This window comes from Xenopus tropicalis, chromosome 1 (assembly GCF_000004195.4).
Source record: "Xenopus tropicalis strain Nigerian chromosome 1, UCB_Xtro_10.0, whole genome shotgun sequence".
In the NCBI taxonomy this organism is placed as follows: Eukaryota; Metazoa; Chordata; class Amphibia; order Anura; family Pipidae; genus Xenopus; species Xenopus tropicalis.
The window spans coordinates 100,098,540-100,213,265 of record NC_030677.2 but is presented as its reverse complement, the minus strand read 5'-3'; the positions used below and the strand labels follow the sequence as shown (position 1 = coordinate 100,213,265).

General features: G+C 38.8%; 5 protein-coding genes across 9 annotated transcripts; 2 read left to right on the top strand and 3 right to left on the bottom strand.

Annotated features, from left to right (window-relative positions):
• Positions 1 to 664: 664 nt before the first annotated feature.
• On the bottom strand, positions 665 to 13,559 carry LOC779531 (THAP domain-containing protein 1). Its single transcript, XM_002937376.5, has 6 exons — positions 13,378 to 13,559; positions 9,032 to 9,128; positions 6,718 to 6,991; positions 5,744 to 5,842; positions 4,072 to 4,148; positions 665 to 2,279 (listed from the first exon to the last, which is right to left on the bottom strand). The coding sequence occupies exons 2-6, from the start codon at positions 9,100 to 9,102 to the stop codon at positions 1,796 to 1,798; spliced, it is 1,005 nt and encodes a 334-aa protein (XP_002937422.2). The 5' UTR covers positions 9,103 to 9,128; positions 13,378 to 13,559; the 3' UTR covers positions 665 to 1,795.
• A 175-nt stretch (positions 13,560 to 13,734) lies between these two features.
• Positions 13,735 to 21,316, top strand: polr2e (polymerase (RNA) II (DNA directed) polypeptide E, 25kDa). The gene is given in 7 exon segments (NM_001016473.2): positions 13,735 to 13,801; positions 14,012 to 14,186; positions 14,285 to 14,400; positions 16,016 to 16,096; positions 17,573 to 17,631; positions 18,363 to 18,441; positions 20,770 to 21,316. Coding segments are annotated over 7 exon segments (633 nt in total). The 5' UTR covers positions 13,735 to 13,744; the 3' UTR covers positions 20,836 to 21,316.
• Positions 21,300 to 68,922, bottom strand: arhgap45 (Rho GTPase activating protein 45). Of its 5 annotated transcripts, none has more exons than XM_012967502.3 (23): positions 68,659 to 68,922; positions 67,052 to 67,355; positions 36,724 to 36,867; positions 36,357 to 36,441; positions 35,355 to 35,427; positions 34,934 to 35,009; positions 34,671 to 34,808; positions 33,585 to 33,649; positions 30,275 to 30,385; positions 28,396 to 28,476; positions 28,126 to 28,293; positions 27,842 to 27,979; positions 27,039 to 27,229; positions 26,852 to 26,955; positions 26,638 to 26,718; positions 26,473 to 26,553; positions 25,852 to 26,021; positions 25,317 to 25,505; positions 24,998 to 25,135; positions 22,922 to 23,145; positions 22,561 to 22,789; positions 22,373 to 22,490; positions 21,305 to 21,988 (listed from the first exon to the last, which is right to left on the bottom strand). In XM_012967502.3, exons 1-23 carry the CDS (start codon positions 68,740 to 68,742, stop codon positions 21,636 to 21,638), a joined length of 3,345 nt encoding a protein of 1,114 aa, XP_012822956.2. In that variant the 5' UTR covers positions 68,743 to 68,922; the 3' UTR covers positions 21,305 to 21,635.
• Positions 68,923 to 87,526: 18,604 nt separating this feature from the next.
• On the top strand, positions 87,527 to 96,600 carry cnn2 (calponin). Its single transcript, NM_213676.2, has 7 exons — positions 87,527 to 87,687; positions 91,316 to 91,437; positions 92,153 to 92,219; positions 92,483 to 92,620; positions 92,711 to 92,827; positions 92,991 to 93,137; positions 94,521 to 96,600. Exons 1-7 carry the CDS (start codon positions 87,628 to 87,630, stop codon positions 94,755 to 94,757), a joined length of 888 nt encoding a protein of 295 aa, NP_998841.1. The 5' UTR covers positions 87,527 to 87,627; the 3' UTR covers positions 94,758 to 96,600.
• Positions 96,360 to 112,172, bottom strand: LOC101734868. The gene is made up of 4 exons (XM_018096875.2): positions 112,130 to 112,172; positions 102,805 to 103,290; positions 99,320 to 99,453; positions 96,360 to 96,870 (listed from the first exon to the last, which is right to left on the bottom strand). The coding sequence occupies exons 2-4, from the start codon at positions 103,261 to 103,263 to the stop codon at positions 96,825 to 96,827; spliced, it is 639 nt and encodes a 212-aa protein (XP_017952364.2). The 5' UTR covers positions 103,264 to 103,290; positions 112,130 to 112,172; the 3' UTR covers positions 96,360 to 96,824.
• Between the last annotated feature and the right edge of the window lie 2,554 nt (positions 112,173 to 114,726).

Genomic DNA, 114,726 nt, shown 5'->3' with positions numbered 1-114,726 from the left:
AACTAAAAAGCTTTCCTTTATTTGGGGTCTTGAAATACCGCATGGATTCCAACTAGGAGCAGGCACACAGTGTTAGACTGGTGTGTTTGGGAAGAACAGAATCAAGGGCCCACTCCCTGCTATACTCTGCCACTGCACTACATCTCTTCTGCTACTGATTATCAGACAACAGTAATCCGGCCCACCCACCAACTGGTGAAAATGGGGCCCACCAGTTTTTTTCCACATCTTTGACCAGACTAAAATAAATTTTCTCTCCAAAGCCAAGACCCAGAAGAGATGTTTAGTACAATGAACTAATATGAATGAACCAAAAAGCACATAGAAACAGAGAAAAAAGTAGGGATGCATAGAGTTCAGGATTCAGCAAAAATTCAACCTTTTTCAGCAAGACACGGTGTCTGGCCAAACCAAATCCAAATCCTTAAAATCATGCGACTTTTTGCCACGTAAATATGGAAATAAAACAATTTTTACTGCACACTTCTATTTAACCCTTCCTTGTTCTAATTTGCATGTGCAAATTAGGATTCAGATTCAGTTCGGTAATTTGGCCGAACCCAAAAATAATGGATTCAGTGAATCCCTATAAAAGAAGTTTCTTATTGGCAGAAATAAACTGGATTTAAGCCATTCATGAAGAGACAAGCACACAAAATGTATATAACATCAAAACTATTTATTATCACCCTCACATACAATTAGAAAGGAACTTCATCTTGGGAACCTTTCTAAACCCAATAAGAGCATTGAATTTCTCCCCACTTTATGCTGGAAAAGACAGTTACCCCACATTTACAAATATGGTAACGGATCCGAGATCACAGGATGTATGGTGAATGAGCAGAATGCGTCATCTTCATCATTAATGACTGACTCCCTTATGTGCTCAAGTGTGACAAGAAGAAATATATGTATGGGAGGGGAAGGTTTTATTTTTGAACTGGGTGAAACAACTAGAGGTATAGCAGCCCTACAGCTGTGAAAATCATGAACCCTCCCAGCAACCCATACATCTGTTCTACAAAGACAAACACTTTGCATCCAATAAGCTATATTTGTCAAGCTGCACAAAGCAGTGGTGTTCCATTTGTAAAATACAACTTACTGTATCAAATTTGCACAGAGGCAAGAGAATCGGAACTAACTATAAATTCACAGTCCAGGATATGTATACAGAATGAACCCCTTAAACAGGTTTACATATAAAATATGCATCGTAAGAGTTGGAATGCTTTAAAGACCTTATTTTAGTGGTCGTTTATACCATAATATTAAAGCCTCACACACCAACTGTCTTTTAGATGTTTGTGTTACTGACACTAACAACCTCATAATACTTAATTTCAGGCTAGATTGACACAGTACATAACATTATAATATAACGAACATGCAAAAAAAAAAATGACCAAATGGAACAATGCTTAGCATATATATCCATTTATAACATACTAAAATTTAAAGGTGACCTTTCCTTTTAAAAAAGGAATTTGTCTTTAGGTTATTTTTTAAAAAACTTTACATGAAGCTTATTGTCTCACATTGCGAATTGTAAACAAAAAAATCCCAGTACGCTCAACAGGTCATCTATTTAAATGAGGACATAAAAAATGTTGCAAGGGTGTATTTATTTATATGAACTGGGTCAGGTCATCTTAATACATCTTATAGGTATGTTAAGTCCTTGTTCATTTGCAAAAGGATTGATGATGTACAACAGTTAAAAAAAAGGCAAAAATTAGAAAATACAAATGTTTTTTTCTGCTGCCGAAGCTTTTGTAAACAATTATCATGATCATAAAATGCTTTCGAGTTGAATTTGGCAAAAGTTAGAGCTCTCCTTGTTCTTTTTTCTTAATTCTTTAATGTGCTCATACAAGCTATTTATTCTTTGTCGCTGCCTTTGTACTTGTCTCTGCAGAGTCTTTACGTTTTTCTTCAGAGTGAGAATAGTAGGATTGAAACTGTTTCTCCTTTTGCCACTGCTGGTTTGTGCTGATGAATAAGTGTGATCCTCGGTGATGCATTCTTCTTCCTGACCCAGTCTGAAAGCCATACGTTCAGCTACCCGCTTCTTTCTTCTCTTCTTCCGTTTAACGTGGAAAATGGAAGGCACTACATTGCTGCGAAGCTTAGGAGCCAGTGTTCCTGTACAAGCAATAATATCTTCCTCCTTAAAATGATCACTACAGATTCTGCAAGAAATGGTGGGTTTCCAGTATTTTTTTTGAATTGCCAGAACCCATTTACCCAGTAGCTCTGGATCCTCCATAGGCATCCTGTTAGCAGTGCAGAGGAACACAGTGTTAAATGTATAGAACTGCACGAGTTAAATGTTCATTTATATATATTTCATGTTTAAAATATATAAATATTTAATGGTCTTAAAAATAAAAAAAAGTAGGCTCTCTTTTGCCAATTGATTAAAAAATAGTGTGTGAGTTATTTTATTTAAACATTGTTTTGACCCTTACTGGGGCTTTTGTCAAGATACCACACTACAATTAAAATCAAATAGAAATAGAAACTCCTTATCAGGATAGAAAAACACACAGCCCAATTGAATAAAATATTAGACTGCCACCTAAAGGTAAGAAGATGTCATGAAGTTCTTCAATATTCAATACAAAGCTTAAAATTGCATAATTAACAAGTATCTAAGAATGATACATATGAACGACACTTGTTTAAACCTTAGGGGAAACAGTATTTAATATTTGAAACCAAAAGGTTTCCCTTTAAAAGCAATATTAAACAACAATCTCCACCACTACTGGGTCTGGGTATTTGTGGGTCTTGGTATCTGTACTCATGAAACAAAAAGTTGGAGAGCCATGATATTTATACAAGGGCATGCCTGTCGTACTATTTCATAATGCTGCCCCTAGTGGATATTATACATCTGAAGGATATCACATGTAGAAATATAATTAATCTTGCCATACACTATAAGATCTGTTATATCAGTCTAATCTGATCATTTGGCCCTAGGGCCAAACATTTGGATTACAATAAGAATACTAACAGTTGAAGCAAGAACCACATCAATCAAACTTGCCCAGCTGACATCTGGGCAACTTTCAGGCCGATACTGGTTATGTAGGTCTGTTGGGAAGACACAGGCAGATAAGTGCCAAATCAGTCTGAAGGACCCGAATTGGCAGCTCAAATCTGCCCATGTATGGCCAACTTTACTTTCATGATTCACATACAGGACAAAGGGTAGGAATGAAACATTAAACTTAAGCCATCTTCAGGACAGGTTGAACATTTCAGCTAAAAACTTCAGCCTTCAGGACAGGTCCTGAAGACAGCTTAAGTTTTGAGCCTAAACATTGAATAATAGTCCTGAGAGTGCGTTTTTTTTGTTCCTAATGATTATGTGATCGTAATCCTGCACCCAGCAGTATTTTTGGTTTTCTGTCTGCACCATATTTTGATATATAATGGCAAAAGTAATACATTTTTTTATTAGAAATTTATTTTTAAGAGCATTAGAAATATCTTTTGTGTAAAAGAAAGACCATAAAAAGCTGACTAAATGCTTGAGTGGTAAAATCTTCCTGGTATTTATTTTCCTCAGGCACATTTATTCAAATATCAAACAGTATGAAAAGTGTTAAATATTTATGATGGTCTCCCTGAGAAACTAGACCAGAATCAGGGGATGCACCACAGACCAGGTATTTCTAGTATAGTAGACATCCCATCTAGGGTAGTTATTTTGGGAGCACAAGCTGGGGAGGATACACACGTGGAGGTTAGATGCTGTGATAACTCTGCTCTACCATGGGTGACTAACGAGTTGTATCAATCTCTAGGACAGTTTGTATATGTTTAATCTAAATAATATCCCCATTGGACATAACTATGATTTTTCCAGGAATACGAGACAAAATAAAGAGTTATTTAAGAACTTTTGCTTTAGCCGAACGGATGCAGCCTACAGAATTTGTGTTTGACACCAAGAAATAAATAGTCCAGAAACTAATAACTTTACAGTAAGAATCATCATTGCTATAAAAATACTAGGAAATAAATAATATTTTTATTTTTAATTAAAAATATTACCTGAAAAACACATTTTCACAACCATCATAGAAAAGATTAGTACAGCGATTGGCCACACAAGGTATTTTCCCATCAGTCTAGAAGTAAAAAAAAATATTATTACCTCTAAGTCTTCACTGCATATAAAAAAAACTGGTTACTGTTAATTTAAAAATTTAAATTTGGAGGGGGTAAGGTATCAGTGGTGCATATCAATTCGGGGGGGGGGGGAGGGATTTAGGGGACATCAACCCCTAATTTAATTAATTACACTTTCTTTATTTCAAAACAAAAAACATTTTGGCAGTATCCAAACATATATTCTTTAATACACCACCTTAAACCTGGAGTAAGCCATTAAAGTAAGTGGGACAAATTCAGGTGGCAAGCAATTTCTGCCAGGAAAAGTGCAGTAGGACTTGGGTTAGGGTATAGGAAGAGGCAGAATAGGTTTAACAGGTAAATGGACTTTACTTTAACACTTGCGGAAAGGAATTTCAAAAGTTTATTCAACCTCGATGGAGAAGATTTAGCGCAGGTGACACGTTCCATGTGCTATAGCCCTTAAAGAAGAAGGAAAGGCTAATAAAGAGTTCATCTCAAGCTGCAGGCATACCTTCAGTTCTCTCAATAGTGCCCCTAAGTCTCCCCATATTTCTCCCGTTCAGATGATCAGAAGTTTCATAGGGAAAAAAATGCTGAGACCTGTAAAAAAAAGTTCCCATAATGCCTCGCTCCTCCACCAAGACAAAGACCGGTGTACATGCGCAGTTTGTAAGACTATGAGGAAGCTTCCTGCTGATTGGCTTAGATCAGGAAGGGAGTTCTTAGCATTCTTGTGGGAGGGGAGAGAGGAGAGAGCTGTATGTCACAGGAAAACAGACAGCAAATCCTGTTTCTTTTGATAGAGAACTCAGTGCAGCATTTCTGTTAGTGCTTATGACTGTATTTACATAGACCTTTCTGATAAAGCTTACTTAGTTTTTACCTTTCCTTCTTCTGTAAGGTGAGTGTGCATTTTATTTTAAAGCAAGCTGTCCCCTGTGACATTTGCCAAAACATACAGATGGCTATTCCAGACCTAAGATATATATTACAGTGATTTCAAATTACAGTTTTGGTTTTATTATTTGCATATTATTTTTCAAAAAACATTTGTGGCCTAACAAATATGTGAAAAATCTAAAATTAACAGTTACATGTGCAACTTAATCAAAATAACAAATCTCTCTGAAATAACCTGTTTAGTATAGTACAACTGTTACTATGGCTATTTTTGGCCATATCTAAATGATCTGTAAGGTTTACCTTCCATAAAAAACAATAAATATTGTCTTTGCATAATTGCATTCATAGATTCCCCAGACACCAGTACAAGCTCTATCTCTTTATAAGCACTAGGGGGCAATTATTGCTGCCCATAAAGAAATGTCAGTTTAATTTTGCAGAAGCATGTTCTGGCAGTTTTTTCAAAAATTAAAATATACAAACAAAGAATGATCCCTGTACATGGTACATTATGCCCAAATGCCTTATTATATGTATATATATATTATATTATATGTATATAGACAGTAACCTTTACTTATAAATGGGATATATTTCATTACACTTTTAACAAGAGAGGAAATGGGGATGGGAGGTGACAATGACAAACAAACTTGTGTTTTTTTTAGGAAATTGTTTTACTCACAGCTGTAACTATTTCCTGAGAAGAGCCTGAGTCCTTTGAGGTAGTATTGTCCTCCAGTTTACTGCTTGAGGGACATTTCTCCACATCTGTCTGGATGATCTGAGAACAAAGTATCAGACTTTTACAGATGTTAACAGCAAGCAGAGGTATGCAGTCTTCTCTATACAGCATATAGTATATGGGCATATTTGATTAGCATGGAAAGTGTGATGATCGAATTGCCATTCTGTACTGGCAGCCACTTTCCATTCTATCAGTCATGTTTACTAAAACAGAAAGCATTCACCCAAACACTGATAAATACTAAATTATATTTCTCCAAGAAGGCTTCATTATTTCCTTTTATAGTCTGAGATTTAAATGGTTCATTAGCATGCTCCCCAGCCCAACATCGTTTCATAACGCAAACAACTCAACAATGCTGTTTTTAAGTAGTGTTTAACAAACTGTTGATTCTGAAATCAGCCAGAAGGTAAAAACTTGCTGTGACAACTCACAGCAAATTGTGTTGCTTGCATTTAAAAAAAAATGAATTAATTATCTTGTTCAATTATTAGGGATGCACCAAATTTGTAGAATCCAGCCTTTTTCTGAAGGATTCGACCGAACGTAATCTGATTTAGCATTAATTAGCATGTGCAAATTAGCATTCAGAAGGGTTAAATGGTAGGGGGGGGGGGGGGGGGGCGTTTTTTAACTCTTCCCGATATGCTATTAGGATTCGGATTCGATTTGAGATTTGTCAGAATCCATCAGGGTGGGTTCGGCCAAACCAAAAAAAGTGTGTTTGGTGCATCCCTAACAATTATGTTGATGTAACGACTTTCAAACTCTTGCGTTTTTATGCGTATTTATGCTACATGTGCCTGCACCCGAGCGTATTCCATTCATTCGGGTGCAGGCACAAGTAGGAGGCGTAGGGTGGAATTTTTGGCAATCGTTTCTCCGCTTGTGATTTCTTATGATTCTGTTACCTGAACCTCTGTTTTATTGTGTACTTCTTTTCTATTTCGTTCCTTATCCTCTTTTTCTCTTTTAAGCCTCTCTTTTAAATCGTCTGGAAAGCCATCAAATACAGAAGGTACAGCATCTAGTCTCAGCCGAGGAATCTGAGCTCCTGGGCGCAGCATGTAATCATTAAGTGTAAAGTGATCACTGCAGATTCTACTGGTTTCTGAGGGCATCCAGTTCTTTCGTCGAATTGCTGCGATCCAGTCAAAAAGCCGTTTACGATCTTTCATAGGGAACCTGCCAAAGACAATCCACAAAAAATGACTGACACACATAGGGGCAGATTCATGAAATCATGAGTTAGAATCCCGAATGGGATATCATGAAAATGCTTACGAAAAAATCGTATTGGTCACGATAATATCGTATTGGCGATCCTAAAATGTCACTAAATTTTCGTACCAAACGATTGTAAACAGAGGGAAAACCTTTCTGATTTTTTTGCGCAAGCGACGAAAAAGTTGCCGAATGAACGCTCCGAGCATTCATGTCTTAGTAAATCTGCCCCTTAGACTTATACATGTGGCATTTTCCCCGCTGGCATAAAACTATCAATACACTCTGATCAACTACCTACTTAGAAAGCACTGACAAGTATGACCTCCACTTCTCTGTGCTCATTTGGGGCAGATTGCAGCACACTTGAGCACTGTCAGGCCGACAAATGGCTTGTGCGAGTACTGACAGGTGGATACTTGCCTATCTGTACTTACTGAACAGGGTGCAGACAAGAGTTTTCTCTTGCAAATCAAGTCAGCAGGGTCTTCATACATTATACTAAACAAGCTGGATTCAACTTACTAAAAGGATTTTAGAAAGATACTCTTGCTCTTAATACAAATATATGGGCATTAACTTTCACCCTGATGAAAGTGATGTTCTGTGGCGTATATAAAAGCACTAAGGGTAAGCCAAACCAACCAGACGTCCTAGGCATCCCAGCCAGGGACGGGAGAAATATGGAGAGACTTAAGGGCACTATTGAGAGAACTGAAGGTATGTCTGCAGTTTGAGATTAACACTTTATTAGCCTTTCCTTCAGTATGACCTATTGCCCTAAGTCAGGGCTGTCCAACTGGCGGACCCCCCTCTGTGTGGCCCCCCACCTGTCTGGCTGCTTTGATGGCTTACCTTTGTGTATTACCTTTAAATGGTATCAGTACTGAGATTAACTGCCCCCCTGCATTGCTCACACCTCAGATTCAGGCTGTAATCCCCCTGTATTGTTTAATCATGTAATCCCCTGTACTGTTCACACCTTTTAATGCCTTCATTGTTTTCCCCCTGCAGTGTTCACACCTCAGGCTCTGGCTGTAATCACCCACATTGTTCCCCTGTTCACACCTCAGACATTCCCTCTGACACATCCAGCATTGTGTCACTGTATGCTGCCTGTGTGTGCAATAGGGCAGGCATAGTATGGCACACATAGGCAGGGGTGGGCAGGAATAGTATGGCACACATAGGCAGGGGGGGCAGGCATAGTATGGCACATATAGGCAGGGGAGGGCAGGCATAGTATGGCACACATAGGCAGGGGAGGGCAAGCATAGTATGGCACACATAGGCAGGGGAGGGCAAGCATAGTATGGCACACATAGGCAGGGGAGGGCAAGCATAGTATGGCACACATAGGAAGGGGAGGGCAAGCATAGTATGGCACAGATAGGCAGGGGAGGGCAAGCATAGTATGACACACACAGGCAGGGTAGGGCAGGCAGAGTATGGCACACATAGGCAGGGGAGGGCAGGCAGAGTATGGCACACATAGGAGGGGTAGGGCAAGCAGTACTCTGCCTGCTCTATGCCTTTCCTATGCTGCCTGTTTGTGCCATACTCTCCCTGCCCTATGCTGCCTGTGGAAGGTGAACCTGGCAGGGGTTTGTTCCTGGAGTTTGGCATTTGAAATAGTCATTATATGGTCCCCAAGGTGTGTAATTATATGCTGGGGGGTTGCTGTGCTATCCACAGAAGAGGAGGAGGCATATCGATTTAAGTGTATGACATAATATAATTCTTTCATATATAAATGAAGGGTGATATCCCTTCAGTGAGCACCAACCATTGGGTTTTTGCTGTGTTGCCACCATTAATGTGGGGATGGTCTTAAAAGCTCTTGTGATAGCATGGGTGTAGTTTGAAGTGGGTGTGGTTTAAAAAAGGGGAGTGGTCAAAACTGGCTTCCATTATCGGCCCTCCACCATGTAGGCAAGAAAAATTCCGGCCCTCGGTACCACAGAAGTTGGACAGCACTGCCCTAAGTGAACAAATACTTACCTAAAAAACTGCTTTTTACATCCTTTGAAAAACCGGTTATTACAGCCATATGCTACACATGTCATTGGCATTCTCTCAGGTCTAAAGAATACTCAGTCTAATAGAGAAACAAAATGAATTATTGATAAGTGACATTTACATATGCATATTTTAAAGAAATACGATGTACTGTTAAAAAAAAATTGTGTTTGCTTTAGAAACACTACTATGTTATATGAATAAGCTGTTGTGTAGCCATAGGGGTAGCAGAAAACAGGTAAGCTCCCTAGAATACAGTGGAATTTGTTCTTACACAGGAAGATCAAATCAGTGGTCAAATGCCATGTACAGCTTTCTAGAGTACTACAGACTGCATCTATTGGAATCAACACATATAAAACACTTTACTATGTGGCCATCCTAGGCAATCGCACAAAAACGCTTCTTCCACATCTTTTGCGATTACCTTGGATCAGTGCATGTAAAGTGTTTTACCTGTGGCCAGGGCCGCCATCAGAAATCACGGGGCCTCTCACAACAAATTTTTTTGGGCACACCCCCAATGGCCCCTCCCATCAATACAAAGGACATACAGACATCGGTAGCCAGGGCCCCCTAAAACTTTGGTAGCCAGGGCCCCCCTAAAACATTGGTGGCCAGGGGTTATGTTTTGCATTGGTGCCAGGGCAGGTACCCCCTAAATCATTGCTAGCCAGCCCAGGGCCCCCTAAAACATTGGTGGTCCTCCCCCAAATTACTCATACAATGGCCTGCACCCCACTGCTTCCTTCCGCATCCTTCGGTCCCCCCCACCAGCATCCTTCTGTTTCTTCCCAGGCCACCCAAGCATCCTCCTGCTCCCCCCCCCAGCATCCTCCTGCTTCCTCCCAGGCCCCCCAAGCATCCTCTGGCTCCCCCCAGACCCCTCCAAGCATCCTCCTGCTGCTTCCTCCAGGGCCCCCCAAGCATCCTCCTGCTTCCCCCAGGGCACCCCCAGCATCCTTTGGCTCCCCCCAGGCCCCCCTCAAGCATCATCCTGCCCCACCCCCAGCATCCTCCTGCTTCCCCCAGGGCCCCTGCCCAAGCATCCTTCAGCTTCCCCCAGGGCCCCCCCAAGCATCCTTCAGCTTCCCCCAGGCCCCCCCCCAAGCATCCTTCAGCTTCCCCCAGGCCCCCCCCCCAAGTATCCTTCAGCTTCCCCCAGGGCCCTCCCAAGTATCCTTCAGCTTCCCCCAGGGCCCCCCCAAGTATTCTTCAGCTTCCCCCCAGGGCCCCCCCAAGTATCCTTCAGCTTCCCCCCAGGGCCCCCCCCAAGCATCCTTCAGCTTCCCCCAGGCCCCCCCCCAAGCATCCTTCAGCTTCCCCCAGGGCCCCCAAGCATCTTCCCCCCTTCCCTCCGGCTTCCTGCTTCCTCCGGCGGTGTCCTCCGCTATGTGCCGCGGCTCCCCGCTACTTCTGCGTTTTTATAAGGTTGCGCCCCGTGCGTGTGACGTCAGTACGCACGGGCGCAACCTTATAAAAGCGCAGATGTAGCTGGGAGCCACAGGGGCCCGTGGCACATAGCGGAGGACACAACTAAAGACAGGGCCCAGACTTGATAAAAGGGGGATAAGAAAATTCTAGCACGGCCGGGGTGTGTACCATCTATCCTTCTGTATAGGAAGGAGTCAGGCTAGGATCGATCAATCGATCGTCGCATAGTGGATTCTGCCCTGCATCGCTGTATCGCCCTATTTCAAATGACCGGAAGCCAAGTTTTAGCAGGTATTTTCTAATAAAGCATTCAAAATAATAAATGGTGTGCAGGATAGGGCAATTATTGGGGCAGGGTAAAATTGATTTTTTACTTAAAAATTTTTAGTGTTACTTTTCCTTTAAAGTGACCCTCACTTCTAGAAAATGTTCTATAGCACTCCATTTCTTTTTATGGAACTCTAAAAAATACCCAGTGGTTGTTTTACCTTATTTAGAGATAGGTGCCACACAGTCTGGCTCCTTATCTTTGTTAAATCACTACATTCACTAAGATTAATTAGACTAAATGTTTGTTGTAAATCCTTAAATGCTGTTACAATAAATGACTAGCTGATGCATAATTGTTTTCATTTATCTTTCATTTCTAAATTATAGTACACAAGAGTCATGAATATCCTATAAATGGTGCTTAGTGATGGAAATTCTGCCACATGAATCACTGAAAGTTCTGTATTATAAATAATGTACCCTGTTGTAAAATATAAAGATTTTAAGTGTCACCACAGCATTCCATGACTTGTATGGGAGCCTTCAGCCTCATGCTTTTACATGGTCATGGAACTCCTCTGTGATTTATAATATAGTGAATAATGTACTCCCTATTGTAGTCATTGAGGAGTTCCATGACCATATAAAAGCACAAGGTTGAAGGCCGAGTGCTTTTAATACAGGTCATAGGTGACTTCTAATATCCTCATATTTTACAAGAGGGAGTTAATTATTAATAACAATATACAAGTTTCAGTGAGACACATGACACAAATCATATCACTAAGCACTTATTATAACTGATGACATCAATAACACAGTTTATAAGGATTTAATATATTATATTCTTCTATAAAAGGGTTCATTAAACATAAAGCCCTTCGTTCCTCTGAACCTCACTTTTAATTTACGATTACGTTGCATCTTTTTAAAAAAGTTGTGGTAACTAATCTACAAATGATTGGTTGCAGTGACCCTGCTGCGATTAGTTGCTGTAACAGCGGTTTTTTTTTTTTAAAAAGTTGCACTAATCTGCAAATGATTTTTTAAAAAGTTGCAGCAACTAATAGCCCTTAGGGCTGTGACACACGGGGAGATTAGTCGCGTTTCGACAAATCTCCGTTGACACAGGCGACTAATCTCCCTGCAATGCCATCCCACCGGCTAGAATGTAAATCGTCGGTGGGATGGCATACGTGACACCGTGATTTGCGAAATCACCGAAGTTTCCTCTCAAGGGTGGGATTTCATTGCGGGGAGATTAGTCGCCCGCGGCAACGAAGAGTTGTCACAGGGTGACTAATCTCCCTGTGTGTCATGGCCCTAAAACTTTTCTGTCTTACTGCGCCTTACATTTGGAACCCTATCCCTTAATTTCTCCAGAGACAATCTCCCCTTAGTGTTTAAGAACTAAACTTAGAGCACTCATACAACACCTGATCTGGGAACTAGCACTTATATCGCATTGTCACCCACTTTAACCTGCAGCACTAATATCCTCCTATTGTGTCTGTAAGTTACCCTCCCATTTAGATTGTAAACAGAGATGTCCACCCTCTTGTCTCTTTGATTGTTAAAGGGATACTGTTGTGATTTTTATGGTATACTTTTTATTTCTGAATTACACTATTTACATAGCAAATAATTCAGTCTACCATTTAACATTTTATTCTTGAACCAACAAATGTATTTTTTTAGCTGTAATATTGGTCTATAAGCAGCATTGTGCAAGTCTGAGCTTTCAGAAGGAGCCAGCGCTACACATTGGAACTGCTTTCAGATAACCTATTGTTTCTCCTACTTCCATATAACTGAAGGAGTCACAAGCTGGAATTGGATTTCTTACTATTGAGTGCAATTCTGAGATCTACTGGGAGCTGCTATCTTGCTACCTTCCCATTATTCTGCCGATTGGCTGCTGGGAGGGGGTTCATATCACTCCAACTTGCAGCTCAGCAGTAAAGTGTGAGTTCAGAGCACAGGTCACATGACTGTGGCACCCTGGGAAATGAAGAATATGGCTAGCCCAACGTGAAATTTCAAAATTAAATATAAAAAAAATCAGTTTGTGTTTTTGAAAAATGGATTTCAATGCAGGATTCTGCTGGAGACGCTCTATTAACAGATATGTTTTTAAAAAATACGTTTTTCCCGTGACAGTATTAATTTAACGTATTGTATCCTTACCTTGTATTTACTATCATACTTTGTATTTATTTTATTGTAATAGTCCCGTTTATTCTATTCATTTATTGTCCTACTGTACAGCGCTGGGTACATAAGTAGTGCTATATAAATAAAAATATATATACATACATAAAGATAATATTATATATCAAAATGGGGCTTGGGGCAAAAATAAAAAAAAATCTTAATAAAACACTGCTCGCCTTAAAACAGTTTAACAAGTATTTCTAAAGAATATTTAGTTTACGTAATTCTTGTAGTTAGCCTATCATTGGCACATTACCACACCCTCTTTTGCCAATAACTAATCCCTATACCTTTAGAGGGTTAACTCTTAAACTTAGCCACTTATAATATTAATGCAGAGCGCCATGTAACTATGTGACGCAATATAAATACACGAAGACGATGAATATAGGAACGGTAGTAATACCCACCAACAAAATGGTGATCTTTACAAGAACATGTACGCCGGCTTCTTGCCTACCACAAACATGGCCGAGCCCTTCAACTGCGACGATGCAATTTCTTTGGTCTTCCTTAGCGTGATACCGAAACTTGAACAAATTCTACAACCCGAATAGCCACCTTCAGCAAAAAAGGGAAACGATATTATGCGCAACTTTATTCCTTTTCCACAGTGCAGTTTTAAGCTAATAACACGTCCTCAGAGATACCCCACAGCAGTATTCGCTTGTAGCCATCAGGCAGAGTGAGGGCAGCCCATGTAGGGTCCTCCTGCAGCCCAGGGAGCCGAGCTCCGGAAATCGCGCTCTTCTTCCTGTTTGGTCTCGTGGAGACAACATGGACGATGAGGAGGAAACTTACCGGTTGTGGAAGATCCGCAAAACTATTATGCAGGTGAGAAAATTGAGTTTTAAATCTTTTTGTGTTATAATCTTCGCCTTTTTCAGTAATTCGAACTCAGCTACGTTGTGTTGGGTACCATTCATTTCTGCTTCCAGCATATACTTCTACTGTACTCTTCGTCCCTGTCACTTTTACTTTTGTGCTTTACCTCATCTGTCTCCATATTACCTGTTTCACTCGCATCCTTCTTTCCTTCGCCAGCTGTGCCATGACCGTGGTTACTTAGTAACGCAGGATGAATTGGATCAGACACTGGATGAGTTTAAAGCCCAGTTTGGGGACAAACCTAGCGAAGGGCGCCCTCGCCGAACTGACCTGACTGTATTAGTAGCTCATAATGATGATCCCACAGACCAAATGTTTGTTTTCTTCCCAGGTGAGTAGGTGCAAAAAAAAAAAAAAAAACAGTGACTGGCTGAAGGGTCTATACATGCAGACAAAGGATTATTACATGTTTGCCTGTCTTATTTGTAGAGGAACCCAAAGTTGGCATTAAGACAATTAAGATGTATTGCCAGAGAATGCAGGAGGAGAACATTACGAGGGCTTTAATCGTGGTGCAGCAGGGAATGACCCCATCTGCCAAACAGGTAATTCTGCCAGCTAACGTGCACCTTACCTAAGCATACTTACTGGGTGAACTGCAGTTCTGATCCAAAGCTTTTATAAATGAAAATGTACAGATAAAATATATACTACTCCGATGAATTAATTTTCTATGTGATTTGTATGTTTTGCTGGCAAAAGACACCTAAGCTTTATTTTTTATCTTAAAAATGGGATAAGTTTGAAAGACCCTTCTTTAAAAAGGAATACACCTATTATTAAAACTATAGATCTCATCTGCTAAATGCAAAAAAGTGCAATTTGCCATATTACCCCTCAGTGCAGCATCCTTCCTGCAGCATAGGCATACACTTACATGGTTGTCAGTCATGTGCAGTTCAGCTTCCACAACCTTGATTGGCTATGAGTGCATAAGGAGGCCCAGTGCTTAAAGGAACAGTAACACCAAAAAATGAAAGTGTATAAAAATAATTAATATATTATATACTATTGTTTTGCACTGGTAAAAGTTGTGTGTTTTCTTCATAAACACTACTGCAGTTTATATAAATACCCTACTGTGTAGCCACGGGGGCAGCCATTTAAATTGAAAAAAAGAGAAAAGGCACAGGTTGCTAAGCAGATAACAATTAAGTAGCAGATTCCCATTGTATTCTACACAGTTTATCTGGTATCTTCTTATGTAACCTGTGCCTTTTCTCCTTTTTTCAATTTAAATGGCTGCCCCCATGGCTACACAGCAGCTATTTCTATTAACTATAGTAGTCTTTCTGAAGCAAACACGCAACTTTTACTAGTGCAGGGCAACAGTAAATTATATTTTAATTATTTTAAAACATTTTTATTTTTTAGTGTTACTGTTCCTTTAACACCAGGCCCAGACTGCCAGTCTGTGGATTCTGGCAAATGCCAGAGGAACTGCTGTAAGATCCCACAGACAGTTGCTGTTTGGGCCTTTGTGTATTTGAAATATTAGGGCCTATTTTGAATCTCAGCCTGGGTCTGCATAACACCAGGTCAAACCAGATGTTAAGCACAGGGCTTGGGTGCAAGTAGGTGCAGGTCATATGCGTATGCTGTTTAAAATTTGCAATTCTGGCTGATGAACTAACATAGTCATATTATCCAAGTATAAGCAGGTTACCGTTTTATGTTCTCTGGCAAGTAAGATAAAGGCAGACGTTTACTAGTTAATTAGTTACTAGTTAATATTGTATGATTATTACTTAATACTACTACCACGTTTTCTAAAAACAGGATCGAATCACTTTATTTGCCTGATGGAAAGGTAAAGGACAACTATAAACCTTCTCTCCTATGATATAGGAAAGAGGATGGACCGGTCATTGCATATAAATATGAATGTAACCTTTTCATGCTAAATCATAATAAAGACGTTAAAAAAAAAAATTGGCAATTCTGCACCTACTTCTTGTAAGTGAGCCCTTTTGACTTCAATCCAGTTGAAACCTTGTTTCCTATGCATAGGATAAATACTGCCAAAATCTGAAAAAATATTTTAATTATTAAATTATCAGTTAATGTAGTAAAATGTTTACATGGTGTTAGTCCATAATAAATACTATCCAAAGCTTCTGCCAGCTTTCCTATCTTTATAGCAATCTCTTTATTTTGCAGTCCCTGGTGGATATGGCACCCAAATACATTCTGGAGCAGTTTCTACAACAGGAGCTTCTGATTAATATCACAGAGCATGAGGTGAGTTTTAATACAGAAGGGGAAGAAACACTTTCACTCATACTGAAACGTTTCTGTTATCCATACACACTGACATGTAATAGGTGGGTGCACATGGGAACGTTAGGTGCCTTCTTGATGAGTAGCAGCAGAGTATTGTAATGTGTTAGCCATAGTTTCAGAAAAAAGATTTTAGGTGGTAACATGATACCGTTTAAAATTAATTAACCAATAAACAGTATCACCTTCCCACAAAAATCTTTTTTTTTTTTTTTTTGTGAGTCCATATAGTTTAGAAGTTCATCTTTATTAAGTTCTGTACTGTTTATTTCTGATAGCTCAGGGATTTTACATTTGACCATAACTTTGTAAACTAAAACTCCCAATATGTTGCATTTGTAGCTCGATTGCTGGATGAATTTGTAGTTCGGTACCTCTAATAGCAAATGATAGGCAGGATGTGTAATTCAGAATATAATAAAAGCCCACTACATTTTAATTTTTTTTTTTTTTTGTGTTTCCTTTGCACACTGTAAAAGAATAGTTATAGTTGATAATACTTGTGCTATGCACGTGGTGTTATGTTTTACATTTGTATAACCACAGCTTTCCCAATTACCTGCTTTAGCATTCCTCTCCTATGATACTATAATCACCTTTTAAAAGAAAGCCAGTAGGGTCAAACATAGTTCAGACGTAGGTGAAAAATGTAAATTTCGAAAAGGGATATAACACATTTAGTGTGCTCAAAGGCTGTACATAACAAAAAAACTATGCCAGCATAGGTAATTTACTGTGCAGTTTTGTTGTGGGATATACAATCATCTTCCTGGGTAGAAAGGATGAAAGAGGGCCTTTTTTGTTACTTGTGGCACACTTACAATATGACACGTGGTTCTTCTGTCCCTCCAAATGTGCCACTTGTATTGGCAGTACATCAGAAACCATTTAGATGCATTCAGTGATGCCGCCTTGCAAATTTGCAATGTAGTCCTGTTCTCAAGTGGTAAAGATTTCTCCATGTATAGGGAAGTTTACCTAAAAAAAATCTAACATACTAAAAACTAATTTGTATTTGTTATCTTAAATTGAAATCTTAACCTTCCTGCTGTTTAAATATATCTGCAAATATACAGTACCATACAATCTGTATGTAAATAAGATGCAAACCAGGCTATTGTTAAAATTGCATATTAATACTATTCCCAATATTTTTGAATGTGATTTTATTTTTAGCTCACAACATAGCTAAAGATATATCAGCTATAGTTCCAAGAATATCTTTTATAGCCAGTGAGGTTTCAAGAAGAGCATCCTCCCCAATTCACACCTTAACTGCCATTCAGTGCCCCATGCCTCTGCTAGAAGGCCCCCATTTTGGGGACATATGTATGTTTTTGTTCTACCTTTCGGGTGAAGATTTTGTTATGTGGTTGTATAAGAGCGAGAGATCAGTCTTTGCTTTCCTTTTGTACATCATTTCTCTTTTATTTCCAGTTGGTTCCAGAACACGTGGTAATGACAAAGGATGAGGTGACGGAATTGCTAGCTCGATAGTATCCTTTTTATTAACCTGCTTTTCTTGGAGAGTGATCGGCTTTTGCACACACACATGACGGAACTTGGATCAGAGATAATTGTTCTAATATGATCTTTCTATAGGTTCTGTATATCCCCCATGGATGATAGGAGTGAGTAACAGTTCAGAAGTCACACTGTTCTAATGCTGTTCACTGTTGGACAAAGCAATAGAGTGCCTTACGTTAATTTGAAATAGGTGTTTTTTCAGGTTTTAAAGAGGAGTATCACTTAATTCATCTCTTTAAACACACAGTATGGGACTTGCCAAGAAATTCTCTAGTTAGACCAGCATGGTTTTTTTTTAGCAATAATGTATTTTTTAAATATACTATATTATTTTACTTAAGTAGAGGTATGGGACCCGTTATCCAGAATGCTCGGGACCAAGGATATTCTGGATAAGGGGTCTTTATGTAAATTGGATCTCCATACCTTAAGTCTACTAAAAAACAAGAAAACATTAATTAAACCCAATAAAATTGTTTTGCCTCCAATAAGGGTTAATTGTATCTTAGTTGGGATCAAATACAAGGTACTGTTTTATTATTACAGAGAAAAAGAAAATGCATTTAAAAATCTGAATTATTTCGTTAAAATGGAGTCTATGGGAGACAGGCTTTCCGTAATTCAGAGCTTTCTGGATAACGGGTTTCCGGATAACTGATCCCATACCTTTAATATCATTTGGCCTTAATAACATCTACAGCAAACTTCGGGAGTCTCAGCTTCCCCGTATTCAGGCTGGTGACCCTGTGGCAAGATACTTTGGGTTAAAGCGTGGTCAGGTAAGAGAGAGAGTGTCTATGGCCTTTTATTTCTTTTCTTATTCTATTTTTTTGTTCATTATAATTTTATAGAGACTATAATTTTGCTTTCCTGTAACTTTTTTCAGTGTTTTAGTGTTGGGACTTGAGAGATATCTGTATGTCTAATGAAAATAAAAATACAGCTTCATCATTGCATTGTTTTGATCCTTATAAACATTGCTTTGTATGAAATAATTTATTCCTTAATAGGTTATAAAGGGCTATGACTAACTGGAAGATTAGTCAGCCCTGGTTCACTGCAATGCAGGGGACTAATATCTAGTGGGAAGGCATACGTGCTGCTTTATTTTCTCAAGTTGCATAAAGTTTCCTCTTGCGACTTTGGAAAACAAAACAACACTTATGCCCTTCCCACCAGCAATTTACTTTAGTGCCCGTGGAAAGGCACTTTGAGGTCATTAGTCACCTGTGGATAAGTCTCCCATGGCACTGAGCTCCCTTCTCTAGTATCAACAGGATATTTTAAACCATCGGCTTTTCTAATATATTTATGGAATTGTATGGGAATCATCTTTCAATAAATATTTTTTTCCAGACAGACAAATTCATCAGTCTGAAAAAAGCCACAATATCTGTGATTGTTGGCACCAGTTCCTGACCTCCTTAGGGTAATAGTGTAATGCAGTCCCTTACTCACCATGTTCTATTGTTAGTTCTAAACTTAAAATCCCTTTGCTTTCCATAATGGTTGGTATAGAGATTGTGGAAAGCAGAGGGGCTTCATGTCATAGAATCTATCACATCACAGTGGATCAAGGTGAGGGTGGGAGTTGTATAACACTGTAAACCTAAGGCAGCTAAGGAACTGGTCCCAGAGATCATGGTTTCTTTTTTTCCCTCTAAGTTAAGATATTGTTTATGCACCTTTTCTACATAAGGTAAATATACCCCCATGTTGACATGAGCTCACGGCAATAGACAAACAGAATTTGCTTTAAATAATACACAAAGAATTGTACTTCTTGTGTTGACCCCTGCATTATTTAAAATGAGTTTGTATGTTCTCTGTGTGGCAGGTTGACTGGCTCCTGATGATTATTGGCCCTATTTTGTGAATTGGCTAGGTAATCTTAAACTTCACTGAGGCAGGGACTTTGTTTCTATAGTGCCAACATATTCTGCAGCACTTTCGAGATTATATATTATTCACATTAGTCCTTGCCCAGTAAAGCTTACAGTCCTGGCACTTTCACACATACCATGGTGAATTTTACCAGCAGACTCAACTTTTCTGTATGATTTTGTGTGGAAGGAAACGGGAGTATTCAGAAGAACATACAAATTCCTTGCAGATAATGCCCTGGCTGGAATTGAACCCAGGACCCCTCAGCACTGTAAGGCAACAGCGATATCCAGTAATACAGCATTGTGCTGCACAAATTATTTGCAATCTATGTAAAGCACCTTGTGTCAGTATATAAATAAAAGATAATAGTTGCATTAACTATAATGAATTGTTCAAGCCCTGAAGTAGATGCACAAGTATGTTTTTGTTTGTTTTTTTTTTTGTTTTTTGTTTTTTTTAAATCCTGGAATATTAAGGATTATCTGTCCTGTCAGAAAATGCCTTTTGGCTGAAAGGAAGTGAATGGGAGTGCAGCCCCTTTATCACACCATTCTATTCACATGAATAGAATGATAAAAAAAGTTCCCATACACCTTTATGGCTCCTTGTATGATATCTATCTGTTTGGGCCAAAGGCCCATTAGTCATTGAACTGTGCAGGTCAGCTGGTATATGGGCACCTTAAAGTGATACTGACACTAAAAAACAACTTTTCAAAATATGAATGTACATTAAAAGTTACCTATAGGTCATGTTGATCATTTTTTACCGATAGGGCTGCTTTGGTAAGTGTTACTTGAAGTTCCTAAACTTGACTGTCCCTTCCCAGCCTTTCAGTTGTAGCTTCTAATGCTAACAGACTCCTGCAGCACAAATATGGCAGCCCCCTCATAGAGGAACATGGGGGATCAGATAGGTAATGTTAAAGCATCAGCCAATAATTTTAAGACAAAATTAATAGCATACAAATACAATCCTATGATTGATGTAAAAAAAAAAAAAAAAAAAAGTTTAATTGCTGGTATCTGTGTCTAAATGATCTAAAGTCCTGGTTGTTCATTAATCCAACATTTTTATAAATCATAGACAGTCCAAGTAATTCCAAAGGGTTCACAAACTTTCTTGTAGCTGTGTGTGTATTATATGTTCTAGGTACATCTACCAGAGATTGTGTATGTTTATATCGCACCCACAGATGCCATATTTGCTTCTTTTCACAGGTAGTTAAAATCATTCGTCCTAGTGAGACTGCTGGCCGTTACATAACTTATCGCTTGGTGCAGTGAGGCATACACATGTTGATGGAAGAGACTTTTCAATTGTGGATATTTTTTATCTGTAAGGAGATGCCTAGATTTATTCTATAGACTGTGGACTACAGCTGCTTTATCAAAGCGCATAAAGAATAAGTTCCATATAAGGTCTATGGTTATACAGTACACATGGAGTAGTGCAGTCAATGCCAGTGCTGGCTCTTCTTTTGCTGCCTATAGAAGACAAACAATCCAAAGCAATTTTGAAATTGCAATTAACAAATGACAACCCTCATTTCAACTAGTTGGAAGTGTTATATATTTGAATAAGGTAAATATGCTGTATATTTGAGGTTATACATTACCAATGTTTTCTTTGCTTTGATGAGACTTTAACAAGAAAAAAAGTTCAGCCAAGTTTTGTTTTTTTATTGAATGGGACAAAATTGTGTATTTAGCTTTTCCCCCATTAGGATGGAATGAATAAAGCTACACTGTTTTATATTAAAAAAAAGTTTTCAGAAGTTTTTATTTCAAGCTGATGCACAAAATATTAAAGTGATATACCCAGCATTTTTACAGATCCCCAGTTTCAGCAAAGACAATTAGTCCTTTTTTGTTTTAGTTCATTATGCTCAATTATTGCCTGAAGGCATATTTGATGATGTTTATGAAGACTTCCTGATCTCAGAATTCACATCAGATTGTTGATAAAGCCTAAACACTGGCATAGGCAAGTATTTTCTGACATCCCAAAGATAAAAATCTCTCTGCCAAAAGGTTTCACAGTACTGATTAGCAGAGACGTTTGAAGGAGGTACTACTCTCTTCCCTCAAACAAAACGAGGACGGCGGTCAGCAGCAGAAGTCACATAAATTTTTCCATGCAGCATGCGAATTGCTGGGAGCTGGGTGTGGCAGTACAAGTGGGGCATAAGGCAGTGACCATTAAGTACAACATTGTTAGATTGGTTTGTATTGTTCTCAGCCAGATTCCCTTGACTTTGATCTCTGTCGTCTTCAGACTCTGATTGGGCCTCTCCCTCGATAGATGGGATGTCTTCTGTGCTTGTCACGCTTGCCTCTTTAGTGAGATGGCCCCGGGTAGATTGGGGTTCCCATGTCCCTGGGATATCTTCTGCAGCATCTGATTCAGAGTCAGATTCCACTGGTGATGCACCTGGTTCTGAAATTGCATGATCATGGAGGAGAAAATGTTATGTGGAAGAGACTTATAAATATACTGTAATTGAACAGTCGGTTCTGGGACAGCAACATGTTTGCTGGTTATTTCGTTGTGCAAAGAGGCAGAAAACATTAAAAGGACACAGGCCAAGAAAAGTAAGTAAAATTACTAAGGAGTTGTGTGGTAACAAATCCTATAGCATCCAATCAGATGTTCGATGTATCTGTACTAGCCAAGTAATAGCTAAAGCTGGTTGATTGCTATACAGAAGTAACTGACCTTATACAATTTGTAAGTATTGTTACTACTGCACCACAGCCTCTAAAGTTTATTCTTTCCATTGCTTCCACTTGTAAATTATCTGTATTAAAATGGTTTCTTTACCTTTGAACACTGGTAGTTGGTATTCTGATGTTTTTTCAGGCAGCTCCTCCTCAACAGTCACTTGAAGTCTTGCTCTGTTGTGTGTTGGAGATGTGTCCTGCAAGAGAGAATTACACACCTAGGCCTTAAAACTTTTAGGAGAAACTTTTTTTGACCACAATGGACATACACATGTACCCTTTTCTTACATCACTAGAGGAATTTTCTGTCCCCTTGTCTGAGCTACTGGCTGGTTCCTGGAAAATAGTGCTATAGAATATAATCAGGGTCTCCACAATTCGTGCCTGGTGAGGATAATCCACAAGTGAAGACAGCGATACAGTTGCATCTGTAGGACGTGGACGCATAAGAGCTGGGCCAAAAACAATCCCCAGGTTACTAGGACTCATCTTGTTCAACTGCTCTTGTTCAGAGACCCTGTAGAGAGAAAGAGGGATTGTTCTCATACAGTCAACATTTCAAACTTCCTCTCTAAAAATTTTTATTAAAGAAAAAATCTAATTATCTATAAAACAAAAAAATCTACTGGTTTTCCCTCAGATCATATACCTGCAAAGGTGCTTCACCAAATATTGAAGAGTAGTCCTGTTCTCGACAGGCAGGTCCTGCAGAAGTTCTTTCAACTGCACAACCATAGATAAAACCTCTGGTTCTGTATTAGGGCCCTTGTCTTGCAGACGAGATCCTTTCCCTGTCTCAATTCCTCTCAAACTTTCTTTTGCTAGACCCATGAGTCCATTGTAGAGACGGAATGGTATAAGGGGCTCTGGAAGCTGGGATAAGACAAGCATTTTTCAACTTGTATAGTTTGATATGTAATACAAAAAGGCAAATTATGCACCCCTTGATGCCAAATTTATATATATATATATATATATATATATATCATCATATAAAAGCACAATGCTACAGGCACAGTAATTTTTACATAGGTCAGAGAACTCAAAAGTGATTTCTAAGATCCTTGTTTTAATGAAAAAGCAGGAGTGGTCCTATTTATATATTTGATGAGTGTTCTAGAACTACACTCCCATGTCTAGGGCAAGACCAGAATCATGGGTGCATTTGGTTACCAGGCGATTGTTTGTCAGAATTATAAGCCAGTGCATCCATGTCCAGGTGATTACCATTCAACTAATGCCACTGATTCCAAGAATTCCATTGCCCTCCCATAGAGCTATTAATGGAAAATTATACGCATGGGCAATGTATGTGTCTGTAGAAATATACTGTACAAGCTCATATGTAAAACCCTGCTTCATCTAAATAACCCATTTTCATATAAATATACTTTTTTTATATAGAATATGCAATCCTAAAAAAACCCTTGCCATTTTAAATACTAAGGGCTGCCCCCTGGGATTGTACGATTCATGGTGCACACAAACAAACCAAGGGATCATATACATATTAGGTCACATCAGCCAATTAATGGACAAAATTTTGTCTTTTACACCCACACTTCATCCTCTTACAGTTAGAGCGTGCTTTATTTCCTGTCAGTTGATCTCTGAGGTAGCACACAGCCCATCACAAGATGATGGCTCAAGGGAAAAAGATGTAAAAATAAAAAAAAGAGCAAAAGTAATTTATATAAGATATATCTTCCTGTTTGGTAAGATTTTTTAATTGGAGACATAATATAATACAGGTATGGGACCTATTATCAAGAATGCTCGGGACTTAGGGTTTTCCGGATAAGGGATCTTTCCGTAATTTGGATCTCCATAACTTAAGGCTGCAAAAAATTATTTAAATATTGAATAAACCCAATAGGCTTGTATTGCATCCAATAAGGATTAATTATATCTTAGTTGGGATCAAGTACAAGGTACTGTTTTATTATTACAAGGAAAAAGGAAATCATTTTTAAAAATTACAATTATTTGCTTATAATGGAGTCTATGGGAGATGGCCTTTCTGTAATTCTGAACTTTCTGGATAACGGGTTTCCGGATAAGGGATCCCATACCTGTACAAGATATATGTTGGTTAAGTATTCTTTCTGGTGGTTTAGTTTTTCTTTAAGTACCCTTGTAAGAAAAAGTCTGTCCCCCTTACACTCTCCAGCAAAATAGCAGCACGCAAATCATCAATGCACATGGCACATACATTAGTGACTGGTAAGTTCAGGTGACCTTAGTACAGGTATCGGACCCCTTATCCGGAAACCCGTTATCCAGAAAGCTCCGAATTACGGAATGCCCGTCTCCCATAGACTCCATTTTAATCAAATAATTCAGAATTTTAAAACTGATTTCCTTTTTCTATTTAGAAATAAAACAGAACCTTGTAATTGATTCCAACTAAGATATAATTAATCCTTATTGGATGCAAAACAATCCTATTGGGTTTAATTAATGTTTTATTGATTTTTTAGTAGACTTAAGGTATTGAGATCCAAATTACGGAAAGACCCCTTATCCGGAATACCCTTTGTCCCGAGCATTCTGGATAATGGGTCCTATACCTGTACTGATGTTTGCAGCGAAATACAGCTTATATATTTATATTTGTAAGTATCAAGTAAGGATTTATTTCACCAAAGTCTTGTGTATTGTAAAATATTTTTACACAGTAATATTGAGCTGGAACATGTGGCAGGATTAGTAGTCTTATTTTTACCTGGCGGAGGTAAAGTTTCAGGACATTGCTCAGATCATGGGGTGAGGCCTGTGAAAGTTCAACCAATTCCTTTCCATTCTCAAACGCTTGGCATAGCTTCTCCACTCGGGTTTTTACACCATTTACCCTATATATGCCCTGTTAATAAAATTAAGAACATTTTACAAAGTGCTTTCTTTATTAACTAATTTGTTTTCTATATTTAAATTGTGTTTAGGGCAAAACATTACAAGAATATTCCAATGTGTCAAAATGTTGTATAACAGGTAAATACAGTAACAAAGGCTCCCATAAGCTTTAATCACATGATATATATCACCTTCATGGTTAGAGCACGCTCTTCAATCTCTGACACACACTTGCGAATGAGGAAAGGAATGTGATCGGGAGACCTGAGTGCAGTCTCTGAGAAGTCTCTGCCAAAAAGTAGCAGTCGGCCCTGAAGCTTCTTGTGACCACATTGGATTGCCAGAGTTTCCAGGCATTTCTTGTGACAAGCAAGGGAACACTAGAAAAAAAATGAATGAGAGGTATTAAAAAAAAAAAGTGTCAAGAGTGCAAAAGCAAAGATAGGTGGATCTGAGAGCGAAAAAAATATGATTTAGTAAATATGCAGGTATAGCCCAACTTATCCAGGGCATTGCCTGACACACACTGTATCTTTAACCTACATCTACTGCAAAATCATTCCATTCCATTTTGTGGCCACCTTTGTCTATAGAATGCCCACTCTTACCCCCTCTGTTCACATCCCAACCTCCTTTGACTATCAGCCTCAGGCAAATGCAAACAAGATTATCCCTATCATTAATCTGACTTCACCTTATATTTGCCCCTGTTTTCCTTCATCTTACCTCCTCACACTCAGCTCCTTGGAAGTACACGTAGCTATTGCATTCTCGACACTTGCTTGGTGTCCGCAGTTTGCGCAAACGGTGAGTCAGTGCTGCCCTTGATAGGCCAATATTGCGGAATGGGCCAGTAGAATGTGGCACCTCCAAACTGCCAGAAAGTCCATTTATACCTAATAGTGGGAAAACAGGTAATAAGTGGTATCTGTGCAGCATTTGGAAACTAAGCTTGTACAATATTTGGTATCTGCACAGGATTTGGGAACTGAGCTAGTAATATGTAAGATAGTTTAGTTAAAGCTAATAACATGGCAGCTCCTTCTTATATGTAAAATGCAAATGTGCAAATAATTAAAAAACCACAACATGACATGCAATTTTGGGGGTATGATATTCTTTTAAGGTCATTTGTCATAAACAGGAAAAGCTCAAAAGTTTCACTTTGCTTCAGTTTATACATACATTACACTGGTCAAAAAAATAAAGGTATACATACATACTGGTCAAGGATAAGCAATAGGTGAATAGATAAGTGAAGGCTGTTTTAGAATGATAGCACTTGTAACAGCTGCAAGACCCTATGATGGATTTGTCTATGACAAGTGAGAGAGAATGTATCCTTACTTTGCTCAAATGATGCACTCAGCCTCTTCTGATCAACAATATCAATGGGAGAAGAAGGTTGATGCAATTTTTCAGGGAATGCTGGAACCAAGAGACAGCTAAATAAACACTGTAGCTCTTCCTTTTACACTGAAATGTCATTATTGTTTCATTGTAATATTTTACCTGTTCCAGTGTTGCTAACAGCTGGGTCTCCTTCAGTTATTGCAGTTGGCCATGACTTATGTACCTGATGACCTCTTCCTCCTACCAAAATAAAATGTCAAATAGAGCCATCCCAAATTATTCCACATTGCCTAAGTTGGTTGGTTCACTCTTTAATACATTGCCTTAATGGACTCTCCCTTTCATCCCACCTCTTCTGTCCCCCCAGTCTCACCTCTCCTCTCTACAACTCGCTCCTCTCCACTTATCTCCTTATTTTCTGAGGATGGTATGTCTTGAGAATTAAAACTGGATTTACGTGAACGAATGCAGGGAGACCTAGAGAATATCAATTGGAACTGATTAGAGAAATGTATTTAATATTAGGAAAGTTTGCTTTACCATCTTAATAAGCAAGGTACCATGTGATCTGAGGAGTGTAAGGCTGGAAGTCATAAGTCGTCTCTGGCTCATTCACAGCCCCTAGCTGGCGCACATAGGATGCATACTGTTGGCCAAGGTCATACAGCTTGCTGCTTTCACAGAGCGTCTGGAACCCTACTGGCAGGGGAGCAGTCTGCATGTGCATGCTCTGATAATAGGAAATGGTAGCCTGGGGTGAGAGAATATGAAGGATGAGCAAGACAACCAAGAGAATGCAGATGAGCACACTATGAGAATGAAAGCAGAATAGTCCAGTGGGGAATGTTGGTAATGTGAAGGATGATGAAACCTTGGACTAACAGACATATAGAAGACTGGAAAAAGTCAGAATTAACAGAAGGAAATGACAAAAAAATGCTTAAATGGGTGGTTCACCTATACGTTAACTTTTAGTATGTTATAGAATGCCAATTGGCTTTTATTATCTATTGTTAATAGTTTTTAAATTATTTTTTAAATTATTTGCCTTCCTCTTCTTCTTTTCAGCCAAAAGCTATTGCTCTGTGAGGCTACAATTTTATTGTTATTGTTACTTTTTATGCAGGCCCTGCCATATTCATCCAAACCACTGCCTGGTTGCTAGGGTAAAATACACCCTAGTAACCAGATAACTGCTGAAATAGCACACTGGAGAGCTGCTAAACAACAAACTAAATAACTGAAAAGCCATAAAAATGGAAAATGTTGACCTATTGCAAAAAGTCTATCTACATCATACTAAACATTAATTTAAAGGTGAACTACCCCTTTAGGTACAGAACAGAGTGTGTTGTACAAGTACCGAACGCAATATCTGGTCACTCTGTTTGATCAGCTCCTGCAGCTGCCGTAAGACATTCACTTTAACATCCTCCAGTTCCTGCTTTTGAGTTTTGGCATCTGCGATGCAAGTCCGGTAAGTTGCCATTGCCTCTTCTGCCTGCAGGAAGATTGGATAATATAATCTTAGAACTGATGTGGATAATGGGGTATATGCTCTATAACAAGAACTTCAGATATTATTGTGCAGGTGGCAAGGTGGTGCCTTCTATCTATGTTTTTGGTTTTTATCTCTTTTCAACTCACCCTGTTTTTGGCTTCCTCCTCTGCCCTTCTTTTCTTGTCAAGTGACCGGGTACCACTATGACTCTGTTCTTCTTCTGCACGTGTTGCATTGTACAGCGCTCTTTCATGCTCCTCACTACGTTGCATGTACGCTTGACGTGCCTTGCGGAGGTTGCTTTCTGCTTCCATCTATTTGAAAATTAGAGGGTGTCAGTAAAAGAATGGAGGTTGGAGAAAAGTGATTTGAAGAGATTTTGCAAAGGCTAACAATGCAAACAGCAGTATACATACCAACTTGCGCTGAGCTCTCTGCCACTGCTCTTTCACCTCTTTCCTCCGCTTTTCATGTTCTTGACGTCGCATGTTGATAGGCTGCAAAAAATAAGCCAATAGCAGAACTGTGTAGTGTTTAAATGGACCGATTTTAAGAATATATATAAAGATATGGTTATTGGACGGCAGTTAAGAGTTAGGCATAGCATTGCACACAGTGCCAGTGTCTTCTAGAAACTTATGAAATCCAAGCTTGAAGGTCATTTAGAGTGAGACTTGGGGTAAACACTGATCTGTTATACTAGATGTCACTGCGACTGTGGTCGAATTGCTTTTACAACATTTTTATATATTTTTAATCTTATCAGCTATGGTGGGCCCGATACAAAAAAATGTAGTTCATAAAGGAAGGGATTGGCCAGTAAAAGTCAGAAAACCATTGTTTTCTATAAACTGCTACCAGGAGCACCAGGAGAGGAGAGTTAACGTTGTGACTGGGGAGACCATTAGAAGTCCTTCCATTCCTTTTTAATTATACATATATATAATATATATAGTCAGATTGTGTGTCCGCACTCTAAACAGGTGCAATAATATATTATATATATATATATATAATATATATTTGTATATATACTTTTTTTTACCATATATCAAAGTAAGCTTTATTATTTTATGGCATGAAGTGGTGCTGTATTAATTTTCTATAAAAATAAATGGGATTTCATTTGACAAAAATAATATATCTCCCAGGTAAATGCATAACTCAATCATGTAGACAGGGAAGTAATTTGGTTATAATAGGTACACTTGTAGGAAACTTTGCCATTTGAAACTCAATACAGTATTTGCTGTGGTCTAATATGTCATGTACTAGGCTTTGCCTCTAAAGGTGGCCCTGCATAGGCCCACATAAGCTATTGACTATTTAAGGAAATAGATATAGAAAGAAAATATAGGAATTATCTTTACTGTTTAGATAAGAAATTCCTCCAGTAAGGAGCTATCTGCACAGTATTGGTCACAGACAGGCGGCTAATGGGAATTAGGGTGGCCATACACAGGCAGATTTTTGCTGCCGATTTGGGTCCTTTTGGTGACCTTGCCAATTAACAAATCTTATTGTGTATGGCCACCTTTAGTTAGTAGTGAGTCTAAAGGTGGCCATACACGCTAAGATCCGCTTGCTTGGCGAGGTCACCAAGCGAGTGGATCTTCTCCCGATATCATCACCTAAGGGTGGGCAATATCGGATCAATTTCAGGCCAGATATCGGTCGGGCAGGACCGTCGTTAGTCTAAGGAACCGATATCGGCAGCTAGAATCGGCCCGTGTATGGCCACCTTAAGGGCTAAACTCCACAGGAGATTTTGTCAAATGGAGTTGGATCGATAAAACGCACCCTACAAGTCAGATGTCGTTGCATAGGTTAAAATATAATGGGCTATTACAAAAATCTGATGTGCCATCCAACATGACATACCTGTCAGATGCTAATAATATACTTTTTGATGTTTAATGGTTGCTCAACCTCCAATCCTCCAGCAGTTGCTTATCTACAACTCCCAGCATCCCACCAAAAGAAGGCGGCAGTAAGTTGTAGTTCAACAGTAACTGGAAGGTCACAGGCTGAACATTTTTACTGACCTCACTTTTGCCTAAAGGCATTGGCTAGTTTTGTGTCTATTTGATTGGTGGGCGCTTTGGCTGAAGATGATGTATAATTTGACCATGCACACCGAGGGCCACATTGCCTAATACAATTGTTTGGCCAATGGCATGGATCTAGAAAGTAACTTTTGCTTCTCTTACTTCCAAATATTCATTTCATAACTGATATTTATCTTACATTTTTATTTTCAGATTTGTATGTCTATTATACAGTATATCCACATACCTGCAAGAATGTCTGATGCTGAAGAGTTAGTGCTGTGTGAAGTACACCATTTCCATGCTCCAAATCCTGCTCCAGAGCTACAGAATATATAGACTGGAAGGGCATGTGAGTCTAGAAAGGAAATAAATTACATACAAGATCAAAACCTCACCTTTATTTCTAAAATCTAGCCAATACACTCCAGTCTGCCTTCTCCCTGAATGTTATTCAATCTTAAACTCATTCTCTACAGTAGGGTCCACGACCAAAAGTAATTTGAATAATTATAATTATATAATTATATAATATATATTATATTTACACAGTTAATACATGCTATTTAGTAATTACAGAAATCAAAAGTTTCAGCATTTTCAGAACATTTTGTATGACATGAAATTTATCATCTACGGATCATTGTTACAAAGATGTATTGTTTCACAGCATTACGATGGAAAAGAAGTTTAGTTAAGGCAAAATTATTCTTCGAGTGTTGCAAAACGATCCTATTGGCAAATTGCATCTAAATTAAATGTTTTAAGGGAGTATCTTTTGGACAGGGCTCTCTTCACCTCTTGTATCGGTTATTGATCGCTTTATATGTTACTCTGTATGTCCAATGTATGAAACCTACTTATTGTACAGCGCTGTGGAATATGTTGGCGCTTTATAAATAAATAATAATAATAATAATAATAATAATAATAATAAACTGCTGTGTAGCTACAGGGGCAGCCATTCAAGCTGGAAAAAAGGAGAAGAGGCACAGGTTTCATGGCAGATAACCGATTACCTCAGTAGAATACAACAGTGTTTTATCTGCTATGTGCCTGTGCCTTTTCTCTTTTGAATGGCTGCCCCCATGGCCACACAGCAGCATTCCTTATATAAACTATGGTCGTTTTTTCTGAGGGAAACACACCAGTTGTACCAGTGCATGGCAGCAGTACATTACATTCAATACATTGAATTTTATACACTTTGATTTTTTTAGAGCTGATCCAACTAGAGGTCTAAAAATTTAAATATCTTAAAAACCAGTAAAAATAGAAACATTTATGTAAATTGCAAAAGTGCTCAGAAAAGCACCCTGGGTAAAGGTGGTCATACACTGACAGATTTTAAGATGCTAATTTGGCATATTCAGACTGACTCAGTATCTTATCTGCATGTGAATGGACTGACCGACTGATAACTGACTGAAAATTGGGCAGATGATGATTGGGCAAGTTTCAAAATCCAATCAGGACAAGGTCTACATTGGCTTGCTGATGTAGTCCACATCCTGATAGCCTTCATACCTTCATTGTGATTCCAAGGTGGGCATATTAGGAAAAGTCATTCATTTGGCAACCTCGCCAAATGAGAAGATGTTTGCTCAGCTTAAGCTTACATCAGCTCATTTTTGGAGTTTAGATCCACTTTAATAGTTGCAGTTAGAGAGCTTTTGTGAGCAGATTGCAAGTTTAAAGCACCAGTGCATGTAACCTACAGACACACACGATGGTGAAAATATTCAGGTTTGAGGATATTTGCTTGTTGGGATTTGCTTATTTTGGAGCTGGTGGTTTACACAAAATTGAAGACAATCTAACAACAGCGCTCCAGCATATAAAGAAAATGCCTTAAAGACATACAGGCTTTAAAAGTTAATATGTTGTGCCCAAAACTGCTAGATAAATGCATATTCCTTATATTTCAAAGCACTAAAGCTTGGATTGATGCTGTGTGTCCCATGGGGACACTGGTGGACTGGCACCCAAAAGCTGAAGATTAATTAACAAGTGCAACTGTTTTTGTCTGTCAATATTGCACAAAATGAACTATACACTGGCCAAAAATAACCTCTATTCTACAATGTCATGCTATACCCTCTGTCTTAAGAATGTGTTAAAGAGGATTCATTCTCCAACAGGACAGCAATTCTAAAATTGCATCAGTGCTAGGCCTATTTAAAGCTTGAAAATTATCAAGGAGTACAGACTTGCATGGCTTTCCCCCTACAGTCACCACACCTCAAGCCTACTGGGAACAGCTGAAAGGGGAAAACAAAAAACATAATATACACTTTCTGGGACTCTGAAAAGTGATGGCATAATAGTATTAGTAATAATAATATAGAATCTCAAATTCTGCAAATGTTGGACATACCAGTTATAAAAGGACCTTTTGGGCAAATGTGACCAAACTTTTCTTCATTGTATTAGTGATTATGTAATTGTACAAAAAAAATATTATTTGAATAAAAAAACATATGTAAGTTTTACCTGAATAAAGTTAGTTCTTGGTGGTGCACTTTTGAACCCAACTATGTGTGCATGACTGCTCCACCAAATAGACAAGTGGTACAGGTATGTGACCTGTTATCTAGAATGCTTGGGACCTTGGGTTTTCTTTCTGTAATTCTGTAATTATCTTTCTGTAATTTGGATGTCCATACCTTAACCCCCATATGTAACATAAGACACTAAGTTTGCCAAGTAGCAGTAACCCATAGCAATAAGATGTTTGCTTTCAAACAGGTGACCAGTAAATTCTATCTGCTGATTGGTTGCTACAGGTTTCTGCTCCTGGGCAAACTTAAAGGGGCCATACACTTACCGATTTTTGATTGAAAGATCGTTCCCACCCTCCACAGATGTTCAGGGCTGAATCGTCAGATATGAAGGTATAAACAATAGGAATTCTACCTCCTTCTGCCGATTCAGCCCTGAACGTAGATTTTGCTTGGGCGCCTTCAATGGTGCCTGATCAAAATCTTTTAACCCACCTGATCGGCGAGTCAACCGATATCCGCAGCCTTGTGCGATATATCATACGAAACGAAGTTTAGCTTTAGTGCCTTATATTATTATGCATTTTTACAATATAACCTCTACTAAAAAACATTTAAACAATAAATAAACCCAATAGGATTGTTTTGCCTCCTATGGGGATTAATTTTATCTTTGTTAGGATTAAGTACAAAGTACTGTTTTATTATTACAGAGAAAAGGAATTCATTTTTAAAAATGTTAATTATTAGCTGAAGTCTATTGGAGTTGGTTTTCCTATAATTCAGAGCTTTCTGGATAATGGGTTTCCAGATAACAGATCTCATATCTGTATGTGCTGGGGGGATACTTATAATGCTGAATCACCTGCAGGTATCTGGGCCAAAAGTACAACTATATTTTATTTCGCTTGCCAGATCAGAGCTGATTTTTGCTGAAATGCACCACACAATTTCAAGAACAATTGTCTTTTGTCTGTTCTAAACACAAAAACATTACAAATAAAAATAAATCAGTCACTTTTGAATTGCAATTGAGAATAAAAAGTTGTATATTACCTCCTGGTTCAGTGCTCCTTTGTATGCATTAACCAGTTTCTGGAGTCCTTTGGCGTATTCCATCTCTAAAATAAAAAGAAATAATTGAGGGAACACAAATAACTATATACAGAGAATGAATTAGGAAAGAACACCCCACAAAATTTTTTTTTTTTTAAATCTAGGGGAATAATCAAGTTAAAGCTGCAAAATTTGTATATGGCCCAGTAATTCATAGTAACCACAGCTGTGTCCTGCCAGACACTATAGTAAATAGTACCTAATGATACAAACAGGTCTGGGATTCAAAATAGGCCCTGGCATTTCAAGTATACAGAGGCCCAAACAGCCCCCACCTGCCAAATAGTGACTGTCTATGGCATCTTACAGCCGCCCTGGGTACAACTATGCAAATTTGCACCTGCCATGGGATCCATTCTGGCTAAAAAAGTTTCAAGCGTGTATTTCCTGGCTGAAATTCACCCCATGTGATCAGTGACAGGTGGAGTCCATTTCTGTCAATGCATACACACGGGAGATTGGGGGACTGAATCTCCACTGGCACAGAAATTGTTGTGTGTGACAGAAGCCTTAGGCAGAGAAAATAAGATCTGCTGCTTTCTGCCAAGTCTTTAGAATGTACTGACACAGCATCTGACCTTTCAGTGCACGTGTGGGTTGGACATACTTTTTTAATCCATGGAATAAGTTAAAAACTGAAGAATGGATATTAGCAGCACTCAGGCCCAGAGTGGCAACCTGGAGATTCTGGCAAATGCCAGCATTGGTCTGCTGGAAGATGTCATAGACAGTCAGTACTAGTTGTTCAGCAAACTTAAGGGTATAGTACATTGGCAAATTTAAGCAAGTCCCCCAGATATGGCTATGACACCTCCTTGGTTACCTATTAAGTTTGGCTTTTAGATAGAAGAATATTAAATAGTTAAAGAATTCATAATGAAAAATTATAGGGCAGTACAGGAGGAAAGACATATAAGGGATATCGTCAAGGTTATTATCTAGTAGTTAAAAAATAGCTAAAACAGAGTGTTCTAGTGTTAGGGTTAGAAAGAAATGTGGAAAAGTGCCAGTAATCCATCAGCTCACCCAAAATGGTTCTCTTCTCTATATAGTTGCTCAGATCTTTCAGGTATTTTGCCATATTTTTTGCATACAGAAGGGCAGCTTGGACACCTCCATCACTACGCTGTAAGATTACATCCACATCTTCCGCTAAAGCGCTTCCTATAATAATGAATTTAGAATACCTGATGTTGAGAAAAAGAATCAGCACACTCCCTCTGCACACACCTAAATATCCTCCTAACATGCATCCCGTTTTTAGAGAGAGCCACCCCTGCATTGCTCACCTGCTTCCAAATACTCAGGAGCATTAGACAATGCTCCCTCACCCCCAGATAAACCACCACATAGACTTTCCATTGACTGTTTGAAAAAAGAGCAACAATAAGGGTTATACATAGAAAGCCACAAATGGGAATAGGTAACATTCTGAGTGTTTCTTTTAATAGAATATTGTGATCAGTTTAATGTGAGTTTACTGAAGAAATCAAAAGATGGTTTACCAGACTGTAAGAAGTTTAGATTTGGTTCTATAGAAGCAGATATCAGGGTCAATATTAGGTTTACAAAACATTGTATACTTAGAAAGCAATGGTTCAGTGTAGAAAAAGCTAAAAGGGAGCAATACAGAGAAAACTAAAGAACTGCTAAGTGTATTTCTGGTAGCTTGAAAAGCAGACAAGCAGAACTGAAGACATGACTAATCACCTGACTCTGGTCCCCAGGGGGCAAGGATAATAATGTGCTGCTGTCCACCTCCCCCATAAGGAACTCTGAGATCCTGAAAGAGAAAGGTGAAATTAAGAAATTAAGACAGTGACAACATACACACTAAAGTTGCCCATACACGGGCAGATCCGCTCGCTTGGCGATGTCGCCAAGCGAGCGGATCTTTACCCGATATCCCCACCTACGGGTGGGCGATATCGGGTAACATGTAGGCGAATTCGATCGTTTGGCCCTGGGGCCAAACGATCGATTTCTAACAGCAGCAATGGGGCAGTCGGTTCGGGGACCGCATCAACGAGCCGATGCGGTCCCCGATCCGACTGAATTTTCTAACCTGGCCGATCGATATCTGACCAATTTCAGGCCAGATATCGGTCGGCCAGGCCCCTCGTTTCTGCCCCTACACGGGCCGATAAGCTGCCGAGTCGGTCCAAGGGACCGATATCGGCAGCTTCTATCGGCCCGTGTATGGGGGCCTTTAGACCCACTGTCTAAGGGGGGCATTCTGTTTTTTCGGTTTGGGTTTTTTTGTCACTGAAAACACAATTTGGTTGCGTAAAAAAAGAGAATTTGCTACGATTTATCATGTGACGAAGCCACAACAATTCTACACCAGCTAAAACCTGTCGAGATCATGTAGAAGTCAATGGCAGATGTCCCTTTTACAATTGAAAGATCTTTCTTTGCTTTGTGGTTTTAATGGTTTTGGATTTTTTTGACACTGGCTTTTGTGCAACTATTCAAAAAAGTCAAAAAAATGTGCAGGTTTTCATGTTTTTTTCACGACTTTTTCTTTTATGCTTTTTCAGTTTGTATTTTTTAGTAAATGACTGCCATTTATGAAAATGAATTTAAAATGGTTTTAAAAAAAAGATAAAACCACAAAAATTTGAATGTTAATAAATCCCCCAAATGCTTTCTCCTCCCTTTTTTCTAATATCCCTCACATGTCCCAAGAAACCCAATAACTCCTTCTCTTACGTGCTGCTGAAGCATACGGCCATGCTTTCCAGCGCTTTCTCAAAGTCACGCTTATCATTTTCAATGCTGGATTCATAGTGGAAACCTGTGGAAAACAGAGCACTCAACTGAAGAAAGTAGTATAGAAATTTCCTTACATAAGACAGGAGGTGTGCAAAAGATGATGCAGAAGTAGGTAAGGAATTAGTGGTCTTTTGGATAAATCAGTAGGAGAACTTGATAAATTTAAGCATATAAGATTTAATGAAATTCCTCAGACCAGGCTTTACTCTGGAATTCTGGTAAATACAAAAGGGTTTTATGCCCGCTTTCCTGACGTAAAGGTTGTGTTCAAAAGAACCACTATTTGTTTTAAATTCCTACTGACCTTTCACCTTTGAGATGAGGGTACCAGCTGCAGTCAGAGTCTCTACAGTGTTGAGCAGGGGGTACTTGTTAATCACTTGGCGAAGAAGTCTCAGTGCTTCCCCAAGACACTCATGTGCCAAAGGCCGTCTTGTCTCTTTAAGCTCTGTTGGTCACAAGGTGAATTATAGGATTAGTCTCTGAATCAGATAAACTAAATTCTCACAGTAATTAACTTAATAATTGAAAGCCCAAAACTTGCAAGCATTTATCTAAAAACATAAATATTAGCATTTCTAAAAGTCATAATAGGTTATCAGATGCAAAATATATCCTATTCAGTGTTACCCAATGTTTTAAATGTAGTAGGTCAGTTATATTACATACCACATGTCTGAAGGCTGTATTATTTTTAAATATTTATGCTATAAAGTAAACCTATGGAGCTATTAAGAATGCTGGGGCCAACTTCTTACTTACAAACAGTTAAAGCTCCTTTTGCATTTATCAAAAGGGGCCCCTTCTCATCTGTTACTATAGGTCCCCATACACGGGCAGATTGTAGCTGCCGATATCGGTCCCTTGGACTGATTCGGCAGCTTATCTGCCCATGTAGGGGCAGAAACGAGGGGCCTGGCCGACCGATATCTGGCCTGAAATTGGGCAGATCTCGATCGGGCAGGTTAGAAAATTCAGTCGGATCGGGGGCCGCATCGGCTCGTTGATGCGGTCCCCGAACCGACTGCCCCTTGCCGCCAGTATAATTCGATTGTTTCGCCCCAGGGCCAAACGATCGAATTATATATTTTTTTTTTTAACTACATGCTCCCCGATATCGCCCACCCATAGGTGGGGATATCGGGTGCAGATCTGCTCGCTTGGCGATCTCGGATCTCAGAGTGTATGGGGACCTTATGTCTCTCAAATAGGACAAAAGACAGAGCTGCCCCCTCAGGCTAGACTAATTAATTGCATTTCCTTTATACATTGTGTCCCTGTTAATACCCAGCATTACAAAGGCTATTTTTTGCAGACGATTTGATACTTACACTAACTAAACCCCTTTGGTCTTTTTTAGGTGTCTATTGTGAATAGAAGATCACATATATAAATTACAACTCCCGAAGGCTGATTAGCTTCATTCTTAGGGTAAAAACACACAGAGCTACTTAGTAGCAGCTACTTGTCACAGCTACTAAACATCAGAAAATATCCAGCCATAGACAATACTGAAAATCTTGGGGCGAGGACTGCATTGGCTCATTGATGTGGCCCTCACTCCATCAGCCATCATTTACCATCATTGTGATGCGATCATTTGGCTGGATGGAAAGAGGTTGTTTCATTTTTATTAGTTCCTTTATATACTATTAAAGGGGTTGTTCGCCTTTAAAATTACGGCTAGTACTAACAGTAAGATAGTTAGTCAACAGATAACGTAAGTGCTTAGTGATGTCATTTCAGTTACATGACTAACTGAAACCTGTGTATTAGAATAAATAATGTATCCCTGTTGTAAAATATGAGGATACAAGAAGTCAGCTTTGAACTCCATGTCCTGTATAAAGGTGGCACAAAACAGAGATCGTTCCCGCACACCCAGGCTCTCCAAAAGTTCAACGCCCGGTGCTCACTGCTAAAGGGATCGGCACCCTCTGGAAAACCAGCGTAACAACAAAAACAAGTGGCACTCAGAGCTACAAGAAGGGAACAAGCCCTTTAAATTTTTATTGTGCAATAAAAATGTAAAGGGCTTGTCCCCTTCTTGTAGCTCTGAGTGCCACTTGCTTTTGTTGTTACGCTGTATAAAGGTGGCCACACACGTGGCGATTTCCGATCTTTCGTGCGACCATCGGATCGTACAATCGGCCATTAACCTTTAGGGCTGAAACGGCAGATAAGGAGGTAGAAACAATAGGATTTCTACCTCCTTCTGCCGATTCAGCCCTGAAGGCAGATTTTTGATCAAAATCTTTTAACCCGCCTGATCGGCAAGTCGACCGATATCAGCAGCCTCCTGCGATATCGGTCGACTCGCCGACTTGCCATACACGCACCGAATATCGTACAAAACAAGGTTCCGTACGATATTATCGGTGCATGTATGGCCAGCTTAAAGGCACTCAGCATTGTGACTTTATGTGGTAATAAGTCAGTGACTTATTATATCATTCACTATATATTTTGTGTCTTCAGAGAGTTATATAGAATTAAAATTTAACTTTGAGAATGTATATAAAATGTCAATTGAGTACTCAGAACAGAATTCCATTCAGTAACATAGAAGGTTGTCTTACAATACATCAGGAAAGATGATAAATAAGAAAGGTAGAAGAAAAAGACTTACAACAGCACTTTTAGAATGAACAACAGGTAACTCAGAGAAATGCCCTGAGCTACATTTATTTTCCTGGGCCGTAGGGTAAACATGGGCTAAAGTAAATCTTAGGTACCCCTGTATTACAATAGAAGGGTTAATACAACAAACAAATTGCCAACAAATAATGACCTATACAGAAGGTAACAAGTGGGGATGGGCAAGATCAGGAAAGTTAGAAACATGGCACTGGGCCATGCATTAAGCTTGAGGATCCACAACTTTTTATATGTGTAAGCCACATTTAAATGGGAAAAGTGTTGGGAAGCAACACAAGCATGAAAAATGTTCCAGGGGTGCTAAATTAGAACTATGATTAGATATTTGATAGCCCCTATGTGGGCTGGTTTTTATGTAACCAAAACTTGCCTCCAAGACAGAAATTCATAAATAAGCACCTGCTTTGAGGCCACTGGGAGAAACATCCAAGGGGTTGAGCAACATTTTGCTCCCAAGCCACTGGTTGGGGATCACTGTTTTAGCATGTGGCAGTAGCATGTATTGTATCATGAGGGAATGTAAAACTAGATGTGTATAAGCTTCTCTTAAGGAAATGTGTTTTAAGAGATTATTCGAAGGCAGAGAGATCAGCAGAAAGTCAGATGGAATGTGGGAGGAAATGGGTACAGTGAATTATTATATCATTCACTATATATTGGGTACAGTCCTAGCAAAGTCTTAAAGTGGACCTGTCACCCAGACATAAAAAGCCGTATAATAAAAGCCCTTTTCAAATTAAACATGAAACCGAAAATAATTTTTTTATTACCACATCCATACCCATTATAAAAGCATTTTAAAATCCCAGCTGTCAATCATATAATGCCTGCCCCGCCTCTATGCCTTAGGCATAGGGGTGGGGCATATAGTTACTTTCACTTTCAATTCAGAACTTCTTGGATGTCACTGCCCTCCTCACATTCCCCCTCCCTCCTCACCATCTAATTGTGTAACCAGTGTATGGACATGGGTATCAGGTCCCCCCCATACTGGCACAGAAACAAGATATTGGCAAGATGCAATGCCTGCTTTGATAACAGTGTCCACAAAATGGCCCCTGCCTGCTTGCTGCAATTGTGAATTCAAAGGCTGAAGAAAATAAGATAAAAATAATTTATATAGTGTAAGTAAAGTTTATTTTGCTTGCCAAACACAATAGAAAACAATTTGAAATTATTTCTTGAGGTGACCGGTCCGCTTTAAATGTGTGCATGTGAAAAGGCAATGGGTGAGATGTTGAGGAGTGGATCATCATCAGAACATAGAAGAGCAGAGTAGAGAACTGTTTTGAATGCAGAGTTAGTAGTATAAATTTTATCCTGAAAGGTAGCAGAAGCCAGTGCAGAGATTGGCAGGGTTTGGTGAGGTGCGAGACCATGGCAGCTGCATTTATTATGGGCTGGAGTGGTGCTAGTCTCTGATGGGGAAGCCTAATCAATAGACGGTTACAGTACTCAATATGCGACACAATGACAGTGAATTAGATGACAACATTTTGATGGTAACTAGCATGATAAACATAAAAAGCATGTTACAGATATAAAAAAAACAGCATTGCTTTTCCCTCAAATACCCACGAGCATTGTAAAAGAAAAGTTTCTCATTCTTCTTGCTGCTGTAGAACAGGAAAGAGCAAAGATCTGCTAAAGGAAATAGCACTCTACATGATGTTGTAGCTTCATGACAAGGATTTTAGACAACTGCCACAAAATAAAACTGATTCTTAGTGGGCCAACGTGTAAGATGTGTCAGTTTCTAAGATTATGTGTGAGGTGCAACATGGGGATAAACAGGGCTAACAAAAAGATTTTTGTTTCACAAACCTGTTAGGGCCGTGGCAGACAGGGAGATTAGTTGCCCGCAACAAATCTCCCTTGTCGCGGGTGACTAATCTCCCCGTGTACCACAGCCCTTATGTATGGAAAATACACATACACTGGTATTGGCAAGCCTGATAATTTGTATAAGGACCTGCAATGGATGATCCTATTAACCAACACTGTGCACCACACTAAGATGACACCTGAGGCCATTTACCTGTGCTACTGGGGATGACAAATATCCCAGAAATGCCTCCCCCTCTTGAAAGCCTTGAATATCTGCAAGTAGAACACATTACTCATGGCGATCCAGCTTACTTGCAGGAAAATGCCTACCTTGGCATTTTCCCACTATGAAGCCAGATCTAAAACCTTTCACAAGGGGAAGGCATTTTTTGAGAGATTTGTCACCCTGGGGCTTATTTATTTATCAACATTGGGAAAATTTTCCATAAATGACTGCCCAGGTGCAAATTTCCCTGTGTTAATAAATGACATAGTGGAACTGATGAACATCCAACACTAGTCAGTAGTTGGTTTTCCTAAAGAAAGAAGCCTCAAATACATAAACTAACTGCACAAATGGTGGCAATAGGGATTGGAAATGTATTCAAAATGTCTCTAAAAATTCTGGAAAGTCATTCAACCCAGGCTGCATTGTAACATGAACAAGAGTTCATGTTACAATGCAGCCTGGGTTGAATGACTTTCCAGAATTTTTAGAGACATTTTGAATACAATACAAAAGAATATTATTCTTTTGCAATATTAGGAAAAACCTGGTTCTGAAAAGAAAAAAGGTTGACTAAACAAAAAGTTGGCAGGTTATGTCATGCTATCCAGTAATACTTATTCATATCTGTAAACACCTCTGTTACTAGCAACATGATCCCAATTGTGTTGTCTTTCACCATGCTGAGTTTAAAAGTGGCAATACACAGGCAGATTTCAGATGGGTCCTTCAGACCGATTCAGCAGCTTATCTGCCCATGTATGGGAACCCCCATGGGCCTACAGAACCAATATGACCTAAAATTGGCCAGATCTCAATCGGGTAGGTTTGATTTTCCCATTGTATTGGGGACCACATCGGCTTGTTCATGTGGTACTTGGTTCGATATAATCCCTGTTTCAATTCGAATTAGCCCGATATCATCCACCTTAGGTGGGCATATCGGGAGTAGATCCACTTGTTTGGTGATCTTGCCAAATTAGTGGACCTTACCATGTATGGGCACATTTACAGGTAAGGGCTCATTTGCAGATAAAGTGGCAACTTGTGCATGTCCCTGCAATAAGTAACCCCACATTCATTAAAGGTACTTGAATCAAAATGCGCTCCTTGCGCTTCTGCATAGTTGCGCTCTATGTCACTCAGTCCCTCCTCCCTTTCTTCCTGAATCTAGTGCTGTTGCACCTATTGACGCAGGGGAACCCTTAAGCTACCATCACCTCCTGACCAAGCAATTGAGCTCAAAACTGCACTATACTCACTGCATCCTGTACCCTGTAGTGCAGGGATCCCCAATCTTTCTTACAGTCAAATGTAAAAAGCAACACAAGCATCATAAAAGTTAATGGAGGTGCCAAAATTGGGCTAAGATTGGCTATTAGGTAGCCTCTATGCACACTGTCAGCTTACATGAGGCTTTATTTGGTAGTAAATCTTGTATATATTCAACCAAAACTTGCCACCAAGTCAGGAATTCAAAAATAACTACCTGCTTTGGGGGCACTGAGAGCAACATCCAAGGGGTTGGTGAGCAACATGTTGCTCACAAGCCACTGGTTATGGATCCAACTTGTCATCTTTCGTGGTAACCTTGCAAGTCAAACTTACAATGAACCTCAACTTTGACTGAGTTTGTATGGGTATATATGTATCCAAGTAAATAGGCAATGAAAAAATATTAATTCAATGAAAGAATACCAATGCAATCACAGTATATAGTTTACAATAAAAAATAGATTAGTAGTAAAAGCAGAACAAAAGATTAAATCACTGGCCAAGTTGTTAGGTTGTTGGGGCACTATAACTAGGCATCACTAGGCATAGTGTCTTTAACCAACTAATTTGCACCAAGAGAATTGCACAGTAATGTTGGTATTGATGCCTTGCTGCAGAAATGACACCATTCTCAAACAAAATCTATAACAAAGGCTAATTTGTTAGTGGGGCCCTCTATTCAGCAGGCACCAGCAATAATGCTGGAATTCTGAGATTAATGAGATTCTGGAATTGATTTAAATTTATTTTAGGACTATGCCCTTTGTACTTGTGTTGGTAAATGAGCCATTAATTCTAAGATATTATTTCAGAGAGATATTTATCCACATTCCTAAACTTGAATGAATTCATTGATGTATATGAATTTTTGTGCATAAAATATTTAAATACTGGAAATTTTTTGAGTAAAAAAACATTAAACTACTTCCTTACCCATGTTACTTACTCATGTTTTAGAACTATTCTGAAATCACAACTGAATCACTTCATGTGATTCTTATGCAACTTTGTTCAATACATTGCTGACTTTGTGAAAGAAGTGGCATTCAGTCGGTGGAAGGGGATAGTGTTCACGAGAGAATGTTCAGGGACTGGATGGCTTGGGGGAATGTTTGGCCACAAACAGTCTGATTGGATCAGAGCGTGGCCACACATGCAATTGAGATAAGCATTTTTGTCGCAATTCTACCCACCACCCAAGATGCCCAGTCAGGCAGACAGCTAAGAACCCAAGCCCCCTTGGGGCCCAGCCAGCTAACTAGTATGGGATACCCATGTTTCTGTCAGTTTAAATCACCTTTAATATGTTATTGCAGCAGGCATGTGCAAATACTGTATATTCATTTTCTGGTGAACTGACACCTCTTTCTGATAAGCACGCCCCATCAACCTATGCAATAGTTTCATCTTAGCACACTGACCACTCAGAGGGATAATGTTGGTCACTTTTAACCATAGCAGACTGACTTCAAGTGTGTCCTGAACCAGCTGGCCAGAGATCTTAGCAAACAGTCATTAATTTAAGATCAGATTTGTCACCATACAATATGAAACATACGTCCAAAATACAATATAGTAATATAATATAGCAGTAATATATATATACGTTTGAAAAACAAAATGAGCACAGCTCTGGTGATTAATCGTTGACAATACAGTTATTAAAGAAAACCTTTGAAAATATGAACAGACCATTGTATCTATGGTACTACATCCAGTGTGCATTCAGATGTGAAGGGAAGTCAACACTCTTATTTACAATCGTCTAAACACATTATTTGCCTATTCTGTCTGAATGTTCAGAGGAGGCATTAGTAGGTTAAATAATGGTCTCCTAAAGCATTGTCCTTAAATATTGACAATACATACAAGGGTCAGTCAAACAGAGCTGATCACTGGTAATTGAAGTTAATTAGCTTTCTTGCACCCTGCTTACTGAAAGCTATCCTGCTGACTTTTTTTGGTTTCGATTAGTTTCTGCAACAGAGAAAGAATTCTGTAATTCTCTGCACATGAGGGTGTAGCTCCAGAATAATGCTGCAGACCTATGCAGAATTCTAGATTACTGAGTGAGAGGGGGCACTGTCAGCTTTGGTCTATGTTAAGCACCTGGGTTATTTTGCAGAGACACTGTCCCCGGAAATAAGCACAAGCTGGCAAATATGCAACCAGAACACAGGCCACTATGTACGAATTATAGACAGATATCAAACTTGCCAGTTGATGTGAACTGAAACTTCCATGATTTGACTTTAGGGGGGTCGTGGGTACTGCTGTCCACCACAAGAGAACCTGCAAGTCTGACATCTCTGCAAAGTAAAAATAACCTTTACTGACAAGTGAAAAGTTTCTTCTCATGTCTGTTACAAATATTCTAGCACACTTTCAAATCAGTTTAAATGCAACTCTGTTGTGTGCACCCTGCTGCAAGAAGTAGGCAGCAACCAATTCTATGTTATAGAGTAAAGTCAGCTGGGAAAAAGTAATTGATTCACCAACCATTACAGCAATAATCCATGACATACCAGACAAGTAGCACTGTGCCTTTATATTATCATGAAACAACCAGGTGACATCTTATAGGCTACAGTATTCCCTGTATATACTCTGTTTACAAACAGATACAGATTGTGACAAAATAAATCTCTATTGCCTTTAAAAAAGTAGAGCATGGAATGTAAAACACACATCAATAAGTTTCTGAATTTGTCAGTATTTTGGATGGATTTTAAGATAACAATCTATATTGGCATGAGAAAATGCATTTGAAATACCTTGCATTCCAGTTATATCACAACAATTTACTCTTTTGTTTCAACAGGTGACTCAGATTTGGCGTATTTGCTCTCCCTTTTATTCATCCAGTTTTGAAGGTTTTTCCCAGACTTCGAAGAAAAAATCCCTGTGCAAATTGCATTCTAATAGAAGCCATAAAATCACAGTTTTGTGGCAGTCTCCTGCACAACTCACAGGTGTGTATATTTTTATCCCAACATCACAAAATAGGTCTGTAATTTTATCAGTTTAAAACCTGATACAAATCCCATTCACATCCTGCAAGACTATTTAGCAGTTGATTTATCTGCGTCCTGCAGACTACATTGGAGTCTATATGGCCATGCACTATAAATACAAATTAATTGCCAATTATTCATTCAGTGGGTGTGAGAAGTGAAACTGTATCCCCCTAAAAAAAAGTTTTTTATACTCACCTTTAGGAGGCTGCAAAACTTCAGGGCCTGCATTACATGGCTCTCCCAAAATATATTCTATTCTGGAACATAGACACATTGTGAAAGGCGTAGAAGTCACCAGCTACCCCGTCATAACTTTTCAGTAGCACAAGTCAGTCCAGCAGACTCACTGACCTTCTGTGATAAACCGACTGGTCAGCCTCTGTCTACTCCCTAATTCATTAACACCATGAGAAAAAAATATTGCCTCTCACATGAAACTCTGCCTTTCCTTTCATCCTTTTTAATTTTGTCCTCTCCCTCCCTCCTTTCTCTTCTATTAAGGCTGCTCTATCCCTCCTCCCATGCCCTGCAGGCTGCAGGATGCTTTTGGGATGGGGGAGGAGAGGTCTCTTTCCACCTATTCAAAGCATACGGTCAAGCTGTATAAATACAGCATACAATCAGTCAGAAGAGTGTAAGGGAGGGGGCTTGATGAGAGAGAAGTTCAGGGGATTACACTAGCTCACATACCAGAAGGTCCAGACCCCCCAGTATGAGAGAATTACATATTTAATGAGAACTACAGTTTCGGCTATATTCTGTTCTATGCCTGCCCTGATGGGTAAAGGGGAAATCACCTTTCATAAGGACAAAGCACGGGTTAAGTAAATCTGGCTATATATGAAAAGATCTTTACCCAATATGCCCCCCCTGAGGTGACCACAATGACAGGAATACAGGCCATCAGGGCGACAACTGCATCAACCAGCCAATGTGGTCATTGCCCCGAGGAAATTTTTAAACCTGATTGACATCTCTCCAATTTTTGGCTAGATGTTAACTGGGTAGGCCTGTCGGGGACCCCATGCATGGGCAGATAAGTTGCTGACTTGGATGGAGGAAGCTGAATCAGCATCTAAAATCGGCTACCTTTAGACTTCAATCCATCTTGTCCTAATAATCCCCAGTTAAAAAGGCAGGAGAAAAAGTAATTTTTGCCTGCCATACAAATCCCAAGTTATGAGGTGATTTTGCATTACAAAAAAAGCAATTACCGTCGGAACCTGTTCTAGTGACCTGTAGTTAGGAGGTCACTGTTTAAACAAGTCAGAAGCACTCCTAATCATTTCCGGTCTGGGGATCCTGCATATTTAAGCACCCCATCCTGAATCTGCAATACTGATCTGGTCAGCAGATCACCATCCACAAAATGTTAAGAAAAAATTCAGTATCAAAATAACCTGCAGCAAGGGTATCCATTTAAATAGAAACTTAGTAGAGTTTGAGCTTGTTCTGATTACAAAATTCTGCTGCACTTTAGAGAGAATATGCAATATTTACTTCAGTCCCTGCCCCTATGGAGCTTACAGCCTAAGGTCCCTATCACATTTAGTTCAGTTCTGCGTTATTGTCACACACATTCACATGCAGTGGTCAATTTTATCAGGAGCAAATTAACCTGTCTATAATTGTTTTGGGTGTGGGGGTTAAGTAGGTCTTTAATCTAAAAAATAAAAAAAGACCAGTTACTATAATATGTGATTAACATTATCATAGGAAGCAGCTCATTACTTAAGTCAAGCTGCAGTCAGACAGACAAGTGTCAAGTTACCTATAACTCTGTAATACTTGTCAATTTCCATTCCACTAAGGCATATTTTAACCACGTCTGGGCATGCGTTTGGAAGTATCTGTCCTAGCCCAAAGTTGCTTCCTACAGCAAACAAAATACATGGAGTACAATACCTGCCAAATTATCCCATTCTCCTGGGACACTCCCAAATTTCTTTGCACAAAAGGGGCAGTGCTTTCTAAAACTAGGTGAGGTAAGGGTGAATTGGAACAGGACTGGGCAGATTAAGGCACAGCTAAAGGCTAAATGAAAAGGATTCATACAATGTGCATACAGCTTTAGGGTGAAGACACGCAGAGCTACTAGTAGCAGCTACTTGTCATGGCTACTAAAATAGACAATGCTGATCATTTACTGATAATTGTCTCTACATGTGTTTTAGCAGAAGCAATTCTCAGTATTATCTATGGCAGGGTATTTTGTGGCCTTTAGTAGCTGTGAAACAGTAGCTGCTACTAGTAGCTGTGTCTTCACCCTTAGGGCAGGGGTACACGGGAAGATTAGTCGCGGGCAACTAATCTTCCCACAATGCCATCCCACCAGCTAGAATGTAAATCGCGGGTGGGATGGCAAATGCGGCACAGCAATTTGCCGAATTCGCCCAAAGTTTCCTCTCAAGGCAACTTCAGGATATCGTATTGACGTGTATGCCATCCCACCGGCGATTTACATTCTTGAATGGCCACCTCGATCCCTTTTCCCCTGGCCTGCTGCACATGTGCTAATGAGGTAGCACATGCATCATGGTGACGGAGCTTGTGGTAATAAGCAGCGGCGGGGGCAAGAGGGTCCGGACTAGGGGTAGGCAGAAGAAGTACCAGCCTAGTATCCCCCCCAACTGTTGCGCGCTAAGCAGGTGCCTTATCTGCCTACCCCTAGTTCTGGCTGTAGGCAAATTTTCTCATATTGTTTCATGGCAGTAGTGCATCTGCCCCAGACCAGCAACTCCAGAGGTAAGGAGATTGTAGCAGGCACTCACAGCTCTATAAATAGGTGTTTTTAATAAATGAAAACGTATAACTTTATTGCAAAAAAACACAAGGTGTACAAAGAGCCTTAGGGCTTATTCTCAAAGGCATTTCACTCTGCAGTAGATTTCTCCTGCGTTCCATAACCATTTTGTGCACAAATTCACTTAAATCATAGTGTCATAAACTGTCTGGTTTAGAGACTGTAAGCTCATTGGGGTAGGGCCTTCTTCACCTCTTGTATCGTTTATTAGTTCTGCCGAATATGTTGGCACTTTATAAATACATGTTAATAATAATAATAACCAGAGACCTAGAGACATAGGAAGTTTTGTGGGCTCTGCCTGGTAACCCATATTAAAGTATTTCTCTCCCTCTGCCTTTATGCAGCTGCAAATGCATTATGTACAGCTGGAGGTATTGCCCAATTAAAGGGCTATTTAATCCTGCATATCAGTTTACTCAGTGCTGGGTTATTAAGTCCCTTTGCTTTTACAAAGCCTCCTGTTTCTGAGTTCCTAGGTCTTAATATCTTATCCTGTGTTCCTGTATCCTGAAGTCCTTGTCTCCTGAAAACCTGAATTCTTGACCTGGACTGGTACTGGACTTTACTTGTTTGCTGCCTACCCTGTGCCCAAGGGCACTGCTGCCATGAGGTGACTTAAGAAACTCGCCTCACGCAGCAGCAATTTACTGGGGGGCCAATGTTCTTGTAACTTTGGATGCGGCCCTCTCCGCTCCCATGTGACAAAGCTAACTGCGGAAAGACTAAGGGGGCGGCATCAACTTGGCCGCCTCAGGCGGCTAGTACCCCTGTTTGGAGCTTACTTTGCTTGCTCAGACCATTGTCTGTGTTACAGATTTGTTTTCTGCCATTCTTGTACCGTACATAAGTTGTTTTTTCTAAATCTTGCTTCAGCTACGCAATGTCTCCAGTTTTCAAGTCACTGATCTGTTTGCTAGAAGTTACTCGGCATGTAGGCACTTAGCAGCTAAATTATACTTTTTCATAATTCTTTGGGAAAACCCTGACACATAGGCTTGTAATAATTAAGCTGTTTGTACATGTAAATATAATAAAGTAATACCTATTCATTAACTATAAATTACTTGTCATGGATCTGTGAGAGCCCGCTACAATCTTTTGGTATGGTTAAAAATATCTCAGATTTGTAATAAAAATAAAAGTTCTGGTGGGTTAAATGCTGACTGGTTGTTGTGGAAGTGAAAACTGTTACAACATGAGATCTATGCAGTGGCTGCTAAGCCCCCTCCCCTTATTTTTTTGGGTCCCCTGCATAAAAGTGTAGGTTACCCTCAATGTGCCCAAAATTGCAATCCATCTGCAATTTTGTGGTGTTGCTGGTCACACATAAACAGGGTTGGACTTGGCTGGCGGTGGGCCCTGCCAACCCAGACCCAATCCCTGCCAGTGCTCCCCTGCTGGGTGGGTGGCATGGGCCCCTTGGGGGGTATGGCCTGCAGCCCCAGGGGGACCTGCACATCCCACACCGACCTTGCACATAAAATTGTGGGTCTAGCCCTTTTACAGTTACACCACTGGATTGGTGGGATCATTTGCCACCAATATGGATTCATGCAGCTTAGTTACCATTGGTGTACCACGGTGTTTTATTTTTATTTATATAGACTTAATGGGAAACGGCATTTCTGTAGTTCTAAGATTTTTCTTCCAGATAAAAGATTCCTTATCTGTATGTCTCAACACCTTCTATGAACTTTTTTTTTTAATTAAAGACACCAAGTGAAAAGTGCAAAAAAACTGTGCACAAAAGGGAAAATCTTCAAACTCTATTCGAGAAAGGAAGGACCCCACAGGTACAAGGGTCTTTATGCCCTCATTTTTGGTCCCTTTGTCCCCCACTCACAATCCAGAAGGCCTACAAGGGCATAGGTATTCACAGCTAGGGAGGTTCCCTTTACAAATGCCCTCTAAATGGGAGTTCAGGGCAGGGGGACAGAGCCCAATGGCCACCATGCCCTCCAGGTCTTTCATACCAAAGGCCATATAGACCATCACCATCCTCTAAATACTTTACTAAAAAGTGAAAGGTATGGAACATAAGAAAGAATAAACAGAAATATCATAAATGGCACCAACCTCTGGCTAGAAATCTACAAAATGTTTCTGCCCACCCAGCCATAAGGCCAGGGCAAATAATCATAGGTACAGCAAAAAAATAAAATGAGGAAAAATGTGCCTTACTGAGCAATGTGGGCCACCACCCCAACTGTGAAATTTCAGGCACCCCATTTTACAACTCCTGGGGCCCACTTTACATCAGGCTTCACAAATGCAGACCTTTTGGCCACAGGATCAAGGTAGATTATTATCTAAACACAGAGGCTAGTGTCTTACCCCAAACTGATAAGAACAGATACTACACTTCAAATAAGCCAAAAGGCTAAGAAGAGATAAGCATACTTTATGCTTATGTATGTTTGTTAACTTGCACCAAAAATAATTTAAATATTTACAATTTAAATGTCCACATGCTAAGGGGCTCTGGCACACGAGGGAGATTAGCAGCCTGCGACAAATCTCCCGTGTCGCAGGCGACTAATCTCCCTGAAATGCCATCCCACCGGCGAGAATGTAAATCGTTGGTGGGATGGCATACGCTGCGCTGCAATTTCCCCGAAATTGCGGCGCCGCGTATGCCATCCCATCTGCGATTTACATTTTCGTCTAATCTCCCCGTGTGCCAGAGCCCTAAGGGCACACAGAGCATTTGCTCCACTTCCTTCAGCCTGTGTTTTTTTGAAGGCTGAGAGAAGCGAATCTGCTCCCTTCCACATGTCCCTTCATCTGTGCTGAAAAGTACAGCTTCCATGTAAGTGCCGGTACACAGAACAGAGCGGAAATCAGCCCAAAAATCACAAAAGCCGGTGTTTGCGGACTGACTGGACTTTTCAGCACAGATGAAGGGAGGAGATTATCTTCTCTCAGCCTGCAGAAAAAATGCAGGCTAAGGGTAGCAGAGCAAACACTTTTTATGTGCCCCTGCCTGGCATTAGCCTAAAATAATGAGACTGATAGAAAAATATCATGTGTAAACTATATAGAAGCCTTGCCATCTGACACACGTACACAGTGCTGCAATTTCCCTGAAATCGCGGAAGTTGCCTTGAGAGGAAACTTCCGCGATTTCAGGGAAATCGCGGCATCGTGTATGCCATCCCACCGGTGATTTACATTTTCGCCGGTGGGATGGCATTTCGGGGAGATTAGTCGCCCGCGAACAGGGAGATTTGTCGCGGGCGACTAATCTCCCCGTGTGCCAGAGCCCTTAGGAATGGAACTTTGCATGCTTCATCTTCATCCAACAAGATAAAAACTGATGGTGTCTGAAAGTGTTGGATGTAGATGCATAAAGAAAACTCACCATCCTACCTTATCTTATCCAAACTTGTATTACAACTGTCAGGAACAGATTTTGTAGGATCCTGTGAATCTTGTGCTGTTCAGTGACAAGAAGGTGGGATCAGATTTTGTAGCATTCCACAAAATCTCATGCTGTTAGATGACAAAACCTGACCCACTAAATCTCATCGAAATCTCCTGTGTAGTTTATCCCTTAAAGGAGAATGCAAATCAAAATTTAAAAAGCATACTGCTCAATAGTCCTCCTATTGTTTAGTAAAAACGCCGCACTTTTGGCTCACCTAATCAAATATTTACTCAGTCACACTTACTTCACATTTTCTAGAACAGGCAGCCATCTCTAAAAAGGTATTCTCCCTTCCTTTCCCTCCTTGCTTCATACTGCACATGTGTTTCATTCCCTCCCCCCCTCCCATCTGCCAGATCCGCTTCTGATTGGCTGGTGGGCATGTGTAGCTCAGAACAGGAGACAGGATCAAGTTACACACATGCTCAGAATAGGAAGGGTGCCGCTGGCACCTACAGGAAGAGAGATTTCAGTGATGTCACTGTAGTCTTCACACTGCTGTAGGCTGCCAGCACCATATCTCAGAGAAGCAAGCAGGGATCTGGGAATTTAGATATGCAGTAAGTACTTAAAAAGAATGCCTTTAGACTTACTTTTAATTAATATTACCCTTTCATTGTCCTTTAAGGTGGCCATATACAACAGTTTTTGTCTTCCGATGAATGTTCGGATATTGGTTGTACATTTAAATTCAATAATTTAAAACTTCAGATTGAAATTGTAGGATAAAGCCCTAAAAATACAAATCGGAGGATGTTTTGAACATGAAAGAGTACGAAAGTGACTTCCATTGTTGGTTCCCCAAGGATACATACGCAGATTTTATCGTTAGCCGACCGCAATTCTCTAACCTGGCCGATCAATGAAATGACCGATCACCATGGTATAAAAATTATCGGGGCGATAATTCTGAGCCCACGCAAGGGCGAAAATCGTATGAAACTAGGTTCTGTATGATTTTATCTAAACGTGTATGGCCAGCTTTAGGTTAAATCACTACTACTACTTGTCTGGACAGATGTAAACCTGTATTGTTGTCCAGCTGAGAGCCAGATGCTGTTATACAAGAGTTTACTCTGTAATATATTCCCTATTCCACCCCCAGCTTCCTGAAGAGCTACTTACTGTATGTAAACTGGATATTACCAGTGAACATGTGGGAAAATCAGATAATCACTCTACTACACATTGGATGATGGGCAGCTTTTCTGCAAATAAAACAACTTACAGCTTAGTTTTTGCAGAGTTTATTTTTGCATTGTCAAACAAGGAGACTTGTTGCCTGTGGGATATCTGTGCTACTTGGGTGGGGATATCCCACAGGCCCAGTCCAGATACAAACTCTACAGATCTCCAGCAAACACTTGGTCAATTCAATTTTTAGCCAAAAAGGCTCAGGATAAAATGTGGTGCACCAGAGTACTAGCTTCGCCCCTGTCTAAAAAAAACAGTCTCTCTAACCATACAAACCTGCCAAATCTAATTTCTTCACTTAGAGACCATAACACTCCAATTACAATCAAACTAATAACAGCAGTGATTTGTACTTTCTGACCCCAGAAATATTTAAAATATTTTCTTCCATAGACAACCAGCACATGGTATTCTAGCTCAAGCCGAACTACCAAGAGGATGCTTGGAGTTGTCAGTGACAGCTGGTAATGCAGGTTTACTAACCCTGACATGTATTGTCACTGCTCATACTGTTATAGACAACAGGATTTTGAGATTAAATGTATGTCCTTACACTGCAATTACAATCCTAGAATAAAAACATGCTCTACTTTAAGGCATTAGAAGATTATATTACCTAATTACAAAGTAAATAAATAATCTCCTACGGAGATTTCAAGAATAACCATACTTTTGTGCCAAAGTGCTGTTGTCTCCAGACAAAGTGCAAAAAAGGGACACAATCCTACATTTTTTCTGCAAATTGCACACTGCACTTTAAAGGGTTGTTCAGCTTTTATGACATAGAGAGTGATAATTACAATTTGTATTTGGTCTTCATTTTTCATTATTTGTAGTTTTTGAATTATTTAGCTTTTTGCTTAGCAGCTCTCTATTTTGGAATTTAAGCAGCTATTTGGTTGCTAGGGTTTAAAATAACCTAGCAACCAAGCAGTGGTTTAAATGAGTAACTGCAATAGGAATAGGAGAGGGCCTGAGTAAAAAGATAAGTAATTCAAAAATAACATTAATATTATAATTGTAGCCTTATAGAGCAATAGTTTTTGGGCTACCGGGGTCAGTGAAAAGTTGCTAGAAACTGTCCATTCTTTTACAAATGAAAAGTTAACTTAAAGATGAACTACCCCTTTTCACCCCTTTCAGAAATCAAGATTATGTCATTTCACACAAAACAACCTGTTTTAAAAGACTAAGCCAACTAGGTGCCAAGTTTGTAAGAAATCAATTTATTAACGAAGCCCATAAAGTCGCTCACAATTTATATAATTGTATAACTAGGAGGGCTGTTAAATTAGAGAGTATAAATCATGACAATCTGCCATGCAGCACTGCTAAAAATGTTTGCCCACATGCATATAAGTCCCGGTATAGCCACGTGGGGATTGGATAGGCTGGAAGGGATGTACTTTGTGAACACACTCCTAAATACCACCCACATTATTCCACCACATACCCCAGAAGTGCCAGTATAAATACTACAGAAATAGATAATAAGCATTTTAACCCCAGATGAACCAGTATAATCGATTAATAAAATAGATAACAATCATAATATTTATACACACATCAATGGTAATGTTGCTTATCCTACAATTCAAGGGACAAGTTTGTGTGCACGAGACCTGATAACAAATATCTGTAATTTCAGCCACTTCTGGTGACATACCCTGGCCTCATTCTTTTAGCATTATCCATAATATAAGTAGTTCCCATATGCTTTTACTTTGTATTATTCTTATTAATACATAAGAATTGCATATGTTTAATATTTACACAACATCATCATATTTACTTATCCCTTATATTAAATAATACTTATGCTTTATATTAAATATAACACCTAGCATGATGTACAAGAATGGTTCTTCTTGGTCCAAAAACAATTTTTTGTCGGCTTAAGGTTAAAGCTTCCTATTACAGGCAATGTGAAATGGCCTTTGGAGCAGAACTCCTAAGGCATCCATACAGCTTAAAAGCTGACACAATCCCTGTCCATTACCATTTCTTCCTGTTCTTGTGGTGGAACACAGGAGAGTGCCACTAAAGGGTAGCGCTGGAAGAAATGCTCGTCTTTACGAGCCCTAAGGCCTTTTCATGTTACATTACAAAGTAAAAGGTGGCACATTTCTATAGAAGAATCTAATAAAGAATAGAGAATAGAGAAAAGTCTCTAACAACTTTATTAATTTATTTTCCCAATTTATAAAACCATTCGAGATTTTCAGACCCATTAAAAATGAATAGAACAATATGAATACAGTGGTGTGAAAAACTATTTGCCCCCTTCCTGATTTCTTATTCTTTTGCATGTTTGTCACACTTAAATGTTTCTGCTCATCAAAAACCGTTAACTATTAGTCAAAGATAACATAATTGAACACAAAATGCAGTTTTTAAATGAAGGTTTACGTTATTAAGGGAGAAAAAAAACTCCAAATCTACATGGCCCTGTGTGAAAAAGTGATTGCCCCCCTTGTTAAAAAATAACTTAACTGTGGTTTATCACATCGGAGTTCAATTTCTGTAGTCACCCCCAGGCCTGATTACTGCCACACCTGTTTCAATCAAGAAATCACTTAAATAGGAGCTACCTGACACAGAGAAGTAGAACAAAAGCACCTCAAAAGCTAGACATCATGCCAAGATCCAAAGAAATTCAGGAACAAATGAGAACAAAAGTAATTGAGATCTATCAGTCTGGTAAAGGTTATAAAGCCATTTCTAAAGCTTTGGGACTCCAGCGAACCACAGTGAGAGCCATTATCCACAAATGGCAAAAACATGGAACAGTGGTGAACCTTCCCAGGAGTGGCCGGCCGACCAAAATTACCCCAAGAGCGCAGAGACAACAAAAGACCCCAGGACAACATCTAAAGAACTGCAGGCCTCACTTGCCTCAATTAAGGTCAGTGTTCACGACTCCACCATAAGAAAGAGACTGGGCAAAAACGGCCTGCATGGCAGATTTCCAAGGCGCAAACCACTTTTAAGCAAAAAGAACATTATGGCTCGTCTCAATTTTGCTAAAAAACATCTCAATGATTGCCAAGACTTTTGGGAAAATACCTTGTGGACCGACGAGACAAAAGTTGAACTTTTTGGAAGGTGCGTGTCCCGTTACATCTGGCGTAAAAGTAACACAGCATTTCAGAAAAAGAACATCATACCAACAGTAAAATATGGTGGTGGTAGTGTGATGGTCTGGGGTTGTTTTGCTGCTTCAGGACCTGGAAGGCTTGCTGTGATAGATGGAACCATGAATTCTACTGTCTACCAAAAAATCCTGAAGGAGAATGTCCGGCCATCTGTTCGTCAACTCAAGCTGAAGCGATCTTGGGTGCTGCAGCAGGACAATGACCCAAAACACACCAGCAAATCCACCTCTGAATGGCTGAAGAAAAACAAAATGAAGACTTTGGAGTGGCCTAGTCAAAGTCCTGACCTGAATCCTATTGAGATGTTGTGGCATGACCTTAAAAAGGCGGTTCATGCTAGAAAACCCTCAAATAAAGCTGAATTACAACAATTCTGCAAAGATGAGTGGGCCAAAATTCCTCCAGAGCGCTGTAAAAGACTCGTTGCAAGTTATCGCAAACGCTTGATTGCAGTTATTGCTGCTAAGGGTGGCCCAACCAGTTATTAGGTTCAGGGGGCAATTACTTTTTCACACAGGGCCATGTAGGTTTGGATTTTTTTTCTCCCTAAATAATAAAAACCCTCATTTAAAAACTGCATTTTGTGTTCACTTGTGTTATCTTTGACTAATAGTTAACGGTTTTTGATGAGCAGAAACATTTAAGTGTGACAAACATGCAAAAGAATAAGAAATCAGGAAGGGGGCAAATAGTTTTTCACACCACTGTATGTAAAAAAAACATGATTGTGATTATTTTGCACTCAAGGGGAAAAAACCTGATTGTGAATCACAGTTTTACTTTTTTTTACTTTGCCCTCAGTTTAGTGAATTGGCCTTCCCTACTTTTTTTCAGAAAACCTAAAAGTTAACTGTTATTTATTCTGCAAAATATTTCGAATGAAGCACTTGTTTAACCTGTAGGACCACAATTAGAATTCTGTGTGCCTTCGATAGCTACCATTCTATCTGCACCTGTCTCTAGGCTTATTAATCACTTAGACAGCAGTGACATGACTGGTTAGACAAGCACATAGGTCCACAATTATATATGTCTATGAATATATGAATATATGTGAATATATGAAAATTATTATATTGATTTAGACCTCATTTGTCATACCAAACACTCTTTGTCTGCAGTTTTGTCATAATTTAATGAATCAAATTCAAATATAGAGGCTATTAATTTCTTTGCTCCCTCTTGCATATGCAAATTGGGATACGGAAGGGTTAAAGAGCACCACGCTGGGCGGCAAAAACAATTCAACTTCCATGTTTATGTGACAAAAAGTCACGTGATTTTAAGGATTCGGATTCAGTTCAGTCAGGAGCATGGATTTGGACGAATCCAAATCCAGCTGAAAAAGGACGCACTTCTGTGTATTTGGCTTAAAAAGCAAAGAAGTCCTATTTTTTACACACCTCCCTCCTACAACAATGCAGAGTTAAAACAATATAACTGACATATGTAGGCCAAACTGAAACTAATGCACAGGAATTTGCAAAAAGGTATGAATAAATACTGTATTTACATGAAGAAAACCAGCTGCAAATCAGCTCTTCTCTTTCTGCATGTAACAAATTATAACAACTTATTCACAGGTTACAGCATGTAGGAACTACATAACCCACAATGCATTGTACTGTGATGTTCCTTTCCTTATTGACATCACGTGTGCAGGAAATTGTGGGATTTGGAGGATGTAGGCTGAAGGCAGGCTGAGGACAGTCCACTACTGTTTTAGTTTATTTGAGTCTCACAGTAGCCAGCCAGATCAGCAGGAGAACATGGGGCTAGGCTTAGGTAACTATTCCAAACCATATTATTACATTAAAAATCATAAAAGCTGTATATTTTTAAATTGGTGTATATTACAAAATTGCTTGAATTTATGTTTTCTTTTCAAAAAGCTTGTTTTGTTGGGTGAAGTTCCCCTTTAATAGGGTTTCTGTGACCTTGTGAACTGTCTTTTACCCATCTTATTCTAAACAAGTGAGTTTATTAGACCCTGTATATTTCAATAATGAAATACATCTGGATCCCCACTCTATAAAGAAGTGGCAGGGGAATCAGCCGTGGCATTAATCCTGACCCTTTTGCCCCTGTTGATTGGTTTTTGCTGGTTTGGTAATATAAACCAGCCTTGAATGTCTTCAGATTAACAATTAATTAATATAATCAAACATACAGACAATCAAAGGAAAAACTAAATTCAGCCTATGTTTGTCTCTTGGGTTAAATACCCAACAGTGTGCAGTTCCTTGTCTGGTCTAGCAAGCTAATATGCTTTTGTTAGGCCAGACTTGTGTGAGAAGGGAATCTTTGTATGCCACCAACTTACCATGCACAGCAAACTTTGGTTGCATTCATTACTCTTGACCAAGTTACGGTAGAAGCTTAGTGGCCAATGTATGGGGCCCACTGTGAACAATCTCATTTGGAGACTTGGACAGAAGAGTAGCTGTTATCATAACAGCTTTTATCTGTTATCATGGACAGCTTTATTCTTTAAACCTGTACTATTTTATGCAGGGGGGGCTGAAATGTCTTCAACCCACTAGACAGGCATGCTGTCAGGTAATATCTTGCAATAATTTCATTGAAAAAGAGAGACTATAGAAAAGAAAAATCAATGTATCAATACAGGGCATGTGGAGTGATCAGTAAAAGCTGCAGATATACATATAACAATCTTTTTACTTATTCTGTTTTCAATTCACATGTCACCAAGATTTAATTTAGCTATTTTAAACAAACGAGAACTGATAAAACCACAGGCTTTGGCATTTGCACCTGCTGGAGGAGCACCATTTTAAATGCAAATGAAAAACATTTTCACGCAAAAACACAAGGAAAGCCTTTCAGTTACACCTGCAACTACATTTACGTTACAATCAACACAAACAAAGCAAGATGAGCACTACTAAAGAAAAAAAGAAAAAGAAATATACTTAGTTCAAAAATATCTGAAACTTCCTTTGTACTTTTATTGAAGGGCTATGTTAATTTCCCTTAATAGTTTAGTTTTTCAGTTGGTTGCAACCATATGGACATCTGCCTAGCTTGCTGGCCTTACTGCCACCTAAAGGATAATGTATATTTAAATGCCTTGCATTGTTGTGATAATAAATTCCATCTATCCCCAGGTCACCATAAGGATAATAATCTAAACACCTTCTTCCACTTTTTAGTTAATTGGAGACACAAAAGTAAAGTAAAAGCTTGATTTAATGGCATTAGTGAGCTATTTGTTACTGGTATTGCTTGGATGGTATCATGACTGGTTAGTAAATATGAAGGGCTATGCCATTTTTTAAAACTAAAAGCAGGGGTCATGTCATTATTGTAAACTGTTAAAAGGGAGGTATATTTTATCTAAGCTCCAAAGTAATCTAAAGGGCAGGGCAGTGCTTATCCGAGGTTTAATTAGCTATTTAGTAACTTGTTTGATGGCTCAGTGTGAGGGGAGATGATGTAGCAGTGTAGAGACCTGATTGGTACTAAAAAGGCACTGGAAAAGAGAGATTTTCCCTTGGGACAAACATGACCCATCTGGAATTTAGTTTTAATCAGAAACCCAATAGCTAAGGAACTATTTGACCCTGTATTTAGTTCAAGAAGTACAAAGGTTTTTTTTGTATTATTAAGTTTAACTGCATTGATTTTGTTTGCCTGGTCTGAGCATTTTTTTCCCACTCACGATATGTTTAGCATGGTTTGTAACCCAGTATAAAGAAAAAAAATCATAGTATGGAATTTGTATTAATGTTGTATGCATATGAACATTTTATAGATTGTAAGGCAACAGACAAGTTAATTGTAGGAGTATATTAAAGACTGCTCATGTAAATGAAGGCCGCAAGTTTGGAGCAAGACTTAAGGTGGCCTTGCTCTGTAAGATCCACTCGTTTGGTGAGGTCGCCAAGTGAGCGGATCTTCTCCCAATATATCAGGCTAATAGGGCCCTAATTTGGCCCTAGGGCCAAATGATCGAATTAAAACGATGGGCATAGCTCTGCTGGATCGAAGACAACATCAACGAGCAGATGCACTCAAACCTACCCGATCTAGATAGCCATACCTGAGCAGATAAGCTGCCCATTCGGTCTAAAGGACCAATATTGGCAGCTGAAATTGGTCCGTGTATGGCCACCTTTATTAATAAGAAGTTTTATTTAGCCAGATATTGTATGGAGTAGTAAACCTGGAAGTTAATAGGAAGCAATAGGAAAGCATTTAAACTCTACAATTCAAGATCAAAGTGTTGTACAACAGAATTCAAGAAAAGGTGGAATGATTGCTTTACTTGCAAAGATGAATCCCAAAATACATTTTAGCCATATTTCAGAACATAATGTTAAATGTTATAATTTTATAATGTGCAACCTCAGTTAGGCAAATACAAGCCTATAGGCTTGACATCTGTAGTAGGTAAATCCACAGGGGCCACATATAATATCCTAGGACCCAGTTTCTCATGGATGGAGAACTATCTAAAGGATATTGTCCTGTATTACACAATATGTAGATTTGTTGCAGAATAAAGGGCAATTCTGTCTGAAAAATCTGTAAATCTTTTTGAATGTCGAAAAATTTGCTAAACGGCGAAAATGTCAATAAAAGTATTGTCTCGCATCAAAAGAATTGTCGCACAACAATTTTTTTTTTGACATGCGCAACAATTCTTTTGATATGTGACAATTCTTTAACACGAGACCATTCTTTTGACGCACGAAAAATTCTTTTGATGTGCGACAATTCTTTTGACGTGCGACAATTCTTTTGACGTTAGCAACAATTTTTGGATGTGCGGCAAATTTGTTTGCCTGTTTCATGAAAAAATCCGCCAATAGCAAAATGTGGAAATTCGCCTCAAATCCATGCCTGCCTAATTTTTTCGCCCATCACTAGTACCTGCCCATCTAAAATATGCCAAACACTTTTTGTCTCCAGTACTTTACATTGATATTCCTAAAATAAAGGAGGGTATTGGGGTTATGAAAGATTTTAGCTATGAAAAAGATGCTGTACAATATTTGATCTCTATGTATACCTACTGTATATAATAGGGCTGTCGTATAGGCTCTTTGGCACCTTATTTACCAGTATGTCTTTACAAAAAACGTAAGAATGTCTCTTGAGATTAGATGCATTAAACTGTTGTTGTTTAGAAAGTGAAAAAACACAAGGTTATTGATATTCTAATCCTGAACTAGCTCCAACTGCGCATGTGCCACAAATCTCAGTGTCAAACTAAATCTGTAGACCTAGAAAATGGCACCTGGGAAGTACTCTGTGCTACTCAGAATCTAGAAAGGGACACTTTTGCATCTAATAGACTCTGCAGGGAAAGAGCAGGAAGGGGGCAAATGGAAGGCAGACTATCGGGGCTTTTGCTTATGGGGGGTTTAGTTCTCCTTTAAAACTAAACAGCAATACAATATATAGGCTGCAGGACTTGTTACTGGTCAGTTTTGATAGATATTTGCATGAAAACCAAAGCAGATTCCATTTGAACTATTAATAAGGAGCACTGAAATATTTTTTGGTGTTTTACAGACATGAGGTGGCAAGCTGTTTCTTCACACTTCAAGCACATGTGCTATGAGAAGGTGTCAGAACTGCTGTATGTTGTGTATTGCATTCTAGTGAAAAAAAATCTTGTCAATCGTCACACTGGAGGTAAAGGCAGCTCAGCTATCCTTTTTCTCTAATCAGTGACATGGGTTTCACACAGGACAGTGTAGGTATGTTACCAGGTATGTCAGTTTGAACTAGATGGACATGTTTCTTTTTACACCTCATGCATTCATCATGCATGATGAATGTGTCAAAAGGGTTAATGTCAACATGTTTGCACTGCAATTTAGCACCCCCATGTTAGTAAATCAGCCCAAAAATATTTGCTATGGTAGTATGTGCAATATACACAGATATACATATTTGTGGCTGTTTGTCAGCCAAATGCAGTGTAATTAACACACTGTTTTCTTTGTTGCCATACAGTATGTGTTCAACAAATGACATGAAAACCCTACAGCAGACTGTGGCGAGAAGAGGCAGTCCTCTGGGGGTTATACAAACATTGCTGGAGACACTGTGATGATGGTGAAAGGAGACACATGTAATAGGAAGAGGCAGGCTAATTGTTGAACTCACTGGTATGTACAAAGAATATGCAGGCAGCTAAGTCCAGACATATGATATCTCGTGTTATGACTGGGCTCTACAAATTGTTTATTGTGCCATGTTGAGACTAAACATTATCACATTACTTTGTACATTAAATTACTAAGTTGGATATTTCATAGGAGATTTACTTAAACCACCTTTGGTGCAACCTCACCCTCGCGAAGATCACATGGTTATGATTTTTATATAACCCCATACAAAAACTGAATGTCATGTGCTTTATGTGTGCATATACATGTAATATACATTAACCCCTTCCTGCCTGAAATAAGCTAAATAATTTTCTACCCCCCTCCCCCCTCTAAGTCAGTTGGAAATTGAGTAAACAGGAAACAAGTCAGATGAGAATCTATCTTCCTCAGGAAGCTGCCCCCCCCCTCGTGCAACAAATCGGCCTCCTTCAGTCTGCACTCCCCACCCACATCTGCACCTTTTTGTTATCCTCATTAGAAAAAAATATTTTTATGTTTGAATCTCTTTTTTTATCCTCAAAATATCCTCTTTACCTAGGAATATTCCTAAACATATGCAATGCATGAATCTGTTCAAACAATTGCTGCAATCTAAGATGCAATTTTTTTAAAGCAATAGAGAGATTCTCACCCTTTTATCTATTAATAATTCTTTAACTGTATGGCAGTCTTCTAGTTCTATTACTGCAAACTGAAAGTTCATTCCAGAATAAAAAGTAATGTAATAAAATGGTCTTAATTTTGTTACTTGGTGAGTAACCTGTAGCCACCAATCAGCAAGTAGCATTTACTGGTCAGCTTTTTGAAAAGAAACGTGATTGTTATCAGTTACTAGATGTCAGCAAACTAGTGGGGTAATGTAATAAAAGGTATGAAGTTTTCCCAGGAGCAGTAACCCATAGCAACCAATCAGCAGGTAGCATTTACTGGCCACCTGTTCAAAAACAAACATCTTTTTGGTCGCTATGGGTTAATGCTCCTGGGTAAATGAAGTGTCATTTATTAATTATTAAGGGAAAATCTTTTATTATATTTCCCTGTTTGCAAGGTGGGCCCCTAAGATTTACAGCTTCAGGTGTCTGTGTTCTCTGTATTGATTAGCACTTTGTTTCACATCTATAAATAGTTTTGACCCCACACTGTAGTATATTTGTGAAGCAATTGTTTAAAAACTGCAGTGAATATAAATCTTATCTAAAACTGAAAATTGAGGCAAATAATAATATTTTACATTTCTGTTATTGCATAAAACTCCTGCACCATTTAAATTCTATTTATGAAGGCAGTTAAATCTATGCATATTACTTGCAGGTTGCAAATGCTGTTCAGACTGCTTTGATGAACTGCACACAGCTGTGTGAAGTACAGGGGGCACAGATTTCAGGGTACTCTGGAATTATCACAATTCTTGAGGAGGTCATACTTCCAGGGTTCATTATATGTGTTGTGTTCCACACCCAACTGACTTGCATGTAGGGCTGCCACCTTACCCCTTTAAGATAACTTTTAAGTATGTTATAGAATGGCCATTTTAAGCAACTTCATTCATTAGGTCTTAATTATTTATTTTTTATTATTTTAAAATGATGTGCCTTCTTCTCCAACTCTTTACAACTTTATTTTTTAATTCATGTCCTCTAGTATTCATATACAAGTCTTTCATTCAAACCACACCCTGGTTGCTAAGGTAATATGAACTTTAGTAACCAGATAACTGCTGCAATTCCAAAGTGAGAGTTGCTAAACAAAATATGAAATTTAAAAAAAAACCCACAAATAATAAAAAATAAAGACCAATTGCTAGTTGTCATAGAATATATTAATCTGTACAGTTTATAAAGTTAACTCATGGATGAACAATCCCTTAAATACCAGACACATATTGAATCCACATCCTGCATAGTTAGTTAGCTATTTATTTAGGTGCATGCTGCATGGCTGCACATTAATCAGTTCAGTCTGCAGCATGCACCTTAATTAATTGCTATTTAGTCCTGCAGGATGTGGATTCAATATGTGGCTGAAATAAAGGGGTAAGGTGGCCACACCACTTGGGCCTAATGACTTGTGTGCTAAAACAATGTTTGGTGTGAAAAAGCAGCACCACAGCTCAAATGCAATTTACCAGCGTTGATATTTATCTGTGCCTGTATTAGTAAAAAACTTTAAGTTCTCTGTTTGTAGGTACCCACTGTTACTGTGGCAAAAAGGAAAGCTGCATTGCTTGCAAAAACCAGCAATGCTTGGTAATGGTTCTGGTAGTTTGTACTGCCTTAGTAAATTAGGACAACCACTATACCTTCATTTTTTTCCGTGTGAGTTTGTCTCACCACAATATTAACTTTTATGCTTATGGCATATATAGTGATTTGAGAGTTGCAATCACTTATGAAAGAAATTCTTTGCAATGGCAGTAGCCTGCCAGATTATAATAGCAATTGTAGAATATTTGCTTGGATATGCCAAACTATAATCTAATAAAGGGATACTGACGCTTGTAGGACTATTGTTCTCCTGTCATTCCCAGGGCACTTCCTTTGCTGGTCATAGATCTAAACATCGCACCCTTAGCAGCAGTGGATTCAGGCTGCTGGGTGTGTGTATAGCAGACAAGTTAATACAACTAGAAAAAGTGCATATGCATTTTGTATATAAAATACAAAAACAATTGTTTTGAACATAATTCTAATGAAGTCTTATACACTACCAATCTCACATAGGACTACCCTTAATCTACACAGCAATGAATTTAAAAATATTTTTTTTTTTTTTTTTGTAAATTCATAATTGTTCATTTGAGGGATTATCAAATAATTGCAACTTTGATCGCATAACTGTTCCAATAATGACATGTCCCAGAATCCTCTGTCAGACATTGCAGTATTTGTTGTGACTTTTACTGTAAAAACAGCTATGATGGACACATTACTACATCTACTATTATACACAGCCAGCTAAGGGAGGCAAATATAGTTTACTTCAGTTATAGGGAAATACTTGTTATAGTTATAGGAAATACTTGCTGCCCACCCACAAGATATGGATTGGCTGGAATCTAGCATTGCAAAGTGCAGAGTGCCGCTGGCTCTCCTGAGCAGCCAAGGAAAGTATAATTCAGTATTTGCAGGGAACCACCCAACTTACTATGCAGAGACTTTGAAATAGTGTGCTCAGAACAAACCTTGTGCATTCGTCATTATCAAAAAATATATGGAACACTGGTTAAAGGGCATGGCTTAAAAATCCTCACACACCCAAGAGGAAGAAGAACAAACACAACTAGGGAAATATAATACTTGAGTTTAAATATAACAGTTACAATGTGCTCTGCCTTTCTTGGCAACAAATGGGATCTGGTCTCTAGCAAGGTGCCCAAAGGGGATGCTCACTTCAAATTAACATGTAGGGCCCATTCATTAAAGTACAAATCCGAATCACGAAATACGATTCTTTTCGTTTCAATCCAAAAATTTCAGAACTTTCGTAGTTGTTGTGACAAATACGATTGTGTCGCACAAATTGTCGCAAAGCATGAAAAATTTGATTTTGTCGCACAAATTGTCGAACGAATTGTCGCAAAAGCACGAACAATAGGAATTTGTCGCACAAATTGTGTCAAAGCATGAAAAAGTTGTGGAAAATAACGAAAAAATCTCAGAAAATACGCACAGTTCTAAAAGTTAGAAAAAATACGATTTTTTTGTAATTGTAACCAATCGTACATTGATAAATGGGCCCCGTAGTATATACATACACAGACATACACAGAAATATTCTAAGCAACTCTGCAATTTTGTAACTTTGCAACCGTTACCAGGTTTCTATAGACAATGATTGTGGTATCCAGAAAGCAGATTGACTTGTACATTTACATGCTTGTGAGGCTAGATTTTTTTTATTATAGCTATGATTATTATAGTATTTGTATTACTTATCTTTCTATTTAGGGCCTAATGTAATCTGTATCTTTGGGTTTGCTGATGAATGTATATCTGTACTATATATTACCTTAACAGCAATAATATTATATTAAACAATAGGGTTTTTATATGTCCTAATGAAATATAATTTGTAAACCTAAATATTAGTTTGTGACACTGTGTGTTTTAATAGCATCTTCAGTTGTCATACAAGCTGTAGTCTTTTAACTGCATAGCTTCCTGTAAGGCACCACACATTTATCTAGGATACCACTCTCTGGTTATTTCTGTATTATAGGAGTATATCTGAGACAATTGCTTCTTTTTTTATAAACTCAAAAGTCCAGTTGATTTGACTTATTACTACAGGAAAACCATGACCTGAATAATGAGAACCTTCACAAATGTTCCTTTTTTTACTTTATCCTCTCTCAATTCTTTAGCATCTTTCTATGACAGCAACTTTTTATTTCACTTCTGACTCACAACAAACCACCACAGGTAGGCTTCTGGTAGTTATGTCAGTATTTTATTTTTAATATCAAGCTCCCTTCTGAGGTCAGACATTTGGTCAGGGCTCCCATAACTTATCTACAGTTAGTATTAGTGGCTGTATATATAGTTTATGTGAGTGTATAGATTGGTAGGTGTGGGTTGTGTGTGCTGGGTTTACTTGGATGGGTTGAACTTGATGGGTCTTTTTTCAACACTATGTAACTATGTAACTTGTAACAAGTTTACAGCAATATGAAAATGACTGTATTAGCCACTCAGCAATAATCACAATAATATCCAGAACAGCAAATTCATTTACAACCCTAATTTTAACCTTACTGAGCTTCAAGTTGGGATTCCAGAAATATTTAGGAGGTAAGGCTGGGTCCCCAGTCACTGCTCCTAACCTCCCAGGATTGAAAGTGCACTGCTCGAGCAGTGATTTGTTACCTTCCACTGACATGCTCATTCTCCTAGGTTACCTACCTTCATCCTGTACAACATCCCGAAGTTTCTCAAGCCTTTCTGCAAATCTTGCTACATCCCCCAAAAGTTGTGAGATGTCCTCTACTTCTATAAAAGGACCTTCCCCACTCTCTGGAGGACTTGGGGTACTTGCAGGCTTAGTGGCCTTTCCCCTGGGAGATGAGAGAGGAATGCCTGCGGCACTAGCATGACGACTCAGACTTGAAGGCCTCTTTAACGTCCCAGAGGAGATTGGGCTGTTGTTTGAAGGAGGGCTAGATGCCAAATCGTTGGAGGAGTCCGTAGCTTCTTTTCTTGTAAGCTCCTAATTTAAGGAATTTTAGAGGTGTAAGGGCATGGTATAAAAGCAGTAACATAACTAAAAGTTACTAAACGCCTCAACAAAAAGTTATTACATTCGCTAGTTTAAAAAAACATATATTGTTTTACATCTGGACATCCACCAGGCCCTCTAAATTTCTTGTCCCCCAACCAACTGCAGAGTCTGCTGTCTCTGTTTTTGTGCCCTTAAGTAGTATGTATAAATGTAGGTAAACACTATTTTGGAGGGTGCAGTTGGAGTTTGTTATACTGTGTGTGGCAGCACACTGGATGAAAAGAAGGTATGTAAACAGCAACAGCTGGAAATGTCATGAGATTTTTGAGATTTTTGAGCTAATGCATCTCTGTTGTACTATATAAGGCTATTAGATGGCCACAAGGAGTCTAATGGACGCAGCCTAAGGGGCAGATTTATCTAAGTGAGAGATTAAAGCTCACCACAAAAACTCACCCACTATCTATTCATTCCTATGGGATTTTTAGAAGTGTATTTACCAGTGGGAGAAAGTTAGAGTTCACCATTTGCTAAATACGCTTCTAAAAATCCCATAGGAAAGAATAGAGTGAGTGAATTTTTCTGTGGTGAGCTCCAATCTCACATTTTAATAAATCTGCCCCTAAGTGTTTTTATGCAGGTCATGAAACTTTGATGTAATATTTAATATCCTCAAATTATGCACAAGTTTCAGCAAGTTTGTTCTGACAACAAATTATATCATTGAGTACCAGTTATAGATGATGACATCACTATGCACCATTTATAGCAATATCATTTCATATAATTAGTTTAATGTTTCACTGTGCTGGTCCAAATCATTATACAGGTATTGGATCTTTTATCTGGAAACCCAATATCCAGAATACTCTAAAGAAACAGAAACGCCATCTTCCATGGTCCATTTTAAAAAAAAATTAAAAATGATTTATTGTGCTTCTGTAATAATAAACTTAGTTCTTTGTATTTACTTCTAACTAAGCTGCATGAATCCATGTTATTGGCAAAATAATATATATTTTTTTTAGTAGACATAAGGTATGGTGAAATTACACAAAATTACTAATGAAAGTAACTCCAGGTCCCAAGCATTCTGGATAATCGATCACATACCTGTAGTGTATTTTTTGAAGTGCATGAAGTGCATGAGAATGAGTGCTTGGAGCCGAGACACATATTACAATATGGTAGTGGAAACTTTACTGTTAAACCTAGGTGCTGTGTAGGAAGTTACACTATGTGATGAGCTTAATGCTATGCTGTATTCAAAGTTAGGTACAACAAAACTTACATTCTGCGGTGCTGGGCTTCCTGCTCTGCTTTTCTTTGATAAGGACGGGGTTTTCATCAGTTCCCGCTTCTTCCTTGAAAACATCCTGGAATAGATATCTTTCCTGGTTTTATCACAAATATATCCCTTAGCATAGACGATACTGGATTTCAGACCCCTTTTTCCAGGTCCTGCACCCCTCCTTGGGGGTGGCAGGTTTTAGGGTTTTCAGAAAGCTGGTGCTTGGTGCTCAGAACTGTTGCTGTCAGATGCCATGTGATGTCAGGCGGTTTCCTAATTGGACAACCACTACCCCAAAACTGACAGACAGGAAGAGGTAGAGGGCGTTAACTCCGTGAGTGCTGGGACCACAGCAGCATCCTGTCTCCTCCTACCGCTGCATGCTTGTCATGTGTCTATGTGCACACTTGATGTATGTTTAAATGGTAAAAATAGAGGAAGTTATACAGAAGGTTCACATAAAGGATCTAAGATATTGTTTGCTTGGAGAAACAAGTCAACAAAGGAAGAGGGTTATATAGACCTAAGCTGTGTGTTATACTGTGTGGAGTTCCATAACCTTTATAAGAGAACTCAGCTTGTGGGTTCTTTTATGTTGGTGATGCCTTTAAATACTTTTATAAATGTATGAAAAGGATAAATTATTTACCATATAATACAAACATTCTGGTTCTTTTCTGTAACATTATTGTTATATCCACAGTTCTCCAGTGCCAAAAATGTGAGTATGTTTGAATAGCGAAATGTTGAGCACAATGCTATTGCCGCAGTCTCTATCTCACTTTCAAAGTCCCTTCCTAAAACCTATTATCCTAAAGTCCCTCTGTTTTGCCTGAATAGATGAGGTAAATTTAAGATTTTTTTATTTTTCTCACATTTTTACTGCCTACAGTTGCTGCTTTAGCACCATTATGTTTGGGTCCCAGGGGGTTGGTTGGATTTCCTGTATCCATTCAAAGCCACCATCAGCTGCTATATGAATAATAGAAAACATTTACCCTTAAATACAATATATAAGCATACAACTGATTTTCTTCAGTTGCTGCTGAACTACATCTTTCAGAAATGTTGACAGGTGTAGTTCAATCTTCTACTAGATGGCATAAGGCTAAACATACCTGGGATAAGAGGTCAAGCCAGAATCCTGTGACCTAGATAATTTCTCTTTTCTTTAGTCAAAATGACCACTGGTGTTATAACAAATATTGCACCCCTCCTATATTAGACATTACCTTTTAGCAGTGATCTCCAACCAGTGGCTTGTGAGCAACATGTTCACCAACCCCTTGGATGTTGCCGCCAGTGGCCTCAAAAAAGGTTTGGTTGCATAAAAACCCTATGTACTGCAAACAGAGCCTCCTGTAGGCTGCTAGTCTACATAGGGGCTACCAAATAGCCAATCCTGGCTCTTATTTGGCACCCCATGTACATTTTTTTATACCTGTGTTGCTCCTGAACACTTTTTCCATTTGAATGTAGCTCACAAATAAAAAAGGTTGGGCACCCCTGCCTTAGAGTTTGGTGACTAGTTAAGGCACACAGCTTGTGTTTTTTATCATATGGTCTGGTATTATTTGTAGTAGTAGTATAACATCTCATAGACAATGCTCCATAAAATCTGTTTTAGTTTTCCAACACATATTTATTATATACTGTAAATTAAGAATGTCTAAACTGCATTTGATGGCATTTTATTATATACAAATCTAAATTTTTTGTTACTACCTATGAATTGTTTCTAAAAGTTCTATTTCAAGGAAACACCCTATAGGCTAAAGCACACTCACTGGACTTTAAAGCGCAACCAGGGCAGTTGCTGCCCCAGCTCCAATATGTGCTGATAACCTCAAAGTGTAGGGAGTGAAATCTGAAAGATTTTGTGGGAGAAATTTACCACAAGTCAAGAAAAAAGTAAACTTAAAACATTTCAGTATAAACTTTTATATTTTCCCTTATGTACAATTACATTCAAGAATAATTAATGTCCAAATAAAGATTTGGCTCAAAGTGCTGTATTTATACATATTGAATGCTCCAGCATAATGGTTTAGCAGCCCTTTAAGACTAATTACTAGTGCAAATTGTCCACAGGAGCTCGCCAACTTGGATAAGGTTAGGCCATCTTTTGTGTGTCCACGACACTGTATATGCTCTGTGTGTTCTGAGCTGCTTCTGAGAATCTAAGCTAAGAGGTTGACAGTTGTCATCTGTCAACAAAATTGATGCTAAATGACTGATTATTAATCAATGTTTTTGCAGAATGCACTGCACTGGAAATGCTATGCAATGTAATTATCTAAATTAATGGTACCTGTTATCCAGAATGCTCAGGATCTGTTTTTCCAGATGAGAGATCTTTCTGTACTTAGCTCTCCACACCATAAGTCTATTAAAAAAATAATTTAAACATTAATTAATTGTTTTACCATTAATAATGATTAATTATATCTTGGTTGGAAATAAGTACAAGCTACTGTTTTATCATTATACAGAGAAAGAAAATGATTTTGCTTATAATGGGCTGTATGGGAGACTACGTCCTGTAATTCTAAACTTTCTGAATAGCAGATTTTCAGACAACAGATCCCATACATGTACTGTTTATTGTGAGAGAATTCCAAACTTCAGATAACTGACAGCAGCTCAGAGCATGTGCAGCAGAAAATAATGAGCTACTAGGGGCATCTTTAGAGGCAAGGATCTGACCTTGGCTAATAAAGAAGCCCAAAACATAGAATGGCTCATTTAGGAGCACAAGTGCAATTTCTGCTATGTTTTTTTTTTTTTATCCACATCGCAATAGAATAGAGGTGGGCACAATATATCAGTTGGGAATTACATTTCTTCTATTAAAATAATTTAATATAAATTATACTATGCAACAGCTTGTGTATAATTTATAATAAAATATTTTAACAGAAGGGATGTAATTCCCCATTTAAAGAGTGCTTGCCTCTATTCTGTTGTATGTGGACTTTTGCACAGTGGATGGGACTGTGAGAGGCATAAGGGTAAAGACACACGGAGCTACTAGTAGCAGCTACTTGCTACAGCTACTAGCATAGTAAGTTAGCTTTAAAAAAGGCATATGTCCATCAAGTTCAAGCTTACAGTATATGCCTATATATAACCTGCTTAACTGTTAGTTGATCCAGAGGAAGGCCCGAAGAGCTATCTCCCATAACCCTGTATTCCTTCACTTGCTAAAAAGCTATCCAACCCCTTTTTGAAGCTATACAATGTATCGGCAAGAATTCCACAACTTCACAGCTCTCACTGTAAAAAACCCTTTCTGAATATTTAGACAGAACCTCCTTTCATCTAACTCAGGGATCCCCAACCTTTTATACCCGTGAGCCACATTTAAAGAGAAAAAGTGTTGGGGAGCAACACAAGCATGAAAACGTTCCTGGGGGGGGGGGCAATAAGAGCTATAATTGGCTACTTAATAGCCCCTATGTGGACTGGCAGCCTTCAGAAGGCTCTGTTTGGCATTATACTTGGTTTTTATGCAACCAAAACTTGTCTCCTAACCAGAAATTCAAAAATGAGCACCGACTTTGAGGCCACTGGGAGCAACATCCAAGGGGTTGGTGAGCAACATGTTGCTCATGAACCATTGGTTGGGGACCACTGATCTAACTGGAATGGGTGTCCTTGTGTCTGCTGGAAGCACCCACGGCTAAATAAAGCATTAGAGAGATTATTATATGATCCCCTTATATATTTAAACATAGTTAGCATATCACCCCTTAAGCACCTCTTCTCCAGTGTAAACAATCCCAGCTTGGCCAGTCTTTCTTCATAACTGAGACTTTCTATGCCCTCTACCAGCTTAGTTGCCCTTCTCTGGACTCTCTCTAACTCAATAATGTTCTGTGTGAGCACTGGAGACCAAAAATGCATGGCATATTCTAGATGGGGCCTTACCAGCGCCAGTCCTGTGACTGTATACCCCTTTTAATACAGCTCAAAACCTTGTTTGCCCTTGCAGCTGCTGCCTGGCATTGCTTGCTAGAGCCAAGTTTATTATCTACAAGGACTTCAAGGTCCTTCTCCATTATGGAATTGCCTAGCACAGTCCCAATAAGGGTATAAGTGGCTTGCATATTTTTACATCCCAGGTGCATTTACATTTATCCATATTAAATCTCATCTGCCACCCTCCCAGATTGAGTTTTGTGTTGTCTGCAAACACTGATATATTTGTTACAATACCTTCCCCTAACGGTGGCTATACACGCACCGATAATATCATACGAAACCTCGTTTCGTACGATATTCGGTGCGTGTATGGTATGTCGGTGAGTCGACCGATATCGCAGGAAGCTGCTGATATCGGCCGACTCGCCGATCGGACCAGTTTGAACATTTTGATCGGGCGCCATAGAAGGCGCCTGACCAAAATCTCCCTTTAGCGCTGAATCGGCAGAAGGAGGTAGAAATCATATTGTTTCTACCTCCTTACCTGCCGATTCAGCCCTGAATGGTGTGTGGCGGATCTGACGATGTTTCGTGCGACCGATGGTCGCATGAAACATAGTCAGATCGCCACGTGTATGGCCAGCTTAAGTCAGTGATCCCCAACCAGTGGCTAAGGGGCAACATATTGCTCACAAACCCCTTGTATGTTGCTCCTAGTGGCCTCAACACAGGTGCTCATTTTTGAATTTCTGGTTAGCAGGCAAGTTTTGGTTGTATAAAAACCAAGTTTAGTGCCAGTCCACATAGGGGCTATTAAGTATCCAATTATATAAACATCATATAGATCACATCAACTGCACCCCACTGTCCAGCTTCTTACTTTACCTCATCATAAAAAGCAATTAAATTTGCCTGACATGACCTGTCCTTCATAAAGCCATGCTCATTACTGCTTATAATGCTGAGATCTTACTCCCTTTTTAAATATAGGAATTACATCAGCTTTCCCCCAATCAATAGGCACCATACCACATAAGAGCGAGTCTGAGAATATTAGGAATAGAGACCTGGAATAAACTGAACTTCTCTTAGTACCCAAGGTTGAATCCCATCTGACTCTGGTGCCTTGTTCACATAAATTTTGAGTAAACCTTATACTTATGTCCCGTATCCTGCATTAGCCACTGTTGAGTGATTTAGCACATTTGCCTTTTCTGTATCAGTTATAACCATAATGCAATGGACCCACACTTTCAACCCACATCTCTTTACTATTGATATACTTAAAAAAAATTTTGGGGTCAGTCTTAGCCTCTGCTGCAATGAGCTCCTCATTTTCTATCTTTGCCTTCCAGATTGCTGTTTTACAACACTTATTATAGTGTTTATATTCATTAAATGCAGCTTCTGTCCCCTCTTATTTGTATTGCTTAAATGCTTTCCTTTTTTCCTATTAACTTGTTTACTTATTATTGCTTCTACATTTACTTTTTAGGGCTCTGGTACATGGGGAGATTAGTTGCCCACAACAAATCTCCCTTGTTGCGGGCAACTAATCTCCCCGATATGACATCCCACCAGCGAAAATGTAAATCGCCGGTCTCGAGGCAACTTCGGCAATTTCCGCAAATTGCACCGCTGCGTATGCCATCCCACCGGTGAGTTACATTTTCGCCGGTGGGATGTCATATCGGGAAAATTTGTTGTGGGCGATTAATCTCACCTTGTACCAGATCCCTTAAGGGAATAAATTGAGAATAGTAATGGTTTAATATAATTATAGAAACCCTGCTCTATAGTATAGTATCGGGTGCACAATGTGTGGTTAATTCAATTAGGTATAGTACAAGCAACACAATTAAGTGGCACACCTATGATAAAAACCTTTAATTAGAGTCCATTAAAACCAAGATATTAAAACCAAGTAAGGAAAGGTAAAGGTAGGCAGGTAGGAAAAAATTAAAATTGCAAGCCCATGTACCTGTCAAAAACCTCTCCCTGGGCTAATAAATAGCTAGTGACAAATAGTCACCACTTATTAATCAATTCTATTATTACTCAGATTACGATGTTAATGAATTTACTTCTACTAGGTTAGTCTGATTCTGAAATCACTTCCAATAGTTGCTGAACTGGAAACTTTTCTTGTGACTACTAGTTACATTTGTGTATCAATCTCAGTTCCCCACCTTGGGTTGTTACACTCATGTAACAGTTTTGATTTCAATTAAATTGTGATAGAGAGAGAATGATCCTTTCCTATAAAGCAGATTACAGTCACTTATAATAATTCCATAAGGTACTTTTAGCCCATTAAATTAATAGTAAGTTGCAACTATATTAACTGAATTATCAGACCATATAAAATTGCTTGTTGAGTTACCAATAACTACAACTAACTGGGGTTAGATTAATTATATTGTGACACATCTAGTACACATATCTATTATGTTGTTTATATTGTTAAAATGGCTACCATCTTTATATTCCCTATTAACGTGACTATTATGGTTGGCTTAGTGATGTGTTTGGCACTTCACACTAACAACTTATAGGGGCACATTTACTAATCCATGAATGTCCGAAAAGCATCTGAATGCGTTTTTTTCGTAATGATCAGTATTTTGCGATTTTTTCGTAAATTGTCGCGACTTTTTCATAGCCGTTACGACTTTTTCGTAAATTGACGCGACTTTTCGTAGCGTTACGACTTGTCATGACTTTTCCGTAGCCATCGCGCCGAGTACGAAAGTTTCGGATTCATTCAAGCTTCAGTATCGTGACTTTCCTTGGGCCAGGTTGGAGCTGCAGAGTGCCATTGAGTCCTATGGGAGGCTTCCAAAATCATGCAAAGTCTGAAAGTTTTGCCCGCCGTTTACGAGTGCTCAATACGAAAAAGTTGCGACAATATACGAGCAAATCGTAACGGCTATGAAAAAGTTGCGACAATTCGCGCAAGTCGTAACGGCTACGAAAAAGTTGCGACAATTTACGGAAAAGTCGTAACGGCGACGAAAAAAATCGCAGAAAATACAAAAAAGTCGCAAAATGTTCATTTCCAAATCTGAATTTTTCCCATTTGGATTCGGATTCGTGGATAAGTAAATTAACCCCATAGTGTCATCCAAAAGTCGGTTACATCTGCGTTTCCACTAGATAAAATTAGCTCAAAACGATAATTTGCACATCACAGTGTCAGCCAAAGCTTTTACTTAAAAAGTTTCTCCATTTATATTGTGCCTTTGTCTACTTCAGAGTTATTTAAAAATGCTGATAATGCACCTGCTAGTAGTACTAATTTGTCTTGATAATGCTAGGTGGGAAACACATTTGTGTCTCAATACCCTTTGTACCTGTTAGCCACAGCCATGCCAAGGTATATGATCTTCAGTAGTAGGTGCAACTGTGGGGGGCTAGAAATGATTATGCGATGTTGATGAGTTGTTGGTTTGCAGCAGTTGCCTAGTGGTGGATTGAGTTAAATTACAGCCGTGCCCAGGTAAATACTTGTATGGTAGTAGGCACAACTGGTTATGGAGGAAAGGGAAAGGGTTGTTATATAAGTCAAGACCCAATACTACAAATAATTGAGCAGACTCAGTTTATTTCCAGCAGTGATGAGGTAAATGAGTAAGGGGAATGGTTATTACATGCACTGAATTAGTTAAATTCACAGCTATTTTTAATATTTTCCCCAAACTAGCAGCCTTTTCTATTTGCAACAGGGGATGAATGCAAATGGACTAAAATAGACAATGCTGATTACTGATAACTGTCTCTACATGTGTTTTAGCAGAGGCAACTCTTATTATTGTCTATGGCAGGGTATTTTCTGACTTTTAGTAGCTGTGACAAGTAGCTGCTACTAAGTAGCTGTGTCTTCACCCTTAAGCAACCTACAATAACTGCAGCAGAGTTCCAAGTCAGTTAGTGTGGTAAGTTTGTTGTGAAAGTATTGATTTTATCCATAATGCAGAATTCTTCCCCATCATTTCAGTGTAATGCTGCCACAATGAGGCTGATGCAATTGTGAGAGATCTAAAACATATGCAATTACATGTGTGCTTTGATGCATATAAGACGCAATTTAACTGACAATCTTCAGTTGATGTATTTCTGCTGCTCTAAAATGACATTTGTGCTCTATTCTACAACTGACGCTATACGCTGTGGGAACCATGCAGTTAGTGCCACCTTTAAGGTGGTGGTAGCTCCAGGGTTCCCTGTGTCAATAGATGCACTGTGTTCAGTTCATCTAAGCAGACTAGTGTGACGTTGGAGTGGCACCTTATGAATGGTGCCATTCATTGAAAGACTGCAGCAAACGTTGCTCAACCTCAGCTGTGGTTAATAAATGAACCCTAATGTGTACCATTTCTATCCTCTCTTTTAGCTTTAGATCATTTAAGGAATTTTGACTTGTGGAATTTTCCCCATATGTTTCCACCTAAGCATGACCTTGGTCTTAGAATGCTCTTAAGTTGCCCTTTGGGTTCTAACCAATGGTTCAATGGTTTCACTGGAATAATTTATAATGCATTAACCATAATAATTAATCGAGAAAAGAAAATAAAAAATGTGGTACTACGGCCTGATCCCAATAATCATCCAGCAGTTTGAGAAACATGGTATGGCATTTGTTGTATGCTGACTGAAACAAGGTAATGGCAAAATGAGGTTGAATTATTATAATTGTATTTGTATATACAGTCAGGTATCATAGATATAATTAAGTGAGAGAAGTGGCCATTTGAAAGTACATAAAGAGGAGACCTGTGTCCAAACCCTTAGGGGCAGATTTATCAAAACATGAGTTTGAATCCCGAATGGGAAAAATTCGGATTGGAAATGAAAATTTCTGAAGATCGCAAATATCACGAAAATGCTTACGAAAAAATCATATTAGTCACGATAATATCGTATTGGCGATCTGAAAGTCACAGAATTTTCGTACCGAACCATTGCAAACAGTGGCAGAGCCTTTCCGAATTTTTCGTGCAGGTGCCCGAAAAAATCGCGCGGGCGCGAAAAAAATGGCGAGAATACGCTCAGAACGTTCGCATGAACGCTCTGAGCGTTCGGGTGCCCTTAGAGGGCATTTTGGCTACCTCCCTATAAATAAAGGATGAATCTAGACCTTGAATTCTTGGTGGAGCACCTGCCTCAAGTTTTTTCCTTATTTTTGGTTGAAGTGCAGTAGCCAGATTGTGGAGATATAGATTACCCACACCAAACAGACAAACGAAGTGGTGAGCGCAGAGATTTAATATTGTCATTCACTGATATGTGAACCCACATATATTCAATAAAATAATTAAATCTATTAAAAATTAGCAGTGCTGTACAACTGTTTCCAATTCTAGTGGTCCAATTCTTTACCACATGTTCAGTGGGCTGGTTATCATATAACTAATTGAGTAACCTAGCATTTCCCTGATGTACCAGGAAGGCAAGCAAATAGCCCAAATAACCAAGCTCAGCACTTTAAAAACCCATACATCTAGGGGTAGATTTACTAAGGCACGAACGTTTCGAATGCATCTGAATGTGTTTTTTTCCTAATGTGCAGGTTTTTTGCGACAATTTTGTCGCCGTTGCGACTTTTTCGTATCTTGCGTGAATTTTTCGTCGCTGTCACGACTTTTTCGTACTTTGCGACAAATTCGTATTGTCGCGCCGAGTACAAAAGTTTCGGATTCATTCATGCTTCAGTATCGTGACTTTCCTTGGGCCAGGTTGGAGGCTTCCAAAATCATGCAAAGTCGGAAAGGTTTTTCCGCAGTTTATGATCGTTCAATACGATAAAGTCGTGACGGCGCCAAAATAGTCGCGCAAAATAAGGAAAAGTTGCGAGAGCGACAAAAAAATTTGCAAAATTTTCGTTTCCAAACCGAATTTTTGCCATTCGGGATTCGAATTCGTGCTTTGGTAAATCTGTCTCATGTTCCCTTCACAATTGTAACACTATATAAATACATAACGAAAATGAAAATAATGATGATAATGGCGGTGGTAATGATGATGATGATGATGATGATGATGATGATGATGATGAAGAAACAGTGTTCTGCTGCCACCTAGTGTTTTAGTTAAAGTGTCAAGGCCAGATTTCAGTACATTTCATTAACAGAACAGGCAAATCAGAAACCTGGCTATGCTTGTAATTAAATACACATTTGTATCTAAATACACATTTATATGTGGTAACATTTAATACATCTCCTGTGGAAACATGTACGGTATTATTACAGCACTATATAAATAAAACAATAACATGCCAATGCTCCAGGATCCACATGGGAGGGACAGCCCCACAGAGAGATCAGTTTGTCAAGTCTTACCCCTTTTAACGCCTAAGTTTACGTTACAGATTTGTCAGACAGCTATTACCAGTTATCATCTCAGTTGCCTTAGAGCTGCCAGAAAGGTTATTAATGGTCCCTTAACCCTTGTTAATGGACTGCTTTTCTGTTTCCGTTAGTTGGATGGGAGATTGGTAATTCCAGGTGTAATTTCCTCTGTCACCTCTCTACTGTTTTTATAGATTGGTAGTCCCCATTAGGAGGTTATTCTTCAAAGCCCTTTTCAAGATAGTTACCCTTATCATGGCTATTAAAAAAAGAGGTGTCATGTTTTTTAGAGGGCTCTGTCAAACCCATCATGATTATTACAGATAATAAAACTGTCAGGTGTATCTCATAGTATAAACGTAAAGGACAAAAAAGGACAAAATTCACCAGGGGGTGGCAATTAGACACCACTTCCCCAGTGCATACAATCACTTTTTTTGCCTTGTGTTGAGTTTCTTTTCTGTAAAAAGAACAAAAAAAACACCCCAGGGGAAGTTTCACCATAAAGCTCTGTGGATTTGGCCCTTAGGTCTCTCAACATATGTACATACTAATGTTTTGCCTGTTCTGCTGCATTGCAAGTTAGTACTTCTGATTCTATCTTCTTTTCTATCTTTTTTTTTTAGATTACAGTACAGGTAAAATAAATTGACTTTTCAGCATGACGTTGTGGGTTCATCACATGATTAGGGGCCTGTATGTTCTCTGTCTCATATAGTGGGCTCTTGATTTAATCCTGTTTTTTTTCCAGCAAGGCCGTGTTGAGTCTACACTGTGTATGTTAATTTACTTTTTAGTATTATGGTTAATGGAACATGGTCTGTCCATTTATTGGTTTCAACTTAGCCAGGTGTCAATCAGGCAGGTTTGATTTTTCCATTGATTGGGGACCGCATTGATTCCAATCACTGTAATCCGAACGTTTGGCCTGAGGGCCAAATGATTGGATTACTCTGTCACCCACTGTAGAGCCGATATTCTCTGCATGTACCTGCACTCAAGACACAATAGGGCTGATTCACAAGTGCATTAAAACGAGCGCTATTTATAGCATGCGTTAAAAATTTTATTGCGTCTTATTTTTCGTGTCTTAACACACAATTCACTAAAAGGATATTTACGTTAATTAAGACGCGATGCTGTTTGCGTGATTTAAGTCGCGAAGACTTTCGTGCGGTATTTGACACAACGCGCGCTAATTAACACAGCGCGCTACTTGTCGCACGTGATAATTAACGCACGTGCGCTACTTAACACGCGCACGACATATTAGCCATACACACCATTACATTCGTAAAACTACTTTTTTTGAAAATGACAATTTCCCTGCAACTGGAGGCTACATCACTCTAGGGCCAACACAGACTTGAATAAATAACATTGCAAATTCCATATTGTGTTGCCAAAAGCTCATGAACTGTACTTTTCTATAATTACCGCCTGCCCCAAGTAGGTGTTAATTTTCTGCGTTTTTCTTTATTACAGATCAGTGACTCCGGCACACAAAAATCTATTGCTCTCTGAGGTTACAATTGTATTGTTATTGTTACATTCTGTATGTTTAAGGTATTTTATATATTTATACAAAGTTATGATATTACTGTTAAGCACTTCTTCTCCAGTGTCAACAAGAGACAATTAACTATGTTACTCTAATTTGGACTATATTTAATTAATATCCCATTTGAGAACTGGATACTGAAACTGCACTGCATTTTTAGATGGAGCCTTACCAGTGTTTGATAACGGGCAAGAATTACCCTCTCCTCCTTCCAGTCTATACCCCCTTTTTAATATAGGACTATACCTTTCTGGTCCTTGGCATTGTTTACTACAGCTTATTTTATATGCCTAATTTAGCAGTTAAGAGATGTGTAAATCAGGCTTCCAGACGTTTTGTTGAACTTCTACTTTTAACCACTACTTACTGTCAGACTGTGGTACTTGAGGCCCACCAAACACATAAGTGCACCTGACACCACACCCTGCACAGCTTTTGCTTCCTCCCATCCCTCCATATATACATGGATAAGCAGGGGTGTTTCAAGAAAATATAGGGTGGTACTAAAATTGTTAGGCCCTTTGCAAAGGATCACTGCAGAAAATGGATAATAAACATATTTACCCCAGATATGCCAGTCACATCACAACAGAAAAAGGGCAAGTAAATGCATTATAACACCCGCATTCCACAAACAATACATTTTCTTCTCTCCCAGTCCCATGGTGGTTGCCTAACTCTGCCTCCTATATAACTGAAAATCCAGCAAAAAAGGCAGTGGAATACATGACCAGTTTCAGTTAGGAGTGGGCAGAGGACCCAGCAGGGGAGCAGAAGGTTGGCCAGGCCCTGCACAGCAGTGGGCAGGACCAATAGGGTTTTTCCCAGTATCCCAGTGGGACAGTCCAACCCTAAACAAGATGAATGTAAATTTTTTAGATGTGTTTGACAGCTTTGAGTAGACAGTCATTGTTTTCAATTAAGCATTAGAGCTCACATGCATGGCTAATGACTAAGGGGTATATTTATCATGCTTTTGTATGTGGAGTGAAGTATTACAGGTGATGGTGTAAAGCATCTGATTGGCTACTATGAGCAACATTACCGGTAATGTTTTACTCCACTTTTTACACTGCATGATAAATATACCCCTAAATGTTGCATAGTGTTTGTGTCTAGGTTTACCACCAGGCCAGTAAAGCACCTGCCAATGCCAGGACTGGCATGTTTAGCCCCTGGCCCTCCTCTAATCTGCCCCAATCTTACCTTTTTCCTTCCTTATGAAGATCTGCTTCATAACCAACCCTTCTTTCCTCTACATCACTACACCCCTATATGTCATTACGCTACCCAATTACATTACAGCCTGCCCAATTTTGTGCCCACCACTGGCTGGTAACATTCTTTAAGAAAGGTGGAAATATTTTTGTCACATGGGTGATAATTGTTATCTGTTGCCATAACTAAGAAAAAAGATAGAGCTCTTTCCTTAAAGGAGAAGGTTACAATCACTGAGAGGTGCCAAAATGTTAGGCATCCCCCAGTGATTGTAATCACTTACCAGATACCCCAGGCTGGTGGTCCTGTTAGCAGAAAACTGCTCCAGCCTGGGTATATGAGACCAAGTGTTCCTCTCTGTCTTCTGTCTTTGGGCCTGCTTGTGCATGCATAGCAGAATGAAAAGCCACAAGAAAGTCAGCATTGTCACCCTACTGCACATGTGCTGGCCCCAGGATTTGGAAGAACGAGGATAGACCGAAGAGGATCACAGATACCCTGGCCCTAACATTTGGATTCCCCCAGTGATTCTATCTTTCCTTCTCCTTTAATTGTTAACTTAGGATGCAGTTAGAAGAAACAAGAGACAAGCCTCAGATTGGGGTTGAACAAGCATAGTATTCAAGGCTATTGTGATACTAAAATCTACAATTTGTATAGATACTGGTATATATAGTTTACATATGTGAGTGTATTGATAGGTAAGTATGAGTGTGTGTATATATGTGCATGGGGGTTCATTATCAGGGGTTTATTTTGATGGTCTTTTTTTAACCCAACTTAATTATGTAACTATGAATTGGGAGTGCCTAAATAATGGGAGGTTTGGGTGGTCTTGGTAATCATGGATTTGTATATACAGGCAGGTCTTTTTTTTGTATCTATGACAGGTAGCAGGTGTGTGTCCTAAATTGGCTAGGAGGTAATCCCGGACAATAATCAAAATAAATCTATAATATGGTGTACGTTAAACATCCTTGATTTATGAAATTTCATCTACTTTAGGGATGCAGCCTTTTTTTGGCCAAAGACAGGGGGTGGACACGGAAAATCAAAGGCGTGACTTGAATTTCCACATTTAAATATTCAAATAATGGGATGTATGTCATCTGACTAACTATAATTTGCTTTTATCATGATTTCTAAACAGGATCGAGCAAACAGTGCTAAAGAGCATATGAGTTCCTGACAACTAAAGCTGCAGAGCACTGGGTCCCGCCCTCAGAGGTGAAGAAAGAAAGAGAACTTCTAAAGGAAGTTTTTATGAAAACAAAAGAAAAAGTATATTTATACTTTTTCTTTTGTTTTCATAAAAAGAGACTAAATGCCTAACATATTGGCATGGTCTGGTTTCCTTGTCCTGTAGAATAGGCTGTTCTGTAACACATTACATAAAATTTAATTGTCATATACAGCTTTAACTTATTTTCTTATTGGACTCCGCAATCAGAGCTGCAGAATGTAAGAGTTTCCAGCAAAGAGATTTGTAGTGTGCTGGGTCTTGCCTTGAGATGTGAAGAAAGAAGAGGACTGCTAAAGGACAACAAGACTTTCAAGAGAAGGTAATGAGATCTTAAACTGGAAAAATGTTATGAATAGATTGATCAATAACATAATAAAGTTATTTAGAAGTGAACTAACCTTTTAACTTGCTCTTTTTATGATTTTTGTAATTTTTCTTTTTTTATGTTTTTGTAAATAGGACCCAGCAATAAGAGCTGGAGTCAAGGTTTCTGGCAAAGTGTTTTGCAATGCAATTGAGAAGTGTATGTGCTAGTGTATATCTAAAGATGACACCGTGGCTTTGCTTTAGTTTTTTTCTGGGCTGTGGCCAATTTAATGCAAAAAGAACCAGGCAGTAAGATTTGCAGAATGTCCATTTCTGGTTATAGGGTTTGCACTGCAGGTTCCCTGCATTGAGAGAAAAAGAAAAGAAAAGAACTGTTAAAGGAACAGTAACACCAAAAAATGAAAGTGTATAAAAGTAACTAAAATATAATGTGCTGCTGCCCTGCACTGGTAAAAGTTGTGAGTTTACTTCAGAAAGACTACTATAATTTATATAAATAAGCTGCTATGTAGCCATGGAGGCAGCCATTCAAAGGAGAAAAGGCACAGGCACATAGCAGATACAAGATAAAACACCATTGTATTCTACAGAACTTATCTGTTATCTGCTTTGTAACCTGTGCCTTTTCTCCTTTTTTCCAGCTTGAATGGCTGCCCCCGTGGCTACACAGCAGCTTATTATATAAATTATAGTAGTGTTACTATAGCAAACACACCAGTGCAGGGCAACAGTACATTATATTTTTATTACTTTAAAGCTCTTTCATTTTTTGGTGTTACTGTTCCTTTAAAGGACTGAAAGACTTTTAAGCTCAGACAAAGAGATCTTAAACTGAAAAGTTGTTAGGATAGGGTTTCCCTTTGCCATACTGGCCAGAATATGAGCATCTCTCTGTGGAAGATTTTTTGGTCTTTCCTTGGCTTTCACAGTTCACCATAACTGCCATTTCTTTATGACTTTATTGGCAATTGTCAGCTGAAAGTGTTTAGCAACATTTCTATAACCTTACCCTGCTTTGTAGGTATCAGTTAAATTAATTTTCAGATCTCACTCAGCTGCTTAGAGGAATCCATGGTTGTTGAGTAACACATTAGGGTTGATTCACTAAAGTGCGTTAATTTTTATCGCATGCTTTTTTGCGTTAAAAAAGACGTGACAATTAGCGCGCGATTCACTACAGTATTATCGCATGCGTCAATTTGCGTGCAACCACATGCGGTAATGTTAAAGCATGCGTTAACTAACACATGATTCACAAACACTTAGACGCGCTAAATATCGCATTAGACTAAGCGAAAATTAACACCTACTTGAGGCAGGCGGTAATTATAGAAAAGTACAGTAAATGAGCTTTTGGCAATAAAATATGGCCTTTACAGTGTGATTTATTCAAGTCTGTGTTGGCCCTAGAGTGATGTAGCCTCCAGTTTGCCGCATATAAATAGAAGCCGCATATAAATAGTGCATATAAATAGTAGCATATAAATAGTAGCCACATATAAATAGTGCATATAAATAGTAGCATATAAATAGTAGCCACATATAAATTATGCAAAGAAATAGTCGCATATAAATATTTATATGCAGCTACTATTTATATGCTACTATTTATATGCTACTATTTATATGCTACTATTTATATGCACTATTTATATGTGGCTACTATTTATATGCTACTATTTATATGCTACTATTTATATGCACTATTTACTGTATATACTCGAGTATAAGCCTAGTTTTTCAGCACCCAAAATGTGCTGAAAAAGTCACCCTCGGCTTATACTTGAGTCAGGTTCCATGGGTCCCTCCAGACTAGCACCTTCTGTCATTTGTGTGCAAATGAGGTCAACCGTAACCAGACCCTCCAGTGCCCTGGCCCGCTCCCAAATTTATCTTCATCTACCATCCTCACCTGTCCCATTCTGCACTAGACATTGCACTTCATATTCTATATAAACCATAGTTTTGAAGGATTTTAACTATTTGTGTTTTAGCTTGGTTGCTGATTGAGCTAAGAGGGGTAGTACTCTTACGGGATCATTGTTGATACCATATTGTTTTTGTTGACCTTCTTCTCCACTTACAGAGCTAGTTTACTGTTTTTCTTTGTAAAAAATATTTAGAAACATATGCCCCACTGATGCCTCATTTAATGTAATTTTATTGGTATTTATTTTGATTATTGAAATTTAGCAGTAGCTGCTGCATTTCCCTCTCTAGGCTTATACTCGAGTCAAAAAGTTTTTCCAGTTTTCTCGGTACCTCGGCTTATATTCGGATCGGCTTATACTCGGGTATATACGGTATATGTGGCTACTATTTATATGCTACTATTTATATGCGGCGATTATTAGCACACATAATAATAGGCGTTAATTAGCGCGCATGCGGTAAATGCCGCATGCAATATCGCGCGTAAATTAGCGCAAGTATTCTTATAGTGAATCGTGCGTTAAGTGGCGAAAATTTAGACGCGATAAAATTTTTATCGCACGCTATAAATAGCGCACGTTTTAACGCACTTTAGTGAATCAGCCCTAAAGTGTCATATTCTCAGCAGATGACAAACTCTAAAGGCCTAATGAAGTAACTAGGGCCCGAAACCTTGTGCCCCAGTGTTTATCAATGGACAAATGGAAGGGTGTCAAAACCTTTTGCTGTGCTTTAAAGTTGGTGGAATAAAATGAGTAGTTGTACTAAGACTAGAGGAAACAAGAGTTATATATCAAAAGTAATGTTTACTTTGCTTGACTAACCCAATAGAAAAGGATTTGGAAGTATTTCTTAGGGTGATGGGACCCCTTTTATATAGCACTGTTTTGCAACACAATTTGCCTGCTAAGTGTCAGTTCACTGAAGGTTATGGGAAACATTTAATACACAGGGATATCACATAATTTGGCAGCTTCCAAATAAACACATTCTGAGTGGACAGCTGTGATCTCCTGTGTGTTGTTTGTTGCATTGTTGCTGTAAAAGCTATGTAAGAGCACAGAGCAATGCAGACAGACTGCAGAGGACAGCACAGACAGTGCAGGCTGGACCTCTCTATCGCTATGCTATCTCTATCTGTTAACTCTTATCTCCCATTTACACTGTTCTAATTCTTCCTGAAAACTCACCCTGGAAGCCCTATATAATTAACAGCCTCCCCGGATTCTCCTGCTTATCTGTGGCAATAAATTTGGCTTCTGTCTTTTCCCTTACCCCATCACATAGTCCTATTGTAATTCTTTTCTATATTAGTAATAAATAGAAACAAAAGCAAAGCCAGCAAAAGGTAGAAAAGAGTTAATTAATGATTTGTGTTCCAGAAAGGTCAGAGGGCCAACTTAGGCCCTGTTCCCTAGCAGGCCCATCCAGCACTGCCACTATTAGACATTGTTGCCCTACAAATCCAATAATCCCCAAGTCTCTAACTGTTGACATAAAGCTGAGGCTCCAGATTCCCAAAGCCTGGAATATTTACTGAAGTTTGGCATTTGTTCATTAGATTTTTTCCCCTTACCCCACCAACTCACCAAGATGCAAAAAGATGTTAATTCTACTTTAAAATATTCTTTCTACCACTCTGAACTCATTTTATAAGAAAGCCTAACATTACATATCACAGACACAGCCCTTCCTGACTGTAGGGTGCAGCCAATGCACAAGCAAGTGACGTGAGGCAGTAAGTGTGGCCCAGGGCGTATTTTTGGGTTCCACGCTTCTGTGACTGCTAATGTCTGTGAGTAGCAGCCTAGAACAGAGCAGGAATTTGGGCCCATAATCACTAACAATAAACACACAAATAAAGGCAACACACTATATAATCAGTGTGTGGCTATACCAAACATGGTTTTCAAGCTATAACTAAAGAAAACCACAGCTCCCAGCAACCCCTCAAAGTCAGAAAGCTACTTGCTGCACATGTGGTGTAGCATCTATAACTTTATCTGAAATCCCTTGCTTTTTTTAAACATATCAAAACTTATTCTTTCCATAGTGGTAAATATCTGCTTATTTTTCCTGCAGGGAATGTGCCACAGGAGAGGATACCTGCTCTAACATGGAGCAGTGCAAAGGAAAGCTAGAATTTTGTAACTGGCAGGAAATACCCAACCCAAGGAATTCGGCACTCTGTGCCCATATATGGGGATTTTACCTTTCAGCCAATCGAGGAATATGGGCGGGGCTGCGAGGAGTGGCGGGGTGGGGGCACAGACACTGAATCAGGGGAAGCTGACTCAGACAGACGCGGTGGGGGTGAGAGGCATCGTCTGAGTAAGTGAAAGGGAGTGTAAGAGATTGCAGCTGGCGCTGAGAGAACTTGTACGGAGCTTCTTCTACCTGCTGGCAGGAACACCATGAGCTCCCAGTTTAACAAGGGCCCGGCCTATGGTCTGTCTGCCGAAGTCAGGAACAAGGTAATGATGCTGGGTACATGGGTTACGTGGGTACTGGAGTTTATATGTAGTCGGTGATGCTGCAAGATATCTGGAGAAGAAAGGAACATCTGCACGGAGAAGCAGGGGTACCAGTTGGCTTCTCACACAGTTTGTTATAAACTGAATCACCAAGGGAGTCTGTGCATCACATGAAACTTTCCCAGGGTTTCATATTTTGCATTGGTGCAGTGAAACACCCAAGAGCAGCCTAATTCCCCATGCAGCCAGTTTTATCCGACTTGTACCTGGCATAGATAGGATTTCTGCACCCATTTCTGTCCCTTCATAGTCACAACTCAAAAGGCTATCTGGTGCTAAGTTTTCCGCTCCAGCATTACTGATTTTAGGAGTTGTCCTTTGAGGTGCAGAATTTTGTCAGGATCCACCTTAACACTTGTCCAGGTTTCCCTCTAGGTGGTCCAGCCCCACAGTTTGGTGACCACTGCCCTAAAGGATAACATGGGAGTGTGCAGCTACCCACCTATGGGAATGCCCTCTTTGTAACACAAATATCAGCAAATTGGCATGACATCTAGTACATTATAATTTCAAGTACTTGGCTGATCTTGCCCGGCAAGAACACACCCAACTAACATTAAAGGCAAAGAAACACCAATAAATCAAATATATGTGTACTGTTAAATATACTACTGGTAAAGTAGTATGTTTGCTTCATAAACACTACTATAGGAAAAGGATACCTAACAGATAAGCTCTGGAGAATCACATTGCGTACTACAGAGCTTATCTGTTATCTGCTATGTAACCTGTGCCTTTTCTCTTTTTCAGCTTTGGCTGCCCCAATGCCAAACAGCAGCTGTTTATATAAACAATAATAGTTTTTCTGAAGTGAACACACTTAGTTTACCAGTGCAGGGCAACAGTAAATTATATTTTAATTGCTTTAAAAAACTTTTTTTTTTTTCGTGTTGCTGTTCCTTTAAACAAAATAATGGCAGGGACTGGGCCCATTGCCATTTTGGTGTCAGCATGAAATTAGTATTTTCCTGAGAGACTGAATTGGTGGTTGCCTGCCATGGATTCCCTTTGGTATCCTTTGGTTGCATTGTTTTTGGGAGAGCTGGAGTTAATTGCAGCTTACTAACTTAGGTAACATTGGTTATGTAGTTACTGTTTATGCATGGCTTTTCAGGCAAGAATCTCATTTAACTCACTTTCCATAGCCAGCAGGTGGGAGACAGTAGGGGGCAGTTTCTGTTGTTTTGTTATTTAAGCAGGTTAAAAAAAAATATGGTGGGCGAAACAACAGAAAATTGTTCCACCTTTTTGCCATTGCCTTTTGGGAAAAGGATTCATTCCAAAGTTCCAAACAAGATTATGCTATTTAAATGCAGCTCTATTAAAGTGATACTGAATACTGCAGGACTGCTTGTTGCATCTGATTCCCTGTGTTTGAAGGACATCAAAGACAATAAAGGATTAGACTGTCAGTTTTAGGGTAAACTGCTGCTGTTTTGATTCATAGTAATAGAATTCAGTGCTGAAGTTAAAAGACGAAGGCCAGAACGTTAATACAATATACAATGTTTTATTTTATTTATCATGTTTCCAGCATGGTGTTACCTATTCCCTCTGTCTTCCCACTTTCTTTCCTGGCTTACAGCCACACTAGCCCTGTGCCATAAAAATGACCACATAGTTGCTACTTCAGACTTAGATAGAAGCTTAGTGGCACACATGTATAGGGACAAAACAACCAAGGCAACTCCATTGGGTTGTGGTGGAAACATGACCAAATGAAGTACATCACCTGTGTGGTACTTGTCTGGTGAAATTGCATCGCAATTTAAACAGTGACCTTAATGTGGAATTAGTTTGGTCTTACTTTGAGCTTTTTTGAGTTAGCAGCTGGCAATATGTAGCACGAAGCACTGTTTAAGACAACCCTGCTATGCAGGACCCAATATATTATATTTGTTTTTAAAGAAATTAGATTGAAATGAGAATTTTTCTGTCCCAATGATTTTCTTCCTTTTGAACGGCTGAGGATTTGGTGCACAAGGCACGTACAGACTAAATGAGCTACCCAAGGCCACAAGAAGTTAAAACTAGAGTCACGTTCTATATTACACTGTATTCAATACAAATGGGGTCCCAAAACATTTGTGGGATCAATAATTAATGTGTTTCTATTATCCTGCCTCTTATCTTTATGCAGTACACTCTGAGCTACATTAAATTCACCATGGAGAAACATAGAAAGATAATTTCTTTAGCACAGACAGAGATTTTCCTGTGAGGTTGTTTTTTGCTACAACAGATGTGAAAATAAGAACTCTCTGCCACATTTACCAGATGCATCTCCAGATGGCAGATAATGTATAGAATCAATAGTGGAAATGAAAGGCATCTGTGCTCTTAACATATGTCAGAGTAGGGCAAACATATACAGGGGTTTAAAAACAAAGAAGGGGAATTGGAGACTAATGGGTGGGGTGGTGGATCAGGCGGAGGGAGGGCAAGATGATATTGGTATGTGATTTTCATGAATGCTCAGGAAGTTGTCATTTGTGTCACACAGAGCAGAACCGTTTCCTTTCCAGCACATTAAGAAAATAGAGAAAAAAATGTTAGATCATTGTCTTTCTGTACAGTTGTCATTCAGAGATTGGTGGATATATTTAGGAGTTGGGCAGGTTAGATAAAAGGAGAGTCTGAAAATTCCTTTGGCCAAATAATTCTTCGTTTCAGGGCCACATGTAGAGTAATAACTGGATTGTAAGCAGTAATCTATCTGTTTGTCAGAAACTGTATACCTTCTTACTACTGAAATGTATAAAGTAGTTCTCCAAGAAAATGTTTGTGTTAGTGAAGATGTTTGTATTACTACCAATCACAGGGTGTTGTGTTAAGTGAACACAGATATTGGATAAGTGTTTTAGTAATAGGGGTGGATACATAGTGCTAAGGAAGTTAATATTACATTAGCATGTTAATTTCACATGCAACATTGCAGGAGCAGAAACAATACATTACACTATCTTGCCAGCACAATACCCCTCCTGTTTATAAGCAGTACAGGTATGGGATCCCTTATCCAGAAACCTGTTATCCGAATTACGGAAAGGCCATCTGCCATCTGACTCCATTATAAGCAAATAATTCACATTTTTAAAAATAATTTCCTTTTTCTCTGTAATAATAAAACAGAACCTTGTACTTGATCCCAACTAAGATATAATTAATCCTTATTGGAGGCAAAACAAACCTATTAGGTTTATTTAATGTTTAAATGATTTGTAGCAGACTTAAGGTTTGGAGATCTGAATTACGGAAAGATCCTCAGGTCCCAGGCATTCTGGATAACAGGTCCCATACCTGTACTTTCATTTATTTTCCCATGTAGAGCCCTGTACAATATGATATCATGCCCTTCTGTGAATGGTACTAATAATATATAAATAAAGGGAGGGAATAATGGCTTTAGAGGCAGTTCTGTTTCCCAGTTGAAATTGCCATTCTCCATTGTTGGCAGAAGACTAGGTCCAGAAGCTGGCCAGGTGGACAATTTGACAGCATCATCCTTTATCACTGCAGCCTATTGTATTGAGCCGTTTTTATAATGACAATTTTTTATTTTCTTTAGTTGGCACAGAAATATGATCCACAAAAGGAGACAGAATTAAAAGTATGGATAGAAGAGGTAACAGGAATGTCCATTGGGCCAGACTTCCAGAAAGGATTAAAAGACGGTGTCATTCTATGCGAGTAAGCAATCATTTTTTTATTGTGGGCTTGTACATAAAGTTGTATAGTAATTGTGAAGGAAAGGGCGTACAGAAGGTATTGGTTTCTTCAATAGGAGCAGAGCTTAAGGGCATTTTTCTATCTCAAACAATTGTAGTAATTTGATTACTAAAGGAGGAAGTGGTATCTTAAAAATCCTTTCTCTTGATATGGCTGCCTGATTTATACCATAAGACAAATTATAGAAGCAACAATGCAGTATTGCATAAAGTGCAAAATCTGTCCATTAGTGTTTCATTTTTTTTTCTGTTACTCAGCTGTTTTCTGCCCCTTGGCAATGCAGTGCCAAATGGCAGTTCTATCTGAGAAGCCATACCATCATATTTAATTATAAAATGCATAATTGATAAATGTGATAGTGTAAGAACAGTATTGCACCTATAATGAATGAAAAATAAGGAAAAGGAAAACTGTAAAACCAACTGAGGTTCAAAATATTTCTTATGTATGCACAAAACATAAAATTTTTTGTTAATGGTTTTTGTATTTTTTTTGTATTTTTTTTCTTAAGGCTTGCCTTTTTTAGTGCTTATATTAATTTAGATTAATAAAAGCTTAATATAGTGGGGCATTACTCTACACATCAAGTTAAGGAATTGTTTGAAGGTGGTGATGTGTGCTTTTTGTCTTATTAAATTACGTTTTCATTTACACTTTTCATTCACTGAACTTTCAGGCTCATGAACAAATTAAGACCACACTCCATCCCAAAAGTGAACGTCTCTCGACAGAACTGGCACCAGGTGAAACTGGAATTTAACTTTAATTGCCATAGCTAGGAAAATGTTTTTGTAAATGTGATGATTCATAGATCATGTTAAACTATGGATATATTAACTAATCTGAATGATAGTGGATCACATCAGGTTTTTATTTGGCAATGAGGAGTAGCATGTTTCTTGGGAAGGAAAATTGATTAGATGAGCAATGGAAAAAATGCAAGACAGTTGATACTGGCTCCTACTTTCTGTATACTATATTCAAACATTATCCTTTTGTACTGCAGCTAGAGAATCTCTCCAACTTTATAAAAGCAATGAATCTTTATGGAATGAAATCGGTGGATCTTTTTGAAGCCAATGACCTTTTCGAGAATGGGAACATGACTCAAGTTCAGGTTTCTTTGCTGGCGCTTGCTGGTCTGGTAAGTCTTGGTTTATGAGCAAAGTCTTGCACCTTTAGTTTTGTTTTATCAAGCAGACTGTTCCCTTTCTAAATTTTTCATCTATTTTAGGCAAAATCGCGGGGTATGCAGAGTGAAGTAGACATTGGGGTAAAATACTCAGAGAAACAGGAGCGTAATTTTGATGACAATACAAAGAAAGCAGGACACTGTGTTATTGGGCTCCAGGTAAGAAACAAGAGATGGACTGAGGGCAAAAAGGAATGCGCAATGGGTCACAATGCAAAGAATGAGAGAAATACATTGTATATCTACATTTTTTATATGTAAAAAAAGCTATGTGTTAAAAGCTTAAAAAATAATCACTGACAAATTTCTCTTACCCAAACAGATGGGCACAAATAAATGTGCCAGTCAGTCTGGCATGACAGCATATGGCACAAGGAGGCATCTATATGACCCCAAGAACACCATATTACCACCAATGGACCACTCTACCATCAGCCTACAGATGGGAAGCAACAAAGGAGCAAGCCAGGTGGGGAAGCCATTAAAGTGCCATACAAAATGTGTTTTTTTTGTGCTCCTCTATACTAACACCTCTTGGTTGGTTGCAACTAGATGGGTCAAAAGGTGTCCAATCAAGTAAGCCCTGTACCTAATACCTTTCTTGATAAAGGACTTGTAATTGTACCTATAGCTGCTTGCTGTTGCTCCTGCTGAAAAGCATGCAGTTGAAGGTCATGTAAATGTATGCCACCTTTTTCTACCCAAAATTATTGGCTATTTTCATTCTGGAGGCAACATGGCAAAATCTCATTGAATCAAATTTGTCTGCTCATTCATGCCTCAAAACATTTTAAGATCAGCTAGTGGTATAGACTTTTTACTAGTTTCTATTTCATACAGCATCGAAGTGAACATCAAATTTGAATGCATGCAATATCATTGTCACTAAACAAAACAGAAGTAAGGATTAGTTTATTTTTATATGAACAGGAATTCTTTTCAAACTGCTGCACAAATGTTAATACTTTCTTGCATCTTGCATTGTCTTTGCCTAGAAACTGGAGAGGGGATAACATAAGTTTAAGAATTATTTAACCGCTGTGTATAGTGTTAACAAAACACATACACACCTTTTGCATTCTAACACACACACGCCCTCCTTTTAAATGCAAACGATCTGTTGCCTATGAAAGCAGTTTCTTTTCTATACATTTGCAGACACGGTTATTCAGACTCAAGTTTATGTATGTTTATTTAGAAACACCTGGTGAAAAAAAGAGCTTGTTGCCATTTTAACCCTTTAACAAATATGCCCTTAAAAACTGTATGCAAGTGAATATAGAATTGAAGAAACCATTTTTACCCTCTGAAATGATCTCTTGTGTTCTTATTTACTCAGTCACAAAAAAGGCCACAAAAGAACACATTCTTGAAAGAATGCATATTGAATCTTACTGTGGCTTATATGTCATTCATCTTAAAATGTGACTGTAAACTTGAAGGTTTCTTCAGAGTTTTAGTGGTCATAGTAGATACTATTCCAACTGTCTCTAATTTTTTTTTCTTTTATGCCAGACAAAGTCAAACAGTTTAACCACTCCCACGAAAAATTACATGTTTAATAATTTATTGAGTACATTATAAGATACAATTTCGTATATGTGGTATATGGTAATCCAGAGGGATTCCCATTGGTTCTATGTATTTTTTTTTTATTTATTAACACTTTCCAGCCCGGGAAAAAGTAAATCAACACATTTAATATTTACTGTTTTGAGTAGTCAAACTTCAATCTGTGGTATGGAATGTTTGATCTTAGTTACAGCAATGACCTTTAACATCCCACCGAATTATTAAACTGTAAGGGATTAAAAGCATTGCAATAAAATTAATGTGTTGTATGTTCTTTTAGGTTGGCATGACTGCCCCAGGCACCCGGCGTCACATCTATGATACCAAGCTTGGGACTGAGAAGTGTGACAATTCATCCATGTCTCTGCAGATGGGATACACCCAAGGAGCCAACCAGAGTGGTCAGATTTTTGGGCTCGGCAGGCAGATCTACGACCCAAAATACTGCCCCACGGGTAACCGAGATGATCTGCCCAACGATGAAAATGAGCAGGAACAGTACCAGCAGGACTTCTGAACTCTTGTATGGGGTGACCTTGGCATTAGGACCAATAAGAGCTACCTTTGAAAGGGTGAACATTTGAAAGGGTATCCCAAAGTAGAATTTTTCCCTTATTTATCCGCAGCTGCAAAAAATAAGAGGACTCCATTTTGTATATTGCTTGTTATCAAGATTCCAAAGATTTCTTTTATTGCAAACATCTTTCAGGGTGAGGGGGTCTGACATTTTATCCTATATTAGATGCCTTTACAGTGCTTGTTAGTAAGAGTGTTACAAGTGCCTAACTGTAATTTCCAGGCATAAACTTCAGAATTCCTTTTTTCTGATCCTCCATACTAGTGCCTTATTAAATTTATAAACAACAGAGCAGAGCAGAACAGTATTGCTTTCAGCATTCTGCAGTTTAGGAAGGCTTAAGGAAGGGGCCTTTTAGAAACAGGTTTTCTTTTCCAACTCTTTGCCATGCAGAGAGCCAAAGCTTTTTGTATTCTTACACTGATGATATTTAAGATAATATTGAATTTTTTTTAAGAAGGGATGACTTGCATGGGAGGAAAAGAGAAATCCCTACTTGAGTTAGTGGTTTTGTTTCCATGGGTACTCATTAATGAAAAGAGCAGGTCATCTTACCTTAAATGTTTCTTTGCTTGGTGGTCTGCCAGAGATGAAGTGACATAACATTCTGTAGATTACTAAACAATATATACCTTTGGAAGTAATTTCTAATGTTAATGGATCAAGCACAGTTTTTCTGAACGTTTTATTAACATTTTTAGAGTGTTTATAAAAGACAAGGGACCCCTTAAAATATCAGTGTGTCCTAGGATATAGAGTGGCTATATTGGATACTCATTTTGGGGGTTCTGCACCCCCTCTTGCATATGCTGATAATTACCCTTGCTGCTGTTTTTTTCATGTGTGGAAGTGCCAGGGGTGTGAACTTGCCACTACACTGCACTAGATGTGCGACACATTGTCATTTAAAGAGAAGACACTGGTCACTGCAGCCCAAACTCTACTTTGTTGACCAGTGAGTTATTAGAGCCTAACTGCCTCTAGAACTGCACCAAAACACTGTACATGCTGCCTTTAGTCTGTTACCAGTCATTATAGTTAATCTTGATTTGTGTATTTCCATGGAAGAAATTCTGTTCTTTCATTTCTCCAAGCCCCTGCCTTAAGTTTCATGAACAATTTTGTTTTATAGGTCAGAAATGTATTTGCCATGAGAATTCATAAACTGGATATAGATGTTGATACTTTTAAGGGACCAGTTTAGATTTTATTATAAGTGAAAAACAAACTTGATTACTGCGTGTGGTTTTATGTAAAGGACCAAACATGTTAAGTTTCCATTATGTTATTCTCATATGTTCAATGGCTTCATTTATTACAGGTAAACTTTTATACAGAACTAAAATCTGGATCATTGTTAACCGCTATTGAAATGTCTTTGATTCTTATATGGGGTTTGCTTTTTGCATTTCTTTGTCTTTATAAAAAGGCTTTTTATCCTTTCTTTTTTCCAAGATATATATTGGATATGTAATATGGGCCAAAACCTTTAATAAGGTGTCTGTGAATGGGATTCATACCTACAATATTATAATTGGATGACTTCACTTTTAAGTTGTGCACTACCACATATAACAAGCTGCATTAGGAGTTCTATGTTACAACTGAAAAAAGCAGCAAAATTAGCTTTTATTTGCATTTCATAGCTCAGAATCCCGCACTGCAGTTCAAAAACAAAATACCTGTGTGGGATTAAAGGGCATAGCAAGATTAGTAACATGAAATACAGTCTGTGAATCAGTTGATAAGTGTTGTTAAATAGGTAATAAAGGATTTAACTGGATACATTTTTTCTGTTTTGCATTGCTGAAAAAGGATGATCTTGTTGGATACTAGTGTTCCTGAACTACTGATCCTTAAACTTGGTGCCTTTGGTACTTTAGAGGTTCTCATTGTCCAAAAAACACATGTACCTGTCTTCTTCAAAGCAATTCAGGTTGAAATAGTAAATAGTGGATCTAAAGAAACACTGCTTTAGATTCTTTCTTGAAAAGCACATTTGAAGTCTTATGTCATGGCATGATGTTCTCCAGATTCCTCAAGCATTCTGTGTCTAAAAAAAAGGATTTTATAGATTCTAACAGTGCACCTTATGCATTGCTGCACTAAAATGAGTAAATCTCTAATCCTGCTGATAAGTTGTTTATAGTTTTTCCTGAAAGTTTTAACAGAGACATAGAAGTCCAACTTTCCCTCTATGGGGAATATTTGTGAAAATGTGAAAATAAAGCGTGCCATAGCCTGTTAGAGTTAAAGGAACAGTAACACCAAAAAATGAAAGTGTATAAAAGTAACTAAAATATAATGTGCTGCTGCCCTGCACTGGTAAAAGTTGTGTGTTTACTTCAGAAAGTCTACTATAATTTATATAAATAAGCTGCTATGTAGCCATGGGGGCAGCCATTCAAAGGAGAAAAGGCACAGGCAGATAACAGATAAAACACTATTGTATTCTAGAGACCTTATCCATTATCTGCTATGTAACCTGTGCCTTTTTTCCAGCTTGAATGGCTGCCCCCGGGGCTACACAGCAGCTTATTATATAAATTATAGTAGCGTTACTGTAGCAAACACACCAGTTTTACCAGTGCAGGGCAACAGTGCATTATATTTTTATTACTTTAAAGCTCTTTCGTTTTTTGGTGTTACTGTTCCTTTAAGGTGGCCATACAAGGTATGATCCGCTTGTTTGGAAACCATCTACAGTGGGTGATATCGGGCTAATTTCATTGTTTGGACCTAGGGCCAGACAATCAAATTAAAAAGGCAGTTATATGGGCCACTGGACTGAGGACTGCATCCAACGGGAAAATAAAACCTACCCGATGGAGATCTGGCCAAATTTAGGCCAGATATTGGTTAGGTAAGCCCATCAGGGGTTCCTATACACGGGCAGATACGCTTCAGAATCAGCCTAAAGGACCCATATCGGCAGCTGAAATCTGCCCATGTATGACCACGTTAAAATATCACTGGTATGAGATTCTTAGGGCTATATTAATGAATATATGAAAGTGAAAGTTCACCCGTTGACATATGTACCTCAGAAGCCCATACAAGTGAATAGAAAAAGGTACAATGTGGCAAGCTTTATTTTCATACTTCAATAAATATGCCCCATAGTGGGAAAGTTGATCAAATGTGCCCCCTTTTTGGCAAGCACTAAATAATTATAGTGAAGATGAGCAGAACATCAATATGAGAGATTCTGGACTAGATTTTACTAGGCAATCTAAAAGCATAATGCTTTGAATGTTCATCTTTTCTTCCATGTGAGCTTTATTGGTACTATATTCTTCTTGATATGTGTGGGTTGTCATTTGATGCATACTTCCAACCATTCCTACTTTTTGAAACATATTTTGCTTCCTGTGACATCAGTGACAACAGTGTTTTTTTTTTTTAACCGCAGATACATAATGCACATGACTATACATAACTATTCATTCACAGTCTGACCACACAAAGAGGCTGGTTCTCTAAACTTACCTAAAAAGAGAAAGAAATACAAACATGACTTACATGCCAATCTGTTATTGTTTGATCTAATACATTTTGATGTTCCAAATACCATCATAGGTGTTCGTAAATAAATACAATGTAAAGATGCGGGCAGACGGTGTGTTTTTCTAGTTTTGTAAGAGAATAAGAACTGTCTCTTAAGAGAAGTGTTTGAGAACAGCTGTGCTCTAGCAGCCCAAATCTTTTTCAGTCTTTTAGCCACTGATCAGCTTTTTGAATTTTTGAACTGAACAGACTGGGCATGCTAAAAGTAAGCTTCTCTCTTGCACTTGTTTAGGCACTAAATTATTCATACATCTGGTAAGGATTTTACTCCCAGCTATACCTTGCAAGTTTGTAACTTCCTTTCTTTTTGTGTTTTCCCCCCTTTTCTTAATTAATTTTGTTTTATATGTACTCTATTCCAGATGTACCAATGTCAGGGGTGCACAGACTTTAGAAATGAGGGCTCTGTTCTAAGCACATCATGATCTACCACTTCAAGTGTTACATTTCCAAAGAAATTCACGACAAAGCATTAGACTGGGAGTTGTATTTATATAAACAACACCAGCTTCTCAAGACATTGTTTTACAATTTAAACGAAAAAGAATGGGGGACTACTTACACAGTCAGATCCACTTGTTTGTGGAGGCCACCAAACAAGCAGATCTGGGCCCTGTTTGGCCACCCGCATTCCAAATCAACCTGATCCAATATTTGCCCTAGGGAAAATGATTGAGTCATCAACTGGGACTTACAGAGACTCATTAGATGAGGTACACATTAACATGTTGATACACTCCTTGCCCAACAGAGTTTACAAACCTCTCAGCTGATATTGGGCTGATTTTTAGCTATATATCTGTCAGGAAAGTTTAATAGTGATTTAATGTATGTATCTATATATTATCAGGTTTCCTCACACAGTTTCTAAGAACTGAATTTAAATAAATGTTTTCTATAAAAATGTAAAGCAATTAAAAAACTTCAGTACTCACCGCCTCTCTCGAAGGGTGTGGAGCACCTGGTTGATGAAAGTGTGGTGTCTATATTCTGTCTGTTTACTTAGCACCTTCAGTAATTCAGAAAGTGGTAGCTGCATTTTCTCCACACCTAGCCATCCTGCAGACATCTAGATGAACAACAGTGTCGGATGTTACTAGTAGAAATAGAATATATCAACTTATTTATCACTTGTTATCATATACTGTTAAACCTCCATTTTACATGTTTCACAGGATCAGAGAAAATGGTGTAAAATCAGGGAAATGTTAAGGAGAGCTGTCCTGTGCTAATTACATGGAGTGCAGCACTAATGTTACAATGGAGGACAGCATGTGTATTACCACTCAGATGTACAACCTAATGCAATATGATTTGTGGATGGCTATAGAACGTGCAAACTACCTGAAATTGACAAGGCAAGATATTCACGTGGTTAATGTGGCATTAAAAAAAGGAGAAGCACCCGTTGAAATTCCTTTAGAATTGTTGTGATTGCAAAAAAAGATGTCTTTTCTCTGTACACTTACTCACTGTGCCAATGACAATATGGTTTATATATATATAAACACACCACTGGGGCAACAGCAGTTGCAGTTGCTGCAAGTTTATGGAATGGTGGTATTGCCATTTTGTAGATGGAGTTTGGAAAGATGGCCTTTTTATTACCTTCCTGTATTAATTATAGTGTCAACTGTAAGGGCTCTGGCACACGAGGGAGATTAGTCACCCGCGACTAATCTCCCCGATATGACATCCCACCAGCGAAAATGTAAATCGCTGGTGGGATGGCATACGCGGCACAGCGTATGCCATCCCGAGAGGCAACTTCGGCCATTGCGCTGCCGCGTATGCCATCCCACCGGCGATTTACATTTTTGCCGGTGGGATGTAATATCGGGGAGATTAGTGGCCCGCAACAAGGGAGATTTGTCGCGGGCAACTAATCTCCCTCGTGTGCCAGAGCCCTAAAGGAGAGGAAAGAAACCTTCTGACGAGAGATTTATTGAGTAAATCCATAGCTGGACACAGAAGCATTTCAAATTATACTGATTGAATAGAATGAAATGATAGGTCAAGATTTACTCGGGGCACATTTACTAAGGGGCAAATTTTTGCCTTGGGAAGCTTTGCCACACTTCCTGCAACTACGTCAGGGTAACTTGTGACTAAAATGTGAATTTTCATTGTAGCAAGAGAATACAAATTTTTGCCAGAGATTTTTCCCTAGCGTGTACTTTTCCTAGCGAATTTTCTCTAGCGGCACTATCTTTCAGAGAAAATTCCCTAACGTATAAAAGATAGTGTTCATTGAAATCAGTGGCTATTTACAGGACAGATATGTGTATTTATTAATGATGTTCCTGAGTTTGGTGAAAGTGGCCAAAGGCAGACGCAGAAAAAAATTAATATTGTTATAGTTCAACAACATTAATAAGCTATTGCTAACAAACTGCAACTTGGCTTGCTTTTTTTATTTGATTACAAGTCCTGCTGATTGTAATACCTATTATTTTTTATGATTATTCTTATGTGCACCCAGGCATTTATACCTTTTTGTGATTAATGTATATAAAGTACATTAGTGGTTGTTTCCTTCTGATTTTGAATAATATAAAATTTGCATATAGACTTTTATGACAGCAGCTGTATGGTTCCAACTTTACACATTGCTCTATATTGCTACAGTGCATTCATCCATGTTTTAATTTCTATATGTAGGGTTAATGAATTAAAGTATAATAATTGGCAGGCCTGTATTTGTACTAGTGTAGTTCTACTTGTAGTTATGCCAATACCTAAGTCCCCAGGAGAAATGGGACGTGTTAGGTTTTTCTTGTAGTCGCAATTAAGCCTTCTCATAAATACAACAATCTAAATAAAAGAAAAAACTGGCCATACAGGTTTGGATAAATGGTTATGCATTTCACACCTGAAAACTCAAAACGTGCTAAAATAAAAAAATTATGGTGAAAGTGCTGAAACCCAATGCTGCAGAGCAATCAACACAGCTGGGTGAAAACAAAATGTTATAAATAATGAGTGGACAAAGGAAAAAAAGATAACATTACAACTGAAAACCTCCCACAGAGGACTGTGGGCTTTCTAGTATTAAATAAGAACAACAGTACAAGTGAGAAACCCATTAAGGGCTCTGGCACACGGGTGACAAATCTCCCTGAGTTGCCATCACCTGCCATCCCACCGGCGAAAATGTAAGTCGCCGGTGGTATGGCACATGCGGCAGCGCGATTTCGGCAAATCGCTGCCGCGTGTGCCATCCCACCGGCAACTTACATTTTCGCCGGTGGGATGGCAGGTGGGCGACTGTTCGCGGGCGACTAATCTCCCCGTGTGCCAGAGCCCTAAAGCATTCCACCATGGGTTCTAATGCAAAGTAAGTACTCCTTATACTGTATTAATCGTTTAACTGGCATCACTCAGTCCACCCTGCCTTTTGTTTTGAATCAAGTGCTGTAGTACCTTAAGATATAATTATTCCTTATTGGAGAAAAAACAAAGTATTGTGATACAAATTAGTATGCAGAGGAGCATGATGGGGCGGGCAGACTTTACTGCCCCCAAATGGATTAAAAAACTTAAGGTAAATTTCACTGCCTCTCAATGAATTGACTGACAGGAATATTTATATGAACCACTTATTAAAGAGTAACAGTACCTGTTTATATTTGCATCTCCTACATGAATTTTGTAGCAGTAAAATGACTGTATACTGCCCACAGCAAGATGATTGGATACGTAACCTTACACAATTGAAGTAACTTATGGAAAAACTTACATTTCTTTTGTAGAAAATTACATAATTTCGGTATCAAGCAATGAGAAGACAAAACAGTATGACAGGGGAGGTTAAGAGCGTTGGGTTAAACTTAGACCAAACTCAACTGACCTCAATGAACTAACTTATCAGCACATTAATGGAATTATTTTTATGAACTGCTTGTTACAGAGTCACATTAGCTGTTTAATTTGGGATCAGTTTACTGAAATGATAGGAAAATCTCCTACATCCACTAAGTTCAACCTTTTGTCCAAGCAAAACCTGCCTACCTGCTAGTTTGTGTAGCGCTTACAAGGGTCATGGCTCAATACATTTTATACTTCGAACTTGTGTTTTTTGGAGGCCCCATATAAATAACTACAGGGCCCCAAAGTCTCTGATGGTGACCCTGTCTGTATGTCTAACTAGATCTTGTACAATTTTTTAAAATCTACTCCTATGTTTCTGTTTTTGGATGTTACACTTGTCACAGTTGTTCAGAGATGCAACAAGGAATATGCCGTGTAGGAAGGTGTTTTCCTGTATTTCTTATAGTTGATAACTTGAATAATAATGTAGTAAATTAACATTAGTTTGGTTTGAAGCCAATTCCACAAAGTGGTATAACTATAGACAAGCTTCCTTTTTGAAATGGTATCATTTTAATAACTATTTAAATAATTATTCAGTGCTACTTACATTTCTCTGTTGCCCCCGATTTTCATATGTCTTCTTTATAGGTTCTTGACTTACAATAATTTTGGGAAAGCAAACTGGAGGCAGAATGCCTGATTTGTCTTCTGGGTGGCATGTTATTGCCCCATTATTAGATACTGATGCTAAACTTAGCCTAGTCAGTTTTACTGAAGATTCTACATGCTCAACCTGGCTTTGTACTATTGGCGGCAGAAACATTCTGAACTCCTCTGATGTAGTGCCATGGGATGGAGACAAAATTTCTTGCTGTTCTTTTACTGCCTCTCCCTGCTTTGACCTTTTATCCCACACAAGCGGAGGGCCGTCACAAGAAGAATCTGAACTGTTGTATTCTTCCTCTTTTGTGTCCTGGACCTGTCCCAGAGCAGGTCGAAGATCTACAACTATTCTCTGTATTGTACGTTCTTTAGGCTCTAAGGCAGTTATTGGCTTAAGGTGCATCTTGGATGGGTTCCTGTAGTGATGGTTCTGCAAGAGTAATACAGCAACTAAATACAAGGCAAGATGAATCAAAATAGAGATCTTAATTCTGTGTAAAGCCATTTATTCAAAATGTTTCTGCCTTCAAATAGAAGTACATTTTACTGAGAATTGTCTGATTTTAAGCAACATTACTGCCTCTTTGTCTAGAAACAGTAATGGTAACAGCATGTGGTTGTGCCTGGGGTTTTAGGCCCATGCACAATGCACTCCCATCAACTCCTTAGTGTATTTCATGGCATTGGCTTGTGCGCGGGGAAAGATTTTCCACTTCCGTGTTCATGCGGCAACATTTAACCCTTCCAAATTCTAATTAGCATATGCTAATTAGGATTCGGTTCAGCCAGGACCATGGATTCGGCCGAATCCTGCCGAAAGAGGCAGAATCCTGGCCAAATACTGAACCCTAATTTTTGGCATGAGAAAGCAAAAGTGTGCATTTTCACACCAGACCCCACTCTGTGTATGCACATCACCATGTATCACCATGCCACTGACTGCTGATACACATAGGGGATTGAATAGGGTGCATCAGCTTTTCTCCATCTGGGTTTTTTAGGCTAATGCCACAACATGCGTATGGTGTATATTTTCAGCAAGCCGAAATACGCTCCATATGTTCCTACCTGTGCCTGTACCCAAATGAATGGAATACGCTCTGGTGCAGGCACATGTAGCCAGTATCCGGATAAAAACACGAGACTTTGCATTCTCTCACGTTTTTATGCGTATTTCGGCTACATGTGCCTGCACCCGAGCGTATTCAATTCATTCGTGGGCAGGCACAGGTAGGAGTATATGGCACGTATTTTCATGCCATACACATGGTGTGGCATTAGCCTTAGTCTTATTCTCAATGGTTTATGATAAAACTTAACTTCCAGATATTATTAACTAATAATATCTAGCAGATATTAGAAATAGATACTTAGCAGTAGTAAATTAAAAAAAACAAAAGATGCCAAACAAAGTACACATCCTGTCCTGTCTGGTTATGTAGACCCCCTGATCTATGGAACATCGATTAAACCTAACAGCACCTGTGCAGGCCTGGACTGGCAACCTGTGGATTCTGGCAAATACCAGAGGGGCTTCTGTGACATACTATAGACAGTCAGTATTTATTGGGCTGGTGGGGCCTGTTTGGGCCTCTGAGTAGTTGACTATTTTGAATCCCAGTCCAGACATGCACCTGTAATTAATACTAGTAAATGCAGCCATACTGATCGCTAAGGCAGAGTGAACTACACTACATGCTGCCACAGGTACATTAAAGCCATGTAGAACCCAAAAAATGTCTAAAATATCTAAATGAATACATACTTTAGATCATATTTTTAAAACTATATTTATGGCAGACAATTCACAATGCAGTGTCAGGTGGAATTCAATAGCAGTTGCAGAGTAGTAACCAATGGAGCAATTTTGTTCAGATCATTTACACTTGTATGTATGTATGTATGTATAACTTTACTTATAAAGCGCCACAAGGGTACGCAGCGCTGTATAATCTTACAAAATACAAAATTACACACAGGGAGGACAAGTGATATAATAAATAAATATATATATAAAGTCCACAGGTATAGCGGTGCTCACTGGGAATCCTTTAAAAATTAGCTTTTATTGAAATATATAAAACTTAATACATGGAGAAATAGGTCTATATATATATATATATAGTATATATATATATAGTATTTATTTATTATATCACTTGTCCTCCCTGTGTGTAATTTTGTGTATATATATATATATATATATATATATATATACATTCCAATTGACAATGCGCACTCCTCATCCTTTATAATTCATTTATTGTTGCATTAAAAACATCAACGTTTCGGTCCAGGTCTAGGACCTTTATCAAGATGTTAAACCATGAAAAAACAAACACATAATGAAGCTTTATACAATACCAAAGTAACAGAGCTAAGAAAATACCTAGAGGCTTCCGTATACGCAATGTACCGACTATAGGAAGATCGAACCCGGATTTTTGCAAGAAATGGACTGGAGTCTTGAACCGGTGTTCTCTTGACCTAATGGTGCTGGCGATTGAGGAAGTAGCGGCTGAGTTAACGAAGGCCCGTAAAAATCTACATGAGTTTGAGCTAGAACACCAGGAGCTATTAGCACGATCCTCCTCGCAGGATGCGTTGTCCACAAGCACCCTACAGGTGGAAAACTACAAATGCGATTTGTTGTGTTTCAAACGTGATAAAATGAGACGGGTTAATGATGACTATTCATCACATAGAGTATATGGTTGGTTAAGCGGAGAGAGGGCACAGTTCTACAGAGCACCAAGACGACGCTTGAGGGAACGACGTGGGGTTCCGAGATCGTTTAATACCATTGATACTAGCTCGGGAGACTCTGACCCCGATGAAGGGACATCGACCCGCTTGGGTGATTCACAGGGGGTGAGTAAGAGTAACCCTACCGATTTGCCTACACAGACTGATTTTTTAGAAAAGGAAAGGGTAACAACAAGGCCTCCATTACCCCCTCTAGACCCAAGCGGAAAAGATACCCTACGCGGCGGGGGAAAAAGAGGCAGACCACGCCGGCGCTAATCACCCCTGTGTTTAATTTATCGGCTCATACATTAACTGGTGCGGAACTTTCTCTGCTATAGAAGGGGTTAACATTTGTACCAACGGCCACATTTGATGATTTTCAGTGGGAAATTGACTTGTTTAAATTCATTAGGATATTGAATTTAAAAGAACATTTTGGGTCGGAGGTAACTACATCAGAGCTAGAGACTGATGTGCTTAAATTGAAGAGTCAATTTTGCCCCCCAATGCAAAACGCGGCAATAAGGCTGTTTAAAAATGCAATTGAGAGCGATATGAAGGCATCTGTGCCTGGTACACGGAAGAGGAGAAAAAACTTAACCTATGCTGAGAAACTGGCAATAGACACTTTATGCAACGATACTACGTTGATTATCCGCCCAGCTGACAAGGGGGGTGGTATTGTGTTGTTGAACTATGATGATTATAAAAATGAGGTTTTAAGTCAGTTATCAGATGGTAAGGTATATAAGAAATTGCTTGGGGATCCAGTTTGGGGCTTTAAGTCACAAGTAGATAAACTTTTGAAGGAAGCTGTTAACAATGATTGGATTACTCAAACTTTATTTGAATATCTCACACAACCCCATCCAATATGTCCGGTTTTATATTCTTTGCCCAAGATACATAAAAGTTTGACTGCGCCACCTGGTCGGCCGATAGTTTCGGCACGGGATAGTTTGTTACATCCCTTGGGAATATTTTTAGACCATATCTTGCAACCGGTGGTGCAGTCTACGTTTTCATACTTAAGAGACACACCACATTTTTTGGAGTGTATACAAAAAGTGGTTTTCCCAAAGAACACAGAGGTGGTTTTAGCAACAATTGATGTGGTAAGTCTGTATACAAGTATTCCACACATTGAGGGGTTGGCAGCAGTGCAGTTGTCATTGGAGGAATATAATGACTATGAGGGACCACCTGTAGAATTCATTTTGAATTTACTTGAATTGTGCCTGAAACTTAACTATTTTCGTTTTGAGACACAGTTTTATCAGCAATTAACTGGCACCGCGATGGGTGCCTCGATGGCACCTGCTTATGCGAATTTATTCATGCACCAGTTTGAGAATAAATACATCTTACCTAAGTATGGCCATAAAATGCTACTATACAAAAGATTTATCGATGACATCTGCATTTTTTGGGTTGGAGATGAGGTTGAATTTTTAACTATGGTACAAGAATTGAATTTGTGCTCGGATGAGATCAAATTCACTGCCTCCTGTGGCAGGGAGGTACAATTCTTGGATTTGCAATTGACTACTAATGACAACAGGATTGATTTTGCACTTTATAGAAAAATAACAGACCGTAATTCATTATTGCATGCAACTAGTGCACATGCACCAGCCCTTAAGCGCTCTTTACCGGTGTCCCAATTTTGTAGGGTCTTACGCAATAATTCAGATGCAGGAAAATGCGAGCAACAACTATTGGAAATGAAAACCAGATTTCTACAAAGAGGTTACGATGAGTCTGTATTGAGATTGGCTCTAGCTAAAGCTAAGGAGGTGGTAAATGGTAAACGTAAGAGAGACAACAATCAGAGTGTAAATCTTGTTTTTTCCACTAGTTACAATGAAGTGACTCATAATTTGGGGAAAATAATAAGAGCCAATTGGGCCATTATTAGGGCAGATGATACATTGGGTAGGTTGTGTCCAAATCCACCTACTATTGGTTACCGTAGGGGTAAGAATCTGAGGGATTTGTTAGTGGTGAGTGATCCAGTAAAGTGTTACCTCCCTAAAAAAGGTTCCCCTACTTGGTTACCTAATGGCAAACAAGGGTGCTTTAGGTGTCCCTCATGTATGTCCTGCCGTTTTATGACCCCTGGGGGTAGTTTTTCCCATCCCCATACGGGACAACGATATAAGATACGTCACCACATTACATGTACGACAACCCATGTAATATACTTGGTTACATGCCCATGTGGGTTATCCTACGTGGGTAAAACAGATCTCATGTTGCGCCTTCGTATGGATGCCCACAGGTCAGCCATTAATGTAGCATATCGAGACAATAAATCGATAAAACCGGTGGCTAAACATTTCCTGGAGTTTGGACATAGATTACCTACATTTAGATATATTGCAATTGACCATGTTCCGATGCCAAAGCGAGGGGGCGACAGGTCTAGACTGCTCCTCCAACGGGAAACCTTTTGGATTAAAAAATTGGATACTTTGGCACCAAGAGGTCTAAATGAATATTGTTCCTTCAATTGTTTCTTACCAACGAGGTAAAATGATATTATATGTCAGTAATGGTGTTTATTATGTGCATTGATAGTTTTCCCTTTAACCCTGAATCTCTGTATGGATCATGCAGGGTAGGGGTTAATGAGTAGGGTTGTGGCTATGTTGTGGGGGGAGGGGTTACTTTGGTATTGTATAAAGCTTCATTATGTGTTTGTTTTTTCATGGTTTAACATCTTGATAAAGGTCCTAGACCTGGACCGAAACGTTGATGTTTTTAATGCAACAATAAATGAATTATAAAGGATGAGGAGTGCGCATTGTCAATTGGAATGAATATGAGCTATAACCATGTGCAGCACCCTTGAATTGGATTTGGAGTAAAGTGAGTAATGGGAGTGCGGACCTAGTGATACAATATATATATATATATAGCAATGGAAGGTGTCAGCACTCACAGGATTTTAAAGCCGATTAAACAAGCAAACGAAAAAATAGGAGAAAATAAGGTGAGATTTATAAAATCTCACCTTATTTTCTCCTATTTTTTCGTTTGCTTGTTTAATCGGCTTTAAAATCCTGTGAGTGCTGACACCTTCCATTGCTACACATTATTTTCAGCTCTGGCACCCAGGTATTGTTACGATTTTTTTTGGAGTGCTCTCCATTCTATGCTTTGTATATATATATATATATATATAAATGCGCAGGGAATAAGTGCCATGTGGTATGAGACACAGTAGGAAGGAGGTCCCTGCCCCATAGTGATATTTAAGACCAAAAGAAGAAATAAGGTCTCCTTACAGGGAGCAAAGGACCAAGCACAGAGCCCTGAGGCACCCCCACACTAAGCGGAACCGGGGTAGAGGATTTGTTACCAAGAGTAACAGAGAATGAGCGGTTAGAGAGATAGGAAGAGAACCAGGATGCAGCCTGATCCTGGATACCCAGAGAATAGAGAATTTGCATAAGGACAGAATGGTCGACAGTATCAAAAGCAGAGGAAAGGTCTAGGAGAATGAGGACCGAGTAGCGTCCTTTGGCCTTGGCAGTCTGGAGATCATTTGCCACTCTACATAAGGCCGTCTCAGTGGAGTGCGCAGTCCAAAAACCCAGACTGCATAGGGTCCAGCAGATTATGGGTGCAGAGGAAGTTAGTGACACGAGAAAAGACAAGATGTTCCAGGAGTCTAGAGGCAGGAGAGAGACGGGACGGTAGTTAGAAAGGCAGGATAGGTCCAGTGTAGCCTTTTTAAGAATGGGTTTGACACATGCTTGTTTGAATAGAGAGGGAAAAGTACCAGAAACCAGAGAGGAATTGAATATGTGAGTAAGGGCGGGGGCACACTGTTTTAGTAGGGATGAGGGCATAGGATCCAGTGAGCAGGTAGTAGGTGGAGAGGATTGGAGAAGCTGATTCTTCTGTTACGAGATTGAAGGAGCTTAATACGGAGAGAGGAGATTTAGGAAGGTTGAGATTACCGGTATCTGAAGGTTGGGAAAATTGTTTGCGGATAGAATCGACTTTGCTTTTAAAGAAGTCAGCAAAGTCCTGGGGGGGGGTATTCAGATATGACTGTTTCATGAGGTGAAAGACGAAGTAGCAAGTTAAATATGGAGAATAAGCGTCGCGGGTTTGATTTATTATTATTTACAAGTGTGTTATAGTATACTTGCTTGGCCTGGGATAGGGCAGTATTGAGGCATACCATAAGAAATTTATAGTGGAGGAAGTCCGCTTTCACGCGTGATTTCCTCCAAATGCGCTCAGCAGATCGTGCACAGGAGCGCAGAAATCGCGTCTGAGGGTTAAGCCACTTCCATTATGATTCACTTTAGTTGGACTTGGAGCACTCCCTTTTGTTTTTAAAGGAGACATATTGGATAAATGGAAAAAAAAAACAATTTTGTAGCTAATTATGATTAATATATGCTGCTGGTTTCACTTTGGGCTACAATTGAATACTCTTTGCAAAAATGGCCCCTTTATTGGAGCCCCCTATAGATACTCTTAGGTCTCTGTCAGTGTTTCAAATGAAGGGTGGGTGTGTCCAACAGTCTCTACCAGAAGAACAGCAGCAGGGGGATAGCCAATCACAGCTCTGCAGTCACACAAGCACAGGCAGGCTTCAATTCCCTATCAGGTCAGCCTAGCTGCTGATTGGTTCCTATCCTACAGTGCAGTGTGCTGAGTGCCACCGGCCCCCCTGCATATCCATAGAATTTAGCCAGCAGGAAGTGGAACAGATGGGCGGGACTAGAAGGGTTTTGGGGGAATTTTTCAAGTCCGAAACTTTTTTAAGTACAATCCTTCTATGTTTAGAGGATACATGATACATTCACTGATACATTATTAATTTTCACATGATATGTCTCCTTTAAAAAGAGCAATTCTGCATAAAGACAGCCCAAACTTCTAGAGCTCCTACCACCCTGTCACCAGGCCCCACACTTCAATACTGGTCTAATGCCTTTAATAATGCATGCGGGAGAGCTCTCCCCTATACCATGCAACAGCAGGGTTGTATCAGCATATCAAACAAATGCTTTGTTCAGGAGATACAGAGTATTTAACTCTGTATTATTTGATTTTTATTAGCAATTCTTGAAGCTGTGTGCCAGATTTATAGCAGTTTCCATGCCTTGCACTGCTACAAAGAGAAATTCCAATTTATTGGAAAATCAAGTCTATGCCAACATGCCACTAGAACACATATGCTATACATACTGTGTAGAACATGCATGAGGGGAAATGACATATATATATAGCCATAAAACTGTGTAATACACAAATACATGACAGTGTAATACAAAAATGCTTAGTATGCTGCATACTTTTAATAAAAGACCAATACAATCCCAAGTGCACTCTGAAGTCCTTCTGCAATGGTATACACCCATGGCAGATTGTGCAACTATCAGGAAAAGTCCAAACAAACAGAAGCAAATACATCCCTGTGCTTTTTGCATAGTGGATTAACCCTGCCAAAATGTATGTAATAAACACAGTAAATACCTTTATATGAAAACATTGTTAAATTATAATTGTATTATAAATTATACTATAAAAAGCAACTAAAGCCATAGCATGCTCTGGCAGTGCAACAGTGTTTCATCATATACAGGTATCGGACCCCTTATCCGGAAACCCGTTATCCAGAAAGCTCCGAATTACGGAAAGCCTGTCTCCCATAGACTCCATTTTAACCAAATAATTCAGAATTTTAAAACTGATTTCCTTTTTCTCTGTAGTAATAAAACAGTACCTTGTAATTGTTCCCAACTAAGATATAAATAATCCTTATTAGATGCAAAACAATCCTATTGGGGTTAATTAATGCTTTATTGATTTTTTAGTAGACTTTTGGTATGGAGATCCAAATTACGGAAAGACCCCTTATCCGGAATACCCTTGGTCCCGAGCATTCTGGATAATGGGTCCTATACCTGTATTTGTTTTTTGGATAGTCTCTTACCCTTTGTGAGGCCACTGAAAACCTGGTCTTAATGGGAAGTTTCATATAGTTCCAGGGGGTGTTTAAAGGACATCAACTTTATTTACCCTAATTTTAAGCAACTTTGCAATATACATGTATTTTTTTTTTCAATATTACTATTTAAAGCAGTGTTTGTCCTTTTCTATTCTCTGCCCTGGTGGCTCTGGTATTTGAAACAATGTGACACAAACCAGCAGATTGACAAACCTGTCTGGCTGGAGGAGACTGGCTTTTGCAACATTGTTTAAAAAAAACATAACAAGGAGTTTAGCAAATGCAATAGCAATTACATATACAAATACATTTTAAATCACTAAACATTTACATAATACATTCATAATGGAAAATTGCTTAGAATTATATTTTCTTTAATTAGACAAAAATAGTTTTTTTGGCTAGATACGTCCTTTAAGGCAGCAAGAGGGGCCCTTTTGCAGATTTACCCCTGACCTGCGAGTGTCTAGTTCTAAAAGCGTTATGTGAACCTTAACCCCCATGTTAATTGGCATTAATTAAATTTAATTTTATTCACACTTACCTGAAAGGAGCCACGCAGGTCCAAGGAACCTATTGGCTGAAAGTCACCTGGGTGAGAGACAAGTTAACAAAATATTTGATTTGTTATTCATTGCTGTATTTTCACGGATATCAAATCTTTATTGGATGAAAGTGTACAGTTGGGGGCATATGAGGTGTAGAGGGCATGCAAACTGGGTTAGAGGTCCCCCTAACATTTGTACCCATTTGAGTAATGGCCTGGGGATTATTGGAGGAGGTGAAAACCAGTGGAAGGATACTTTTCTTGCAGGTGGTATCTCTAAAGTACTAATTTAGCCCTAGGTTTTGCCTGTTGGTAAAAAAGAGGAGGGGGTGTAACAAATATATGTTGAAATATGTGTTGAATTCTGTGTAGTCTGCATTAACTACCATATCATGTAGGCAGTATGTTTCCATGTCTCCTTTCCTAGACTGTTTGCTGTTGCATTGCATAACTTCTACATGAAATTTAACTCAGTACAAGAAGGACCCAGAAGCACATTCTTTCTGTGTAGAGCCTGGACCTTTATTTAGAACTGGCCTAAAGCTTCCACTTAAGTTGAGTGCTACATTGTGACACCAAAAAGAATTCTTCTACCTTTAGAATCAGTGTATTATCATTACATGGATGTCAATTTGGCATGGAAAAGTTAGGCTTGTTTTATATTTTGGGATATGTTATTGACAGGTAGCCAGTAAATGTTATTCGCATTTAAGCCCCCTAAGCTTAGCTTAACAACAGCTGTCTGGGGTGTGTAGTGTCGCTAACATTTAAAAGATGGCCTAACAAAATCCAAGATGGCAGCCTTTTGTGGAATGTTTTAAAGGCCTGGATCATTACTGTTATAGAGTTGCTAAATCTTTCTGTTGGTTCAGTATACAAATTACAGCTTTTCTAACCATGTTCATTTTAATTTCTCCTTTAAGTTGAGCTTGGGGGTTTGTAAAAACCAAATAGGCTGAAGGACAGATGTAAATAGTTTACAAGCTAAATGTCACTCTTAAAAAAGTGTTGGCCTGTCCATTGTGACCTTGTTACAAATCCACGACTGATCTTATTTTTATAGATATCACTAAACAACTAAATGTAGCTCCATGAACTCCCCATGGCTGTTATATACAGTAGTTCTGTGCATGCTTATTTTGTGCAGACTCATTAAGTTAAACAAACCTTTATGTTGTTCCAGTACTTTGCTCATATGGAAATTTGGGCATGGTAAATGATTATGCCATTCCCTCTCCCGAGCATTGGTTACTTTTCTCATCATGTGATGTCTTTATAATGTCACCTGCTGGACAAAATGTTATACACAACAATCACTGATAGTGCCAATCACTAAAATTGTCACTAACTAAACTATCCAATGCACATAATGGTACTATACTATTTCTAGCAGCTGGTCAACTTAGCTGAAGATTTGACTGAGCACTGGCATAGGGGTGCTTTAGCAGCTGGGTGCTGGATCATGGATTAGACAGAGTGCTGGTAATTTGTTTGCTTTGTGTAGTAATTGTAGCCTAATATTGCTGATTCCATAAAGCCCTACTGTAAGCAAAAATGCCTAAGCACTAGATACTGTGCCTATGGAATTAGGGTACCAGTGATGTACAAGGTGCATAGTAAGTAGGGCTAATAACTACCATGTGAATCATTTGAAAGGTTATACTATATTCACATAACAAACAGCAGAACAATTAGTATAATTTCTTCTGATGGGGGCAAGAGCATAAACCACAAACTTGTCATGTGTGGCTAAGCAGCCATGTGCTGCTTCTGATAATGGGTACATTTTATTTTATTAATACATTAATCAGTTTGCTAACAGATTGTGTGCATGGCAGACTTCATTCATATGATCAACTCCCTACATTTCTATACATTTCCATCTTGTTCTACCTCCATATTTTCTTTTAGTGCTTTGCATTTTCTATCTTTCTACCTTATGCATAATCAATGCTTTATGCATCTGTGTTATGAGTGAGAGAAAGAAAAGTGTTATGTTCTGAATCACAAGGTACTTTCTGTCCTGTGACTTCAGTTTGGAAATATAATAGTTTAGGGAGGGACACACTGCTAGCCACTGTACTCAAGGCATGCTGCCTTGAATAAATAAGCCGTTAACATACATAAACTATGTCATGTTGTAAATGCTACTAAGCAAAGAGATCAAAATATTTGTACAGAAATTATACACACATTTGTGGGCAGATTTATCAAAATGTGAGATTAGCGTTTACCCCAGAAAAAATCACCCAAATAATTAATGTAGCTATAAAAACAATTCATAGCAGTAGACATTACACATGGGTTGATTTACTAACAGAGGTGCTTAATTCATTCGTTTTTATTAGTCCTCTACAAGTAAGAAATTTACAGAGATTCCGACAGCAGAAATGAAACCTTTTTACATCATAACCTTGTGTTTGCATGCTATTTATAATTGTGCAGTAAAAGTATCTATCTAATGTTTATACATTACCTATCTGATCCCCCATGTTCCTCTATAAAGGGGGCTGCCATATTTGTGCAGCAGTTGTCCGTTAGCATTAGAAGCTATAACTAACAGGCTGAGAAGGGACAGTCAGGTTGGCAAAACA

Coding starts and splice junctions, on each gene's coding strand:
- LOC779531 (XM_002937376.5), bottom strand. CDS start 9,102: ATGCCAATGACATGTGTAGCATATGGCTGTAATAACCGGTTTTTCAAA. Junction 6,992..9,031: donor TGTAAAAAGCAGTTTTTTAG/GTAAGTATTTGT, acceptor TGTCTTTGGCAG/GTTCCCTATGAAAGATCGTA. Junction 5,843..6,717: donor ACAATAAAACAGAGGTTCAG/GTAACAGAATCA, acceptor CTTTGTTCTCAG/ATCATCCAGACAGATGTGGA.
- arhgap45 (XM_012967502.3), bottom strand. CDS start 68,742: ATGTTTTCAAGGAAGAAGCGGGAACTGATGAAAACCCCGTCCTTATCA. Junction 27,980..28,125: donor AGGAGGAAGCCAAAAACAGG/GTGAGTTGAAAA, acceptor ATCTTCCTGCAG/GCAGAAGAGGCAATGGCAAC. Junction 26,956..27,038: donor TACACTCCTCAGATCACATG/GTACCTTGCTTA, acceptor GATATTCTCTAG/GTCTCCCTGCATTCGTTCAC.
- cnn2 (NM_213676.2), top strand. CDS start 87,628: ATGAGCTCCCAGTTTAACAAGGGCCCGGCCTATGGTCTGTCTGCCGAA. Junction 92,220..92,482: donor CTCGACAGAACTGGCACCAG/GTGAAACTGGAA, acceptor TTTGTACTGCAG/CTAGAGAATCTCTCCAACTT. Junction 93,138..94,520: donor GCAACAAAGGAGCAAGCCAG/GTGGGGAAGCCA, acceptor ATGTTCTTTTAG/GTTGGCATGACTGCCCCAGG.
- LOC101734868 (XM_018096875.2), bottom strand. CDS start 103,263: ATGCACCTTAAGCCAATAACTGCCTTAGAGCCTAAAGAACGTACAATA. Junction 99,454..102,804: donor ATCGGGGGCAACAGAGAAAT/GTAAGTAGCACT, acceptor TTGTTCATCTAG/ATGTCTGCAGGATGGCTAGG. Junction 96,871..99,319: donor CACACCCTTCGAGAGAGGCG/GTGAGTACTGAA, acceptor CCTTTTTTTTAG/ACACAGAATGCTTGAGGAAT.